This window comes from Schistocerca piceifrons, chromosome 5 (genome assembly GCF_021461385.2).
Source record: "Schistocerca piceifrons isolate TAMUIC-IGC-003096 chromosome 5, iqSchPice1.1, whole genome shotgun sequence".
Classification (NCBI taxonomy): domain Eukaryota; kingdom Metazoa; phylum Arthropoda; class Insecta; order Orthoptera; family Acrididae; genus Schistocerca; species Schistocerca piceifrons.
In genome coordinates this window covers 258434131-258578309 of record NC_060142.1, presented here as the reverse complement: position 1 = coordinate 258578309, position 144179 = coordinate 258434131, and the positions used below count along the sequence as shown (strand labels likewise).

Below are 144179 nucleotides of genomic sequence, written 5' to 3'. Positions count from 1 at the left end.
TTTCCGCACGCTATACGAGATTGGAATAATAGAGAATTGTGAAGATGGTTCGATGAACTCTCTGCCAGGCACTTAAATGTGATTTGCAGAGTATCCATGTAGATGTAGATGTAGATTCTGTTATATTAAATTCAGCTTCGATAATCCAAATCCATTAGATAACTCGCGGTCAATTTACTTAAATCCACCCAGTGGGTAACATTTACTGCTACATAATACCATATTTGGTAATACACGTTGTGCCAGCATAACAAACGGCGCAGTACACTGTTGTATTTGGTTTTTCCCGCTACAGTAAGCGTTATACACCCAGTAGCCTTTATTAGACAGTTTGAGGGAATCATTCCTGAAAACATGACTGAACAACAAAAAATCGAATTCGTGGCCAGTAGGTTAGAAGGGGAAGAAAATCATGGAGAACAAGTGTCAGTAACACATGTAAAACATATAAAGTATTAAAATCAAGCATTCTTGAATCGACACAAAATTTAGGGAGAGGTGAAGTATTTGTCGACAGAAGGCTTGATGGTGAAAACGTCATTATACCACAAATGGATAGGTGCAAGGTACTAGAAGGCGTCAAGATATCTACAAACATAGACTTGACAGCCAGCTTCTGTCAGAGCAAAAAAAATGGTCAAATGTGCACTGCATTCTTCTGTGGGAGACAAAACTATCAGTTAAGTTCTAGGAAGGATCATATGTGGGTAGATTATATGGCTGAATTTGAGAAAGTTGTGAATGAAGTGCCTCATTCTACCACAGGAAATACCGCCACTACAATTATTAGACGAAATGTCAATCAGTGACACGAAAAAATATTATGAATACTAAGCTCAGCGGGCAATAACGTTCTTTGTATTGCTAGGTAATTGACGATTTTCAAGTGCCCGAGTTAACTGAGAGCATACTTAATTTTTTTCCTGCTGTTAGTTCTTCCCCTTCTATCACTTAGAACTATATCTGTCTTCTCTAACATTCTCCACCATCAAGGTTAAGACGAATAAATTTTCTAACACTGAATGTGACTACAAAGAAACAAACTGTGACACAAACAAAGTAACCCAGCAGAACAAACATCTGCATAGCACGGGTGAAAAAACAGACTTTTAAAGGAATGTATATGGACAGGCCAGAGTATACAAAGAATAGGATTACAGATGCACCAGCAAGAGAGCAAAATACATAGTTACAACGAGACACCAATAGGATATTAGTGCACATAAAAATATATTACGAAGTAGCCTACATAGTGGAAGAAGTTTTAAATATTTACAACAATGACACATAAACATTTATGTCTGAAAATATTTTAAGAATAGGAAAGCAGACAAGGATAAAATAAAGAAAAAAAGCTGAAGGCCACAGAGGAAGAGGACGGCGTTAAACCAGGTAAGTGAATATGACAATGTACAATAGCAAAAGTTCTGGTCGCAACAAGTAATGGAAATAACTAATGTTGTCTTGAGATGATGTATAGACTGTGTCAGAGTAGACATAAATGGGGATTAATGGTTATTGGGTGAAAGGAAGTCTGCCAATTATTTACGAAGAGAGAAAAGAGGTGAATGGAAAGTTATAAATCAAGTGACAGAAAAGTTGTCAGTCGTGAATGAAGAGTGAGGGACGTGTAAGTCGGGCGAAGTGGTTTCCGCCAACTACTTTATGAAGCACAAGGGAAGAGACACATTGTCGACGTAAGACATAACACTGACGGGGAATCTCATAAAAGACATAAATGTAATAAATAAGGTTAAAATAGAAGCTCACGTGATATGAAGTATAAAGAGTAATGACACACATTGGTTTTAGCAATGAACGGAATGTGGAGTAAAGGTTTAGTTCAGAAATACAATTAGCCCCTACGCAGTAAAACGTCGAAGAATGCTCGTATATGAAAATCTGATGAAACGATTTGATAAATGTGTGTTTGTGCATTATGTTCGAAGCAAGATTCTAAAAGATACTCTCGATGTATCTGTGAATCGCAATTGTAAGCTTCCGCAGGCAAGAGTTAAAGAGCATACATAGGAGGTGACGTCGGTTTGCGATGTGAGTCACTACCGAAGCTGTTCAATAGTGACAGATGGTATCCTGCTCTTAGAGTGTGAAAGGCAATGCCCCAGCTATGTGCAGCTACAGCAGTGACCAAAACAAGAACGTTAATGAACCACTGCCGTAGTACGATGTAAACAGTGGCATTGTTTGTAAACACCCAAAATCAAAACAAAACATTAGGTACCAAGTATTTACGCTGTAATAGTGTACGAAAACATGTTTATTTAAAATACGAGGGTTTAATGAAAAGTAATGTCTCCACCTTCGTTAACTGGGTTTGGATGGGAATATTTTAATAACTCAAACGCAGAAATAATCCTTAGACTGTGATCTTTAATTACCAATATTCACTTTTCCACATAATCACCAGCCAATTGGATACATTTCTGCCAACGATGAACAAGTTTTCTGAAGTCGACACTCTGTTTCCGCAACCGCAGTCTCACAGCTCTCTCAAAGTCTTCATCAGAAGCATAATGATGTCCCCACAGATCGTCTTTCATTATTGGGAGCAGATGGAAGTCAGACGGTGCTAAATCTGGACTGTGTGGAGGATGCGGTACGGTGGTGAGATTCAGTCTCTGAAGTTCTGCTGTGGTGGCACGTGATGTGTGTGGTTTGGCATTGTCATGCTGCAGGAAAACATTTCCCTTTTCCTTTCTGACCCTTGTTAGCCATCGTTTCAGAGTTCGCAGCGTTGTGATGTAACGCTCTGAATTTATTGTTGTTTCGCGACCAAGGAAATCAACATGCATAACACCATCTGCTTCCCAACTGTGGCCATGATTTTTCCAGCTGAAGGCTGCGTCTTGAATTTCTTTTTCTAGGGCGAGTCTTTGTGTCGATATTCCATAGACTGACGTTTCGTCACCGGATCGTAATGATGTGCCCACGTTTCGTCTCCAGTCACAATTGAATGTAGAGAGGCGTCACATTCATTCTCGTAACTCGAGAGTAGTTCCTGGCAAATTTCAAGTCTGTGCGCTTTCATTTCAGGAGTCATCCGGGTTATCCATCGTACACATAACTTCCGGTAACCAAGCAAAGCAGTAATGTGACCCACACGTTCTTGTGAAATGCCGATTGTGCTTGCAATTTCTTTCTGAGTGATACGACGATCGTCCTGAATCAATCTGTCAACATTTTGCTTGTGAAACTCGGTGGTTGCTGTCACAGGACGTCCAATTCTTTGTTTTTCACGCAGGTCAGATGTTCCCGCCTCAACAGCTTTAAACTTACTCGCCCAACGACGCACAGTACTTACATCAACTCAATCACCATAAACTGCTTTCGTTCTCTGATGAATCGCCTTTGGATTGACACCTTCTGCTGTGAAGAATTCAGTAACAGCACGTTGCTTAAATCGCATTGACCGACCGTCTGCGCAAGGTTCCATACGTTACACCGTTACAACACAACCGATCAATGTTAAGGCTTCCCGTCAACTGGTACTGTAGAGAAGAGGCTACGGAACAAGCCAGTACCTGCCACATACCAATGGTGCCAACTGTTGAAGAGTTACAGAGGTGGAGGCATTACTTTTCAGTCAACCCTCGTATGTTTAAAATTATTGGAAAACTAATGTAAGGCATTTCGTATTGTTTCATAGAATTGTAGTGGAGCTACATGGTAGGTTGGAGATGGGAGAATGGACTGACAGTTGTTGAACTCAAAACCAGTTGGGAAAGTTTGGAGTTTCATAATGCAATACCACATAGTGAACTACAGCATCATCGATATGAATTGCTGTTATGGGCTGTTGCTTGTAAAGTTCTTCTGTCTCCATGTATTTGTGAAATGTATAGGTGTTGTGTCTGTTTTATTTGCGACCATGTGAAGCGCATGTCTTTATGACGCATTCAAATATAAGTAAGTGCACAACAGCATGGTGCCGACATAATAGTGAGGAAAAGTGTAAAGAAGGTTTCATCGAACTGAAAGGATGGCAATGCGCCGATAATAGTGGTACAGCAGTCTAAATTCTTTATGAGAAATATTTTGTTGAATTTAATGGACGGCAATGTGCCGATAGTAGTTTAACAGCAGAATAAAACTTTATGATTGAAATTGGTTAGGATATAGCAGACTTCTCTAGCGTATTCTCCCAGAAATGGCAGACTGTAAATTAACGAAAGACTACCAACAACATAAAGGTGCTGAATAAAACTAAATTGAAAATCTTTCCTATTAAAAGAAAAATGTAATTAGTACAAAAAGTGTTATTAAAGATTAATGATTTTGGGATATAAGGTTATACACGAACTGGCTGAAGATAACAATCAGTTTTTTTCAAATCACAAAATAATTTAAGTCTATGATTGTATAAGTAAATTAATAATCTGAGAATTAAAACACATAAAGTAGATTCAACTTCTGATATCCTTTCACTTTCAATTTTAATTCCACTCCTGAACCTTTCTTTTATTTCCATAATTGCTTGTTCGATGAACAGATTGAACAGTAGGGGCGAAAGGCTACATCCCTGCCTCACACCTTTTTTAATCAGAGCTAGTGTTTCTTAAACATCGATAGTTGACTCATACGATATTGTTCAAAAAGATTTCGGGTTGCAGCCGGTAGTCATAAACTTCATTGCTCGATATTTCGGCTGGACAACTGCCAGCCATCTTCAGGTGATTCGAACGTGGACTCACGAAGACGTTCTCCGCTCCATCATGGTACTGCCGCGCATGTGTTGCAGTCAAAGAGACAGAAGGACCACACTGCCCTGCCCAGCGACAGCGCTCTCGCTGGTGGAACTGCAAGACTCAACTGCCGTCGGTATTGTCGCCGACTGCAGCTATCGAAGTCTTCTGGCGTCTTCGTCTCGAGCAAATTTCAGAGATCACAGGATTCCACGCTTTATTCAATTGGTAACCACTGTCACGGTTCATCAGATTTGGCGCGATGCGTATTTCAACGGATTCTTTGATAATGGAATCCCAAAAAGTTGTTGCTGTGGCCAAAATCGAAGTTTTGTTGGTACTCCATTGAATGCCCATTGGAAATACAATGTTCCGCAACTGCAGACTTACTGGCTTGCTGTCGATGAGTGCAACATTGATGTTTCGTACAACGCTCTTCCACTGTACACGTTTTCTGTCCTATACATGCCATACCACATTGACATGGTATTTTGTACATTCCCGCCTTCCGCAGTACCAAATCATTCTTCACCGATCCCAGCAAATCCGAAATCTTAGAAAGTGGACGAAAACTACTTTCACATGAAAATTATTAAGAATCCTCGCTATTTTGAAGGAGATATTTCCAACGAGGGAAAGGAAAGCTAGGGACTTGGCTGGAGCTTTCTCCTCTTTATCCATTTCCCGGTTCCTGGCTCTAGTTGAGAAGGCCCTGTTAATTTGCCAGGTCGAGTATCCATTGTCTCTGAACAACGTCCTTAAATGTGCAAGTTCCTGAGGCAAATTCTCTGCATCCAACACCGTATGTGCCCTGTGCACAATGGTTTTAAGTACACTCATGGTTTGAGATGGGTGATGGAAACTTGAAGAATGCAAGTACAAATCAGTGTGAGTGGGCTTATGATAAACAGAATGTCCCACCGAGCGGTCTGTCTTCCGTTTAACCAAAACATCCAGGAATGGAAGGCAACCACCTTTCTCTAGTTCCATAGTAAATCGAATATTCTTATGGATGCAGTTAAGATGTTGAAAAAACTCCATTAACTTTTCTTCTCTGTGGGGCCACACTATGGAAGTATTTTGGAGATACGTCGATGACAATTTCATAGCGATGAACTGTGACAGTGGCTACCAATTGAATAACGCTTGGAATCCCGTCATCTCCGAAATTTGCTCGAGACGAAGACGCCAGAAGACTTCGACAGCTGCGGTCAGCGACAATACCAATGGCAGCTAAGCCTTGCAGTTCCACCAGCGAGGGCGCTGTCGCTGGGCAGTGTGGTCCTTCTGTCTCCACGACTGCAATGCACTGTATAAGATGGAGCGGAGAAGGTCTTCGTTAGTCCTCATTCGGCTCACCTGAAGATGGCTGCCAGTTGTCCAGCCGAAATATCGTGCAATGAAGTTCACAACGACCGGCTGCAAGCCCGAAATCTTTTTGAGCAGCTGATTTGCCAGGAAAATTTCAAATTTTACATCATACGATATTATCATTTGTACTTTTAAAAACTATCGATGATTCGATTAACAATCGATTGTTTTGGTTTGGTATTTCAAAAGAAAAATAGCTTTCTAAGAATTTTTATGGGTTAAAATACAACAGTACAATGCATCCAAATTCTGTTTTATAAAAAGTAAGGTATTTAAATTCTTGTTCTTTAGTCTTTTATTTAAAATATAATGTTAAGAGATACAGGCAAGGTGTTTAAATTCTTCTCCTGTAGTCTGTTGCGTTTTTTAGTAATTATTTATTCTGCCTTGGAGAAAACCTTCTAGGCAGTAGCTGAAGTCGCTGGACACTACAAAAAATTTAATGGCCGTTACACGCAACGTACTACTAGATTTTGCACAATATTCTAATACACAAGCATGCTTGCCTAGTACAGGTTTTTCAAAATACTGATGTACGTCAGTTGTAGAATCACTGACTGCTGCAACGAAATAGACGTTACGCTGTTGCTAATTGGGAAAAAAAGTAGATCATCCGATTTCAAACTGTTAGAAGTATCAGTAGACGTATTAGCACTGTTCATGGAAGCTTCTGTTTCAGGTATTATTCTTGTAGTTGATGTGATGATAGCAGCATAATCTTTCTAAACTACTTGTACAGCGTTCTCTACCTCTTGCACTGTCCTGAAACAAGTTTTTTAAACCTAATAATGTCACAAGCACATTAACAGTGAATGTGTTAAATGGTTTCACTCTTTCACTGACTGATTTAATCAAGGAATCCTGAACACTTCTTTCTTCATTAGTTGTTAAGGTGCTTTACAAACCTGAAAACTTTGCAGCAATACCTCATATAAGAGGTAAAATTAAGGAAGCAGTGATGTATGATTCCCCTGAGATTGCTGCTGTTGCTACTTCAAAAGGTTCGGAAAGATTTATTATCTCTTATATAGCTGAATAGTTTCCTACTGTAAGTGTAGGCAGTGCTTTTGAACTTATATTGGTCGCAATCTCAAGCTCACTTCGCACCTCCAAAATTCTTTTTGTGGTATGAGCTGTTACATCGAGTCGGCACCTCTTGTATCAATCTCAGATCTTTTTTGTTTGCTTTTTTTTATCATTGAGCAGGTTGTCACAGGCCGGTGTAGACTCATGAAAGAAAGTCACAATAGTCTGTTTTAAATAAAATTTTGGAAATTGTTTCTGCTTTGAAACAAGCTTGTATTGTTAAGTTGATACGGCAGGCAGAACAGGGTGGATGTCAAATCCTTAAGATTTAAGCAGCTTTTTCGTAACTACAGCGTTGTCTGTAAGCACTACTACTGTCTTCTCCCGGATATTGTATTCTAGTAAGATTTGATTTATGACCTGAAAAAAATGTAATGTTAAATAACCTGCCAGTATGTCCGAAATTTAGTATTTAATATTGTCACAAAATTTCCTTTTCTCAATGTCTTGTTATCTGAAAAATTACTTCAATACATAAAAAAATAATTCTCATAAAAATTGGGCCAATATATTATTTGTCAATGTTACATTGAGCTTCAGAGTCTTAGAAGCACGGGGAAAGCAGGAAGAGGAAGAGGAAGAGGAAGAGGAAGAGGAAGAGGAAGAGGAAGAGGAAGAGGAAGAAGAAGAAGAAGAAGCGGAAGGAGGTCACCATAAGGAACAGGAACAGGGATGCAAGAGGGGAAGTGTTGCAAGAGGGGAAGTGTTTACTGGTCTGCCACGCAATACTACTACCTTAGATGTGCATGCTTGCTGATGAACTGCAGCAAATATGGTATAAACTGCAAATGGGAATAACAAGATTGAAACCGCATTGAAGAGATCAAGGGTGGCTTCTTCATTCATTATGTTGTTTCTCAGTTGAGTTGACACTCAGTACAAAACAAAAGGGCCATCACTCTCCTGCTACATCGTTGAGATCGGCAGCACAAATCTTCTTAGATCTTAGTGCAATCGACATAAAGTGTGTACCTTGTAGAAATTTTGTTGGGTGTTTCGTTAGGGAAAGCGCACGGAGCGGTATGGTTCAAAATGGTTCAAATGGCTCTGAGCACTATGGGACTCAACATCTTGGGTCATAAGTCCCCTAGAACTTAGAACTACTTAAACCTAACTAACCTAAGGACATCACACACACCCATGCCCGAGGCAGGATTCGAACCTGCGACCGTAGCAGCCCCGCGGTTCCGGACTGCAGGAGCGGTATGAAAATGAAGTATAAGGAAAGGTGCGGTGAGAGACAGCAGTGCTGACACCTTTGCGCATCATACCGATGTATTGCTATTAATATACCTGCGCCGCTCAAAGTTTGCTGTCGACAGAACCTGATAGATAGCGTTTCGTTGGCTTCACTGTTTTGGCGACACGACAGCTTCCATAACACAATAGCTGACAGTTTTCCATTACCACTGCAAATTCCGATTCGGTTAATAAGGCCTATATTTACAACTTGCTATGGTTAGTCTTTTTGGCAAATATCTGCATTAATATTGATGCTTTTTTATAAGCACCGAAAGTTTTAATTCTGTTCCGATTCGCTGACACAATGGAAGTACTTCGCATAAATCGCCACAAAAGCAAGTTGTTTACATACTCGGAAGACAGCAACACAGTAATTGTAACGCCACCTCCAGTTGATTTTGCTATGCTGTATTAATTTTGGTTCAGATGGTGTTGGGGTTATATTAAGTCTGTTGTAACGCAATTATTCAATGATTTGTTACATCTGGTAGGGTTCGTAAACAGAACACAAATGACACGACGGCTTTAGGTTTCTAGGGATAAGAGGGAGTGGGGGCGGCGAGGGAAGGGGTGAAACTGCCAAGATATACCTTATAAGTTCCGCAGACTTGACTAACACCAACATACAGCGATCACAAGGATGAGACGAAACTCAGCATGGCACTTACTGGTTAAAGAAAGAAACATTTTAAAGAAATGTTTGGTACATGTGCAAAGATTCTGCATTGCGATGACCTGCAGTTTTTGAAACTTTTAATATGGGTGAAGCTAATTTTTCGTCCATAATAATGTGGAAAGCCAATTGCAGTACGCCTTCATATGCGTTGCTTTTCGACATGTCCGTTGTAACACTAAAAGAATTACATGTTTTAAGGGTTTACTCTAATTTATTTTTTATTTCTTCCTGTAGTTCTGAGATCAGTAAATATTTAAGTGTGGTTTTATCTGGCAGCTCATATCTGCTGTCTAAAGCATAAACAAATTTTTTCAAACCTTCCTTGCTGATCATAAGTTCCGTACGGCAGCATATCGATAGCAATCATTTGTGCATAAAGGGAATGAAGTTCTTTTTTTACTTTTGAACTGGCATCGTACAACTGACTTCTGTTAAAATAATTTTTTGTAGAGCCTCTCGATTCTTTTGGTTGCATCACTTGCGCTTGATATAGCTCACAAGTTGATCCCTCACCTTTCAATTCTATTACTAATTCGTGGTTTGTGGTTTTTACCATGCTTTCTTTTTAGTGGTCTCTTAAATTATTCCTATACCCTGATCATTTTTTTACAAACTGACTATTGTCCACTACTTTCTTAAAAAAATTCCACACAATGTTTGATTTTTACGGTTCATTTTCAAAACAATAACAAGAAGCTCTATTTACGCACCTCTTACGTAAACAAAATATTCTTGGAACGCGGAATCTCCTCAGCCAACAGAGACTACCGGTGGCGTGCGAAAGGTACTGTCCGTTTCATGTCGGCACTTCGACCATAGATACTAATAGACTGGGCAAGCAGTGCAGCGGCTATACAGCTGGCGTGGCTGCAACATAGAATCACGTGACTGTTGGCAGAACGTCGGCGGGAGTTCAAGGCAGCATTCTGATTCCTGATTTCACTTCCAGTATTTCTCAGTGGATTTCCTGCTAACTTCACCACATTAAATGTAGCTTATGTAAACACAGCTAGAAGTGATAAATTATTGCGTAACCACTGTACAAATTTAGTTTTACAGCCATTACTTCACAATGAACTTTGTAAACTGCTGAAACACTTTCGATGTTCGGCAATATAGTCGCCGCGAATATTTCAGTGTTACCAATTATGAGATGCGTTATCTACTAACAATACGCGTTATGCACTGCATAAAATGTAAATATTGCGTGTGTGTGTTTTAGTGCCTTGGTTGTAGAAAGTGTTATAGACTTCATAAATAGGCATAAACAACGAAACTTGTAACGTAAACACACGTGTTCAAATCGAATGTAACGAACTCAATTGTGTCGTTCACCCACAAAACGTAAAGCAGTTTCATTTGAAAGCTCTTTTTTGGTTTAAACAGTTTGTTTCGTAGATGTACCAAATAAGATATCTACAAAATCAGTACCTACTTACATGAATACTTGTTCCACAGATCACGAATACGATATTTCACAATTATGTGTCAGTTTAATGAAAGGTAGACCTATCATTACATGACAATTCTTCCAATCACTTATGTATACCTAAAAAATCGTCTACTGAGTAGGAGCTGTCATTCATAGATTCTTTCAGTTTGATTTTAAATGCTGGTTGGCTATCTGTCAGGCTTTTAATGCTTTTTGGTAAATGACCAAAGATTTTTGTAGCAGCAAATTATTTATCCCATACATTACAGCTTATTATCTGGAAACTAACATAGGCCATACAACTACCTTTTTGCAAATGGTATTCAGTATTTGTTTCTGATATTCGTATGTTTTGTAACTGGGAAGTACAAAATAAAACTAAACCCTGATGAGAAATCAAACCACTAACTTGTTTTTGCAAATTATTCTTTAAAATAATACCAGCATAATTCACCCCTTTTTGTACCAAAGTCAGATTTAATCCAGGATAGTAAAAATCATCCTTTCTTCTTATGTAGTAGCAATGCACATTGCCATTGCTTTTGGAGTGGAAAGGGTTATTGGTAATAAATATCTCTCTCTCTCTCTCTCTCTCTCTCTCTCTCTCTCTCTCTCTCTCTCACACACACACACACACACACACACACACACACACACACACACACACACACTATGATGTGACTCACCAAACGAAAGCGCTGGCATGTCGAGCATGTCGATAGACACACAAACATACACACAAAATTCAAGCTTTCGCAACCAACGGTTGTTTTGTATATATATATATATATATATATATATATATATATATATATATATATATATAGGTGTGTATGTGCGGATGGATATATGTGTGTGTGTGTGTGTGTGTGTGTGTGTGTGTGTGTGTGTGTACCTGTCCTTTTTTCCTCCTAAGGTAAGTCTTTCCGCTCCCGGGATTGGAATGACTCCTTACCCTCTCCCTTAAAACCCACATCCTTTCGTCTTTTCCTCTCTTTCCCTCTTTCGTGACGAAACAACCGTTGGTTGCGAAAGCTTGAATTTTGTGTGTATGTTTGTGTGTCTATCGACATGCCAGCGCTTTCGTTTGGTAAGTCACATCATATATATATATATATATATATATATATATATATATATATATATATATATATTCTTCTAAGTGCTTCGAACAGATGCGTGTGTGCGCAGTAGGCTTGAAATCTTTTCGTTTCACTGCCTGTATCCACATCTGCCTGCGCCCTTCATCCTTTGGAAACCTATACGAAAGAGAAAAAGCAGCTTTGTAGCTTACCATTTCAAGAAATATATACGATTGCAATGTGCGCCTGGAAACACACACACCACTTCAAACCGCCAATTTACGTAACTGTGGCGTTCTGGGTAAGGATATGATACACACAATAGTTTATCAGTATTCAGGAAATGCCGCTAAATTATACTAATAATACTTACACGTGAAATTTAATGTTACTTCCATTCACAAAACGCTCGGTACAACCATAAGCACAACAGGATACCACCACTGTTTTGCCAATAGTCACTTGGTATAGCAGTAGAGATGTTGGTGCCACGAAATATACGTCATGACCAGTCTACCAATATCTATGGTCGAAGTGTCGGCACCATTCGGAACATTTCTTCACTACTGTGTTCTTTGTCTCACTGCTGCCAAAGACTGCGATTCAAAAGTTGTGGCAATATAGTTGCGTGATGAAGAATAATCCTGTTGTTGCGTGGGGTTTAAATAACGAAATGGGTGACAAAGAAGCCATTTTTGGAACATTGAGGTCACCTCTTACCCTACAGAGCTAGAAGTTTTAGAGGCAGAATTCTTCCTCACGACGCTCGCAAAATTATTAATCAGATTGCAGAATGATGTAAATTCAAAAAATGAAAAAATAAAATAAAAACAATGGTGAGCTCATTCACCTGCTGCGCAAGTTTCAAACAAGAGCTTTCAGCATTAATGGGCAAGAGGTTAAGAAATATCAACGGGCTTTGCAATTTTGCAAAAACATTCCTGGACATTCACAGTCAACTCTTGGCAGGAAGAGATTAGTTTTGTCTCACAGCCACTAAAACATTCACATTTCGCCCGAACTGCTTATGAATTTGCACTGCAATGCTGTGAAAGCAGATAGCATGTAAATACAACTGTATATTTTAATGATTATGTCCAGCCAACATACAAATAAAAAACTTGACACTCGACAAGTTGTGCTTTTACTATATTCAGTTTTGCGGAAGGTGGCGCGCCCTTGAAGGAACAAGCTCCGTTAAATGACCACAACCTGAGCAACCAACATATGAATGATATTTGTGCTTCTGCAAAAGCTAAAGTGACGCGGGGACATTAGGATTGCGCTCTCTAATCACTTTACACATTAACATGTACAACTGAAAACACCTGTAAGTACAGTGAGAACTCAAAAGATAACAGTAGCAGATGTGTTTAATTAATAACGGCAATACTTATAGTTATTTAAAAATGCATTATAAAGTACAATCAGAAACACTTAACAAATCTTTCAAATGTCATTTTTTTCCTCTACTAACTGCATTGTATTACAAAACCCTTATTTACATATGTATTCCTTGGTACGAGTAAGCAAGCTCACACATTTGAAGATGAAAATCACTATAATGCACGTTCATGAATCCATGTAGTTTTCAGCGTACGTATCAGACAAGTACGAGATACCCACGACCGTGAGTTGTCGTCACTGGAACACAAACAACAAAATGACCTCTTCCACGACCTCTCCTACACAGCGACCAATGTATTAGCAACATAGTTTATAAATAGCTTCGACTGGCTAAGGCGCCATCATATTTGTTGTTGATTAAATATCTCCATACAATCCACTTCCCCTCTATACTCCAAACGCCATGGAGGTAATAGGAAACGACAATCTGTCAGGCGCCATTTCAAAAAGAAGTAGATCATAAACGATACGACTATGGATAGTTAAAACAGACTACCGATAGTGCAGATGCTATCGATTAATCGACAGCTTTTCGATGTTTACGTAACACTAATCCGAGCACTTCGTTCTCGGTAGTCCACTCTTATTATTCCCACAGTCTAACATAACAGTCGCGACACTCACTGCTGTAAAAGGTGTTACCGTTTGACAGATGGAGCGACGCTAGCGCTCCAAGCGGCTGGTAAGGTGCACGTCAGACGCGTCGTAAGCATAATGTTTGTTTGCATTCATTTCCTACGTAATTTCCGAATTATTCGAGTTATGTTCTTGCCTCCAAGAGTTTGTGTAGTATCAGAAGGCATCTACGTTTCTAAAAAATGATTCTAAAATATGCGCAAGTATGGACAAAAACCATGACTAGAGTGGCAAGCTACACAAAACATTCGTGAAGAAACACGTGAAATTGGACAGAATTGCAGCTTACCACGTTGACATCAAAAGAATATAAACACACATATTCACATGTAAGAAGCACAGACATGTACCTCTACATGCAAAAGCGATCGACAGCTCGTTTATCGTTCTGTAGGCCTACTGTGTTTGTCATTGTCGCCTGTTGCCACAAGTGCGACCTTCATCTTTATATTATTGTAAGTGGGACAAGCAACTGCCAAATAGTGGGAGACATATGCTGAAAACATTATAATGAGCTGATTACATTTCACGAAAAACCAAATATTTGAATAATGTTCAAACAATCTGTCCTTGTCCCGTAATAGTTGGCTTCTGCACATTCTGACACTGCACATGCTTTTGTAAGACATGAACAGCTGCACTTAATTTAACCACTTCATCGTCAAAGCAGGTCTGTGTTGATGATACACACGAATCTGGCACTAATACATGGAGAGTCGAACTGGCTGCTTCTGTGTCATAGGACTGTTTTACAGCTTTAGATTGACTGTCGAATCTTTGTGGCAGTTTCTTCTTCATCGTCAGTTGAGGGGGCTTATTTGGAATGTCAAACACTGTGGGTACTGCATTCCAAACGAGTTTGTTATTGTCTGCGTTCATGAACTGGTTTTGTTCGAAATGTAGCGAACAAAACCTAATATTATTATACAGGTAAACTGGGTCTTTCTTCATAAGGTCTTCTAGTCTGCTATTGACTAGCCATTTTCTGCTCCTAAAACGAAACATTCATCATTTATACACATATAGTTTGCAAGTGAATCCTGACGATACAGTTTAGTAACATGTTAGTATTTATCTCCCAGGATCCTTAGGGGAAAAAAAAAAAAAAAAAAAAAAAAAAAAAAAAAAAAAAAAAGACAGCTGTGGTGTCGTCTTCCTGTTGTTGCTGCAATTTATTGCGCTACAAACGCTTCCGATGGTAAAAACCATAGTATAAATCAAAATAAACAATCACTATTCGCTTTCACGATCGCGCCGAACTCACAGTTCAACCTACCGGCTGCTTGGGGCGCTGTAGGCAACAAAATAGAGGCGAAGTGTCGCGACTGTTATGTTAGACTGTGTTATTCCCTCTTGGCTCTTGTACATATTGTATATTACCCACTTCTTCCTATAGCTTACCCCTATTTTTCTCAGAATTTCGACTATCTTGCAATATTTCACATTGTCGAACGCTTTTTCCAGGCTGACAAATCTTACAAAAGTGTTTTCATTTTTCTTTAGTTTTGCTTCCATTGTCATCTGGAGTGTCAGAATTGCCTCTCTGGTACCTTTACCTTCCCGGATCATCATCCAATACACCCACAATCTTCTTTTCCATTCTTCTGTATATTATTGTTGTAAACAACTTGGATGCATGAGCTGTTAAGATGATTGTGCGATAATTCTCGCATTTGTCAGGTCTTGTTGTCTTTGGAATTGTGTGGATGATGCTTTTCTGAAAGTCGGATGGTATGTCGCCATACTCATACATTCTACACACCAACGTGAATAGTCGTTTTGTTGCCACTCCCACAATAATTTCAGAATTCCCGAAGGAATGTTATTCATCAATTCTGCCTCATTTGATATTAGGTCTTTCTAAACTCTTAAATTCTGATTCTAATACTGGATCCCTATCCTTGCACTATCGACTCCTGTTTCTTCTTCTATCAACTCAGACTAATCTTCCCCCTCACAGTGGCCTTGAATGTGCTCTTTCCACCTATCTGCTCTCTACTCTGCATTTAACAGTAGAATTCCCATTGTACCTTAATGTTACCACCCTTGTTTTTAATTTCACCAAATGCTGTTTTGACTTTCCTTTATGCTGAGTAAATCCTTCTGACAATCATTTCATTTCCATTTTGCCTTAGCTTCCTACTTATTTCATTCCTCAATAACTTTCTGTATTCCTGAATTTCTCTGAACATTTTTGTACTTCCTTCATTCATCAATAAGTTGAAGTATTTCTACTGGCCGCACAGGGTATCCACACGGTCTCAGGCGTCTTGTCATGGTTCACATGGTGCCCGCCATTGGAGTTGCGAGTCCTCCCTCAGGCATGAGTGTGTGTTGTCCGTAGCATCCATTAGTTTAAGTTTAATTAAGTAGTGCGTAAGCCTAGGGACCGATGACCTCAACAGTTTGGTCCCATAGTCCTTACTACAAATTTCCAATTTTTATTTTTCTGTTACCCATAGTTTCTTCACAGTTAACTTCTTTGTGCCAATGTTTTTCTTTCCAACTTCTGTGATTGTCTTTTTAGAGATGTCCATTCCTCTTCAAATGTACTGCCTACTGAGCTATTCCTTATTGCTACATCTACAGCCATAGATCATCATTCCTTAGTACTTACGTGTTCCACTTCCCTGTGTATTGATTCTTCCTGATTGGTCTCTTGAACTTCAGCCTACTCTTCATTACTACTAAATTGCGATCTGAGTCTATATCTGCACCTGGATAAGCCTTACAATCCAGTATCTGATTTTGGAATCTCTGCCGCAGCAGCAGCAGTAATATCTTTATTCATCTGTATCTCTTTTTACATGGATATAGGACATGTCAAAGTTTTTGCAAGTTTAGACTAATTTAAAATAAGTTAATTCGTATACACATACATTTGCAGACTTCTAGCTGGAGGCAATCATTAGATTTACTCCCGATATACAATACTTCTTTTACAAATAACTTATTAAATAATGTAATGCCACACTGTTCACTCATATCTCACTATTAGTCACGCCACACACTATACACACATTGCTTCATAACACATCACACACACACACACACACACACACACACACACACACACACACACACACGCTGGCAATCTCTGGACCGTTTTCTGTACCGCAACTTTCCATTTGCTTTCCTAAAAAATTGGGACAGCATCTCTCTATAATGAGTGGGCTCAGAAAGAGGAAGAAGTGTTAGTATTGTGCTATGCATAGCTTGGGGGTAAGCTTTTCTAGAAAAGGAAAGAAGAAGGAGAAAACATTTATTTGTATAAGATTTTTTTCAACAGACCCCTACTCTGTTTTTTCTAAGTAATCCTTCAATGTATAATGTAATCTAACTGAAATATTCCCGTATAACCCGGCGTATTCCAAGTACACCTCCTCCTCTTATAATTCTTGATCAGAACATTTGCTATTACTAGCACAAATTTACTACAGAACTCAATTAGTCTTTCTCCTCTCTCATCCCTTGTCTCAAGCCTATATTCTCCTGTAACCTTTAGTTCTACTCCTTCCCCTACAACTGAATTCCAGTGCCCCATGACTATTAGATTTTCATCTACTTTTACTCTTTCAATATACTCATATACTTTCTCTATCTCTCTATCTTCAGCTTGCCATGTCGGCATATATACCTGAACTATCATTGTTGGTATTGGTTTTCTGTAAATTCTGATAAGAACAACCCTATCACTGAACTGTTCACAGTAACACACTCTCTGCCCTACCTTCCTATTCATAATGAATCCTACTCCCATTATGCCATTTTCCGCTACTGTTGATCTTACCCTACACCCATCTGACCTTTGTCTTCTTTCCATTTCACTGCACTGATCCCTACTATATCTGGATTCAGCCTTTGCATTTTCCTTTTAGGATTTTCGAGCTTCCCTACCATGATCCACACCCCCACTCATAGAACATTATCCTTTCATTGGTTTGTAAGTCTTTCTCTCATAGTCACCTCCTCCTTGGCAGTCACGACACTTTTTCAGTAACAGGGCACATATACCTTGGATACACATAATGTGTCTTTAATGTAGTGGTTTCCATTGCCTTTTGCATACCCATGCCGTTGATCATTTCTGATTCTTCTGCCTTTAGGGGCAGTTTCTCACGCCAAGGACAAGAGAGTGCCCTGAAATTCTGTCCGCTCCTCTGCCCTCTTTGACAAGGCTGTTGACAGAACAAGGGTCACTTATACTAGAAGTCTTCGGCCGCCAATGCTGATTATTAATCAAAATTTAAGCAGTGCCAAATTTCGACTGTGGGACCGGGGACGTTGTGACTAGCAACCAGAGACGCTATCCCTAGACCACAGGTGCCCAGCAGCATCCCTTATAAACAAACTAATTGGAAATTTAATTATTTCTAAAATATCACTTCCTTGCAAAGAGTTTCTTACAGCCTCAGGATAATGGATTCACGACCAACATGCTGTTTCCTGTGGAGGGGAATACAACTTACATGACTGCAGGTTGGTGAACATTTTTAGAACTTATGCATTCCATTCAGGGTGATGGAAGCCAATACGCACCTTGTATGTACTGCAATCTTAGTACAAATGAGATCAGTGACATGTAATCTGTGATAACAAAATGGCGGTATGAAGGAGAGAAATCTTCGAGGAAAGGGGTTTATCACATGCACATACATATCCCCTCTCTTTTTCAACTTGCCTGTAGCACGCTTACAGGAACATTCTACCACTTCTATATTTTTCAGCAGGTGCAGTTCTCACGATCATAGCTGCTAAAAATCATGTTCAGTTCCAGCACTCGCTAGCAGACTAAGACACAGTATTGCTACGGCACTGTTGGCTCCCTTACATACATACAACAACCCCCTTCCCAACTCTCATTTTGGACGATCTCACTGAATACTACCCCACATCACACAATACCAACTTTTTCGACTGCTACCCGACCACACTCCCTCCATCTACTCAACACAGTGAAAAATGTCCAGCCATGCCCCTCTGTAAGCAGCCAGTCAAGGCATGGCTTATAACATGTACATACAACCTCCATGAAAATGAGGTCTGCAGCAGCACCACTCCCAGGAAGGAGGGGGGGGGGGGGGAGGAGGAAGTGGGATGCTCTGTGGTGACCTACTTAGCAGTGATCGTGTGATGCAGCATGATGAAACTCTGGTCAGCACTACAGCTCCACCACAGCATAATCTTTAAGCTAGTCTATTCTGAGCTGTGGTATACATATGTTCTCTGAGGTATCGCTACATGTAGTCCATTTTAAATTACTTGATAGTTGACACTTTATAGGCTGGAGCTGGTTTCCTCTAATGGGAGTGCTTAACATTGCACCAAACTGTTCATTATTGCCAAACTGCTACGACAAATGCTCAGCTGACTTCCATTGTTTGACTAGAGCTGTGTATCAAATGTGCATATTCTACTACCATCGTCGTGCATGTATTTTTCGTGTGGTTTTTCGTACTCGACTCAGGATGAAGCACTATGGGGTTTTGCACTGTCAAGCAGTATGAGCCAGTCCCGAGAATGCCACAAATCAAGGCAGCGACATCAATTTCCTTGTTGCAGATGTTTCAAGACTTCAATTTAAGAGTCTGGTTCACTGTTTGACCTGAAGGAACGAACACTTTGTGAACTAATCCTTGATTATCAAAAAATGCAATCAACACTGTCTTTGTTCTCAAAGGCTGTCATTTTTTCCCCCTCCAGACTTGTGATCCAGGACTTCGCCATTATGCACTTTGACGTTTTGTGTGAGGGTCATACTGGTAGGACCAACTTACATTCTCAGCAATAATATTTGAGAGAAATGTGGGACTATGTCTGGCTCTACCCAGCAGGTCAGCAGAAATTTTTCGTCTTTCCTCTTTCTGTTCATCTGTTAGTGTGTGTGGGACGAGTTTTGCATTAAGTTTCCATTTTCCTAAATCGCATAAAATCTTATGACACACATCAAGTTCTTCCGATATCGCATGCACATTTACAGGATGGTCTTCTTGCAATAACTGCCTTACACACTTCACGTTTGCATTGGTGTGAGTTGTGGATAGGCAACCAGCTCTAGGATCATCTTGCACTGAATCTTTGCCTTCACAAAACCTTTTGTGTCACTCGAAAAGCACGACTTCTTGAAAGTGCCTCGCCCGCATATGTTTGCATAATCATTGCCCACATTTCACTACAGGTTTTCCCGAGCTTTTGAAGAACTTACTATTCATTTTTTGCCCACATCAGTATCCATTGTCACCGTAACTGATAAAAACAAAACAGTGTTTTGCTAAGCACAGCCCTGCCACCTAAAGAGTTTGCATGGCAACATGGCCAAGTTCATTTCAAGGACGCACAGGTAACATAAGACATTTGTTCCCTTTTAGTACTGCAAACTCAGAAATAAAATGCCTGCCCGGGAACTTTTCTGACAAAGGAAGTATATACATGTTTTACTAAAAGATAATTAATATCTTTTTCACACAGACTGTAGTGAATATGCTTATGGGCACCAAAATTTTTTTAGGATGTGTACTCAGGAACACTTATTTACATCATCTTTTTTCCCCCACAGAGTCCAAGATAGCAAGTTGTTACAGTCACCCGTCTTCGAAAACAGTCTTTCAGAAGCAGCCACTATTCCCAGGTATTTGAGCACCTCTGTGCAGGACAGGTACACTGCTTTGTTGTCTTTCCAGCATTGCAGAGGAGATTATTTTCGGTTGATCACAGACTGGTGCAAATAGTCGAATTTTGGTGATGAAATAATGGTTACTAGCTGGTTCTGTGGTACAGCTCTGCCCCTGCTGTGTTGAAAGTAATGTCTCACAAATGCAGTAGTAGGTAACTGTACTTGTGATTCTCCGAGTGGCTACTTTCTACAACTGCTGCTTCTGAACAATGACATTTTACATGCTAATGGCAGTAGCTACTGACAAAGATCTTGGAAATGATGCTGCTTGAAATAAGGTCCTCAAAACTTCTTAGTCTGCTTGGAAACTAAATTAGCTGACAACTGATGTACACTGAGTTAATTAAACCCACATATTTTTCATTTCATTATGCAAATTCTTTACATAAATTGTGTTCATGTGTTGTGATTCATGGTGGAACCTGTCAACTAGTGGAATTACCACACTCTTCTGCTCACTATACCATAGTTAAAAAGCATTCTGCAAATAATCAAGTACTTTATCCATAGAATTCTGGATACAGATTGAAATCTGGTCTGTAATTACAAGTGACCAATTGGTTATCCACTATAGTCATTCAGTAAATCTTGCAGTGCTGACTGGCTGGGATTTAATTATTTGCAAATACTTGCTAAGGATGTGACCTGGGAAATAAGAGAAAGTGTGTGGTCGATACATCCACCACTCATATTATTATCTTTGGTGCCATCAGAAATGTGCAGGTGCCATCAGAAATGTGCAAATACAGTGTAAGTATTTAAATACAAAATACAAATACTTGGTTAATTTTTCTATTTCAAATGTAAATACAAAATGGTTTTAAATAAAAGTATTTAAATACAAAACTCAAAAAATATATTTTCAAAATACCTCTAGTTAGTGAACATTTTACATGCCATTTATTTAACTGATTTTAACATCATTGATTGTTCAGGTATTTCACCTTTTATGTTCCACTTATGCAGCCTCATTATTATCGCACCAAATGAAAAATAAGTCATTCAACAGCAGTAGAAATTGGTAAATCAGTATCATATTTAAGGGAATTTTTCTTACAATTGGATACCTGTTCAAGGAATCTTAACTATTGTCATCATCTTTTAAATATTGTATTGAGTCCAGATCTATTTTAGTGTTGCCATTATCACTGGCAACAGAAGAATCAGTCTTCAAAAAACTATAATATAATTCAACCTTTTTTTCCAGAATGTTGCATCTTGTTTTTCATCTTTTGCACTTCGAAAATGAACAGTTCTTCCTCTAATTTAGGGAATCTCTCAAAACACTTATTAAGACTCAGTCAGGAGGAGGAGATTAGTGTTTAACGTCCCGTCGACAACGAGGTCATTAGAGACGGAGCACAAGCTCGAATTAGGGAAGGATGGGGAAGGAAATCGGCCGTGCCCTTTCTAAGGAACCATCCCGGCATTTGCCTGAAGCGATTTAGGGAAATCACGGAAAACCTAAATCAGGATGGCCGGACCCGGGATTGAACCGTCGTCCTCCTGAATGCGAGTCCAGTGTGCTAACCACTGCGCCACCTCGCTCGGTAAGACTCAGTCAACACACCCCAGTACGCAGGTGCAGTCTCATTAGTTCTGGTAGAAGAAATCCATAGAAGGTACTTTCATCCCCCATCCAAACGTTTGATGCCATCGGCAGTAGGTTTTGAACAGCTTTTGTATTCATTAAGACATTGCATTTCAATTTCTTTAAAAGCTGCTAATCTGAGTTTCCTTAAAGTTTCATTTAGAGTAACACTTTTGCATGATTTACACTAAGATCTGGCCTTGTAAATATCTCTTGAAGCTATTAAGTGTATCTTATATTACCATACTTCCTCCTTCATTCAATTCCTTTAGCATTATGAGACGATTTTGATACATTCTACATTACACAAGCAACAATAGCAAACATGTAACCTGTACTCAAGTTTTACTGCCTTTTCCAATAATTAGGGTCATCATTATTGTAGCGGCACCACCGTTTAGGATAGGGAAAGTTAGTTTTGTGCAATATTCTGAGCACAAGTTACAGCCAGGTGCCGCCCAAATTGAAGTGAGTTACGCATACCAACAGTGTTTAAGGGAAGTCTTTATGAGGTTAAGAGCAGCCTGGAGAAGTGTCACTTTACATCAGAAGAAGTAAAATATTTGGGTCATATTATCAATAAGGACAGAGTGCAAACAGATCCGAGGTTGGTATAGGCTGTAAGGGATTTTCGGGAACCGAAAACAGTTAAGGAAGTGCAGTCATTCATCAGAATTTGCAATTTCTATCAAAAGTTTGTGAAGGGTTTTGCAGATTTGGCACAGTCATTGACGCAACTGTTACGGAAGGGTATGAAATTTGAGTGGACAGAAGAGTGTCAGAAAGTGTTTGACAAACTGAAAGAAGTGTTAACATCAAGTCTGGTTCTTGTGTCTCCAGATTTTGGAAAGGAGTTTATACTAGCATGCGACACATCGAATCAAGCATTATGGTGTGTTCTTAGTTAGGAAATTGATAGGAAAGAACATCCTGTAGCCTATGTGTCTAGGCAGTTGAATGTATCAGAGAGGAATTACTCAATAACTGAGATGGAGCTATTTCGTGTAATCTACGGAATCACATATTTTAAATGTTATTTATATGGGAGAAGATTTCGAGTAGTGACAGATCATGTTGTATTGAAGTGGTTGCTGGGGTTGAAGGATCCATCCACTAGACGGGCTGTGAGGCTAAGTGAATTCAACTAAGAGGTGGCCCAAGCCTGAGAAGAAGCATAGTAATGTGGATGCACTAAGTAGGAAGGTGGCAAAAGTAGAAGTCATAGGTTATGACCTAGCAGTATGGCAAGAATTACAGGACGCTGACAATGACTAAATTGTATCGGACACAGTCACAATTTAATACATAGAACAGTCTTAAAGGAAGTACATGATCACATGTTATCTGGTCATGGAGGGTGTAGAGTGACTAATAGGAGAGTGGCTGAGAGGTATTGGTGGAGAGGTAGGAAAGTAGATGTTGATCAGTATGTCAAGAATTGTATACCATATGCACAGCGAGCAGGTTTGGGCCGGAAACAGATACAGCTGACATGATTGCCGGAAGCGGCATGTCCATTCTCTATGCTGGGGGTCGATGTCTTAGGACCTTTCAGGTGAACACCATCGGGGAACAGATTCGTTCTGACAATAATAGACCATTTTTCGAGGTATGTGGAGATAGTGGCTGTGCCAAATCAACAGGCAGCAATGGTCGCGCAAGTTTTAGTAAACAACTGGATTTTTAAGTTTGGTGTACCGGAGACAATAATTACTGACCAAGGGACCAACTTCATGTCGGATTTAATGAAGGAACTGTGTAAATTGTTGAACGTAAAGAAGTTGACGACGAGCGCGTTGCATCCACAGGCCAACAGGAGGAGAGAATGGGTACACAAAACAATCGGGAAGATGCGCAGTTTTTATGTGGATTCCCATCACCATCAGTGGGATGAGTATTTGAAGCATATTGTATGCACATACAATGCAAAAGTCTTTACAAATACCAGTTTATCTCCATATGAGGTAGTGTACGGGCAAAAAATGCTGTCACCGTTTGATTTGGTGAGGCTACAAAACGGAAGGATCAGTGAATCTGTACGTAAATTCGCAAGGACAAGTTGGGATGCTTGGAAAGGGTAGAAAAGGTGAATACAAAAGCTTTGAAAAGGCAGGAAGACACAGTAAAGCGGAAAGGAAGTTTACCACAGTATAGAGTGGGGCAATGGGTAATGCCTCCAGCCCCTATACACGATAAGGGAAAAATGAAGAAGTTCCTCAAGGGCCATACCAAGTTGTTGAAACCACATCCCCCGTTAATGTTAAGCTTTAGCTGCCAACTAGAACAACAATCACACACATTGGGCGGTTACAGCCATTTAAGAGTTGCCCAGATGTGATTCCAGGCGTGTCACAGGAAGGAAAGAGGAAGAAAAAGAGAGTGAAGAGAGGTGCTAAGAAAAGAGGAAACCAGGAAGATGGAGTGCAGCATGAAGTACTGTATGCTTTGTGATCCAGAAAGTCCTAGAGTATTTGTAGTTTTTTTGTTTTCGTGTCATGTATCACTGGGTTTGCGTAGAGTAATTAGGCATTGTATTTTCACATGTTGTATGTATTTTCGAGTATAGCCTGCTGCAGACAGCAGTCCTTTTGAAGAGGGAGAAAGAGTGATGGTGATCCCTGTCCTCAGGTCACTGAAAGGGGGAGCATTGGTGGTGATCCATCTCTTCATCATTGGGGTGGACGCCTTACGGGTGCAACACCTGGATGGGGGTGTGCTATACTCAAGGCAGGAAGATGTGATTTCGAGTCACCAGTGAGCATTAAGGTTGGTATGGAAAATGTGGAAAGAAGTAAGGAGGCTCGAGGAAGTGTTCAAAGAGCTTAGGCAATGTGCAGAGGGCAAGGGAATGCTTACGGAAGTTGCAGGGGAGTATAAGAAATTGCATGAGGCTTATAAGATGCTACGAAAGCAGGCAGGACGGATGGAGGAAGCGAAGCGGTGTCACGGGTAAGACGGAAGCGAGGATGGCTGAAGACGGGCAACAATTTTAAAGACAGTTTTTGGAACTGCAGACGAAAGCGATATAAAAGAACTGAACAAAAGGGTGGAAGCGATGAGGCAACTCGCAGAGGAGAGTATGGCAACAGAAGCTTGGTATGCAACTCAGATAGGGACACTGGAAGGGGAAGTCCTGAATAACATACAGTTGCTCCGCACATTAGCAGGGCAGGAAGTGGAATGTGCTAAGGCGTTGGAAGACGTAATAAATCGTAAACTGGGAACCCTACAGGGGCATCTAGAAGTACTAGATAGCAGGGTGCTGTTAACCAGACTTTTGCAAGGAGTAGCTGACAGTGTGTAGGATGTACATGGAGTAATAATGAATCTGCAAGAAGCACTGCATCATGCATTGCAAGGCCATATAACTACCGATTTGTTACCACTGGACCAATATTTACGCGGGTTGTGCAAGGCGCAGAAGGAACTACCATCAGGGTTATGTTTAATAATGGCGCCCATTTTTCTACCACGTTGCAACAGTAAGGGTAACAACCAACTGCGCACGAGTGTATAATTTGGTCCAATTCCCAGAAGAATGTGAGGTTTCAGTGTTACGCGCTCCACCCATATCCAGTGAAGTGGGGAGCGTTGAGCAAGTTAGTGGAAGTAAAAACTAAAGAGGTATTGCTGATCTCGGCAACTAGAAACCGCTACACTGAGATGGCAAGGGAGGAATAAATCTGCAATAGAGGGAAGGTAACATTATGTCCAGTCAGAGTGTTAAGTACCAATCCAGACACATGCACGGTGCAGTAATTTTTAGCCTGGGGGAAAGGAATAGACTGTCCAAAGGACATCGTGGAGCCAAAATTGAGCTTGTAACAGGTTGGGATGCATTGGATCTTCTCCACCTACGAGAATTTGGTAGTAGTAGCAAGTTGTCTTGTGCAGGGAGTATTTGCAGAAGCGAAACTTACAAGAGTTCGAGGGGAGCAGAATTTTAATCAATGGAACTAAGTGTAACATAATAGGACCAACCTTCCACCTGCCAGTGTCAATTTCAGAAGTCACGCAATTAAATGTTACACAGCCACAGCTGTACTGGCCAGAAGCCACTTTAGACCTTGTTAAATGAAACTCTGGAGCCAGGTCTGTTGAGATCCGTAAACCAGTTCATTTTAGAGCAGGAGGGGTGCATATCAGCCAAACAGCCTTTGCAACATGTCGCTCAGTATAGGGAAAGGTAACGGCAAGTAACCATCGTTTTGAGCACGTCAGTGCCACGTGTCATCGCAGCCTTAACTTTGTGTGTTCTTTTCTTTCTGATCAGGCGGAGAGCTAATTCCAAGAGGGAACCAAAGGTAGTCTAAGTCCCAGTGGATTGGATACCGAGGGCGTGAAATGAATAGGTAAGGGGTTGATCGAGCAGTGGTCATCCAGTAAGGGATTTTTACGTTGTGTTTCATGTCATGGTTTTACGGGGCACTAGACCACATTTAAGTTTTCTAATAGTAAGGAAATATGCCATAGGTGCCGACCCAAACAAGTTAAGAGCTAGTCGATGGTCGATCCGGGTACCGGATTTTTCTGAATAGGGGAATAATGTAGTGGCACCACCGTTTAGGATAGGGGAAGTTAATTTTTTTGCAATATTTTGAGCACAAGTTACAGCCAGGTGCAAGTCAGACTGCAGTGAGTTACGCATACCAACAGTTCCAAAGTAGAATAGAGGCCACAGGGCCGTCAAATAGCTGAAAGAGTATACATAGCAGATTTGCATGTCACAAATCACAGGCAGAAGGGGCCCACTGGCCAGCCTAGCATGTTATGAGGTAAGTGATGCGGAGCGGCGCATATGGCAAAACAGAGGCGCACAGCCGCTTATAAATAGGTGCGGGTTTTTAACGAGATTCATTCAAGTGTGGCAGCTCTCCTGGACGGCGGGGCGCATCACACCACCAGCTACACGCAGCAGCAGATGTTTGGGGCGCCAGCATTCCAGTCAATAGCAGGTCGCTGGTTCAACCCTCTGGGGACGATGCGTGGTCCGTAGCCAGCCAGCAGCGGGCCACTCCACAGCTCGCTACCGCAGGCAGCCCTCGTGGCTCCCAACACACGCCTGAGGCACCCAAAGTGAATATTCGGACTCTGGATCGCGAGCGCTTGTTGTCGCCGCGACCTTAGCCACACTGGCAAGAAACACGCACCTGGCTGCCTGCGGCTCACACCGAGCAGCGCTGAGTCGATGGGGACGCAGACTACTCAGTCAACTGCCGACATTCTGATGATGACAACTCCACTGGCGTACACGGCCGACACACAGCAGCGCGTGCAGCGGTCGCCGAGACAGCCATTTCGCCAAGCCGGTTCGCAAACAGCAAAGTGGTGTCCTCGGCATTGCGAGACCCAGTGACGCAGATTGAGAGGAACGGGGGCATTGTAGTTGGAAACAATAAATCACTTGGAAAGCTCTGACGAGTCTCAATATGGTGCCTTCTACCTTTTCCTGCTACGTTTGGTGTTGCTGTTACATTTGGTGGCAGAAGCTGCCACTACATTATATTCACCTGAAAGGTACACCTCTGGCACTTACTGCGCTATTTGTATTCATTGTAGAGCTACTTTTCTTCCATCAGACGGCTCATTCTCATTAAATAAACAAAAACTCTTGACATATGAAATAAAAAAAAGTTCATGAGAGGCATTTTGTATTTATAAAATATACAAAATTTATATCATTATTTCAAATAAAATTGAAAATACTTATTGGAAAAAAAAACTATTTTTAATGTAAAATAGAAATAGGTATTTTGCATTTTGTATTTGCATTTCAAAAACATGTATTTCACATACTTCACATCTCAGGATGCCATGCAGAACAATTCACTTATAGAGCAGGTTTTATTCGTACGCACACTTCATCAACATTACATCTATAGTTTCGCTGCCTTGTCATGCACAGACTTGTATGTATTATTTGTACATTAAAAATTAAAATGCATAAATGGTGAAAAATAGAAATGAATTTCCAGACTTGCTTGATAATAACCTAATGAACTAAGAATATCTCTGGTCTACTTTAGAATGTATAAAGGTCAAGACATGTTGATGTTTGCTCTACAACAAAGCACAGTAAAGGTATTTCACTTCTAGTTATGCCATCTGTCACCCAAAATGAAATATTTTATGCCTGGATTAAAGCATTGTGTTCTCCAGAGGAACTCCTTCATGGAAACCACTTATTACAGCAGTTTGCAAGTCAGGCAAACTCTTATTTATTGTGAGACATCTACATCTTTGCCCCCACATTGTGAGTCTGAAGGCTTATCTCGTATTTAGATTAACAAGCTTACAAATGCCAGGATGTGGTGTACAAATCCACAAAATTTATATCACAGTAAACAATTCCCATAAAGCCCTACATCTCGACATCAATAATACGCTATAGTTTGTGGGACAGAAATTTTGGCAGTACGTAGGTAACAAATCAGACAGGTTGGGCCGAGCTGATATGCAGATGGCTTTTGGTTTCTCCACAACACGAATCTCATCCCTCAAAAAGGCTATGTGCAAGGTCTCATTTTTTTTCTAATTACTTTAATTTTAGATTATAATTTTATAACAGCAACATCATTATTATATTACAGCAGCTTCAACAGAAAGGACAACCTGGTTACTCTGTGGTCTGAATAATCCTCTAATTTTGATCTGATACGAGTTCACAGTCTGTGACGTACATGCTATCTTCAGGGCACTTGAGCTCGTTAGGCACATTCTAACAACAAAATTCCTTATGTGTGTGTGTATTTCACACATGCTTGAATGAGATAGAGAGAGAGAGAGAGAGAGAGAGAGAGAGAGAGAGAGAGAGAGAGAGAGAGAGAGAGAGAGAGAGACCATAAATAGAAATAGTGTTTTTTCTCAGATAAATAATCAGACAAGAAAAAGTTCACATTGTGAAATGCGACATCTGTGGCTGACAACAGTGATCTAGGCATCACTGAAAGCGCATTTTATTCATAGCAAAGCACAATAAATGATCACAGATTTAAGTTGGTGCTGATCAGATCATTGGGGGAGGGGGGGGGAGGGGGGGGGGGCAAAACACCACCCTCAATCACTGACAAGTTTAACGATTAATGCATATTACTAGCATAATTAATAAAGGAAATAATATGCAAGGTCTTGGGTTTCCAGCCTGGTAACTTTTTTGAAATGGCACAACTTTTCATTGTCACTTTCATTATCTTCTGGCAAAGTTACATATCTAAATATCGCACTATTTCGGCAAATTCAATGGTCTAAACACATGAGAACAATAACAATATTACATTTACAAAATGTTTGTAGGTTGATTAAATTTTGGTTTTAGAAAGGCAATCTTTATGAGCTGTATACTAATAAGAGTAACCACATGCTAAATATCTTATATCTGTGCTGATCTTTTACCACAGAACAAGCAGCGCTATCAACACTACACATGCAGTAAATGTGTATTTGGTGTGAGGGGCACAGGACAATTATCCATTCCATGTCCGTGAAGAAAATCAAATTACCTCCCCCAGCCGACCACAATACATTAGCCACCTTAGATGCTGAAGAATCAAATGCAATTCAAATCTTTACACTTTTGCTTTATGTCATAATAAACTAAGTCAACACTCATCACTAGTGAAGATGTAATTATGGCTGGCTTTACCATTCTATAGTACAATTTGCCCAAGTTCAAAAATAAACTTTTTTCATTCTGTTTCTGCTTTAATCGTGACAATGCAATCAATTATATCCATTTGCTTGGCAGAAACTTTAAGCCTGTACATAAAACACAGGTCACTCATATTCTAAACTATGACTCAAATCCAAATTTAGTTGTCCATGTGTCCAGATGGAGCTGCAAAAAATGACAAGTTAAAATTTTCCAGAAATTTGTGAGTGAACTTTTATGCTTTTTGTAATTCTGGAGTATTGCTGAAATTAATCTGCTATATGCAATACAACAGTCTACAAATGGATCCAAATAACAAAGCACTTGACATCTACACATGGAAAGTGATGATGCTGCCAGTTTGCACACCAATGTGTGCACAGCAACAGCTGTGCTATTCAGTACTAAATTTGTTCCTTTATCTTCCATTAATCTGCAATACTGTGTTCACCATGCAGGGTCATAATACAGTAGTCTTACCACTTTGCTGCTCAAATCTGCCAATAGCTCCAGACATTCCTTAGCATATTATAAAACAGTCAGCAGAAAGAAGCAAAACATATGAAGAGAATGAACCACAACAGTTATGTTAACAGCTGTAATTGTCATGTGCAGAATGATACGACGACAGCATACAAAATGGAATGCATGACCAAGATCGCTCTCTGGCTGATCATTGCTATAATAGCTCTTATGTAAATAACTAGCTGTCAAGCACTTTATTGTTCTCATCCTGATATACAGCAAGTACTGTGTACAGCTGCCATCTAACTACCTGCCCACCAATGAAAATGATTACAACACCTGCAGGAAGAAATGACTAATGAAATACGATATACAGTAAAGACCCAAAGTAATGCACTTGCTTTTAAGGAAATCCTGGTTTTCACAAAATTTCCAATGCACTTGCTTTTAAGGAAATTCTGGTTTTCACAAATATTTCCATCAGTCCTGACAAAACTTCCATAAGAACAATATGTTCCTCAGTATGCACCTGAGACACTCAGCATGGCTGTCTCAACACAGGATTGCATGCTTATGGTAAAGCTCTTTCACAATAATGGTTACTGTGTGCCAGTAGTTCTCCAAAAGTTCTGTACACTCAAGGGTATGGAGAAAAAAAAAAGCGTTGGTCTGAGGCTTTCAAGGCTATGGAGAAAATTACTACAAAATTCAAAAAGAGAGGTTCCTTTTAAGTGCAATGTGGCAAAGGGAGGAAAAGAATTGATCTGACATTTGTAGCAGGAATGATCAAGTGGTGGTTTGCAAACATGTAGTGCATGAGTAACTGCCTGAACTTTGGACATGCCTGCTGAGGTGTTTTACTTGCTGTGGGTTGATTTTAAACGATTGATACATTGCGAGGTGCCAAGTCTTTACTTGTTCCCTGTAATAACAGTCACCTACTTTTCTGAATTTCCCGGTAGCCATCTTGTTTTCTCTTGATGTTGTGGTCCTGCTATGCAGTGCCACATATCTAACTGCTAACTTCCTTTCCAATTGCAGAGGGGCGAGGGCTGGAAGGGAGCTTCTACATTTAAGCAACTCACAACAAAATCACAAAACACAGTTTCCATAATAATTCTACACTCAAACAAGTTCTCAACTCACCACAAATGATAATTACTAAAGCTTTTTACGCATTTTCATACATGCTGCTTCAGTGCTGGACCAAAACCATAAGTTCATATTTAACTCTAGATAGCATAGCATAGAGTCTATATAACAACACATTTTTCCTTAGTGCTCTAACACTCTTCTCAGAGTCCACAGTACCTCCAAAGCACGGCTACAAAATCCAAGTGTCCCTTACTAGCCAGTCCAAATTAAACATCTATCATCACTTTCTGACTGAGCCCATATTTTTCCTCCTCATATCTGCACATAAATTCCTACAAACCTGGGCACAGTAGACACACTTTATGCTACTACTAACTGAAGTGATGATTTTCACACACAACTCTCATCAGTCTACTACAAGGAAAGCGAGACTATTGCTACGCTTTATGGCAACATGTACCACTATACTGTAAGCATGGTGTGTAAAATTCTACACAACATCCTGCATATCCATACATAATCACTCATGTTCAGGATTTGCTTCATGCTGACCTGGCAAAGAAAGAGACTGTTCTAGTACTTCTTGCTTGCATGGAAGTGGACATTTCCAAGGACATATCAATAAAGAGAATTGCAGAACACACAACAGAACAGATAGCACAACTGGTTCCGCTTCATTCTGAAAAGGTAACCGAGTGGCACAGTTGATGACGACATTTACCCCTCCTTCTCGGAGAGCTGGGTCTTGCGGGTCCTTATTACCTGTACCATCACTGGTAAACACCATGAGAGTCAAAATATGCTATTTTTATATGAACTGAGTCCTAATTATCTGCAAAATAATTTATTTAGCTTGTGCTGGTTGTATTGCTTCACTACTATCTTGTTTTGTTTAATACACCATTATCAAGTTAGTGCTCTTGTTGATGTTACAATTAACATCACTTACTCCACCTATGTACATTTCATATAAATTTGTTTTACAATTTTCCTTACGTCTAGATGGAATGACATTCACAATGCATCTTTGTGCATATATTTGTCTGATGAGAAGTTGTATGAATCATGTAATTTCATCTCTACAGAATACTATTTCTGACAGATAAAATGACAGTTCTTGCTCCAACAATGCTTTATGTTTACAGAGTAATCTTATCTCTGATGGTCAGAGATGGTGGTTGTATATCAAAGATATTAGAACTTCGTTGTTAACTGCAGTTGGAAGTTTTGTTTCTGTGCACCTTGATTTTTAATCTTCTTCTTTTTCTAAATTTCAATTTAGTTTTTTTACATAATTTTCATGTTCCAAATCTGTTTGTTCGTTAAGGACGTCATTGGGATCATTTACTGGTATGTATGTAAATTTTCTGTTCTTCCAAAATGTTCGTTCTAAGACCTTTAGCTATTGTGTACAATTTTTAAACCACTTTCAGTGTGTTCTGATGTGTCGTTTTGGTTCTTTAGGTGTAAGTGCAAGCTTCTCTGGTTGCACTCACAGTTTATTATATGTTCTTTAAATCTAATTGTAAAGCTTTTTCCTGTCTGCCCAATACAAAACTTACTGCAGTCATATGAAATTTTGTGGATGCCTGGGGTAAAATAAATCTGGGCTTTTGTCTTTGCTGACCTTAGGAATGTTTCTAAATTATTGTTTATGCAAAATACTAGTTTCATGTTCATTTTCTTTAACAATTTATTCATTTTGTTCAATATGTTGCCTAAGTATGTTCTTGGGACATATAAAACAGAAAATCCAGGCTGGAATAATGAAAATACTATGAAAAGGAAATATTTCTACGCACCATACAGTGGAGATGTCGAATTGCAGACAAGTACAACAGAAAGACTGCTAAACAATTAAGCTTCCAGCCAAAAGGCCTCCTTCTAAATTAGTTAAAACACACACACCATGCAAATGCAACTCGCACACACAGGATCACTGCCTCTGACCTGGCCTCTGCAGCCAGAGACAGTGGTTAGGCGTGTGTGTGTTTTGTCTAACTCGGAAGGTATTTTGGCAAAAAGCTTACTTGTTTAGCAGTCTTTTTGTTATGCTTGTCTGCAATTCAACATCTTCACTATATGTTTAGTAGCAATCTATCCTTTTAATAATATTGTTGGTACATATGCTGGTCTGGCTTTACTTCTGCCTTCTCTTTTCAATGTTATGTCTTTAAGTACAAACATTATTTTACAAGGCTTATTTGGAAGTACATGCAACTGCCATCGCATTCAATCCATGTGGTGAGCCATGGCCAAGCTTCTTTATGCCTTACTCAAAGAACTCTACCGCCAGGTTTTCCCTCCACTTTGGGACCTCTTTCTGCACCTGCTCATCGGTTGAAAATTCAATGTCACTCATGTGCCTCCAAGGAGTTGGGAAAGAAGACAATCTGAATGTGTCAAGTCAGAGCAATACAGGAAGTGGTTAAAAGCATCCCTGCCTTAGTGGTGAGGCTGGGAAATAATGGACGTTGTCATACACCAAGCACACTCCTCTCCTCAACTTCCCTTACCTTTGTCTTGAATCCTGCTTTTGAGTTTTTAGGGTCTCTCATATCGCTGTGCATTGATGGTCTCCCCAAGGCAGAAATTATACCAAAATGATGCCTTTTCACTCCCAAAACACTGAGGCCATGATTGTTTTTGCCTGAACTTGTGGTTTTGAATTTTTTGGCAGATGGGGAATTGGTATGAAGCCCCTGTGACAACTGTCTGTCTCATGCATGCAATGAGCCACCCACATGCAATATCCAGTCACAATACAGTTCAGAAATTCCTCACGTTCCAATTAAATCACTCAAGAAACTCATGAGTACTACTGAACCAATTTTTCTCGTGCTGCTTTGCGAGAGATCTTGCACAGTTTCCGGTATCTTGCCACTTCTGTGAGTGTCTCGTATAAGAGCTCTGGAGAGTTGTGGAAACATTGCAGAAATTTCATCCACTATCGGTCTTCAAGAACAGTTTCCTAAATTTTTTGCACAAACTCCATCAAAATGGAAGGTTTCATTACTCTGTTCTGCTTCCACTAAACTCCCTACATGACTTTAAACACACTCACTGTGACCTGTTTTGATTTACAAAAAAATTCAGTACATCTTATTTCTTCCACAAGTAGATAGCAGATCACATCCCTTGTCTTGCACCTTGCAGGATACTTATCACGTCATTCAAGTCAACTAGACACTACAACATGATGTATTTTCTGGACTTAAAATAAATAATAGCACGAACAGTCACACACTTGAAATTTATGGGAAGCCAACCACTACAGATAACATCAGCAATAAAAATTCACATCATGCAAATTCACACAAATACGCTTTTTTCAAATCAATGGTCAACAGAATCTTAAATCTATCCCCAAATGAAAATGCAATACTAAACAAACTCTCAACACTACAGTCGTCATCATCATGTTTTCTGCTATATTAGCAGCTCCTTTGCCGCTCCATTTTCAGTGATCCTTTACTTCCGTCTTAAGGCTGCCGTATGTTGTACCAACTATCACGTCATCCAATATATGAAATCTCTTCCTTCCTCACTTCCTTTTCCTGTCTACATAACCTTCAAAAACTTTCTACCAGTATGTCATTCTTTCTTAACTTACGCCCAATCCAATTTCTCTTTCTTCTTTTTATTACATCTAGTAACAGTCTTTTCTCTCCCACTCTTCTTAGTACCTCTTCATTTTTTACTCTGTCCATCCAACTTATTCTTTCCATCCTCCACCATGTCCACATCTCAAAAGCCTCCAGCCTTTCTCCTTTTCCTCAGTTCTCTGTTCAGACTGCTGCAGAAAATTCTCCTTTTCTTATAAAATGCCTCTTTTGCCATTGCTATCCTTGTTTTAATTTCTGTGCTCCACTTCCAGTCGATGGTTATCCTGCTTCCAACATATTTAAAATTTTGCACCTGTTCTAATGTTTCTCCATACAGCATAATTTTTATTTCTATATTTCCTCCTAGTGCCAATACTTTTGTTTCCTTTGTGTTCATTTTCATTCCATATTTTTTTCTGTTAGCTTCAATGGTGTCCACTAAATCCTGTAATTCTTTTTCCCCCGTGGCTAGAAGGATCATGTCATCAGCAAACCCCAGAAACCCTACTCTTCTTCCTCCAATTTCCACTCCTTTGTCACCTAATAAGCATTGGTCAATCATATTTTCCAAGAAGAGGTTGAAAAGGGTAGGTGATAGACAGCATTATTGTCTTACTCCTTTTCCTAGTCTGATCCAGTTTGTACTTTCTCCTCTCACTTTAACTGAGGCTTTTTGATTCAGATACAATGAGTTCAGAAGTCTTCTGGTTTTCCAGTCCACTCTCTTTTCCCCTCATTAAAGCTGTATGCTTGTCCCAAGCCACATTGTCAAATGCATTTTCTAGATCAATGAGGCACATGTAGAAGGCTCTTCCTTTTTCAATAAACCATTCTCCCAAGATTCGTAGGAGCCCTATTGCATCTCTGGTGCCCGAATTCCGTCTAAAGCCAAATTCCTCCTTGCCAAGATTCTCCTCCATTATTTTTTCAAGTCTCTTATTAATTATTCTTAACATCACTTTGGCTGCATGTGAAATGAGGCTAACTGTCCTGTACTCAATGCATTTCTTGGTTCCTTGTTTTTTCGGTAATGGAATCATTACTGTTGTCAGGAAGTCCTCAGGCCATTCACCACTGTCATATTTTGTTACATAATCCCAATATTTCTCTTATTCCATCAAGTATTTTAATATTTCTCCTGGTATTACATCTGTACCTACTGCTTTGCCATTTTTCATTGCAGTTATGGAAGACTTTACTTCTTCCATTATGATAGTTGGTCCTTTCTCATCATCGCTTACACTGTCGAGTGATTCAAGTACCAGAGTTTCTGGTTTGCAATCTGTGTTATATAGCTCTTTTAGATATTCTTTCCATCTCTGGAGGACATCGTCGCGATCTCTGTATACTACCTCTTCATCTTTACTCAAAATTTCCATAGTAGCAGTTCCTGCTCTGTTTTGATCCCGTGTCAGTCTTTACTCAGTTGAGTGTAAGTCATATCTTCCCTTCCTGTCCAGTTCTTCAATTGCATCACATTCCTCTTTTAGCCATTTTTTCCTAGGCTGCTGTGTTTCTCAGTTCATTATTTAACCTTCAGTACGTGTTTCTTGCATCTTCAAGTGTTCTTGTTTTTAAATTTTCTTTTCTCCTCCATCTTGGAAATCATTTCTTGTGTGACCCATGGGCTTCTTGCCCTTCCCCTTTTAGATACCCTAATTTTGCTGTCCTGCTTTAATGATTCCTTCTTTCAGCACATTCCAGTACTCGTTGACATTATCAGCTGGTTCTTTGTCTCGTAATGTGTTTTAGAAACTCAAGTGACATCATTTCTGTAATTTGTTCTTTGCTGGATCTTCTCTAGATCCCACTTCTTCACCATGGTCACCTCATTCAGTTTTTTCATATCCCCTGGTGATTTTCAAGTGTAGAGCCTCCTCTTGTGGTTCTTGACCATGTATTTGCCATTATCAGCTGTCTTTCCCTGCAGAAGTTAATTAGCCATTCACCTCTATCACTTCTCTTTCCAAGACCATGACTTCCTCCTATGTTTCCATCTTTTCCTTTTCCCTACAATGGCGTTCCAGTTTTCCAATACTATTTTTGCAGCATTTTTTATTTTCATCCATTATTCTCTCTATTACATTGTACATTTCCTCTACAATTTGGTCATGTTCTGAAGCTGGCATATGTACACCTGGACAATCAGTAAATCTTTTTGTGCTCATTTCAGACTTAGACCAATTTCTGCGTAGTCCACATATTCCACACATTTAGCCAATTCTTTTGTCATAATCATTCCTACTCCAGTCATTCCTTTTACTTCTCCTCCTGAGTAGTACAATACACATTCATCTGACTAACTCTCCACATCCATTCCATCATACCTCAGCAACTCCTACGAGGTCCCTATGATTCTTTAACCCAGACATAGTGCTCCAACTATATGAGCCACACACATAACCTAAAACAATGATCATACATGAGCACATTACACTGAAAAGGGAAGACAGACATAAAATCAGACCAACATACATACTAACATACTTAGCCAACATATTGACCGAACTGAAGGAACTGTTACCAAACACTAACATAAAAGTAACATTTAACACACACAAAAATTAGGATCATAACTAAGATCGGAAGAGAGAAGTCCACATTTATTCCAGCCCAGGCATCTACAAAATTTCATGTAACAACTACACTAAGTTTTATATTGGGCAAATGGGAAGAAGCTTTATAATTTAATTTAATGAATGTGCAATAAACTGTGAAAGCAACAAATCATGCTTCTATTTACACCTAAAGAACCAAAACCACATAGCAGAACGCAACATTTAAAGTGGTTTTAAAATTCTACATACAATAGCAAAATGCCCTAGTAAACAGGGTCCACAGACAACTGTCCAGTAGGAAGAAAACTTGGTGTCACAAACATGAGCGTTATTCGGTGATGTGAGATAAAGAATATATTAAGGAAAACTAGTTCCATACACCAAACTTTCTGGAGACTGAAGCAAGGAAAATTTCACGATTTGGGAGTAGTAGATTATTCAATACACGAGAGAGAAATGCAATGATGACTTCCAGATTACTTGAGAAGTTATCTGAATGGAGGTGCTGAAGCTAAATTATCTGAATGGAGGTGCTGAAGCTAAATTATCTGAATGGAGGTGCTGAAGCTAAATTATCTGAATGGAGGTGCTGAAGCTAAATTATCTGAATGGAGGTGCTGAAGCTAAATTATCTGAATGGAGGTGCTGAAGCTAAATTATCTGAATGGAGGTGCTGAAGCTAAATTATCTGAATGGAGGTGCTGAAGCTAAATTATCTGAATGGAGGTGCTGAAGCTAAATTATCTGAATGGAGGTGCTGAAGCTAAATTATCTGAATGGAGGTGCTGAAGCTAAATTATCTGAATGGAGGTGCTGAAGCTAAATTATCTGAATGGAGGTGCTGAAGCTAAATTATCTGAATGGAGGTGCTGAAGCTAAATCTTCCACCTGCGTCCAGTGCAGAATTTAAACCAAGAATTGGCTGGTGCACGAGGATGACGATGAGCTGGGGTTTATGGCTTCCCATAGCATCTGATGAAAAACTACTTGTGTATCATCACACAATCAAAAACAATTTGTCAAGACACGTGGGCAATATTCAGACACATGTTCATTTTGATGTGTCGTCAAATGTTATTTTCTGTGTGATGTGCAGCAACTGTTAGTATAGGAAGTTCTGGCAATAAAAGATGAGAAAAGAGTAATGCTGAGTGTTTTAATAGATGGAAGGAAACACCCAACCCCCCTTCCCCATGGTTCTTCAAGGGAAAACTACACCAAAAGTAAAACTGATTGCAGGACTTATCTTCAGATACCAAGAAAAGAGATGGATGACAAATGGCCTGATGCTAGACTGAATGAAGACTACATGGAAGAGAGTATCAGGCTCTTTACTTAAAGCCAGGCAAATGTTGGTACTGAACCTTATAGCAAAGAACGAAACAGATGCAGTAATACACCCTGGCAGCATGACCTCACAGCTTCAAATAATGGCTGTTGTTATGAGGAACTTTTAAGCCTCACCTGTGACAGCTTTACAGTGAGCAGCATCTTTAAGACCATACCCTTGCTCCATATGTGTAAATCAGAGAAATCCATAATATCCATGTTTGGCCAGTGGATCCTTCCTGCCTGGTGCAGAATCTGAAGTGAATCTATTTAAAGGATTCAGAAAGTGCTGCATATCCAAATGAAGAAGACAATATGAGTATTATTATTATTATTATTATTATTATTATTATTATTATTATTATTATTATTATTATTATTATTATTATTATTACCACCACATGTAACTGGCATAAATAAAAAGCAAAAGGGAAGGGAAGATAAAAATTAATGTGTCAATTTATATCACTAAAACAGTTCATAATTGGTTCATCAGCTTGTTACTGTTCTTGCTGGGGTGTCACACCTCAAAAATGCAATACAATGAGATAATTTGACTCAAAGATTTAAGTCTATAAAACTTATATTGGAATAGCATAAGCCTTATTTAAATTTCAAATAAGTGTTGGTGGCAGTACATTCCATTACATCTTTCATGCACACTGTAGCAATTCACATGTGTTTTTCAACAATATAAAATAACATGCTTTTTTCAACTTGGCTCACTTTTCTTCCTGGGGTGTTATATGTTAAAAATTTCTCAATGTGACACTTAAAAGAAGGGTCCATCTTATGGTCAGGTAAATACAACATGTGCAGCTCTAAAATTTTAAGCTTAAAAGACAATAATAAGTTTAGAGGTTTTAATTTATCTATAAAATTGACAAATGGTTATAGCTCCACGTCTGATTGAGACTTACCTTGCTTGCTATCTTTTCCTCACTTCCCACCTTACATAGTGAAATTCTATAGAACTGTCCCTCCTTGCTGTGCATCCATTTACAATGCATTTGCATTACTGATGATCAAAACTCAGTGCAGACAAATTCCAATCTCAAGTGATTCTTAGAGATATTATCATATTGCCAGTTTGCCTGTATATTACTCCATATTTAACTCTTTAAGAGAGACTACACTGGGTACGGTAAGATGGTAGTTGGTACAGAAGGAAACCACAATTTTACATTTTTTTGTATTTAACAGACACTGATCATAAAATCTTTTTCACTGGACAGTGAATAACAGTAAATGCCTCTCAAAAATATCAACAAATAAAACAATTCAGAAAACTGTTTTGACACGTCCCATGGTATAAAATAAATTATTTAATCACATACCAAAATTTTATTTACAATCATCTTCACAAGTATGTAAATATTTGCTTATGTTGCTTCCTGCTGAGAGATATCCATGTCCAATAATATCCCCAACTATTAGCACCTCACTTTCAACTAGACATTTCTGTTACTTCCATTTCTTCTTCTTGTACTTCACTGTCTCCAACAGCATTCAAGTCTTCTGATAATTCCTCCCAATGATCAGAGTCACTATTAAGTCCATCATCCTCTGCACTCATTTCCTCTGATGAATCTGCAACAAAATGAATTTTACAGAACAACTCTTCGTATCACTTCAAAAATTCTCACAGAATAATAATAATGATAATGACAATAATAATAGTGATACTTAAAAGAAAACTTAATAATACTGGCTAAACAATAAAATGCTGTCAATGTTGTCTTCACACTTTTTTGTGTTTACTGGCAGAAAAATATGCTCATGTAACACACCAGGTTTTATTGTGACTCTGCTGGTTCCCTCCATTTTATAATGGATGCTCTTCACTTTTACACCTACTATCAAATCAACGTCCTGATGATTAATATGATAATCAAATAATTAATTCCAAAAGTTTGAAGAATGGAAACTAAGAATTGGACTCAGTTTCAGTGCAGTGCCTGTACCTCTCCGAATCTTGTCAGTAATTATCAAGATATTTTAAGAACAATGCCCACAGATGACACATTTCCCACATTGTGGAATTTATTTTTTGAAGTTTCCTTACAATTTCATTGTCTATTCAGCCAACATAATGTAGAGCTCTCTCTCTCTCTCTCTCTCTCTCTCTCTCTCTCTCTCTCTGTGTGTGTGTGTGTGTGTGTGTGTGTGTGTGTGTGTGTGTGTGTGTGTTTTCCACCACTGATGACGTATATTATATGGTTTTCGATGCATATACAAATAACAAAATTTTATATTAAAAAAATTAACAAAGTGCATTCAACTCATGCTCGGAGGGTTCCGATACACGTAATTACATTTATAAATAGTTAAACCCTCCCAGGAAATCAGAAACACTATAATTTTTGACAGATATCTATAATGGCAAGATGTTGGTCCCAAGAATTTCAAGGATGTTTTAATTTTAAGTTCAACAATAGAAAATCCAGAACTGAATGTAACAATATCATCAAAAGGATAGTTGCTTCTCACCATATAGTGGAGATGTCAAGTCGCAGATACGCACAGCTAAAAGATCTCTACTCAACTGAGAACACTGGGACCATTATGAGCATGTCTCTCCAACCGTATCTGGATTCTGACAATCTGATGTGCTAATTAGACAGAACTTGATATGATATCCCTCAGAAAGACATCCAACAATTCTATCAATCAATGCGAAGCCAAATAACTGCTTACATAAATGCCATAGGTGGATCAATACACAGACTTGCTCAATTTTTGTAGCTCTTTCTTCAGTTCAAAGTTTACATTTTTTTGTGTGATTTCACATTTGCTTCTGAAACACCAGGGGGGGGGGGGGGGGGGGGGGGGGGGGGGGGGGGGGGGGGGCGTATACTGGCAGAGAGACTTGCAACGGTGGAGCAACTGACTGCCCAGATGAATCAAGTGGCTACCAACACTGTCTACTTAATGACCGTGCAGCAGAAGCTGCTGCGTATGGGCCTCCACAGTAGTCACCAAAATAGTTCATGCACCTGTACTGACTGCTGTTCGCTGGTGACGGAGGATTGAAGTTTCAGGCCAATACAGCAACTTGGCATCCAATTGGTGGCAACATGTGGCTTTTTCAGATGAATCTATTTTATGTTTAATGGATAGATGGCTGTTGGTGTATAAGGTGTGAAACGTCTGAAAGCAAGGAGCATGTGTTAATTACGGTCGGGGGGGGGGGGGGGGGGGGGGGGGGGGGGGGGTATGATTTTTTGGCTTTCCCTAGATGATCTCAGTCATTCTGGATGGCACAATGGATCAACGCAAGTATGCATTTACTCTTGGGGATCATATTCAGGCTTTTGACAGGGGTCCATTAATCTGACTGGACAGTGCAGAATGAGCATAGGTCAGAAAAGAAGTAAAACATTATTAATATACTTTTAAATTAGAAACAACTGGCTGTTGGGAGCACGCAGATATAAAAACGAAGAGCATTACTTACTTCAGTAAAAAACAACAGTTTTTACATAGAGATTTAAGAATAAAATCTAAATACCATTTGATGGACTAGTCCAATAAAGACCCATATGCGGACATTAAGAGAAATCACAAGCAGGTAGTTTTTAGTGATAGACCTACGTTTTCAATCTGAGAAACCTGTTTTTCATCACTTTCCACGAGCTCCAGTTTTATAGTTTGTAGTGTTGTTAGCTTTTCTCTACTCACCTTCTCCTTCCTCTCATTCCCTTATGAGGACTTCTCAGCTGTCCTTTTCCCTGCTACTGTTTCACTGTACTCACCATGTGCATTTCAGAAACGATGTATTAACTGCTTTGTGATAGTTACAATCAACACCCACAGCAACCTTGACCACATCAGCAACAACACAAACAGCTACGTGAAAGGCTGCAGTCACATTTTTGACCAGAATGGAGTTGTCAGAAAAAGTTCTTTCAAGGCTGGCATCCCCACGGAACAGACTGGAAGCAACCTTGATAAATCTCATTTTGATGTCCAGTCTTGACCCCAATGATCATCACCCAAAGAGATTGATGTGAACATGATCTCCAGCAAAGTATTCGAGGATTTCCTTTACTGACACAATGTCTAAACAACTTTGGAAATCTCTAATAGACTTTGCAACTCATGACCAATGGTGCCAGCCTCATGACCACCAAAGCAATTTAAGGTAATGAGATGTGTCGCGTAACTGCCATCCTTGGTCAGCATTAACTGCCACTTCTGTGACTGAATATGGAATACCCTTTATAAAGAAATAAACTAGGGGCAATTTGCAGAGAATTTTGAATACCATACTCTGCATAAATGTAAGGCACTCATTCCAGAACACGAGATATCTTTCTCTGATATACCACCTTTACCCAGAGCTGTTTTGATTCTTACTTTTGTTCACTTTCTGAGATCGCAACTGATATTATTGCCATTCTGATCTGTTTCTACAAACTTGTGGATGGAAAAATTCTCTCATTAATTCTCTGACTACAGACTGGAAAGAATTATGGAGGAAAGGAATACGGGAGCATCTGACTGAAATTTAGTCAGGAACTACTCAACCTGGGCAGCCACAGTCTCAAGAAAGGCAAGATGAACTCTCAGCATCTTGCTCCTCAAAGGCTAATACACAACCTGGTAGCTATAACTCTTAGGTATTCAAGTAGCGACCTTATGTTCTGGTTTTACGTACTCCTTTCCCTTCTTTAATCTGTCTACTTCCTTTACACATTTTTAGGTAGCTGTTAATATTTGGGACCATTTTATTTTCCATTAACCAAACACCGCAAAACTTCTATGGGTAAACAGAGGTGCTAGTAATATTGCTGAAATCAGTTTGGCGGGATAGAACATTTTTAAGTAGATTACAGTAAGTCTCAAAAACTGAGCAAGATTCCAACCAACACTAGTACATACAAACATACAACCTGTGTTGATGTCACCATGCACTGTAAGCCACATGTCCCTAAGTCCAAAAGCATGGGACCCTCTGAATTACCCCTGACTTACAACTAGCTTTTCAGCTCTCTTAGGAATACCGACCACTATTAAGGCCATCCATGGACACATTAACAACTTGCCACTTCAAATTTGGATGCACCTGCCTCAAATTGTTCAACTAAATCTTTTGCAGCATTTTTTTCTCAAAAACACTGAAATGATGAAACTGCTTGAAACCTGGCCCAACACACTATTCCAAAAATGTACAATACGCTCAACCTCAATCTGTCACATTAGAGAAAGTAACAACTTCCTGTAAGTTTTTTGTGAAAAATGGCTCCAGTCCTAACACAATGCCATAATTTAATTTTGAAGCTGCATTTTGGGGCACTGTTAGTGTCTGTTAATTCATCTGGTAAGCTGCCAATGTCCAGAGAAAATTGGTGTCTCACAGCAGCCAACAGATAAAAATGGGTCTCCATCATGGCATCCCTCTGCATCATCATGGCGTCCCTCTGCACATAACCCAGCATCATCGGCCATTGTCCAGACGTTCTTACAGTAAGTGCTTGATGCGTTTACCTCGGGTAACACTTGGTTACATGGATGCACCCCAACTGCACGGTGCACTCCCTGCCTGTGCTGCTGCAGACTAAAAATACACAGAGGGTAATTAGAAATCCCATTTTATTCACGAGAACTGATAATTTTGTTTTCTAGTGCACCTACCAAATTGAGAGTATCATAAAGATTGACCTTTTCACTGTCGCAGTTGACGATCAGCTGAGTGTATCCATAAGCGGCAGACCACCCACAGGGGCTATGTCTGATGCAGTAGCATTGGAGCTATTGCTATTTGTGACGATTAGCATGGATATAATAGACACTGTAACCTTCCTAGTAGCCTTGAGCCCAGCATGCTTCTTTCCATTGCACAACTGAACAACGCCTGCTTGCCTATATCACTGAGTAACTAGTCGGTTTCAGAGAGCGTAAACCAAACACTAATTTTTTCAGATGTGCACTCGGCAATCCACCAAAATTCTGGATCTTCATTCCATGGGTCAAGTTGTGCCACAAACTACTCTTCTCCCCAATTCTATTCAATACCTCCTCATTAGTTATGTGATCTACCCATCTAATCTTCAGCATTCTTCTGTAGCACCACATTTCAAAAGCTTCTATTCTCTTCTTGTCCAAACAATTTATCGTCCATGTTTCACTTCCATACATGGCTACACTCCATACAAATACTTTCAGAAACGACTTCCTGACACTTAAATCTATACTCGATGTTAACAAATTTCTCTTCTTCAGAAACGCTTTCCTTGCCATTGCCAGTCTACATTTTATATCCTCTCTACTTCAACCATCATCAGTTATTTTGCTCCCCAAATAGCTAAACTCCTTTACTACTTCAAGTGTCTCAATCTAATTCCCTCAGCATCACCCGACTTAATTCGACTACATTCCATTATCCTCGTTTTGCTTTTGTTGATGTTCATCTTACATCCTCCTTTCGAGACACTGTCCATTCCATTCAACTGCTCTTCCAAGTCCTTTGCTGTCTCTGACAGAATTACAAGGTCATCGGCGAACCTCAACATTTTTATTTCTTCTCCATGGATTTTAATACCTACTCCGAATTTTTCTTTTGTTTCCTTTACTGCTTGCTCAATATACAGATTGAATAACATCGGGGAGCGGCTACAACCCTGTCTCACTCCCTTCCCAACCACTGCTTCCCTTTCATTCCCCTAGACTCTCATAACTGCCATCTGCTTTCTGTACAAATTGTAAATAGCCTTTCGCTCCCTGTATTTTACCCCTGCCACCTTTAGAATTTGAAAGAGAGTATTCCAGTCAACACTGTCGAAAGCTTTCTCCAAGTCTACAAATGCTAGAAACGTAGGTTTGCCTTTCCTTAACCTTTCTTCTAAGGTAAGTCGTAAGGTCAGTATTGCCTCACGTGTTCCAATATTTTTACGGAATCCAAACTGATCTTCTCCAAGGTCGGCTTCTACTAGTTTTTCCATTCGTCTGTAAAGAATTCTGGTTAGTATTTTGCAGCTGTGGCTTATTAAACTGATAGTTTGGTAATTTTCACATCTGTCAATGCCTGCTTTCTTTGGGATTGGAATTATTATATTCTTCTTGAAGTCTGAAAGAATTTCACCTGTCTCACACATCTTGCTCACCAGATGGTAGAGTTTTGTCAGGACTGGCCCTCCCAAGGCTGTCAGTAGTTCCAATGGAATGTTGTCTACTCCCGGGGCCTTGTTTCGACTCCGGTCTTCCAGTGATCTGTCAAACTCTTCACGTAATATCATATCTCCCATTTCATCTTCATCTACATTCTCTTCCATTTCCAGAATATTGTCCTCAAGTACATCGCGCTTGTTTAGTCCCTCTATATACTCCTTCCACCTTTCTGCTTTCCCTTCTTTGCTTAGAACTGGGTTTCCATCTGAGCTCTTCATATTCATACAAGTGGTTCTCTTTTCACCAAAGTTCTCTTTAATTTTCCTGTAGGCAGTATCTATCTTATCCCTAGTGAGATAAGCCTCTACATACTTACATTTATCCTCTAGCCATCCCTGCTTAGCCATTTTGCACTTCCTGTCGATCTCATTTTTGAGACGTTTGTATTCCTTTTTGCCTGCTTCATTTACTTCATTTTTATATTTTCTCCTTTCATCAATTAAATTCAATATTTCTTCTGTTACTCAAGGATTTCTACTAGCCCTTGTCTTTTTACCTACTTGACCCTCTGCTGCCTTTATTACTTCATCCCTCAGAGCTACCCATTCTTCTTCTACTGTATTTCTTTCCCCCATTTGTGACAATTGTTCCCTTATGCTCTCCCTGAAACTCTGTACAACCTCTGGTTTAATCAGTTTGTCCAGGTCCCATTTTATATAATCTATCTGATACCTCCTAGTATTTACAGGATTATTCCATTTGTACAACCTCCTTCTATGATTCTTGAACCAAGTATTAGCTATGATTAAGTTATGCTCTGTGCAATATTCTACCAGACGGCTTCCTCTTTCATTTCTTTCCCCCAATCCATTATCACCTAGTATGTTTCCTTCTCTCCCTTTTCCTACTCTCGAATTCCAGTCACCCACGACGATTAAATTTTCGTCTCCCTTCACTAGCTGAATAATTTCTTTTATCTCATCATACATTTCATCAATTTCTTCATCATCTGCAGAGCTAGTTGGCATATAAACTTGTACTACTGTAGTAGGTGTGGGCTTCGTGTCTATCTTGGCCACAATAATGCATCCACTATGCTGTTTGCAGTAGCTTACCCGCACTCCTATTTTTTTTATTCATTATTAAACCTACTCCTGCATTACCCCTATTTGATTTTGTATTTATAACCCTGTATTCACCTGCCCAAACGTCTTGTTCCTCCTGCCACCGAAATTCACTAATTCCCACTATATCTAACTTTAACCTATTCATTTTTAAGTTTTCTAACCTACCTACCCGATTAAGGGATCTGACATTCCATGCTCCGATCCGTAGGATGCCAGTTTTCTTTCTCCTGATAACGACGTCCTCATGAGTAGTCCCCGCCCGGAGATCCAAATGGGGAACTATTTTACCTCCGGAATATTTTACCCAAGAGGACGCCATCATCATTAACCATACAGTAAAGCTGCATGCCCTCGGGAAAAATTACAGCTGTAGTTTCCACTTGCTTTCAGCCGTTCACAGTACCAGCACAGCAAGGCCGTTTTGGTTAACGTTACAAAGCCAGATCAGTCAATCATCCAGACTGTTGCCCCTGCAACTACTGAAAAGGCTGCTGCCCCTCTTCAGGAAGCACACGTTTGTCTGGCCTCTCAACAGATACCCCTCCGTTGTGGTTGCACCTACGGTACGGCCATCTGTATCGCTTAATTCCATTGGCTGACACACTGTTGAGCGAATGAACAACTTTCGTTGGTCCTCTTAGGAAGAATAAAAAAGAAATCCCTTCATTGGTCCTATATACTAAAATAAGACCAAAACCCAGTAGTATCTTTGGTTTTCATTTCATCAAGCGTGTGGTTTCCTATATACCAAAGAATAAAAAGGGAAAGAGCCATGCCTGTAATTAGTACACACTGTGACAATGATCAAAATGATCCTACCACCAGGAGCACACAAAGCCCCAAAATCATTACATATTACAATCAGACAAAAGGAGTTGTCGATTTGGTGGATTGTACGAAAGAATATTCTGTGGCTCGAGTAGCATGTAGGTGACATTTGAGTTTTTTTCCAGATTTTAAATGTTACTGAAGAAAATTCAAATATGATTATTACTAGGAGACCATACCTGAAAACACTGGCCCTGGAACTAACATGATCACAAATTGTGCATTGGAGGACAACACAAAATCTGTTTTATCCTCTACAGCAAGTTATAAAATGATTTATGTAGTATGTGCAAAGCTCAGCTACATGACTAAGATTAAGTCACAAAAGTTACATAATAAGAAACACTTTTTTGTTTTGTTTTTATGTAAGTGTCTTAGAAGGCTGGCAATTTTAACTGTCCTAAGATCATTACCGACAATATAGGTAAATTGTTTGTTTCATACTGCAAAAGAACATATTAAATGGTAAAATATGAGGGTTTTACTATAAAATAACAAAAATGTACTAATTTACACATATTAGGTACATTTCAGATTTCTTGTTGAGTGTGTGCAAAACGTTTGGCACATGTCTGATCACGTAACATTTAAAGATGGGAGTTTTTGTGGGCTAAGGGATCACCAATTCAGTATCGTACGCAAGCATGGAGCAGTAAAAATGGCACAAGGGAGACCAAGAGATGAATACAGAAAGCAGGTGCACATGTACACAGGTTGCAGAAGTTATTTGCAGATGGAGAGGGGTTGCACAGGATAGAGCAGCATGGAGAGCTGCAGCAAACTGGTCTTCAGATTGAAGTCGATGACGATGAGCCAACAACATCATCGGTATGTGGGAATAAAGGGCAACAAACCTGCAGATGCACCACACAAGGAAGTCAGCATAATGCCTGCAGTATCACAATGTGGTGTCTCTTCATATATTGAGCATGCTGTTGAGACATGGGGTTATGCACCAAAGGCAGTAAGGATGGGTGTAGCAAAGGGAATTCACATCACAGCAAGTGAAACCAACCACCTGGCCAAGGAATTGCCCCTTCCAGTCACTGAGAAGGGAAAATAAGTCTCTGTTATTTGCCTCCAGATTAGGAACTGACCTATGACATTTCCTCCTTTGTCAAACAGACCCCAACAGGGTGTGGTTCATGTGATATATGAATATCATGCTTTGCTTCTGAAGTTTGCTAATGAGGGGGATCCACAATTTGGTCTGCAACTTGCCCTCTATTCTGTTCATAACGTAATGTGGCTTATAGGTTCTTTTAATATTTTCCAAGGTCCCATGTGGTGATAACATGACAATTCTAATGAATAATATGTCCCACTTCTAACCACTTAGGCCAACAAAAGATGTTCATGAAAACAGAAAATGCAGTTTAGTTAGTTGATATGGGTTGAACATGCTGCTGTGAGCACCCTGGTTTGATGTATGTGCAGATGGGTGCAAAAGTCACCTCTGCAAACTGGCATGGCATGATGGCGAATGCGTATCTCTACCTGCTGCAGAGGCCTGCTTGTGCTTTGGCATTGCAGCTTGAAAGTACCTGTGAAATCATGGAACAAAGGGCATGGGCAAGAAAGTAAATGCCTGAACAAATGAAAAATACAAAAGAACTGTCATTTGAGTATCTAATGTCAGTACACATCACTATCTACTTTAAGCTGCATATTACGAGCTATCAGTATCACCAGCAATTGTATAGACAAGACACTGCACTTACAATACAGAGGAGTTGTCATGGAACGGTTTACACCATTTAATAGCTTGAATAGATGAGAGCTCTCTTTCAGCAAACACCCCCCCCCCCCCCAAAACTGAAACTGCAAAAGCTGAAGAAGGAAGAAGTCACACAGCAAGTCTACTACAGCAATGAAATTCAGAACTGATGACCACAAAAATGTTTTAACTGTGAAAGTTGGCACACACGTATATCAACCAGGTGACACATCGTCCATGGAGTGAAATACATCATAACCAAACTTAACCCGCACACACCAAGTAACACTCCACTATAGTGGGTGCTGGGGAGCAATGTTCTTCAGGCCGGATGCAACAGCAGAGATTTAAAATTCAATTTTGAGTTGTAAGATTTATGTACTAGGAAATTTTAATTGTTAATGAGGGAGCATTGATGACCACAGCTCAGCATCCTGTGGTAGGCAACTTCTTTCATTCGCCTCCACTTGTAGCAGCAGACGACATGCTGCGTTGACCGAAAACTATCGATCAGCGAAGCTCCTGCCGGTCCAGGTACCACCATGTCACTTCCACCAGAGGTAGACTTTAAACGGCCATGCTTTTCAGTGGACAAGCATGTCGAGCCGTCGCTCGACCATCTCCGCTCCCACTTCCAAGGCAATATCTCCTGGCCGTGCACTCAGCAGCTTCTCCGGCACATTGCCACGTGGCTCACTTTGTTAGCTGCCGCACCTCGCCGGACTTTGCCTTAGCGGCAGGATTTTGCAGCCATGCCTAATTCCCGTGTTTTCTTCACGGTCTGATTAGCAAGAGGAGAGCAACTGTGTCTTCCGCACCGCCTTCCCAAGCCGAATTTCCTCAAGGCACTTTTGTTAACTTCGGTTACATAAAGTCTGACACTGGACACTACTTCAATGCGGTGAAGGTCAATGAGCACCAGAAGTACCAGGCAGGTTTACAACTATTTCAATCCTGACCGTTTTGGCAACGCTTCACTACCAATCATGCCACTGAAGCAAGCCACTGAAATGAATTTTCTCCCTGATCCTGCTGGCCCCCTTGACCGCCAGCTGAGTCCGTCTCACTCAAACTCACCCCCCCTTTTTCCATGAATACACACGACTTACACACGGGCATCATTCCAGTGAAACCCTGTGTTAATGTCCCCCTTCTCAACGCTTGTTTTCTTGCACCGTCAGACGACTTTGAACAGAAATAGTACAAACTGTGTAACAGTTAGCCCCTTACCAGGGGCTCCCCCATGAGTGACAACACAGCTTTATTACATTTTGTTGCAGAATAAATATCTCACAAATCAGCTCATGTACCTCTTTCAGTATACCTCATTTATTGTTGCACTAACTGGTGTGTGTGTGTGTGTGTGTGTGTGTGTGTGTGTGAACACATTTGCCCTCTGAGCACAGAAGGGAACCTTTCAATCTGTTCCTTCACTGATGACCACCTCTAAACCAAAGCACCAAGTCTCATTATCAAAACAGGGTTGTTTTCCTTTTTATTACTCCAATTCACAGTTAAGAAGACATTTTCTGTTAGGTCAACTGGATACACCTCTCATAGGCACTAACCGCTTGCCTTCCCCACATCACACAACTCCCCCCACCCTCTGTGTGCACCACCACTCCCCTCCCACACCCCTCCACACGTGTCCTCCCTCTGTGCACACCACCACGGCCCCCTGCACCCTGGCCTGCAGCTGACAGCACCACTCGCCACCCATCCTCAATGCGTACTAATCAGGTGGTACACACTATAACATGTTACAGTTCCGTGCGCTCGATTAAGTCACAGTTTAACCAAGCAGCGTACTGGACTTTCTTTCCGCAGCAGAGATGCTTGGACGACACCATACGCATCCCACTTACCCCATTCTTCACAATATTGTCTGCCAGCACCACCGTGTGTACGACAACATGCTGCCCGCTGTGTTAAGTAACAAAGTCGCTGCCAGACATTCCCACTCCAGCAGCGGTCACACATGATGGACTCTCCAACCAACAGCTTCCCGTTACATGCCCCCCTCCCATACGCTAGCACTACGGAGGTGTCAGATCTTCAGAAAACTGTTCACACAACAGAACCACTTGTCTCAGCTGAACAAAGGGACAATATGCCCAGCGCAAGCCAACTCTGCAGACCCTCTCCCCAGATAGACCGCTGCCCACTTGCCCCCCTTCAACCTGCAAGACCCACACCTGTGGTTTGTTTCTACTGAGGCAGTTTTCATAGGATGCTCTATCTAGAGCAGTGCAACAAAAATTGAGACGGTTGTCAGCACATCACATCTAGCTTCCCACCTTCGGAGCTGCAACTGGCATGTAATTTGTTATCATCTGAGCAGTGTGGTGACATGCGCACATCCCTGTTGCTGGATCACATCCGAGCCCTTGCTGAACCTCACATCCTCCCTGAAGGCTGCTCTCAAATTGCTGATTTATCCACCTTCCCGCCTCCATACAAGTTGCCCTGGTATCGCACGCCCATGTACCATTAGCCAAACCCTATGGTCTTGGCCGATAAGCTGTTCAAAACCCTGAACTCCTTGTGACCATGACCGTGGCTGCAACATGGAATGCTGGCTATCACCCCGAGGCTCTGGCTGGCAGTTACCAGCATGACAGCTGTTCACCCACCCCTCCCGCCCAACCCCTAGCCCGCAGGCCTGCTACTTTCCTCTGAAGACCTTCCACCCAACGTGCAAGCCCTGACCTCTAGGATACTGAAGTGCCTAAGTCGTCCAAATGAGAGCACTTACCACCAGCGCCGCACGACTGTAACTCACGCACCCACCGCTAGCTGCTGAGCACCCCGAACAGCACAGCTCTAACTGCCCCTCTGATAACCACCGCAAACTAGGCGTAGCTTGCTGGTATCACCAGAGGTTTGGTGAGAATGCCGCCAACTGCAGAACCCTGTGCTCCTGGTCCCCATCAGCCATCTGCAGTAGGCACACGCAGTTGCTGTACCATTTCACAGTGCCTATTCACAAGGGATTTGAATGACACTACTTCCTCTGTCTACTACTTCATCAACATCGAGTAGCACAAACTACTAAATCCTGCCCCCCCCCCCTCCACATCACCATCGCCAACAACTCAGCCGCTCACTCAATTTAGGCCTTCAGTGCAAACTCGTGGACCTTCACAGTCACCAGAGATTACTGACCCCATTCCGGGCACCGACTTCCAAAATCATTACCATCTACTGGCCAACATAGCGAAGCATCATTTAGTCAATAGCACCTGTGACAGGTCCATCCACTGCAGCTTCCATTCCACCACGTGTTTCAACATGAAACAGCTTGTGATTTCTAGCCCATATGCTCAGTTCCTTGCAGAATTCCCCATCCTCATCCAGCCACCCACTGGCCCTGTAATATTCAGCACGACACTGCATTACATCGCCAGTACCCCTGGCCCATCAGTTTACCTTGATTAAGAGGTTGTAACCTACTAATTTTTGTTGTTGTAGTAGTTGGCTTTTAGAAATAATCTCACACAAACTAGCTCATGCACCTCTTTCACAGTATTTGTTGTCCTTACTAACTGGCATGTCTCTAAACATGTTTGCCCTTTCCGGCATAAAAAGGAACACTTTAAATGTGTTCCTTCAATCCTCAGTCCAAACAGTGACCACAAAACCTTTCATAGCCTTATCTTTCTCCTTAAAGATAACACACTATTTTCCTATGTTAAAAATATGGTTTAGTGTATTGTTATTCTGAAATATTATAAAAAGTTCTTCAAAAACAATTAAGAGTTTTTATGAAATAAAAAACAAGAAAACTGCATTGGATGGCTACTGGGATCTGAGTACTGTGACACAGCAATGAGCTGCAGAACTGTCTTAACACTGAGGGAATCTGTAACTGGATTATATGCTCGACCCACACTGAAAGTTTTCAACAGCAAATTCTGAAATTCTGCACAATAAAAAACAGCGGAAACTTTTCATTCAGAATATAATTCTGATTGTTAATCTCTGTGGTTGTTGCTAGATCTACTACTGCTTTCCAGGTACCTCTTTCCTCAATTTTAAAATTTTCGGATCGTGTGACTTTCGTGGAGAACTGCAGAGCATCATCTTGTTTCCCTGCAACATCTTTACACATTTGCAGTTTTCCTTTTCCTCCAGTATCATTATTTTACACCACCAAAAAATTACGTCTGTAAAGCATCCAGCTGCAACAGCAGAACCTTAAAGTATCTGTTGTTCTACTGTATACTTAACTGCTGCTGAAACACTGATTTAGAAGTGCTTAAGTGCTTAAGAAGGATCAATTTTCATTTTATGGCCATCTTATATTTCCTTGTGTGTTCCAAGCTAATGTTTAATTTTTCTCTCCATCAAAATCTTACAGCTTTAAAACACTCTCAATGGAGAAACTTGGAAGTGGCAAATTATTGTGTTCAATAACTTGTTTCAGAGGATCGTCGTCGTTTCTTCTTCTTCTTCTTCTTCTTCTTCAGTCCTGAGACTGGTTTGATGAAGCTCTCCATGCTACTCTATCTTGTGCAAGCTTCTTCATCTCTGAGTGACTACTGCAACAGACATCATCCTGAATCTGCTTAGTGTATTCATCTCTTGGTCTCCGTCTACGATTTTTACCCTCCACACTGCCCTCCAATACTAAGTGCTCATTTCCTAATCTAATTCCCTCAGCATCGCCCGAGATAACTCTACTACATTGCACTATCCTCATTTTGCTTTTGTTGATGTTCATCTTACATCCTCCTTTCAAGACACTGTCCATTCCGTTCAACTGCTCTTCCAAGTCCTTTGCTGTCTCTGACAGAATTACAATGTCATCGGCGAACCTGAAAGTTTTTATTTCTTCTCCATGGATTTTAATACCTACTCCACATTTTTCTTTTGTTTCCTTTACTGCTTGCTCAATATATAGATTGAATAACATCGGGGAGACGCTACAACCCTGTCTCACTCCCTTCCGGACCACTGCTTCCCTTTCATTCCCCTAGACTCTTATAACTGCCATCTGGTTTCTGTACAAATTGTATTTTACCCCTGCCAACTTTAGAATTTGAAAGAGAATATTCCAGTCAACTTTGTCAAAAGCCTTCTCCAAGTCTACGAATGCTAGGAAGATAGGTTTGCCTTTCCTTAATCTATCTTCTAAGATAAGTCGTAGGGTCAGTACTGCCTCACATGTTCCAATACTTCTATGGAATCCAAACTTATCTTCCCCAAGGTCGGCTTCTACCAGTTTTTCCATTCATCTGTAAAGAGTTTGCATTAATATTTTGCAGCTGTGACTTATTAAACTAGTAGTTCAGTAATTTTCACATCTGTCAACACCTGCTTTCTTTGGGATTGGAATTATTAGAAAATTAATAAATAGTTCTTCAGATTCTTCAGACTTAAAGCTACCCCAGGCAGGAAATACTGTTTCTTAACATCATCCTTTTGATTCATTAGGTGTAAGACAAAGCTAATAAAAATAGATATTAAAATGTCATATGATATAGAATTTCATGCTCTTACATAACTATAGTACAAATAAAGCAAACTTAAGAAGACAGTAGGATTAAGGAAAGAGAATGTTGGGCGGGGGGTAGGGGGGGGAGGCAGGGGGGAGGTGGGGGGGGGACTTGCTCCAAATTAGGGTCGATCTTGTGAACACTGCATTAGAAATCTATTGTGCTGCAAGTAACGTGTGCTCATGAAGTGTTTACTTACATCAAAATTATCCTAATGGAAATAAACACACAGTGATCGCTACCTCATTTGGATCTCTACAAGTGAGTTTGCAACCACACTTTATGCTTATTCTCACATTCTTTGCAAAACTCAAATTTTTCAAGATTTTTTTTATAGATGTATTAGAACAACATGGCACTACACACCACTTGCAACCCAATTTGTGAAACAAATTCCAAAACAAGATATCACTGTGAATGAGCTTTAAGGGGCTCTGGAAAGGCTCAAAATCATGAAAAGTTCAAATTTTACTTTTTTGCGTTTTCTGAATCTGCAGACTATTACCTTTTAATAGATATATAATTTATTCAATTCCGAAGACTACACCTATTTTTAATTTTTTTTTTAAATGTGTTCTACATGGGCGTGACCCACTGTGGCGCTGTTAAACTGCTGTCAAATGGTGTTATTATTAATGTCCGTGTTCATCAGGTACATTTTAGTGATGTGAGATAAAGTATGTGTTGTGGCTAACCTGTGATGGTTCAATATATCGCTGGTGTGATTGTCGATTGTTTCATGTTTATTTACTCTGTCGTTATCTCGAAAATATTCGTAATTAATTCTGTTTCTTGAGTCTCTGTTTTGCTGAAGTATAATAATGAGTAAAAGTAAAGTTATTAGAAATCCTCTGAAGGCTTTTAAGAAAAGGAGAAATGTTGGAAAGCCAAACGTATGTGTTATTACTGTAAACAATAAAGACGATAACCAAGTGAGTGAACCTAACCTCTCAACTACAAATACAACTGAAATGTGATAAGTGTTCATACATTACCACCTTTTGGAACAGTGTTGCAGTAACTGCAACTGAAGAAAATGGTAGCAAAATCGAACACAGCAACGAGCGATGCTTGCTTTAGACAAGGAACGCCTTCGGGCTGCAGACAGGGCTGTAAAGAGTCTAGAAATACAAGCAAGAGTAAACAGGAGGAGGAACAAGAGGAAGCTGGAGGAGGAGTTTGCAGAGGATGAAGATAATGCATCCTATGGACCTGTAATGTACTAAAAAGTTAATCCAATCTTTGTCGCTCGATTCCCAAAACTTTTATTTTCTCATACTAATTACATGTTTTCTAAGGATCTTCCACACATATTTGTTTCAAACTTTCAGTAAATGTTACACAGTACCTTCCGCATAATTTAACACAGCCTTTTTCCAAAAAAACTGTATATTTTTGAATATATAAATAAAAAATTGCAAAAAAATGTTGTGAATTTTCATTACAATTGAAAAAATCATCTTTAATAACTGAACTAAAATTTTGTAAAATCCCTGTGTTAAGTTGTAGCCCATATTCCAATAAATAATCTGTAAAAAGTTCAACTTCCTACTTCAAATACTTTGTGAGGAAAGATGTAATTTATAAGCGTTATTTTAACATTGCAAGTATAGGGCGTTCCGGAGCCCCTTAAAGCAGTAGGAGCAGCATGCCAGCCAGTGACAGTGTAGGTCTCAAATGGAGAATTTCAGCAGATTTTTAAATTATTTGAATTTCATTTCCTTTTTTTAAAAATGTTAACTTGCATGAAGGAAAAAACATGTTATGAGCATAAAATGACATAAATAGCTATTAAAGACAATTTCCAGAAAACAGTCAAACAACCAACTACTTTGAGCAAGTTGCTGCTCTATTAACTCCATCTCAAAATTCTTTCTTGACACTGAAAGCAGTCTATAAAACAACTTATCCACAAAGTCAAGCTATTAATACAGGTTCCAACTCACCAGTATCCTGATACACCAGCAAGCTCTCTTCTTGTGCTACACTTCGTTCTCCTTCAGCTGCATTTTCCCCTACAATCTGGTCCATTAGCAGGTCAAGCCTCCCACGAAGCCTGCTAAGAGGCGCAAGAACATTTAGGCGTGCTTCCACAAGACCCAATACAGGTGAGAGTGTATCACTTAGGTCTGGATTTGCCAAAAGCTGACTGGCATGAGCAGACACCACTGCTTTTAACCATTTTGCTGCCAACTGGCTCCTGTTTATGCAAAAATGAATCACAATATGGTAATTAATCATTGCTGACAGTATTCCATACTGGTATGTGCTACTTATGTTATGCTCCACAAAATATTGAATAAATCTGTATCATGAATACAAATTTACATTAAAAAAAAGGAATTTATACAGAAATTTTAACAACCTTTTGAAACTAAACACAGTAATGCCTGTTAACTAGTTGGTGGTTCCCTAAACAGTAAAATCTACGATTCAGATATTTTTTCCTCGGTTTCCAGATGAAAAATTAACAAATGGAACTTTAGAAAGCTTCATTGCTTCTTATTCGCCTAGGCGACCCATACAAAAACCGAACAGATCACCCGAACAATGTTGTAACCAACATTTTTTGACAAAAATGAGTTATAGTTTAAATAACGTAGCAGCTTACGGCCTGCACCTGCTGGTTAAATTGTTTCCATCTCATTATTTTTGCTACCACTGTGAAGTCCCAAATTCTTTGTTGTTGCAAACAGCATTAAGTGAAGGCATCACAAGTGACACATTGAATGTTGTAACAAATGGTGTGGAAAGAAACTTCTATACAGGAAGAAACGTCTATACAGGAAGTAAACAAATTAACACTTGTGAGTGGGAGGACAATGAACTCTAGGCACTGTCTGATGGCAGATGACCTTGTTTACTGAGGAGGAATGGTCCTGTTCTTGAAAAACTCCCAACTAACAGGATAAGTGGAATAACATTGGAACTGAAGCTCTTAATGAGAAGAAAGAAAAGTTTCTCATAACTCGTGTATAAAAAGTTGTATATGTTAAATACTTGCAAGGTTCTAGAACATAAGTGTAAAATTTAGTTGAAACTGCAATGTTTTGAACATAATTTGTATTTTCCATATGACTTATTCACATGTAAACCTAAATACTGAACTTTTGTGGTAGATGTTAAAAATATTAGGAATGGAGTTTGTTTTTTTCCAGGAAATTATTCGCCACTGTGAGTTTTCATGTGGAGATTTCTCATCAAATAACAACAAGCAACTATCAGAGATTTCAAACACCAGATAATAAGCAGACAATGTTTGGCTTCTCAACGAGCAGAGATGGTTAATGTGACAAGATGAAAAACAGGAGACCTTGGTTCATTTATACACATATTAATTGTCTTTAGACACTGGTAATGAACGCATTTGTCAAGTGACACTATGTAGTGTTTTGCATAATACACCTTGCACAGTGCATATTTTGATCAACAAATTAAAGAGAAAATCATCCCTCAAAGACAAAAGAGGAAAGCATTCCAACAAACCTCACAGAATCCCAGATCATGACGTACTTATGAGGAAACACACTGAATTGTTCCCACAGCAACACAGCCGCCACTTAGGCATGAAAGTATTTTAAGTTCAGATATGAATGCATGCAAAATGTATGTCCTTTGCAAGAAACACCTTGAACTAAATATCAACAAAGATACATACAGATATATTTTCAGAGGTGGTTTTAAATTAAAATTTTGTGTTCCAAGGTCGAATGCATGTTCATATTGTGAGTAACTTTTTACACAGATGGTTAATGTATAATTAAGAAAGCTGAAATGGAAGGCACAATGCAAGTGCTGAAGCAGCATACAAAATTACTTCGTGTGTCAATCTTCAGCGAGTACTATTTTATTCACAATTTACTAATTATTCTCATTCCGCAGTATTTCATTCACGACAATACTCTTGTTACAACCTGGCAACACACAATAACACATCTTTTGTCAAATCAGCCGATGATATGCGAACTACTACAAACAGTAGTGATATCTATTATAATTTTCTATCAAATTATCTTACTGCAAATAAGCTACTCGTAAACAAAGAGGACAATGACAATGCAGCTTATGCTTAGCTATAGTCAGAACATAAATAGAACTCTATCTACACCTCCACTGGCTCTTAGCTACACGAACACAATTTTTTGGGCATAATTACTGACAAACACCTGCCAAGAAAAGAGAATCAGTACAAATTTGTATCTACTGAAAAGGGTCTCAGCCTTCCTGGAGCATGATAGCTTGAAACTAATATACTTGGGAATGATACATCCACATCTTAGGTATGGTATTGAGATATGGGGCGGGGGCACCAGCTGTACAAGACAGGCTCTTCAGACTACAAAAAAAAAAGGCAGTAAGAGTTGTAGCCAAGATAAATAGGAAAGAGTCTTGTACAGAAATCTTCTCTGTGTACATATGCAGGCAATAAAGTTTGTGAAACAAAATCCAGAATATAATGTTACAAACCGTAATGTACACAGGTACAGTACTGGGGGAAGGAACGTTTTCACAGAATTGCAAGGGGGAGGGGGATGGGGAGGGGTGGGGGTGGGGGGAGATGCTGCAGATTGTTGTCCACATACAATAGGAACCATCTTTTATTACAGACTTCCCTCTGACCTCAAGACAGCTAATGTAAACATTTTAAAGAATAAACTTGAGCATTTATTAATAGAGAAAAGCTGTTATTCAGTAGAAGATTTCAAGTTGTCTCCCTTTGTAAAACACTATATACAGCCCAAGTTTGTTTTAGTAACACAAAAATAATTTCTGATGCACACACACTATATCAATGTACGCATTTATATTTCAAGTTTTAAATCTCTCTATAAAACAGTATATATAGCATAACTTTGTTTTTTGCAACAAAAAAATGATAATTTCTGACCTTCACTATTTATATCAATGTGTGCACTAACTTATGTTAAATGAAACATTGTTACATCATCTATAAACTATGACAATGCCCAAAAACTGGTTGTTATATGGACAGCAGACAGACAAATAAATGCACCAACAAGTAAGTTCTTCTCCTGCCCTGAAATAAGAAATATCCTTCTGACCCATCCCACAGTGGTATTCCAACTCTCATCCAATCTACGCAACATCCTTTCCTGTCCCCTGCTCCCAATACCTTGCCTAGTGGTTCGTATCTCTGCAACAGACCCAAATTCAAGACCTGACCCATACATCCTCCCACCACCACCTACTCCAGTCATATCACTGACATCATCTAACTCATTTGCGAAGGCAACCATATATCTACAAATTACACACAGGCATAATTATGAACAAGCTGTCTGCGTGAATAGCCACCACCAAACTGAGGCCAACAGAGAGGTGGACCATCTAGTTGCTGAACGTGCCACCCAACACGGCCTGTGTCATCCGAGTTCTTCCCACTAAACACCAGTTTTTCTGAACTGCACAGGAGGTAACTCTTCCTACAGCATGTCATTCATTCCCATAACCTCCCTGGCTTCAACCTTCACTAGTCTGTCCTCCACATGCCTATCCTCTCCCTGCTCCCAATACAGTAAACATACGCTTTCTATCCTGCTAATACATCTGTCAGCTATTTCTTCTTCTCTATTTCTCCTCTCCTGCCTCTCCCCCCCTCCAGCACAGCCAGCCGATCCTGTCCCCATCATTTCCCTGTAAACTGGCACAAGCAGCACCAACACCTTCCCCTACCTCTGCCCTGCTATCCCTCCCCTTCACTGCTGCTTGCCACTTCCCTACACCAAACACCCCCCCCCCCCCCTCCCAAGCATATTGCTGCTCACATAATACACAGTCAGGCTCTAATGCCCGGAAACAGTAACAATAGGCGAGTGAGTTTTTCTTGTTGTTGTTGTTGTTGTTGTTGTTGTTGTTGTGAGGAAGGATCTCACTGGAAAGCTTGAATATTTCTAGCATTGGTTTTGTTGTGCCTGTCTACATTGTCAGAACTACAGACAAATGCACAAAGCTATTGACACCGAGCACTTACACATGTGGTCTTCCATGAAGAAGTGTTGCCAGCTCTTTCACTAAGGGTGCAACTGCTTGCAGTGGAAGCCTCTGCACAGTGTTGTTAATAATTTTGTCTTCATTCCTGAACAGAGCACTATGCAACATTTTCTTGTCTTTGCTGTGCAGGGCCTGTTCACAATAAGACCTGAATCAATCACCGTAATTATGTTGTTGCTAAAGGCATGAAAGTTTTTGCCTTTATCTTCAAATATTACACTCATTAATGCATTTTATTCAAACAGTTATGTAACACTCATTACTAATTTCTAAAATCAAATCCCTGCAAAAGATAGGACGAATATCTGTAGTTATGCCACAATGAGTTCATTCTTTGTAAACAAGCCCACAAACATAATATTAGGCAACAATGCTACATAATGTATATATTTAAATTAAAAAACATCCTTACTGCTGCAACGTGAATACGAAGCTGTGTGATACATCATGTCTTTGAATCTTTAAAAGTATTACTCAAGTGCAGATCATGTCCACAATCAATGGACAATTTAGTTATACTTCTAAAACTTTATACCGAATATAACATGAACTCATGGAGCAGAGCATTTAACTTCTTAACTTTGGAATTTTGTTCTGCATTCTTATAGATAATACATAATAATGAAACAGTGCTGGGCAATACCTGGACAAGCAGGTGAGCTAAGCTATCACCACGAGGAGCTGTCCTGTTTTGTTCTGGTTCTTTCAGTTGTAAGTTCTCTAGTCTCTCCTCCATTGGCACTTCAGACTGAACTCTACGGCTCCTTTTTGCTGGTGTCGTTGCAGGTGCCTGCATGTACTGAACATTTCCTTCTGTTTCTGGAATTTTCACCTAAACAAAAGACATCCTTCATCAAAGATCATAGCAAATATATCCTTTAAATTCAGGCTCTTACAGAGGAATGCTAGGCAAAGAATGATGACCATGTACAAGTTTTGAAACAAAGTATTTCAAGGCAGAACTGAGCACAATTAAATCATTCTTTGAAGCCTCTTCATAATGTCATTAATTAATTTTGTCTTCATTCCTGAAAGGAGCACTATGCAACATTTTCTTGTCTTTGTTGTGTAGGACCTGTTTACAGTAAGATCTGAATCAACATGCTACAGAGCTACAGCATGAACCAAAAACAGCCACAAAACTGCGAGGAGGCAAATGCTCATCTATACAACTTTTTCTAAAGCTCCAGCCTAATAAGACTGCTTTCCATTAGGCAAAACTCAAGTGTACGGGTGGTTTGCTCGATTTAAAAATGGCAATATGTCGATTGATGACAAACCTCGTTCCGAATGTACATCAAAATCGACGAAAATATTGAAAAATTTGATTGTGTTCATAGACAGTCAACTGACAATTGATTAACTGTCAGAGATTAGTGGGTTATCTTTGAGCACAGTTCAGGAAATTTTAACAGATGATTTGGGAATAAAAAAGGTTACTGCCAAGTTAGTTCTCGGGTTAACTGACAATCAAAAGTAACATCGAGTTGAAACAGATTGTGCTTTTAAACAACGGCTTGAAACTGACTCAGATTTTCTGTCAAATGATGATGATTGGTTTGTGGCCCACTCAACTGTGCGGTTATCAGTGTCCATACAAATTCCCAACCTGAGCTGAGCCCAATCTCGCCACTATCATGAACGATGATGGAATGACGAGGACAACACAAACACCCAGTCATCTCGAGGCCGGGAATCGAACCCGGGACCCCGGGCTCGGGAAGCCACAATGCGACCGTGAGACCTCGAGCTGTGGACTTTTGTCAAATGTCATCACCAGTGATGAGTCGTAGTGCTATGGTTATGACCCACAAACAAAGCAACAGTCAAGCCAATGGAAGACGTCATTGTCGACAATGCTGATTTGCCGTTTTGATGCCAAGAGCATATATCATTCCGAGTTTGCCATCGATCAAACCTTTTATTCGGAAGGTTTAAGAAGATTGCGCAACAGTGTTCATCAAAAAAGACCCGATCTGACAGTTTTTGTCTAAAAGTCGCGTGCTTCCACTGCCCCACACACCTTACTTGCCTCATCTGGCTCTGTGTGACTTTCTTATTTCCAAGCATGAAAGGGGCTTGAAAGGACATCGATATGACAATATTCAATAAGTCAAGGAAAAAAACTAGGGAGAAGCTGTTAGTCATTTTTAAAGATGACTACAAAAAATGTTTTGGACAGTGGAAGCACCGGTGAGACAAAGGTATTAGTTGTAATGGAGAGTATTTCGAAACAGAAAAGATCAGTTTGTAAACAATTTGAAAAAATACAGCTTTTAACTTTTCTCTCTTTTTTTTCCGCCCCTGGCAACATACATGCATGTGGTTAGTAAACCAACAGGATTATCATTTATTAAGTATGTGTTGGGGGGGAGGAGAAGATTGTCTTCAGAAAATATTTTCACTGAGGCGTATATGAAAAGTTGGAGCTTTTGTTTTGAACTTTATTAACAATATCATTTATGTCACAACAATGAACAGTCGCTGTGTCCATACAAAAAAAAAAATCATTTGTGATGCCCAACAGAGGCAAGTGAAATATTTCTGATGACTAAATGTACCAATTGCTAAAATTCTTCAAGATTTCAAAATATATGGGTGTGTCACTGCTAACATGAGAATTGTTCCAAACTAATACTGAGTGTGGGCACCTTTTTATGTCAACTACGAATTCATACTTTGCAGGAGTTCTGCAAGCAGAAATTGATTAGCAAAGAACACTAAGAACACACAATGAACATCCAGCAAGGCATCAGCGTCACATCTATTTTGACCGTTAATGATGATACAGGACAGCAGATAAAGAAGTTCAGTATCCCGTTACCATGATGGAGTGTGAGACAAAAAAAGTTTGCACGCAAATAAAGGCGAGCTACAGTGGCAATAAAGTAAATGATTGTGTTTAAGACCACTCTCAATTTCTATTACACCAACAGCAAGTTTAAATTATGCTACATAGCCAAAAAATTCTTAAGTACAGTGTAGCATAGGAGATTTTTCTTCAGGCTGCAACCTTCATTTGCAAGTCCTATAAGAAGAAGTGCAAAGATGAACAGGAAAACTGCAACTATCACACTTTGCTCAACAATCAGTGCTGCACCTTGTCGTGAAAGAAGGTTGAATTAGTGCAATAGTTATTGCAATTACATAAAGCAATCCCACTCTAGTCAAGTACTGGTGCATCATAAATAACTTATGTACGACAAGAAAAGTTGAGGGGGTATTGTTCAACTTTTATCATTTTTCTTTAATTGTGTGATACTTTGTGTGTGAAACATATGTACCTGATCTGTGCAACATTTTCATGAAATGGGTACATCCGGTTTACAAGCACAGTTAAATGTTGAAAAATCCTTATTCGGTTCAACAGGTTCCAGTTAACATCAAATCATCTTAACGCATCATTTTGTATGCTGTCAGGCAACAGGACAATTGACAGAAGGAACAATTTTTTCTTCCATAGTGAAATTTATGTGCAATATTTTGAAAACATTAATATTACACACACAAGCAAATTACAACATAGAATACATGGAAAAGTTTTGTACAGGGCACATTTTCACGATACCTTGTTGAACTGAATGTTTCCAGTTAGAAATTGTCCACAGAAACTGCAGTGACACAATGAAATTGGTTTATATTGTATACTCTAAATTCACTGATGTCATATAGGATAATACAGGGTGGGGCAAATAAAAGTGGCCTAGATGAGTGGATACAGCTGGACATGAATGTAAGCATACAGCCACAACCCGCGACTTGCACACAACGTGTACACCCGCCAAGTAATACACACCGGTTCAGAGCATAGTGCAGGTTGTGTCAGTATGAGTGCAGCAGTTCGAAGAGGACGATGGTACTCAAACTGGAGCAGCAGGTGTTCGTTGTGGAAAGTTACATGACAACAAAGTCGTGGTCAGTTGTTTGCTGAGAAATTTAATGGTGGTCAAAGTGCCAGCAAAGAGTGTCATGCAATGCTTAGTCCGAAAACGGCGGAAGGGAGGATCTGTTTTAAACAAGTCAAAAAACATTCCAAAACATGCCTACATACCATAAAATACTTCAGAGTCATATCAAATCAACTTGATCCCTATCACAAGAGACCAACATATCAAGTCAATCATGCGGACGAATAATCCATTGGACCTCACATGCAGCCTTACTAAGTGTGTGTTGTTGATCAACACCTCCTGTTTTATGAGTGGTTGTTGACTAAGGTAATAATGAATGGGTTGGACATGGATCCTTTCTTTATGTCTGATTACGGCTGGTTTCACCTGAGTGGTTATGACAACTCCCAGAATCACAGGTTCCTGGCAGCAGAAGGTTGGGGTTTGGTATGCAGTGTTTGCACGCTGCATTATTGGTCTCATCATCTTTCATCAGACACTGACTTCGGCACCTACACTGCCAACATTTTGAAACCATTTGCAGCAACATTAACGGGAAAGACCTAGTTATTTTCAACTGGATGGAGCAACTGCCCACACAGCTAGGCAAACATAGCAGCACATTTACACAATCTTCAAGTCTGCCAGAGTTGTTAGCAGAGTTCAGTCTGGTCGCGGACCTAGCTGGCCACCCGGGTCACCTGATCTGTCAGTGTAAGATTACTTTGTGCAGGGAGTGCTCAGGTCTAAGGTGTTTCACAACAGCCTCCATGGTCTTCCAGGACTGCAGCACATTTCAGCTTCATTCCACCTTGAGCAACTTGCTGACCAGGACGAAAAAGTGGCAAGAGAAGAATAACCGTCACTTTCAACATCTGCTATAGTCAGGTTAGTACTGTACTTCCTTTCCTCTGCTATGCTTCTTTGTACACTGGAATTCTGTTCTCTGTGCCACTTTTATATGTCCTACCCTGTGTTTTAGGAGAACTCTGTTCAAGCAGAAGTAATATATTTATCCTAAAAGCAAGCCATCTGTGGCACATATGATATCTTATTTGAAAGGGTGTAACATCAATGAACTTTTAGTACAACAAGACAGAGGAATAATCTTTGTGCTGTGATGACACACTATCGCTGTACACGAAAGTTTGTAGTGTTTTATGCATAAACAATTTCATCATGCTTCCACCAGAATTTAAGGCTGTTAATGATAAGCTGAACTGTTTCAAACAGATATCTAATGCTTTTCTCCTTCTATTCCAGGAATACTGCATGTCCACCTAATTGAGTCATGGGGATGCAGTACACTGCAATTTAAAAAAGGTAGGCAATTTGTATATGAGTGATCACTGGACAATAGTCATGTAAATAAAATGTAGATTTCTTTACCTGATCCAACAATTATAATTTGTTGTAGCTTTTGTTATTTCAAATGAATCATCTCACACCAATTCCAGAATAATTCCTTCTCATAGGCCACTGCTGCCCTTTCCCTCTCCTTGAATATTATTGTGTTTTGCAATATTTTATTGTTTTGGTTTATTTCTTAAGATGTTCTGAGTAACTTACGAAATGTTTCATGATCTTGTGTCCGTGTCCCTGAGCTTCAACAGAATAATAAAAAAAAAAAAAAAAAAAAAAAAATGGAAGACGACAGTGATCTTCTGACCTAAAGCCTTACTTGACAATCATCCACAAATTATGTGCTCAGTAATGAGAGTAGCTTGTCTAGTAAAAATCCTCTTCCACCAACATGAACTCAAAATTAAAATCCATGTATTTCTTACTAAGTACCACAATAAATTTCTATTTAATACTACACAGACTTATTTTTCATCAATGCAATGTCACGAAAGTGCAATGTGCTCTGAACCTCTATATGTAGTTTTAAGTCGCTCCCATTCTTCGTCCTAAATTTGACAAGCAGATGAACCTATCACAGCATGTACTGCAAGGGAACACATTACAGAATATGCACCTTTCATAGGTACCAAAATTGAATGACTGTTTCTTTTAGTTACTGGAGCTTGACTATAATTAAATCAGGGAAAAAGGTAAAATTTCTACAAATGTTGTAAGAATGCACCAGCAAAGTATGATTTATGCCAGTCAGTGAGATTACTACATACATGTAATTTCTGACACCCTTCCCTCTCCCCCATTTTGTTTGACAGTTGATATTACATAAAACATTTCACACAATCAAAGGTTTAAGGTGTAACGAAACTGTAGATGTCTCAACACCCAGGTCTTAGATTCATATACAAATCATTATTAACTCATGAAAGCTTAAACTGTTTAAATTAACCAGTTAATGAAATACATTTTCAAACTTCTTTCCTTAATGCTTGCCATCAACTGATACTAAATTGCTCACAAAAAATAGCTAGCTGGGGCCTGTAATGGAATATTCATGCTAATGATTCATAATGTGATTCATGCCATTTATTTAGAAAGCACCACCCTTCCAAGTCAGACACAGATACCCTGCATACACCATTAATCCTACTGAATACTAACTCCTCCTAGACAAGCTGTAATTTAAAATGTTACATTGTACAGTCAGTTACCCAAATTCTAAACAAACATAAATAAATGTGAACAGGAAACAATATTACAAGACACACCAAACATTCAATAGTAAAAATAAAGAAAAGTTTAAGAAAACTCCCTCAGTTTGTAACAAGAAATGAAATTCACGAAACAGTATAATGCAAACAACAATTTGTTTTAGGTATCTTTGTATATCCAAGAGAAATGTGAAAGTTCTCAAATTGGCAGACTAAGATTTTCTATAGGTAAAAGAAACAATAATTTTCAGACATTCCCATTATGTCAATATTTTTAAGTCCAAGCGAGTAGAACCTATCACTAAAACTGCAATTCTGGGACTTCCATAAGCTCTTCACAACACTCAAAAATTCATGGCCACAAATTCCTTTAGATATGACAATAAATGGCAATCAGTGGGTGTCAAATTTGGCAAATAATGCAGATGTACCAACAATTCATACTTCAAATCCTTCAATTTCTTATTACCAAAGCACTTTTTGCAGGTGGGTACACTGTCCTAATTAATGAAGATTTATTTTCCTATCCACTCCAGATCTCTTAATTATATATACACTTGGTCCATCACCAAACTCCCAGATGAGCTTCGCAGGCCAGATACAGCTCCTGCTTTATCTGGGGACATTGCACGTCAACAAAAGCTCTACTCGGCTGTTTGCCACTAAGGCTCCTGCAGCTGCCACACACCTGGGGTCGCAAGCTAGGCCAATACATGGCATGCAGGTCATGTTAAACAGCTGCAATCACAAGCAACTATTTGCGTTGGCATGATGAAATGTCCACAACACCACACCTGTATTCCTCCGCTGACTGCCACTTAGGTCACTGCTGAGTACCTCGAAGGTGAGTTACGCCCCAAGCAACCTGTGATATCAATCTGTAGTAGTCACACCACTTGACCAAGGATAGAACTGCCTACTTTCCTTCTGGATGTGCAAGGCCACTGTCGTCCATCCATTGCTTTGATTGCCAATTTGTTTCTGGCAAGAATTTGCAGATCCATGTCCCATCCACAGTAACAAATTTGTGTGCAAAATTAACTGAATTTTCTTTTAAAGTTCCAAACACTGTTGAAATTTGTTTCCACAGGTACTTTTGGTCAGCATGCAATGACAGCAGTATCTGTATTACACTAGCTTTCCTCTTGGTTAATTCTTACATTAAAATGTATACCCCATATTTCTTTTTATATGCCTATATCATCACCTACTATTACATACATTACTGATCATTCTTCATTCAACACCAAATTATATATTTCCTAAATGTCACTGTGGTTGCAGTTTTGAGATGGTGTTACACGTGGGCCACCTTCATGTTCAGTTAACATTTGAATACAGATGCCAGTTTCTAAACTGCTGAAATAGAAGGGGGCTGACTCATTATAAACCTTCAAGTTTCTATCAGCAATAATACTGACGGTGGTGACGTATTCTAGTTTATCTATTTGAACAGAACATACAACCCATCTATTAAAAAAAAATAAAGTAAAAAAGCACATCACGAAAACTATATCAAGTTTGCATTTGACTTACATGTTGCAAAAAATGTAACAACATAACAAACAGAAACATTCATTTCTATCCATGTTATCTCTGAACCACATCAAGACATTAACATCTTGAGCTCCTACACACAAGACAGTAAAAATGGGATTTGTTAATGTTCAACAAATAATAGACCCCCAATTTTGTGACTCAAAATGACCACAACTAGAAAACTACAGAAATTTGGAGTTCACACAGAGGTTCTACAGCAATCATTCTTCTTATCCATGATTCAAAAATGGAACAGTGAAGAAGGGAAACATGGTGGTACCTAAAGTAGCTTCACACATGTCAGACAGTGGCTTAAATAGAATATACGTTTATGTAGATATGATTTGTTTACACATGTACCTTCAATGATGATTCCTCCTTTGTAACAGCTGGTTGTCGAGGGTCTTTCCTAACTAGGCATAGGACCTTCTCATAACAATTTGGAACCTAGAAGAGTGCAAGTATCATTAAAACTTCCATCAAAGTGTCATAGCACATTATACCAGTTTATATCATGTTCCTTTGACTAACACTGCTATTAACTTTTTCTTCTATTTTCATTTTATTGATATTTATCATTTATTTCAAAAATACTTACTATTTTTTCAAATGTAAGGAATACCATATTTCCATGTGCAATAAGTATTGTACTTTCATCACACAAATGAGCACCAATTATTGGTATTGGTGTTACGGTTTCCTTATTTTGTCCAGTATCCGAGGCTATTTGTACAGTAACTTTTGGTTTCAGAGGTTTCTGACATTTTCTGTAAACAAAATTTACAATGTCATTCAGGATACCACAAAATGAATCACAAAATCTAAAAAATTAAGAAATTATTACCAAAAAAAGTGAAAAATCTTATACAATAATAAACAGCAATTACAATCTTTTGCGTACAAAATGACACAAATTCAATGAAAAGCCTGCTGCCTTGCAGGTGGGGGTTGGGGGGGGGGGGGGGGGAGGGGGGGGGGTGTTAAAAGGCTAAACTAGACCAATCCTGACAGGAAATCCACTCTCGCATTTGGCCTAGGATGCCAGCCAGGAAGTTTGAACACATCACTTTCAAAAGCAAAATGAGCCACCTCAGATCATTTAATTCCAGGCCAGATAATGGTAACCACCGATGACAGCAGGTATGAAGGTGTAAAGCTTAATGGTAAGAGAGGTCTCGTGATGGTGCAAAAAAACCACAAAGAAGATGCCAACCACATATAGGGAGAATAAATATAAAAACAATGACTGAAAAATGTGAAGAGTCAGTAGATCTAATGGAGAGAGGGAAGACATCAATCCTTAGGCTGGATGAAACAAAGTGGAGATGGGCTAGCAGACAGTGAGTACATCAATGGGAATATCAAACACAATGGTTCACTTAGGGAAGTAGTAGTTAATTCTGGTGCAGGTATATGCACCACATTCTGGCTCAACAAAGGATGGTATAAACAGTTACCTGGGAAATCTTTAAGATATATCACTAAGGAGAAAGTTGGGAACTTTTTGTATTGCCTTTGGTTCTGGCAGATTGCTTGTGCTTACACAGTGAACGGCTACTTCCCTGGGTGAATTATTATGTTTATGAATGATTAATGGAAAATCTCATATAAAGATGTGAAACAAATACTAACAAAGAGATAGAGGGGCTGGCCAGTACTTACCTCAGCTCAGTACAGCCCATAGATACATAAAAACAGAACAGAAAATTTTTATCCTAGCTTTCGGAACTTTGTTCCTTCGTCAGGGAGGAGAGAGGGGAAAAAAGGGGAAGAAGGGAAAGTGGATTCAGTTACTCACAACCCAGGTTATGAAGCAACAGGGGAAAGATAAACAGGGAGGGTAGCAAAGATGGAGGCATGGGTGTCAGAGGGAAGCCAAAGATATTCTACTGTTAAGTACTGCGCCAGCTTCAAACCAAAGAGGATGCATACAGAAGTAAAGATGTATATAGTATAAAGATAAACACAACTTTGTAGGATGAAAAGATGCGTGAATGGCTAAAGAGGAAAGGGAAAGAGGAGAAGACTGAAGAGTAAATGGGAGTGAGGTTGGTTAACGTAGGTTCAGTCCAGGGGGATGGAGGGATGAAAGGATGTGTTGGAGCGCAAGTTCCCATCTCTGCAGTTCTGAGGGACTGGCGTTGGGTGGGAGAAGCCAAATGGCACATACGGCGTAGCAGGTTCCTAGGTCCCTAGAATTATGCTGGGGGGCATTCTCTGCTACTGGATATTGGACATCTCCTAGGCGGACAGTTCGTCTGTGCCCGTTCATGCGCTCAGCCAATTTAGCTGTCATCATACTAATGTAAAAGGCTGTGTGGAGTGCAGGCATGTCAGCTGATAAATGACGTGTTGTTTCACATGTGGCCCTGCCTTGAATTGTGTATGTTTTAACAGTAGCGAGGCTGGAGTAGGTGGTTGTGGGGGGATGCATGGGGCAGGTTTTGCAGCAGGATTGGTTACAAGGGTAGGTACCGCTGGGTAGAGAAGGTGGTCTGGGAATATTGTAGGGTTTGACAAGGATGTTACGAAGGTTAGGGGGGCAACGAAAGGCAACTCTGGGTGGTGTGGGGAGATTTAAGAACACAATGGTAAATCTGTCAACTGAGATCTTTTGAAAAACATCAAAACTCAGGGAGAAGGAGACTTCATGGCAATGCAAACAAGTGATACATCAATAACAGAAACGAAGAATTCCCAGAAAAAAAAGACAGAGGGAATGTCACGATAGAAATGAAACGAGATGAAGTGGGACCTCGAACCTGCTTACTGGGACACTGAGTTGATCAAAAGGGTAGAAGAAGAGAAAGAAGTGTTGGGAGAAATTCCCCAAAAGTGAAGAAAGACAGCAAAAAATATGAGAAATTGTTGTTAAGAGTAGTAGATGACAAAAGATAAAACATGTCAATGGAATTCTCAGCAGGTAATCCTGAAGAAGTATTTTGATCACCTAAATAGATACCAACCAACAACAGAAATGACTACCGAATGCTACAGAAAGGAAGTTCCTATCACCTAGGCAGAGACTGGAGCAGCACTTAAGAAGCTGCTGAATAGGAAATCAACAGGAATCAATGAAGTCAATGTGAAAATGACTGAAGCAGCAGGCATCCTAGGTATACAGACTGCATAGAGTGCTCAATGCAAGAAGATACAAGAAGACTGGAAAAAGGATATTGTTATATCTTTGATCAAGAAAGGCAACTGTTAAAGGTGTTACAGTTATGGAGCAATAACACTTCTTTCACACAGCCCACAAATTCTCAAGAAGATCCCAGTGTAGAGTTTACAAACAATATTGAAGTCCAGTTAGAAGAGGAACAATACAGATTCTGGACAAAAGGATTAGCAACAGACCTATCTTCAGTGTCTGTAAGTTGATGGAGGAAAGCTGGGAGAAAAGTAAAGAACTGGTCCTAGTGTCCTTTGATATCAAGACGGTATGATGGCTTGAAAAGTAGGAAGATCTGGTAGTGCCAGAGAAACAGAAGAGTACCTGAAGGTTTGATGAGGAAGACTCAAATGCAGTATGAGCATTATATTAATTGTGAGCTATTTCTGAAAAAGTCGTTTATCCTGGTTTCAGATCAAAAGTGGAATTAATATGGTGGTGCCCTGTCACAACTGCTACTTACAAGTCATGAATGATATAACGAAAATCAAAAACTTCATGTGCAGTTTAATACCTTAGCTTTTGCTGAGGAAAATTACGTGACCTGGGAGGAAATGGAGTGGAAGTGCAACTGATGCTTGACAAATGGAAGGTCGAATGAATGGATGGGGGGGGGGGGGGGAAGAAAAAAAAAAAAGTAGGACGACGGAGAGAAGTTTTAAAAAGACTTAATGAAGAAGAAGAAGAAAGAAAAAAGAAAAAAAAGAAGAAAGAAAAAAAAGGGAGAGAAGTTTTCGAAAGACCTTTGATTTGCAGCAATGTATATGCTGCATATATTCGTATTACGAAAGTATAAATTCGAATTGCACCAAACACAGCGCGTTAGTTTCCGGAGCTTTGAAATCGAGATTGCGATGTCCTTTTGTAAGCCCATCATATCCATCGTATCTCATGACACGTGATCTCGCCAGCCAATGACAGCAGATATTCAGAGCATAGGACATATGTTATAGCCAGCCAATAGCAAGATCACTGTGACATAGTGCGAACACGCAAGGAGGAAAAGTTAACAGTGTACATTAAAATACATAATATAGCTACAAGAAAATCTAAGCTTTCACATATAATATTGGTCTCTTAAGATTAACAAGCTACAAGAGAAACCAAGCTATCACATGTAATACTGATCTCTCTCTCTCTCTCTCTCTTCTTTTTTTTTTTGTTATACTTCAACATACATCACACAAATGTGCCATTAAATTTAAAATTATGACAAATGTCTGGTCTTCTGGACTGGAATTTCTTGTAAGTGGCTGGTCCTCAAAGTGTTCAGTTTTAAAGGCTCTGTGATTTAGAAATTCATCCCACTTCCTCACAAGTAACACAATTCATCTTTCGTAAAAAGGAATTTACTTTGAAAGTAACGCTTTTAGAACTACTGTACGCAATACTATCCGGAGACTGTTAGAAAAAGGTTCGATTTAGGAGCTGCCAGAGAGCACCAGAAAACAGGCATTATTGTGCGTGCTGTAATGGTACTTTGACTTCCGCAAAGTTATAATTTACGATCGCGCACGCAGAAGAGCGCTGCGCCAGTGACCGATTTTATAAATAATTTTGTTCTTTTTTTTACTTTTGCGTAGGTTTTTGTTTTTAAGAACTAATGGAGGACTCTCTCTCTCTCTCTCTCTCTCTCTCTCTCTCTCTCTCTCTCTCTCTCTCTCTCTCTCTCTCGTCTTGATACGAAAGACGTGTATTTTTCCGCGACGTGTTGAATGTGCTTCTGGTGAAAATTAAAATTACATTACAAAGCGATGTTGTTTCAATAGCTAATGAGGAGAAGATAATAAAAAGGTAACACTACAATTGGCGTCCTGGTGACAGGACTTGCAATCTTCGGATTTGATACAAGTGCAGTTTGGATTTGATACAAGTGCAGTTATTATAAATTTTGGACATTTTATCTAATTTTAACCACTTAATAGCATCAGAAAATGAATTTGGACTAAGTCTCATTCATTTCAATTGTAATGTTACGTGCATGAAATTTACAACTATACTGTTTTCCCTGTTATTAATTTGTGTTAATTTTCATTTTCATGCTGAGGAAATTAATTTGGTAAAAAAAAAAAGGTAAGAGGATAACGTTCCATAAAATAATTTGCACGGACGCGAAAGAAAAATTTTGGATTGAAAACTGTATATTTGACGCTACATTTGCAACATAAGACTGAAAAAAATTGGTGAGTACAGAAATTTACATTTTTTCCAGTTTCAGGCAGCCATCTGTACTTCCTTTATTCCGATCCATTTATTTCGAAATTATTTTTTCAAATTGTAGTTAAAATTGATTTACTACTATTATTGCAAATGATAAGTGAAGAGCATATTCACAGTCATTTATTTGTGAGAGGGAAATTTCAGTGCCAATTTAATAATTCAATTTCTAATTAGAAATCATATAGAAATATCCATTTCCATAAGAGAAATTTCAGATTTCAACATATCATATTAAAATTTTTTTTTTACCATTGGAAAATTTTATTTGCAATTAATTATGAAAATCGCAAGATGGACGCTAGACGCGTAGAAATTGTTTCCGCGGACGAGCTTAGTGAAAGTGACACATTGCAAAACATGTCCGACAGTCAAATGAATATTGAACTTAATAGGGAGGATGTTCAAGACATAATTTTACCGGATCGATTAAGACAACAACCTCTATATTTAAACAGATATACAGGCGAATGGAGAGTGAGTGCTACGCAACAAAACGTGACATTGACAACGTCAACTTCAGAACCAGACATCAATCAGACACGAAAAAATGACGAAACTAAGACACAGGACTCTGACATGCTCAACCAGATTCTGAAGTTACTTGGTGACCAAAACAGAAAATTTGACACTTTAGACAAAAGATTTGACGCTTTAGACGAGAAAAATGACAATTTAAAACGTGACGTTGGGAAATTTGACACTAAATTCGATGAACTGACACGGGACATAAAACAAAATTTTGAAAAACGATCGAGACAAATTGCCGACTTGACAGAAACCACCAGTAGTCTTGGAAGGAAATTTACTGACTTATCAGACAAGGTTACGAGACAAGAAGAGGTATTTGTGGAATTCAGTGACGAGACAAAAACTGACTTACAACAATGTAATGAGAAATTGTTAACAGTAGTTTTTGAACAACAGAAAACCAGTATCCAAGCTGACGAATTACGACAGTCACACAATTCCGTAAAAACAAACCAAGAACACTTAGACCTGACGATTACAGACCTTTCAGACAGATTAAATGATGTAACATTGGAGCAGAAATCCTTACAGGAAAAGTTAGAAAAGCTTGAAGACAGAGCAGATGTAGCATCTTTAAAGAATGACAACTCTAACAGAAAAACTTGTACATGAATGCAAATTATGTGATGATTATTTAGATGAGTATTTTGAGACAATGACACAGATCATTTTAGATAAGACAAAGGAACAAGTAAAGGGAGAAACAGATAATATTCAGAAAGAGGTACGTAAACTTAAAGAGAATGTAATACCAAGTTCGTCAGTGATACCAAAACCCATAACAGACAACCAAAACATAAATGAGAATCATAATAATGCTAGACCCAGCACACAGCCGAAAATAGAATTACCAATGAGTGATACAAATCCCAATGAACTATTTTCAATGCTATCACAAGATCAAAATTACTATCAGACATCACCACATACTATGCACAGTTTGACACAAAATACAGGACCCATAATACCATCGGGAGTAGCTGATGAAACATTAGTATGACATGGATACTTTCAGACATTTTCATGTGATGAGAAAGACAAAGTGCATCCGATTGTTTTCATCCGCTCTTTTGATGGTATTTTCCCGAGACATTGGTTAGAAGCCGACAAAATTCGATATGTTACAAATTTGTTACGTGGAAGAGCAGCTAAGCGGGGAGCAGCAATTAAAAGATGATGTTTAACATTTGAACAGTTTGAACAAGCATTTCTTGAGGAATTCTGGTCGATCACAGAACAGCAAAGTTTAAAACGAGAAGTATACAATCCAGAAATTTACAACCCGAAGAAAGAGACTTTACGACAATACTTTGAACGCTACCTAGACAAAACATTATATTGGACAAAACCAGCAGATTTACCAGATGTAATTAGGACACTTAGAAGCCATTTACCATTTCCTTACCGTGATAAATGAATAGGAGTGTCCGAGGACAACATAAAGAATTTTTTCAGTTATGTTGATGAGATAGATGTTGTTTACAGAGATGAGATCAGGAATTTCAATCAATTGTATCCGATCCATCCAAGCAATTCGCGTACGCACAACAGAAATGACAGAGGCTATTGGAATCCGCCTCCGACACCACAACAAAACACTCAAAGAAACAATTCACACTACACTGGGACAAATCCATTCAATATTAGGAGAAACAACTCGCAGCATTGGCAAGGAAACAGTAATTATTACTATAATGGTTATCCGAACAGTAATTACAATCAGAACAATAACAGTTATATTCAAAATAACAACAACAGAAGGAGGAACCGAAATTATAGAGATCAAAGAAGAGAGGATAACAGGTACCATCCAGGATATTTTCAGAGAAACAACATCCAACAACATCCAAACATGTATTGCAGGAATAACAGTAATGACAATACCAGTTGCAGTCATGGGCGAAATAATGTATGAGGAAATCACAATGGACAACCGCCACGACACATGCAATACAGCAACCCTCAATTTGTACTTAACAGAACTCCCAATGCGACGCGGGGTAATGTCAACAACCAAACAGCTGATACTTGGATGACGCGCGACAGAAATGTAAATATTATTGAATTGGGCAATGAACCCAACCCGCAGCAACAACCGAATTTGCCGGAAAACGAACGACGACGACCGAGCTAAGCGCTCGAGTTACTGTCAATAGGGAGCAGAGAGCAACGGAACCGACGATTTGTTTTCTCCGATATGATGACAGTAAGAAAATAGAAAAATAATTATATCAGGATGTAGATTTTAATAGTACCAGTAAAACAAAGAAGATTATTCAGGCTATAACACGAGTTATGATTGGTAGTTATGAAGTGGAAGTAATGTTTGATACAGGAGCAGCAGCAAGTGTCATTTCAATGTCCTTATATAATGAACTCAAACAAATAATGAACATACAAACATTGCCAGTACAGAATTGTCACCTTATAAGTGCCACCGGTAACAAATCAAAGAATGTGAAATTTCAAGTGCTAATTAACTTCACATTTTCAAATATACCACTCAATTACAGTTTTCTGGTAGTAGACAAATTAGTTATGCATTGCATATTAGGAATTGACTTTTTGAATGAATATCAAGCAATCATAGATTTAGGAAAAGGGAAATGTCATTTAACCGTAAACCAACAACAACTGACAATAGAGTTAACACAGGGTAAAAACTTAAACAGTAAACAAGGTAAATTTGAACAGTTACATTTTGTGTATCCACCAGCAATAAACATATGTGATTTAACTTTTCATGAAGCTGTATCTCAGGGAATTAAATCTAATGATTTATATGAGAAATGCACAAAATCTGAATATCTGACGAAGGAACAACAACTTGAATTACTTGAAGTTTTGCAGCAATTTGCTGAGGTATTTGTGGAGAAACCTGGAATTATTAGAGGCTATACTTATGAGATGGATGTTAAACCACACAAAACATACTGTAGAACACATTATAATATTCCTTGGTCAAAGAAACTCGCAGTTTTGAAAGAGATTGAAAAAAATGCAAGTTTGGGGTATCATTGAAAGGTCACATTCACCATATTGCAGTCCGATTCTAGCAGTTAATAAAGAGGATGGTAGTGTAAGGTTAGTGCTGGATGCACGAGAAATTAACAAAGTTATAATCCCAATCACCACACGACCTATTAATTTGGAAGAACAACTTTTAAAATTTCATAATGTGCAAGTATTTAACCAATATTGACCTCCGCTCATCATTTGGGCAGGTGAACCTCCATAAAAACAGTCGTAAATACACTGCATTTCTATGTGAGGGACGTAGTTATCAATTTTGTGTTCTACCCTTTGGTCTACGAGTGAGTGCTGGAGTATTTATTGAAGCCTTAGATGTTGTTCTTGGACCACAATTGTTATCGCAAATCACAGTTTATGTTGACGACATCGTCATTGCCACCACTACTTGGGAAGAACATGTAAATCTTTTGAAGCAACTTCTGACTAAATTTTCTGACGCAGGTGTCACTATCAATTTATCAAAGACGAAATTAGGGAGGAGAGAAATCAAATTCCTTGGTCACATCATATCAACTGAAGGCATTTATCCAGGCTCAAGAAAAATTGATGCAATAAAAAATTTTCCATCCCCACAGAATCGTAAACAACTCAAAGCCGTACAGACCCTCTTTATACAACGTCCACTTTTCAGCTTTGTCTGATTTGCTTAGCACTGGTTTTCCATCTGATCTACATAATTACAGTGAGGAAAATATGAAAAACCATTCCGACCTGGGAAATGTAATTTCTCAAAACGCTTCAGCCACAAAAACATGATATACACAGGATCCAGAAGAGTTCATACTCTCACCAACATGTTGGTCTGCTTCTGCACAATACCGATGATTTTGATCTGTTATATAATAATAATAATGATGACGACGACAGCGGTGATGATTACAAAACATTATGACTACTTCATGATTTTTCTATCTACCTTATAAATTTATTGATATCAGGAATGACTGTCATTTCCCTTAGTACCACACAAATTGAGAGGAATACTGAGAATTTCATGTGGGTCTTTGAATAGATTGTAAATAGCCCTCAAGTAGAGATTAGACAACAAAATACCGAAAATCAAATAATGGTTTGTTTCCTGTTCGATCAACCATTCAGTACTAGAATTTACACGGTGTTTCCTCTAGGTAGGGTAGCCCACTGGCACTTTGGCAACTGCACAAGCATGAAAACACCACTAAACAACAATATCAGCACAGGTTACTGTAAGGGTCGGTGGATGCTCGAAATAAGTCAGGGAACATAACCCTGCAAGAGGAAGAGGAAACAAAAACTTACTGTGCAAGTCTATCTATGGGAAAGCAGAAAATCCGAAACTGCACAGATGTGCACTGGAAAAAACATAACATATTAGCAGGTGTGGCTGGCTGATGCCAGAACACACAAAAATGGCGTGAGACGCAGGCAATGTCCATGGTGGTTGAACTGTGTTAGAAATGCCCCGCCCAGCTTACTGTTGCTGGTAGACAACACTTCTGTAAGTAGGTTTGCCCATATCACGCATTTTGTGTGTTCCCCATGGCAGTTGTCTGCACTATTGCCCCATCATAACCACACCAGCTCATCTGCCTCCATTGCGGTGTCTGCAGATGGGAAATGCTGAAGTTACATCATCCAGCACTGCTCACACCATTACACAAGTCCTCGAAAGAACATGTTTCAAACTGATGTTATTGTAAATAATACGAATTGACACTGACAACACTATACGAAGTTTCAAAAGAAGAGACTGCCTTGCAATGACTGTTGGTTACTTCAAGCATGGCACTGTGATAAAGCCAGAAAGTACTACTTTTCACCAGGAAAAAACAGGGCCGGAATGTTTCGTGCTTAACAACAAAGCATGTAAATTCAAATACATCTATCTTAAAGAAATAATTGCAAATCTGCCTTTGACTATGTATATGAGAACACCACATCTATCTGGCTTATTTTGACACACCCTGCTGTGAGTATCAAGTAATAGAAATTGAACATACAACCCAAGAACACAAGACTGATAGTAAAGACTCCACACAGGTGCGAAAGTGCCATTAGTTTGCAACAAACACTGTAAAGACTCTTATAAACAGTTACATCTTCGCTTGCAAGATGCTTCCTCATTGATGTGGAAGGTGAGAACTGTTGATGTTAGTGAACATTTGAATATCTCCACTGCAATAGCTGGTGAGGGGGTAACACGGGGCCTGACGGCCCTAGTCTTGCCAGGATTAATAAATAAATATCATCTCGTCTCAAAAAGCTACTACTAATTTGGAACAATCAATGCCTAACTTGAACATGTAAACTGCCATTTGAATTAACAAAAGTTACTTCAAGAGCATTCAATAAACTCACATTAACTCTGCCAATCTCTTTCTCCCCTTGCTTTCCTTTCAGCAGTTGCTACCAGGAAGTGAAAAATAAACAAGAAATGCTACACAAAGGAAAGAATTCAGAAGCAAGATTTTAGTAAATATTATGTGTGACAAGATATTTGTAATCATACAGGGTGTAAGACAATGGTATGGTCAACTTTCTGGAAACATTCCTCACAGAAGAGAAGTAAAATGTGTTGTATGGATGCGGGCCTGGAATCACTTTATTTCTATGTTGGAGCTCATTTTCTCCTCCTCTTCATGATTGCATTAACCAGGGGAAACCCACAGAAAGAGAATGTACCAGAAGTACACAAAACTTTTTCTTACATATAATGTTCAAAATACCCTCTTGGTTACATGGTACAATAAGTTTTGATTCTTAGGTTATGAATTGGCACATGGTAATAACTGTCGCACTCAATGTTTGTATCTAGAGACATTTCCAGACTGACAGCAACCCAACAAGTCAATGTTTGAAGTAATTGAGCATCGTATTAGGGAGCATGGAAGACTGTGTTAGACCTAGAAAGGCGAGGCCAAGTTGAGAACAATCCTAGTGTCAGCATAAAACAATTATGCCGACCACATGACTGACTGGAAAGCACTATACAAAAACCTGCTGTATCCATACCACGCACATGGGCAGGCATATTAGCAGCTGACTTTCCTGCATAGGTACACTTTTGCAAATGATTCATTCAACAATGTGCCAGTGCAGGTGTGCTGTTCACAGATGAGGCTTCGTTTCAAAGTAAACTGTTAATGTGTTGACAAGTTTTAGAAACTGAGCTCTAACATGGAAATAAAGCATTTCCAGACCCCATGTCCACAGAAGACATTTCCTTCCTCTACATGTGAGGAATGTTTCTTCAAAGTTTGGCCATATGTTTGTTACACCCTATATGCAATTAATTTATGTAAATTTCATAAATAAATTTCATAGATTCTATTCTGTATGATACAAGTACGTAAAATTTCACTTTCAAGCAAGTGTGAATTTGATCTCACAAAATTTTATATTTTTTAATTAAGCAGATACTCTTCAATGAACAATCTCTCATTAGCATGGTAGTTCAGTTTTGTTTAAGATTTTTTTTCCCTTTCTTTGTATGATGCTGTCTACTTGAGACAGATGTTTCTGTGGCAAAAACACAAGAAAATGGTTTGGAGACGATGACTGTGATGGTGGTGGCGATCTATTTATTTATATGTCAAGTTCCGTAGGACCAATTTGAGGAGCAAAACCCCAAGGTCATGGAGCGTGTCAGTACATGAAATTACAACATAAAAGTAATAACAGATAAAAAAAGTTAATCCATAAGTTTAAGTAAACACAATCAACAATACAACAAGAATCAGCTTAATTTTTCCGAGGAACTCCTTGACAGGACAAAGAGTGACCCCAATTTCGATTTGAAGGTGTGTGAAATATTGCAAAGATTTTTGAATTCGTGTGGCAGCTTATTGAAAATGGATGCTGCCCGTTTCTGAGCCAAAAATATCCTTTCAGCATGGGAAGAGTTACCCCAAAATATAATACCATACGACATAAGCGAATGAAAATAAGCAAAGTAGACAAATTTTCGTGTCGAACGACCACTCACGTCAGATACCTTTCTAATAGTAAAAATTGCAGCATTAAGACTTTGAACAAGATCCTGAACATGGGCTTTCCACGACAGTTTACTATCTATCTGAACACCTAGAAATTTGAACTGTTCAGTTTCATTAATCACACGCCCACTCTGTGAAATTAAAATGTTAGGTTTTTGTTGAATTGTGTGTTAGAAACTGTAAAAACTTAGTCTTACTGTGATTTAGTGTTATTTTATTTTCTACCAGCCATGAACGTAGGTTATGAGCTGCATTATTTGAAATCAAGCCAATGTTGCACACAACATCCTTTACTACCAAGCTAGTGTCATCAGCAAACTGAAATATTTTACAGTTACCCGTAATACTAGAGGGCATACCATTTATATAAATAAGGAACAGGAGTTACCCCAACATTGATCCCCCCCCCTGACCATACCCCACTCAGACCCCACATTACAGCCATTCTCAACATTGTGAATAATGACCTTTAGCTGTCTGTTGGTAATGTCAGAGGTGAACCAATTGTGAGCTACTCCCCATATTCCACAACAGTCCAACTTCTGGTGCAATAATTTGTGACCAACACAATCAAATGCCTTAGTTAAATCAAAAACTATGCCTAGCATTTGGAAACTTTTGTTTAACCCATCCAGTACCTCACAAAGAAAAAAGAATATAGCATTTTCAGTTGTTAAACGACTTCTGGAGCTGAACTGTACATTTGGTAACAAATCATGTGATATAAAATGATCAATTATCCTCGCACACAGAGCCTTTTCAATAACTTTAGCAAACACTGATGGCATAGAAATAGGTCTAAAATTGTCAACATGATCCCTTTCTCCCTTTTTATACAGTGGCTTTACTACCGAGTACTTTAATTGTTCAGGAAATTGGCCATTCCTAAAGCAAAAATTAGAAATATGGCTAAATACAGGGTTAACATGAGCAGCACAGTACTTTCATATTCTGCTAGACATTCCATCATATCCATGAGAGTCCTTGCTCTTTAGTGATTTAATTATTGACTCAATCCCTGCCTTGTCTGTACCACAGTGAAGTATTTCAGACATCAATCTCGAAAAGGCATTTGCCAAGAAAGTTATATGATTCCCAAGAGAAACTAAATTTTTATTTAATTTACCAGCAATGCTCAGAAAACGATTGTTAAATACTGTACATATATCTGATTTGTCAGTAACAGAAATATTTTTACTACGAACTGACTTTATATCATTGACCTTGTCCTGCCAACGAGACACTTCCTTCACGATTGACCATATGGTTTTAATTTTATCCTGTGAATTAGCTATTCTATTTGCATACCACATACTCTTTGCCTTCCTAATAACATTTGTAAGTACCTTACAATACTGTTTGTAATGGGCTACTGCAGCTTGATTGTGACTACTTCTAACATTTTTATACAATTTCTGCTTTGTTCTACATGATATAATTATCCCTCTAGTCAGCTACCTGGGCTGCCTATTACTAATAAAGTTCGTGTCGTGTAAGAAGGTGGCCCAATTTTCAGCCATTCTGCACACTAGCCACTGGTGGCCAATAATATTCATTCCCTGAATGAGCGGGTAGCAGAGAGTTACAGCTAGAGAGTGAGAATCTCACTCCTACATGCTGCAATGTTGCCGTACTTCATGGCAATTGAATTATTCATTGAACTATCAATTTTTTCGTTTCCTTTTTTTTTTGCAACAGTATAGCTTTGAATGTGTTTCTTGTAAATGTTTAAGAGCAATTAAAAGAAAAGTCAGGTGACAGCAATAAATGTGAAGAGCTTCACAAGCAGGCGAAGTGGATTATTTACCACATTTATAACTTTTTAAAACGTGAATTTAAAAGCAGGTCTCCTACTGTTGACATTGGAAAACAGAAGAACAGACTCCAGAACCATATGGTGTTGGCAACAGAACTATAATGAGAATTGTAAACGAAAGTGTCAGAGCTGTAGGAACCGTAGAAACAGTTGGTTTCTTGTCACCTGGAAAGCATCGAAATCCCGAGGAACCTGTAACACAAATGGATGGTTTTAACAACGATGTTTTAAAGTGCTCCACTGAATGATATATGCCCGACATAAAAACGTGTTACAGTTATTTAGGTTTCAATGTAAGTGCTTCATCAAGGTAAAGCATTTTAAAAGATGTTGGTTCCAGATATGTTAAGAAGCGAGTTTTTACTTCACAGAAGTGACATAGGTGCAGTACGAACTATATCCCATATAAAGTCACAATACAAGAGAAGGAGGTAGTCAACAGCGTGTGTGTGTGTGTGTGTGTGTGTGTGTGTGTGTTGGGGTTTATGGGCGCTCAACATCGAGGTCATCAGCGCCCTGTCAACAGCGTATTACCTTGATGAAACATCGGTCAATTAGAATCATTCCAAGATCTGCTGGAAAATGAGTGATGGTACGGGCGGTTTGAAAGTTCTCATAGGAATAGATTCTCGGATAATTATTCTGCATGCCGACTCTTCTTCTGGTTTTATGTCCGAGAACAAACTTGTATTTACGTGTAAGAAAAACAGCAGTGAATACCATTCGGCACTGAATGCTGTCAGTTTCATGAAGTGATTCACAATTCTTGTCATACCTTGCTCCGAAGTCAGTCATTGCCAGTTATAATTCAACTGTTATAGAAAGAACATCAAGTACGAACACCAGAAAAGCGGATAATTTTCCCTGGCTTAAAAATAAAAATATTAAGCAGCGTATAAACCTGACTCGTGCCGATCTCCTGCAGCTCACTAATTTATACAAGTCACGTTACAGAATGTAGAAACTTGACTTCCTTGCACGTGAATGGGATCACACAGTTTTACATTTACCCATGTGTCACTGTCATTGTAGCCCCATGGAATTAATTTGGGCAAAGTGTTTTAAGGCTATGGGGAAGAAAAAAATAAAACATTCAAAATAACATACAGTGAATCGCTTGTGCATAAGGCAATATACAATGACGTAACAGGTAACATCCCAATTGTAGTGTGGGCACAGTCTATGTGGCATGCTGAAAAGCTTCAGAAAGAAGAATTTGAGAGGAAAGTGATGGATTTAAGCCAAGAACCTATCATCGTAAATTTAGAATTAGATTCTTCGGAAACAGCCTCAAACAGAAGTGACAATGGTATTACGAAGTTTACTTTGGAACAAAGTAATAATATTTCTGAGTTTTAAATACTCGTGGTTTAAAAATGTCTTTGTCAACATATCAGTTACATACATAACAATGAGAATTTCCTACCATTTTTGATTAGGACATTGTATCCTTTTAATTATGCAGACTGCAATGTTCAACATATTGCCCAAGTAGAAGTTAAGCTTCTGCCACCATATTATAAGCCTTTGTCATTTTCAAGGCACGAACTGGGTAAGGCCCTAAAACGACAGTAACTGCTACTTGTCAAGATATCGGTAGTTTTCAATGTTATCAGTCAGATTCCCTGGAGTTATTAGCAGATGATGGTTTATTGTTTGCTTGTTCAATGGATTATAAATCCAGTCCCTCGCTGTAACATCGAACATGTTAGTTTGCACTCATAATGCAAGTTACAGCGGAAAATATGACAACTTCCTGACCATTTTTACAATGGTCCTTTACATTAATCTTTTCTACCACTAATTCTTTTTTACATGCAGTGATTACACACACACACACACACACACACACACACACACTTTTAAAAATTCTATTGTGCAGAAGCAGTTGTCAAGCAAATGTAATGATTTTGGTTTGTGCTTGAAGTTAATTTAGTTGTGTATTAAATTTTTACTTATAATGCAATTCAAATCGCAATAAACGGTAATTATTGCAAGCAGTTTCAATTACCTTCTCATTAGACAATTATTGTTTTGAGAAAAATTTTACTACACGTCTTCACAAAGCTCTGTCAGCTGTTCTCACCTCCCAATGTCGCGCAGAGTAAATCTGTGAAGCAGTGTACACAACGTCATCAAGACGTAAATAAATATTTCTCTCATGACGACTGATCAAAATCTGTTTTAATACTTATTACTCCCCTCATAGATCTGGACATATAATACAATGTACCATAGGCAAACGAGCTTGACTGTTGTCCGCAGCAACGCAGTTCGGCAATGTGGACTTCATTTGCCCGCACTTTGCTGCCACACATGCGCAGTACCCCCCCCCCCCCCCCCCCCTCGCTTCCTTTCCACTCTCTGCCTCTATGCGTAGAAGTGCCGTACTAGGTGACGCAGGCTATAGTACCCTGTTCAGAACATTCTAATGGGAAGCAACTCTCAAAGAGCGTGAGAAATGTTTTAAGAGAAGCGTTATATTTATCACCTACGTTATCAGCACTATAAACATCCTGCCCCTCTTGTTCCTCAACAAGGTTTAAAAAACTCTTGTGCTGCTGGATTAACTTTCCTACATAGTTTGTAATTATATGTGAGATTTCTCTGAGTACAAAAGCCTTTTAATGTTAAAATTTGTGCATCATTGTCTGGAAAGGCATTCACCCTTTTACTAACAAAAGGCCAATCTAGTAACGAAGAATGAATAAAAATACTGTCTATGGCTGTGCTACTGTTCCCCTGCACCCTAGATGGGAAAAACACCGTCTGCATCAGATCATATGAATTTAGGAAATCCACCAACATCTTTCTTCTCGCACCATCATATACAAAATTAATATTGAAGTCGCAACATATAACTAATTTTTGTACTTCCTGTAAAGTGAACCAAGAACCCTCTCTGGGTACCTATAAACAACAACAATTAGAAGTTTGGTTTCACTAAATTCAACTGCCCCTGCACAACATTCCAAAATCTATTCAGTGCAGTGCCGTGATACATCTAAGGACTCAAATGGAATACTGTTTCTTTTACGCACATGACCACTAACCCACCAAGCAAGGAGCTCCTTGAAAAACAGCCAGCTGAAGGAAGCCTCTGAACTGTGAAATTACAAACCATGATGATGAGAAAAAGAATACTGTACGTGGGGGAAGAGGGGGGGGGGGGATGATTTAGGGCTCTATTGCAATGTGACAGAAGTGCTACTGTGCAAAATTATATAAAACAAACAACACATTTGAAATTATTTATGAGCTTCTAAAGTTCAAGTCACAATGCAGATTTTACAAGAGCTCTTAAAAAATCTTTTACTCAAATATCTAAAAACCAGTCAATAAAACTCACCCGTTCAGCTGATGCCTGTACAAATGAAGCACACCGCTTCTCGTAACAGTACCCAAAGTAATCTGTTGTGTTTCTGAGCTGCTGAAAACTGTCACACTGACAGCAATGTCCTCCATTACAAAAGAAGCCACTGGCGTTTTGTTTCTATTGGAGGGATTCAATGACCTGCAAGAAACAAACTTTTATTAACACCTGTTTTTGCATCATTCCCATCCTTCAACCAGAGTTCTATACAAACACAATTAAAAAATTTATACCAGTAAACCTGAAAGAAAGATAAAAGCTTTTTAGTCTGCAATCCTCCTACATGAGAAAGATTTGAGAAGTGGTACATACGCCAAATACAACTACAACCCCTTTTCTCATTGTACTATTCCAGGACTAAAGATCAAACAATGGAAAATCCAGCATGGAATGTAACAATATTGGTGGGGGTGGCAGACAGTGAAGTGCTGCAGTTTAGACAGATGGCAGGAGAGAGGTAGGGAGGTTGGTTGATGGGTTGGTTTGTTTGGTTGGTTTAAAAGCGGGACAAAGGACCAAACTACGAGGTCATCGGTCCCTTGACCTAATAAAACAATGCCACAAGGGTGAGAATAAAACGGACGAAACATATAACACAAAACGGAAAGAAATGAAAAGCCACAAGAACGAAGGGAAGGCAACAAATACTAAAAGGAACAAAAGAGGACAAGAAAACAACAGAGAGATGCTAGAAACAGAAGGGAGTAAAACATGAAAGCAAATTACAGTGGCTGGCCAACCACAAGAATAAAAAGGGAAAGCCAGCCACTCTGCAACACATTAAAACCTCCACCCTAAAAGCACTAGGGTGGAGGACACAGAGGGACAAAGGACATGCACTAAAACCTACATAGAAGTATGAAACCCACTCTCACGGATAAAACATAAAACTAAAGCTGCTCTGGAGGCACTGTCGCCCAACACCGAGGGAAGGGTGCTGGGAAAGTTAGAAGTCTGCTGCAGAGCGGCTAAAAGTGGGCAGTAGACAGGAGGTGGACAACTGTCATTTGGGAGCCACAGCAACACTGAGGTGTGTCCGCACAACGGAGCAGGTAACCATGCGTTAGCCATATAAGGCCAATGCGGATCCAGCAGAGGTCAACTGATTTCCTGTGAGAGGCCTGCATGGAACACTTCCACACATTCATACTTTCCTTAATGACATGCAGTTTGTTGTGTGTGCTGTTATGCCATTACGTCTCCCAAAGCCAGAAAACCCTGCGGTGTAAGACAGAACGCACGCCAGCTTCGGAGATGCCTATCTCCAGATGTGGTTTTCGTGTCCCCTGTTTGGCCAGCCTGTCGGCAAGTTCGTCATCGGGGATTCTGACATGTCCTGGGGTCCACACAAACACCACAGAACGGCCGGACTGTTCCAGGGCATAGATGGACTCCTGAATGGACACTACCAGAGGGTGGCGAAGGTAGCACTGGTCAATACACAGGAGAAATGACTTGCCAGGGCATGATCGGATGTAACCAAGAGCACGAGATACGACCGCCAGCTCTGCAGTGAAAACACAGTAGCCAACTGGCAAGGAGTGTTGCTCCATGCGTCCTCCATGAACACATGTGTAGCCTACGTGACTATCAGCCAACGATGCATCGGTGTAAACCACTTCAGAGCCCCGCAACACGTCAAGGATCGAGAGGAAGAGACAGCGGATAGCGGCAGGGTTAATGGAGTCCTTAAGGCCATGCAAAAGGTCCAGACGAAGCTGCAGCTGAGGCGTACAACATGGAGGTGTATGTGAACGGACTGCATATAGAGGTGGTAAAGGCAAGGACTCCAATTCGGAGAGAAGGGACCACACACGAACCGCAATCGTTAGCCCTGATCTGGGCCGCCGATGCAGCAGATGGACTGCTGCGGGTGGGAAAAGGAGACAGTAATTCGGATGCTCAGGGGAACTATGAATGTGCGTTGCGTAACTGGCGAGCAGTTGCGCATGTCTGATCTGCAGTGGAGGGACACCACTGGTCACCAGATTCGTCCTAAAAGCTCCTGTCGCTAATTGAACCCCACAGTGGTGCACAGGGTCGAGTATATGCAATGCTGAAGGCACTGCCAAACCATAATCCACACTTCCATAGTCCATTTGGGATTGGGCAAGGGCTCTGTAGAGCTGCAGCAGCGTACAGAGATCTGCAACCCAATTGGTGTTGCTCAAGCAACGGAGGGCACTGAGGTGCTGCCAGCACTTCTGATTAAGCTGACGAAGATGAGGGAGCCAAGTCAATAGAGCATCGAAAATCAGTCCTAGGAATTGGTATGTCTCCACTACAGAGAATGGATCGTCATTAAGATAAAGTGTGGGTTCCGGATGAACGTTACAACACCGACAGAAATGCATGACACACGACTTTGCGGCTGAAAACTGGAAGCTGTGGGCTAGAGTGCATGACTGCGCCTTGTGGATGGCTCCCTGGAGGCATCGCTCAGGAACAACAGTACTGGAGCAGCAGTACGAAATGCAGAAGTCGTCTGCATACGGAGAAGGTGAGACGGAGGGCCTGACAGCTGCTACTAGGCCGCTAATGGTCACTAAAAATAGAGAGACACTAAATGCAGAGCCTTGCGGGACTCCTTTCTCCTGGATATGGTTGGAACTATGGGAGTCACCAACTTGGACACTGAAAGCACAGAACGACAAAGTTTTGGATAAAAATCTGGAGTGGTCCCCGGAGACCCCACTCATACAATGTGGCAAGGATATGACTTGCCAAGTCGTGTTGTATGCTTTAGGTAAGTCAAGAAAGAGCAATCAGGTGTTGCCGTCTGGAAAAGGCTGTTCGGATGGCAGACTCGATGGACACAAGATTATCAGTTGTAGAGCAACCCTGGCGGAAGCCGCACTGATATGGAGCCAGCAAGCTACATGACTCCAGGACCCGACCCAACCCAACTGCCGACATACCATATGTTCCAGCAGCTTACAAAGAATGTTGGCGAGGCTGATGGGCTGATAGCTATCCACATCAAGTGGGTTTTTACCGGTTTTGAGCGCCGGAATGATGGTGCTCTCCTGCCACTGCGATAGAAAGACACCATCGCACCAGATCTGGTTGAAAATGAGAAGATGTCGCTTGTAGTCAGATGAGAGATGTCTAATCATTTGGCTGTGGATGCGATCAGGCCCAGGAGCTGTGTCGGGGCAATGTGCAAGAGCACTGAGGAGCTCCCACTCTGTAAATGGGGCATTATAGGATTCACTGCAGCGTGTAGTGAATGAGAGGACGTTCCCTTCCAGCCTCCGTTTGAGTGTGTGAAAGGCTAGGGGGGTTATTCTCCGACACAGAGGCTCGAGCAAAGTGCTCGCAAATCGCGTTTGTGTCGGTACATAACTCGCCATTGATGGTAACACCAGGGACACCTGTTGGGGTCTGGTACCCAAAAAGACATCTGATCTTCGTCCAGACTTGGGAAGGTGACGTATGGCACCCAATGGTCGACACACATCTCTTCCACACTCCTGTTTCCGTTGTTTTATAAGGTGGCGTACACAGGCACGAAGCCGCTTAAAGGCTATGAGGTGCTCCAGGAAAGGGTGCCGTTTATGCCGCTGTGGAGCTCGCCGATGCTCCTTAAATGCTTCAGCGACTTCCGACGACCACCAAGGACTGCCTTATGCCTCGGGCACCCTAAAGAGCGAGCGATCGTGTTTTCTGCTGCAGAAACAATTGTGCTAGTCACCTGCTCAACCGTCACATCGATGTTACCGTGTGGGGGAGATTCAGCGGTGACAGCAGAGGTGAAAGTTCCCCAGTCTGCCTTGTTCAAAGCCCATCTGGGCAGGCATCCATGTGGCAGACGCTGGGGCAGTGATAGGAAGATGGAGAAGTGGCATTACCACACACACTACCACACAGGTCGCCATGTGCTCTCCAGTGGATAGATGGGAGAAGTCCTGGGCTGCAAATTGATAAAGCAATGGCCGAGTAACTACCATCAGCCACACTGAACTGTGTGGCGGCCCCAGTATCTAAGAGGTAGAGGTCGAACTGCGACAGTAAAGTTTCGACATCTCTGTTTCGGCCAGTAAGCGTGGTACCACAGCACAAGGGGTTATGGGCATTAAAATCTCCCAGAAGTAGGAAAGGTTTAGGGAGTTGATCAATCAGTGCACCTAATACATTCAGGGGTACTGCACCATCTGGAGGAAGATATACACTGCAGACAGTTCTTTCCTGCATCATCCTTATTCTGACAGCCACAGCTTCAAGAGGGGTTTGAAGGGGGCACATGTTCACTACAGACCGAGTTTAGGACATAAACGCAAACTCCACCTGACACTCGATTATAGTCACTACGGTTCCTGTAATATCCCCTATAGCCGCAGAGGGTAGGGGTCTGCATTGCTGGGAACCAGGTTTCCTGGAGGGCAATGCAGATACCATGTGTAAAGCTTAACAGTTGTCGTAGCTCAGCCAGGCAGTGGAAAAAACCACCGCAATTCCATTGGAGGATCACATCGTCAGACTGGGAAGGCATGGAACATTCAATGAGGCATTTTACGCCTCAGAGTCACCTGCTGCCATCAATTTATTGCCTGAGCAGTCTATATCCATCGAGTCTGAGGGTCTGGCGAGATCTAGGTCCTCAGCGGATGCCAAAATCTCCACCCCATCCTCAGCCGCAGAGCTTGTAGGTGGCAGTGGTGTGGGTGCCACCACAATTTCCTTGGTTTTATGGGTTTTCTTTTTGGATTTCTCTCGCTGCTCCTTGGGTTTCCCTGGCAGGGAGGACTTCACTGGCTCAGTCTGCGGGACTGAGGATTAGCGTGAAGCCCTACGACCAGCTGCTTTTGGGCTCTTCAGCCACTGGTGGGTGTCATTTTTCCCACTAGAAGAAACCTGGGAAGGGAGTGACCCAAGGAACCCATTCCTGGTGAGAGAAGCTAAAGAAGACTTATGTTTCTCCGGCTTAGAAGTGGGGACGGATGTCCCCGATTGTTTTGGGGGGGGGGGGGGGGGGGGGGGGGATGTTGCTCCCGAAGCAGTTGGTGCAGGAGCAACAGGGAGGGGAAATGCCCTCCAGCATCATGGGGGCAGGTGTAGTCTTCCGGCTCTGAGAGATGACCTGGTTTGGCGGAGCTGATGGTGCCAGAACTGTTGTGGCGGCAGTGTAAGACGATGTCATACGCACAGGATGCAGGCGTTCAAATTTTCTCTTAGCCTCAGTGTAGGTCAGTCTGCCCAGGGTCTTTTACTCCACGATTTTCTTTTCTTTCTGGAGAATCCTGCAGTCAGGCAAGCAAGGTGATCTCCACAGTTGACACAGATGGGAGGCGGGGCACATGGAGTATTGTCGGGATGTGATGGGCGTCCGTAATCTCGGCATGTGATGCTGAAAGTACAGCGGGAAGGCGTACGGCCGAACTTCCAGCACTTAAAGCACCGCATCGGAGGAGGGATATAGGGCTTTATATTACACCAGTAGACCATCACCTTGACCTTCTCGGTCAATGTATCCCCCCTCAAAGGCCAAGATGGAAGGCACCGGTGGCAACCTGATTATCCTTCAAACCCAGGTGGACACACTGGATGAAATGTACACCTCACCGCTCTAAATTGGCGCGCAGCTCATTGTCAGACTGCAAAAGAAGGTCTCTGTGAAATATGATACCCTGGACCCTACTTAATCTCTCATGGGGCTTGTCACAAGCGAGTAACTCCCGTGACTGGGCAGAAGATGCTGTTTTGATCAAGCCTGACCAAGATCTCATTTTCAGTAAGCCCTCCACCTCCCAGAACTTGTCCTCTAATTGCTCAACAAAAGACTGAGGTTTCATCACCATGAAAGATACCCAATCAGCTCTCGAACATACAAGGTACGGGGGCGAATAAGATCCGCTGTCATCCTTAGCCTGATGTTCCTCCCATGGTGTGGCCAGGGAGGGGAACGATTTGGGATCGTACTTCTTTGCGTTGAATTGAGTTCATTACCACTTACAGGCTGCTGGTGTTTCACCACCAGCAAGAGATGATAGACTACGCTTCATCGCCTGTCATCCGCCCTGATGCCACCCACTCCGACCAGGGCCCTCCCCACCAGCACTACCCAACCGCAGCAAAGGCCACCTGGCAGGATGGCCATTGCCGGTAGTCCCGATGCCCCAGGGGGATGGGCATCTACCCCTTGGCTTACATGGGGAGTTAACTGCGCAAGCATCACCAGAGCGATCCCTGTGAGGTCAGGGGGCTACAACCAACAGGGTACATGGCAGTACCATCACAACGGACTGGCTACCGTGCTGGATATCAGGTGTAAAGCAGTCCATGGTCATCGTCTACGCAGAAATCAACACTGCATAATGCATGGTGAAAAACGCAACCAGGGAGGTGTCCTTGCACAAGGGACGGAGAATGGTCAGGACTGCAACAACAATGAGAAAGTAGGCTAAAGATCTCCATGCACAATGGACACGATGCACCTTGTAAGGCGCCCTTCCACAATTGGCTCGCTCTCTTCGGGAAAATTTTGAAGAATGGAGGTCAAACCGTACAGGGGACCATCACATAAGGGCTGAAACATGTGAAACTCCTTTTAGTCATCCCTTACGACAGGCAGGAATACCTCGGGCCTATTCTAACCCCCAGACCAGCAGCGGGAGAGGTGGGGAGGGGAATGGGGGAAGTAGTGGAAAATACAGAAATAAAAAAGACTGGTTGTCGTGGTGAAATGACGGCTGTGTCATGCTGGAATGGGAACACGGAGGAGGCCGAATGGGTGAGGAAAGTGACAAACGAAGGATGAGGCCAGGAGGGTTACAGGAACGTAGGATGTATTGCAGGGAAAGTACCCATCTAAGCAATTCAGAATAGATGGTGTTGGTGATAATGATCCATACGGCACAGGCTGTGAAGCAGTCACTGAAATGAGGGATATCATGTTTGGCAATGTGTTCAGCATCAAGGTGGTCCACTTGTATCTTGGCCACAGTTTGTTATGGGCCATTCATGTGGACAGGCAGCTTGTTGGTTGTCATGCCCACATAGAATGTAGCACAGTGGTTGCAGATTAGCTTGTAGATCACATGACTGGTTTCACAGGCAGCCTTGCCTTTGATGGGATAGGTGATGTCCGTGATACACACGCTGAACTGGGCTGATCCAAAAGGCTCCAGTCGATATCCGAATCCCCTCATGGTGGATAGCATCAAACACCCTGAGACAGGAAGGACAGGCTGATTCGTAGACCACACTGCCATAATCTAAACACGATCGAACGAATGCCCTTTAAAACTGCAGGAGGTGGCACCTGTCAGCTCCCCATGTTTTTCAGCTAAGGCATTTCAAAATATTCAGTGACTGGAAGCCCTTTGTCTGTAGGTCTTTCAGGAGTGGCGGCCAAGTTAATTTCAAGTCAAATAATAAACCCAAAAAGCATACAGTTTCTTGAAAATGGAAAATATTGTCCCCCATTTTGAGCACACGTTGGTTAAAACTTCAATGAGCATGGTTAAAATTGACACGTGTAGTCTTCTCAGGTGAGGACCAGAAACTAGTTGTCCTGGCCCAGGTTTCCACTACCCTAAGAGTCAGTTGTAGCCACCTCGTCGTTGTAAGATCATAGGAAGAGTAGAAGATTGCAAAGTCACCCACAAACAAAGCATTTGACAGGACTCCTGACTGTGGAGGAAACACCACTAATAATGATGGCAAACAATGTGAAACTGAGGACACTGCCTTGATGGACCCCACTCCCTTGAACATAGCAGTCTGACAAGGCATCGACTACGCAATATCAAAAATGCCGGCCCTTGAGAAAAAACTGGATAAGAAGTGGCAGGCATCCACGTAGCCACCATTCATGAAGTTGGCCAAGGATGTTGTACCTCCAAGTAGTGTCATAGGCTTCTTCGAGGACAAAAAACAGACAAACCAAATGGTTCCAGTATAAGGACACATGTATTGCCATCTAAAATAAAATTAAGTCGTCATGGGTAGGACAGTAGTGCCTGAAACTGCACTGGGAGTGGCTCAGGTGATCTTGGGATTCGAGCAGTCAGACAAGGCAGTGGTTCACCATGTGTTCAAGAGTCTTACCCATACAACAGGTACGGGACACACTCCAGTAACTATTAGCTAACCAGATGTGAAACAGGAGAGGAGCTGTCCTTTTGGTTCAGGGTACAGATGACAAAGCATAGCATAATGGATCTCATCGGGTCCTGGAGCAGAGTCTGCTTGCAGACAAAGCTGATTGCCACATGGAGAATGGAATGTGGTAGACTTCCTCATTATGTGAGAAGAAATTGAGTTTTCTCATCTCTGCAGTTCAAACACCTGAAAAGCAGGAGCTTGTCTGGATGACGAAATAACAGTAAAGAAGTGTTCAGCTAAAACCTGACCGTTTTCTTCTGGCATGTACACCAACACCCCATCACTTAACAAGGCTGTAAGGGGACATGTACTGCCCTTGCCTGAAATCAGTCTTATTGATTCCCAAACTTGCATAGTGGAAGTGGACCAATTAATGGAAGTTGTGAATTCCCTCCAGGAAGCCCTCTTCCATTCTTTTATCACTCATCCCGCACATGCTCTTGCAGATCTGAAAGCATGAAGGTTTTCTGTAGTTGAACAGTGAAAGTTCCACAGAGCTCTTTGTCTGGCCCGACTGCTAGTGGATAGTCATCATTCCACCAATGTACAGGCAATCGTCTGAGATGGTTATTAGACCAGGCGATGGATTCTGCGGCAGCCCATTGGATATGGGCCACCGTCTCCTGTGCACAATCCTTTTGTTCAAAAATAGCCTGTCAACTCAACTGCAACCGATTTGCCTTTTGTATCATCCATCCGCGTTATCTGTCAGCCACCGTCCTAGTCATGGGACAGATTCACATGGGAAATTTATTTATTTATTTATTTAACCTGGCAAGATTAGGGCCATCAGGCCCTCTCTTAAACCTAACCAGGCATTCTACTTATTTCACATTCATATGTTTTAGTAGGCATGTTAAACTACATCTAGTACAAAAAGTGAAATAAACAATTTGAAAGGTACACCTGGAAAAATACATACATATAGAGATTATATTCTTAGGTCACAAGTACTGTTATAATTAGACATTATTGAAGAGACAGATTTTAGATAGGAGTGCTGGCAGCAGGGAGTATGAGGGAGACTCATGGTGAAGGGAGGAGAAGAATAGAGACATGATGAAATATAATTAAGGAAATATAAAGGAAAAGAAGATTGTGTGGCTAATAGAGATAGATGAAGAGGAAGGCATCTCAGGAGCAAGATAGGAGACGCTAGCTTTGCTATTTAACAGATGAGGGGATTGTCCTTGTACATTAATTTTGTGGAGAACTTTGTGAGGATGATAGTAGGAAATGCTTCAACTTCTTCTTAAAAGCAGCAGGAGATCGAATTTTGCGCAAGGTAAGGGGCAGTTTGTTCCAGAGGCGGACAGCGGCAACTGAGAAGAAGTTTGCAAAAGTTTTTGTTTTGTGAGTGGGCACAGTTAGGATACCAAATAAGAGTGACCTCGTGTTTCGATTATGATGACATGACAGGTTTTTAATCTCTGAAGCAAGTTACTGGGGTGCTTGCGCGACGAGGAGTCGGTGGAGTAGACATAGAGTGTGGTAGTCACGCAATTTGTCCGGCCGCAGCCACCCTAGCTCGGAGTATGAAGCACTAACATGATCATATCGGCGAATGTTGCAGGTGTAACGCACACAGGCATTCATGGTTAGCTCTAGCCGTCTTTTGTTTTCACTACTCATGCCTTGTTGAATCACATCACAATAGTGGAGGTTCGGTAGAACGAGTGCTTGCACGAGCTGGCGTTTCAAGTCCTGTGGAAATATGTTCCGAAACTTTTTGAGAGCATAGAGACAAGCAGACGTCTTTCGGCACACTGCGACTGTATTCTCCGCCCAGTTGAGATGCTCATCCAAAGTTACACCCAAGTTCTTCACTGTTTTCTGATATGGTATTGGAGTACCGTCGAGCAGAATAGAAGGTAGCCGTTCGCGGAAAACTGAACTTATTAATTTCTGATGGGCTATTAAGATTACTTGCGTCTTTTTTGCATTTAGTTTAAGCCCCAGGTTTTTCGCCCATGTCACTACTGAAGACAGATTATCATTCATCTGAGCGATTGCACTGTTTACATCTTCAGGTCTGACGCTTAGGTAGAGCTGGAGGTCGTCGGCATAGAAATGATATTTACAGGAGGACAGAACCGACGAAATATCGTTGACATATAAAGAAAACAAAAGTGGTCCTAAGACTGATCCTTGTGGCACTCCCGAGGAAACATGTTTCCGGGAAGATTTTTCATTTAGGCAGACAACACATTGCTGTCTGTCTTTTAAGTAGCTTTCAAACCATCTCATTGCACTATCAGAGAAATTAAGCTGTTGCATTTTTCTGAGCAATATGTCAAAGTTAACAGTGTCAAAAGCTTTGCTGAAGTCCAGTAGCGTCAATATTGTTGCCTTTTGATTGTCGATGGCATATTTCAGGTCATCAGTTACTTTAATTAGAGCAGTGTTTGTGCTGTGATGTTTACAGAAACCGGATTGAAATTTGTCATATAGGCTGAATTCATGCAAGTGTTCAGTGATTTGGTCATGAACAATATATTCAAGTACTTTGGAAACAGCAGGCAGTATGCTAATTGGTCGATAATCACTAGGCAGTTGCGGGTTTTCGATCTTAGGGATGGGTCGAATTATGCTTCTTTTCCATGCAGTGGGGTATATTCCGTTCACGAGGGAAAAATTAAATATGTCAGTTAAGACAGGAACTAAGATATCGGCAACATTCTTAATCATGGTTATACCGATACTGTCGTTGCCTATTGCATCAGAAGAGATTCTCATTATTGCTTTTCTTGCCGTATTTGTTGTTACATGTTTTAGATGGAAGGTATCGTTGTTAGTTATCCTGTTTGGGGATTCTTGTGGACAGTAATTATCAGCCGTGCTGGTATTCAGAGGTGCAGAGAAGAATTCATTTAATTCGTTAGCTGACACATGAAAAGTTGTTTCCGATTTTGCCTTTCCGACCCCCAAGCTACGGAGATTCTTCCATAGAGTCGTGGGCGTCAGATCGCTGCATACAAGGGAGCGAGCGTGCCTGCTTTTAGCATTGCGAATGCATTGTTTCACTCTGTTCCGTAGCTTTCTATATTCTTCAAAACGCTCGGGTTTCGGATCTGCCTTGAAACGCCTGTGGGCAGCATCCCTATTAGTCATCATTTGACGTAATACAGCTGTCAGCCATGGAGCAGGAGATTTTCTTACACGGATTGTGTGCACAGGTGCATGCTTGTCACAGAGGGCAGCGAGTTTATCACCAAGTTCATTAATTTTGCCGTCGATTGTGAGTTTTCTGATTATTTGATGCCATGAGATTTCTGAGCAATCGGCTGTTAGAGCGTCAAGGTCAATACGTTTCATGTTCCTACACGTTATGTAACACGATTTGATCCTTGGGGGCTGCACAGAGTAGGCCAGGAATATTACATCATGTGCTGAGAGGCCAGGGGCCGATGTTTGACCAACATCTCTTACTTTGTCAGTCTGTTTCGTTGCGATTACGTCTATAAGAGTATGACTGTGCGCCGTACGGTGTGTAGGTTGTAATGGAAGAATGTTCATGCTATTGCAACTAAACAGTCTTCTTAGGTTTATTGCGGAGGGAGTGTCTCTTAGCAGGTCTATGTTCAAGTCACCCATTACGATGACATGTTCGTATTGACACTGAAGTGAATGTAATTCCGACTGGAAGGAACTCATTGAGCTTATTTTTGGCGGCTTGTACACAACGCCAGTCAAGAATTTCCGACTTTGTATATTTATTTCAATGAACCTGAATTCAGCCTCTTTTTCTTCAGCGGGATTTGACGTACATAAGACTTTCGCTTTGAGATCTGTTCGTATATACGCGCCGACCCCGCCACCTCGCTTTTTTGATCTGTCTGCCCTAAGAAATGTGTACCCTGGGAGATGAAAAGATGCAGAGGATATGTGTGGTTTCAACCACGTTTCGGATAAGAGGATTACGTGGTAGTTTAGTTGGTTGAAGAGGAGGCTAAGTTCTTCGTAATGCGCAGGTAAAGACTGGATGTTGCAGTGAGCTGCTAAAAGCCCTGACGCGTTCCGCTGAGCAGCCTGGAGTAGGGTGGCAGACTGGTTTGTCCCTTTGTTAGGCACTACCTGCCGCGAGGGGCACTGGCCGCTGCTTCCGCCATTTGACACAACACAGGAGTGTCCGAGATTTTGCACACCCTGTTTGTGACACCACGAGTGCCGAAAGAAAGGCGACTGCTAAAGATTTCCTGAGGTTGCGGGAGTATAGAAAATGGATTAGTGGTATTCAGTGCAAGGAGAATATGACCAAAATAGTGACAGCTGTGTGTCACTGTGTATCCTCTGTCGTAAGAGGAGAAATGTAATTAGCGTATTTGAAACAGCTTAAGGTGGAAATAAGGGAGAAGGGAGTGATTTAAGAGGCCGATGCTGCCAGCAGAGAGAAGTAAGCTTAATAATTAATAGATTATCGTAGGAAGCTAGAATTAAATTGAAATTTACTAAAGTGATACTGGTAGTGATTATCGTAGGAAGCTACAATTAGACTGAAATTTGCTATAGTGATACTGATAGTGATTTTTGTTATGAACAATTTAAACCGAAGAGATGGGTGATTAATGAACTAAACGAGAGACTAATAACTGCAATAGAACTATTTCAGAACGGAAGAGAATAAACTGAGAAAATGAAAAAAGTATTAGCAGTAACTAAAATTAAGTAATGGTTAGAGCTACAGACACAAAAAAATAGTGAAAAGTTAATACAGTTACAAAAACAATTAGTTGAAGGTACAAATATGGGTATAATTAAAAAATTAATAAAATTACAAGACTATATCTGAGTATTGGGGCAGTTACAATTGCAAATGGTGTTAAGTTTGCACTTTTGGCTCGAGTAGCTTCACTTAATATTATTCAGTTCTGTCATGTTTGTGACTGTCTTCTTTCCAGCTGCTGTCTTAATGATTACTCTGCCATCCTGAGTCCACACATTCTGAAGACCGAAATGGGATACGGCACTGTTTAAAATCTTTAGCCGTTCGTGTGTCAGATCTTCCCTTATTGTAAGCCCTGTCCTTGCTAACTTCTTCTTCTGGGTAAAGATCTCTGCCCCTTTTTCGGTACGAGACAAATTTAATTATTATTGGACAAGGTTTGGTGGCACCTGGTAGTTTTCGTCCCACCTGATGGCTCCTGTCAATGTCTGCCTTGGTCACTTCAACGCCTAATTTTTCACGCGCAACCTGTATAAGCAGGTTGTCCGTGTCTTCTTCCTTATTTTCTACTACTCCAAACAGTCGTAGACTATTTCGCCTTTGGTACTGTTCTAGTTCGTCAGTTGCGGCAGATAGTTTCACTTCCAACTCTCGTGCCTTTTTCTCGTATTCAGACACCGACTTTTTTAGTGCTGTAATTTCGGCAGTATTGGCCTCAACAGTTTCACGCATTTTGGCCAATACTGCTGCCGTTACAGTATCTGATATAGTGCCTGCTATCAGATCGAGATTGTTTTTATCGCGAAGCACAGCGTTTACCTCAGAGCGGACCAGCTCCGCTATACCGGGAGCCGCGGCCACACCTTCCGCCAAGAGCGAGCCCGCCGCACCTGCTGCTTCCCCGCTGCTGAACGCGCTGCTGTTCACTCTTCTGTTTACCATTTTCTCGAAGATATTGGCGGAGCACAGAAAAAAAAATAGCACTACTGCACAGAACACTGTTGTTTTCACGATTTCCACTTGTACTAGACAACACCACCTGCGGGAACACCTTCGAATTCAAATAAATTTCGCGATCCGAACTTAACACGTGTTACATCTCCATGGTTATGACATAAATGGTCACTAGAATGTAAATCTGGAGCCGCTTGCCACTGAACTGAGTCTGCAATAACTGGGGAGCAAAAACAAAAGTCAATGGCTGAAAAAGACCCTGTAGATGCTCGAAAATTACATAAAGGCATCTAACAAGTCTAATCGGTACTTACAGCACACTATACAATGGCTAGCAATATGACTACACAGGCAAAAAGCATTATTAAATCATACAATGTACCCCAAAGCCACAGCCCCCCCCCCCCCACACACACACACACACACGCACACACACACACACACACACACACACACACACACACACACACACACACACACACACACACACACCTTAGCAAGTACAAATTATTATTTGGTCCTTTAACGGATAATTTCAACATGTCAATAAGTTGAGGTTAAAGAAATAGGCTACTACTGTATTGTACACTGACTCTCTCAATATTTTTTTTTTAAAACATGGACTATAATCTTTCTTCCTTCTCCCTACATGGACAATTGGTATTTCAGTCTGTCCAAGGAATTTTTCAGGGGTGTAGCTGTATACACGTAACTGAGAACGTTGTCAATGGGCAGGGCATGAATCTTCACTATACTACTTACTGTTATTGTACTCATCAGTCCAAATATTGGTTTGCTACAGCTCTTGCCAACAGTATCTTGATCAAGTCTCTTTCACATCTGTGTAACTACTGGATCCTATGTCCAACTGAACTTGGTTACTGTGTTCAAGTCTTGTATCCATCCATAAATTTTGCCGCCTCTCCCCTCCTCCTCCTCGAAGATCGCCAAATTAATCATCATAACCCTATTTTATGAGCAATACATACTAATTTAACAAAAACAATATTTCCCTGTATCAACCGTATATCCAGCTTGCAATGTCCTCATCGCAAACATCTTCATACTCGGAACCCACAAAATTTGCACTATTATGAAACAAATTGCAGTGGAGAGTGGGGAGGGGGTGGTAGCATTGCCAGTGTGCAGCCAGCCACGGTTCACAAGGTGTTGCATGTAAACAACAAAACAGCAACACAGCAAGCATGGTGCATTTGAGGAAGAACTAAGATTGAATTGTAGCTGGCCCATAACACTCGAGTCGTGATATGTCAATCAGAAAGTAATTTTTATTAGAGCACAGGTTTGCACAGTATTGCATGGTGTTCATCAGTAAGGCTGATTTAAAATATCAACAAATCTGACTCACTTTCAATTTCAGAAGTGTCACAGATTGTATTACATACAGTTCACTAGATTTATCTCGCAAAAAAGTGTGTGGTCACATTAGCTAGCACAATCACCCAACCCACTCCTCCTGCAAACTGCATATTGGGATCAGGTGTGTGTGGTCACATTAGCTAGCACAATCACCCAACCCACTCCTCCTGCAAACTGCATATTGGGATCAGGTGTGGTATCAATTTTGTCAGATGCATCACTGCAGCTAAATTAATACAGTTTATTTCACAATGAATCACAATCAAGAGAGACACTGTTGATTCAATGGTACTGGGTGCACACAAGAACTGGCATATTTTATGCTTACAGTAGCAACACTGATTTTAGGTCCTTTTTGATCAATTTAGGTATGTGAAAGATTCAGTTGAGTTGGGCTGCCACAAGTATATCTGAAAATATACACAAGTGAGGATGCGATAATGGAAATTGTTTAAGAATCATGAAGCATCTATTACGAAAATACAGAATCTGCTAACTGCAGCACTGTGTTTCAAATTAATATTTTGGATGAGATTAAAAACCATGGTTGGTAAAAACATCATCATCACTTGTGCATCAATTACTTTTCTTTTCGGTACTGGAGCACTAGTGCCTAACACAAATTAATCAAAGTTCTTCAGCACTGGAGTGCCACAATTAAAACCTTCAAAAACTCAAGATTGACTGCATGGCCATTATGAAATTTCACATCTTTTGCAACTAATCGCACCCTTAACATAAGCTGAAAACATGAGTTCACACTTTTAGCAGTGGCATACTTTACAGTCAAAAGAATCTGTCCATTTCATCCAGCTATATACACCCTTGTTGTACAGAGACTGCCTCTCTGAAACAGGCCTAGAAAAGCAACACACTTCGTGGCTCATATTACAGTTAAAACTTCTGTGATACCTCACATTTTCAATCTCTCAATTCCTCTGGGCCTCCATGCCGATATCTGAGAAGAAATAGCCTGCTCAGAGCATCAAAATGTTTTGATGTTTATAGTGGACAACCATTGTGCAACACCATGCCTACCTGTCCATAAGTCAAGAGGCAGGTTGTTTAAATCAACGGTGAACCCACAGGCATAAGTAGACTCATATTCTCTACCTAAGCCTTACGAACTGTTTGCACGGCTTTCTAGAGAACAATAATCTTCCAATGTTGATTTGTTTAATGCCCATTTTCAGTTCCTATCATACCAAGAATATAGAAAAATACTGGTTACCAACATACTCTCTGCATTATATCAATGTAACACATTTGGGGTCGCTAACTGTGTCTGAATATTCTAAAGGTATGTAGAACAACTTACAAATTCCCTATACAGTATCATAACAGGTAAAATGCACTGAACATCTGCATAATTTGCAACCTCTGGCCAAGACACTTTTACAGGATGGCATTAAGTCTGTATTATCCATGTACAGGAAACACCTGAAATAAGCAATTTCTCAAATCTACACAAAGGCAATTGAGTAATTACTTGTTCACTTTAACCTCTAACATTAACCCTCTCCTATCAAAGACAATATTGAAATAAATTCTTGTGTATTTTTTGGTGCTGTAACACCATCTTATAGGGAATTCATTATAAAACAATAGATTGCTACTCATCGTAAAAATGATATGTTGAGTTGCAGACAGGCATAACAGAAAGACTGCTACATATTCGAGTTATCAGCCAAAGCCTTTTTCAGAAAGGCAAACAAAAGAAAGAAACACACACACACACACACACACACACACACACACACACACACACACACAACCTGTACTTTCACTTTGCATAATTAGAATCCATTATAATTTACAAAAAATGTTTCTCTAGAACAAAATAGGGAGGTGTATTCATACGAGGACAGTGGGAAAGAAAATGACTATCTTACATGATAATTTTTATAAGCAACATCAAAGAACACATCAAATGAATGTACACACTACTTTGAATATTATTCTGTGGAATTCTGAGGCCTGCAGAATCCATCCAGCAATGCCTCTCAAAGTTTTTGCTCATGGCCAAAACACACACAACTGTGTGAATATCTCGTGAATATCTCCGTGTTGATTTAATAGGATCTTTTTTAGCAACACAACTCATTGTAACAGATCCAATTCCCATATGTGGCCAGACTGTAACACACTACCACAGCTTTATCGAAGATGATAATCATGGAGGGTATACCAGTTACCATTGTGACTGACATTACACCAAAATTTATGTCAGTTTCCAATTTCAAAAGTTTAAGTACTAGTGTGAGACTAATTCTAAAAATGGTTTCAATGGTTTTCTAGCAACTTACAGAGGAACACAAGTCAGTGACCACAAATCTAGCCAAGAAGATTCATGGCCACCTTCAATGAATGTTCCTCAATCTGCCCAATAGATAAGATAACAAAACTACACAACTCCAGGTCAGCACTCTAATACGGGCATGCCTACTTTCAGCCACACTAGGACACATTCCAGGAGCCACCACGTGCCTTGAAGACTGTCAGTTGGTGACAAGTGCAACATCCTGGTGTTAAACAAGGATGGCAACACTGGAATCAGCTACACTTGCCAGGGCAAGTGCTATCAGCTCTAGCCAACCTGTTCCAACTGGTGGCACAACTGAACACCAAAAAACACAACAACTGCTCTATAATAACTTCGAACTGACTCTTGTGACATCACACTCAAATGCAATATAGTACCAAACAGTATCCTAACCTGAAACTTCCTGGCAGATTAAAACTGTGTGCCCGACCGAGACTCGATCTCGGGATCTTTGCCTTTCGCGGGCAAGTTCTCTACCATCTGAGCTACCGAAGCACGACTCACGCCCGGTACTCACAGCTTTACTTCTGCCAGTATCTCGTCTCCTACCTTCCAAACTTTACAGAAGCTCTCCTGCGAACCTTGCAGAACTAGCACTCCTGAAAGAAAGGATACTGCGGAGACATGGCTTAGCCACAGCCTGGGGGAGTTCATATCAGCGCACACTCCGCTGCAGAGTGAAAATCTCATTCCAGTATCCTAACTTATCGAATTAGTTCGGCCAGCATCTTCGTTACTTGCTCAAAGTGTAAGACATCACTCAACCACTATTGAGACACTAACACACTACATAGTGGCACCACACATCGAGACTGGCCACACTGGCCATGTCTTTTGTCCCTATTGCATAGTTGGGGGGAGGGGGACTCAGTAGCTCCTCTGATCAACACTGATACTGCATATACCTCATTAAGCTGTGTTAACTGCTACAATGGTCAGTGGGGATGCTGCCCAGCCACAGCCCGCAATATGCCACTTCAGTGCGTACATAGGTCACATCTTACAGCAAAATGAGTGTGTCCTTCATAACAGACTCAATCGATTTTGTTCACTGGATTCTGCTCATACCTGCAGCTGCTAGACTGGTTCTTTGACTAACTATGATACGCAAGTCATGGGAAGAAAACCTATCTTAGCCTATGATGAACTTTTCTGTTTGCATGCTTATAATGTGTGTCTACCTATTTTTTTTTTTTGTTAATGATGAGTACTGTCTACAAAAAGCTATGCATATAATACTATGCCAAAGCAAGATGTAAAATGATCAGCTGCAATATGAAACACTTTTTGCCTGCATTATGACCAAAATAACTAAAGTAAAGGCTACAGTTTCTGTGATGAAGAAGACTGAAAAAATAATGTACTTACCATGCATTGACATAACGATCACCTTTGGCTGAGCTCAGGAAATAGTTTTCCGAATGTTCAGTCACTGGAGCAACATATATTAAATTTAAAACATCTGTTGAATGGCCTGCAAATGTTTTTATAACTTGTTTGTCATCCAAATTCCACCAACTAATAGTTCGACTTGCTGCCAGGAGTGACTTTCCATCTGGTAAAACTAAGATACTAGTCAACTGTTCCGTTCCTGCTTTCCACTTGCTGCAAAAGATTAAAAAGTAAAGTTCATCTGAGATGGTTTTATAATCAGCCAAACAAAAAATCGCAGTAACATTTTGCATAGTAAGCAGGGAATATTGCTTTCTTTCAGATGTATTTAGATGAAACACTAAGTAATGTTACATTCATCTTCACATTTCCTTCAGTACAGCAGCAGAAGTTATGTCCAATGTTTAGTGTTATTCAGAAACAAAGAATAGATGTCAACTGTTTATTACAGACCAACAGTGAAAGATAGAAACACATTGTGTATGTCACTGGATAGTGAAAGATTCAAAGTTTTATGTTCGCACAGACACTATACTACACACTCAACATGAGCATCATGCCTTTCTCAAGAAACATCGACATGGTAGGCCATTTCATTCCACACCTGAATCAACAGGTCCCTGTTTATTGAACAGAAAGCTTTAACAACTGAATTTCTCGGATTTTTACGAGTAGCTGCCATAGGTGGGACAAAGACTGCCTTATGCACTTTCACAAGGGACGAAAAAAAAATTGAAAGGTTTGAGGTCTGATTACCGGCGAGACCAAAAACAATGAATAAGTTCTTGTTGTCCATCCTATCCAATGAAACACTGGGAGGATGGTGTTAAGATAATGCCACACAACATGGAGAAAGAGAAGAACTAAAACAAAATCATTGGAATCCTCAATAAAGTAAGTTCAGAAAACTACCACTTTTGCAGCATGTCCAGGCATATTCCAATCTCAGTTTGCACAAACTTTGTGAACAGAAATGGCGCCAAAAACATTCACCGTTGATGAGTCTCAATGACAATGCCAGGATTTTGTGACCCCCCCCCCCCCCCCAAATTCTTACATTATAGCAGTTTACTTTACATGATAGCAGAAACATCAATTTGTTTGAAAAGACGAGTTGTCCTAAAAAAAAAAGAAAAAAGGCTTCTACCATATCCTGGAGAACTGTAATGAAAAATTCAGTACCTTCTGTTATGGTCACCATGATGCAATTGCTGCAGTAACTGCAACTTTTAAGGCTTCATATGCAGGTGTCATTCCAGAATATGCCACACCATTGTTTGAGGAGGAAGTTCTTGGCCTGCCCATCTTGTGGACTTCCAAGGGCTGTGTGGACACATCTTTGATATGCTTGACATCATCAGATGCACGTGATCAACCAATGCTGTTCCCTTTGCATATGTAATCAACTTCCAAGAACATTTTATGCCAGTCATAAATCTGATTTCGCAGAGGCGGCTTCTTTCTGAATCAATAGCGGAATGCATGTCGCACTTGAACAATGGCTTGACTTCATGCAAATTTCATCACAAAATGGTGTAACCACCATGTTGGTACAAACAAAAAACAGTGCAACTGTGTCAAAACTCTGAACATTCCTGGTTCCAGTGACACGCACAGTGTGTGTGTGTGTGTGTGTGTGTGTGTGTGTGTGTGTGTGTGTGTGTGTGTGCGCGCGCGCGCGCGAGCGAGCGAGCGAGCGCAGATACATCCAGTCTTGCAATATCAAGGCAGGTTACACATGGAATGAAGGGGGTAGATCCTGTTGAGTTAAGTCAAACGCATTCAAATGACCATCTATGAACTCTTGTGAGCTTTGCTCAGTATCAGTATGTGCCCACTTATCTGTTTACAACTGTGCAACTGTTATTGTGTCATGTTAGATTTCTCGTGCAATACATCATGTGGCTCTCAAGGCAGTAAAACGTGCAAGTTTGTTTTAACCTGAAGGAGACTAAACAAATGTTCACTAATATGTCAACAGTATTATCAACAGAACTAAGTAACTCGTAGTACCAACACACATTAGAACTCTCAACAGTTTATGGGCCAAGTCCAGGATACTGTTGTTGAACAGAAAAATTATTTCATTCAACAAAGGTGGCAACAAATTATTTGATTCATGTGCCGGACCTGAATGGACATGAAAACTACAGAAATTGGGCTTTTCCAATCAAGAAAGGAACATGCTCATTCTCCAAGGACTGGCAAAACGTATCTCAGAAGTAGTTGGGTTTAACATCCCGTCAACATTGAAGTCATTAGAGATGAGCACAAGCTCAGATTGTGTTCAGGAGGAGGAAGGAAATTGGCCATGCCTTTTCAAAGGAACTGGAGCAATTTAGGGAAATCACAAAAAAACCTTAATATGGATGGCCAGATGATGGTTTGAACAGTCATCCTTCCAACTGCGAGTCCAGTGTGCCAACCGCTGCGCCACCTCGCTCAATAATAATTCTTACTATTAATCCATGTGTATGGGCATGTAAAAGAAGCAAAATGTCAGTGGACTTGTGGCAGAAAATGAAATTATTGCTTGATGACTCTGGCAAGAAAGAAGTTACTTGCTGCAAGGGCAAAAAGCCAGGACATTTTAAAAGAAAATACCCTAGTAGTGAGGTTAATGATATCGGACAAAACATAACCTCAAATGCCTTCAGTGCAGTATTATTAAACGATTCTTTTAAAGAAGTGACTGGTTTGTCGATTTGGGTGCTAGTGCCCATCATACAGCAAATGGCAAATAAAAACTGGGTGAAGAATACAGTGACCAATATTACCATGCATAAAACTGTGGTAGTGAATCAGACTGAAATTCCTGTGTTCTATGTTATGATCTGGAGGAGTTGATTTAACAACGGTAGTTGAAAAGACTTCTATGATGCCATAGTGAAAAATGTTGTGGGTGTTCTAGAATTTATTGTCTGTGAACAGGTTAATTGAGCCAGGAAACTCAGTTGAATTTTGTAATATTAACAAGAATCCAGAATTAGTGGCAACTGCAGATCTTGTTGATGCTATTTATAAACTGAACACTGACAGAAGCAATTTTTTAGGAATGGTTATTGTATCTAGTTGGCATAGACTCTTATCAATGATATTTGTAAGCTGAGCATTGACAGAAGTAATTTTTCAGGAATTGTTACTGCATCTTGTTGTCATAGGTTAAGACACGTAAATGTGAATAAAATTATAAAAATGAGATGCTGCTATTGAATGAATTGTGTGTGACAATGTTAACATGAATATTACTAAGCAGAGTTGTGTGGCATGTAATGATAGCATGCAAACGAGACAGCCTTTTCCTCATGAAGGCAGTAGAGCTACTAAGATACTTGAGATTATACAGGCAGATCTCTGTGGACCAAAGGAAGTTTGTCACTAGGTGATGCAAAGTTTTTCTCATTTTGGAAGATGATTATAGCCTAATGGCATTTGTGTATTTTCTAAAGACAACGGTTGAAACTTTTGACAGACTTCGCGAATTTCAAAAAATTGTCATAAAATCAGCAAGATAGAAAAAGCAAAATAATTAGAACAGATAATGGTAAAGAATTCTGCTGTGAGAGTTTTGGCAGAGTATTGAATAAGCATGGGTTTTGACATTAATTGACTAATAGCTATACACCAGAACAAAATGGTGCATTGAACAGAACTGTGACAGAAAAGGTAAGATGTATACTATTTGATGGAGAACCTGATAAAAGTTTTTGGGCTGAATCTGTTAATAGTGCAGTAAGTTAAAATTTAGGGAATAAAACACCCTAATGAAATGTGGACTGGTGAGACACCAACAATTGGTCATCTCTGAATAACTGGAACACACACAAAACTTGGATTATCAGTGAAGCATGAAAACGTAGAATCCAACATTTGATTATGAGATTTTAACACAATAAGTCCACTTTGATGAAGAAAACAGAACAAGAAGTCTGAAGACAGCTGCCTCATTACTCTGGTCACTGCAGTGAACAGAATAAATACAAGCAGATTGCTCTCATTTCACATAAATGACTTCACTAATGGTAACTACGACAGTAAAGATGTTAGTTTTACACAGTAAACTGCTTGCATAGGGTATGCGTCTGCCAATAACCAAAAATACGCTAGTGTAAATTTTAAATCTATAGGGAGTTTCAGTGACTTCACATATTGCTGGCAATGAAACTTGACATTAAAATCCAAGAAAGTAACATGCAGGCACCATCTGGAAATTATGCTATTTAGCATCAAGAAAAATATCCAGGAAATTTAACTGATTTTTTTCTCCAACTTCCTCATCACAAATTTTAAACATTATGGGCACTATACACAAGTCACTGGCATTTCGTGATACAAACAGTGTAATTAATTATTTGCCACCATTACCAAGCACACGTGTCACACCTAGGAGGAGCAAATTAGTGTTTGATGTCCCATCCACAACGAGAGCATTGGAGACTGAGTACAAGCTCACATTAGGAAAGGATGGAGAAGGAAAGCAGCCGTGCCCTTTTGAAGAAACCATCTTGGCATTTGCCTTATAAGTGATTTAGGGAAATCAAGGAAAGCCTAAATCAAGATGGCCAGAAGCAGGTTTGAACCGTCATCCTCCCGAATGTGAGTCCAATGGACTACCCCGGTCAATGTGTCACATCTACATACAACCAGAGTTGTTCTCTGTTTTAAGGGGAGACGGTGGCAGTCTTGCCCTGATATTTTTGTAAATACATACCTTTGCCATTTTTTGTTCAATCTCATTGAAATTTTTCACACTTATGTATAGAGATCTAATATGATTTTTTTAAATTCAGAATTTTTAATAATCTAATGCAGAGAGATAATTTTGAATTTTTTATTGCATTATTATTTTAAGATACACTTTTTCATAATTTCGAGGCAATTTTGGCAAATTTTTTTAATGGTAAAATAATCTACACTAATAGGTGTACAATTAAGTGCAGTAACTTTTTGGTAAATTAATGCTATTATTTTCTGTGATATTTTGGATTCGAACATTTTTTACAAGCAAACTTTTCAATATATTATCAACCACAAAACTGTGTATAATATCTCTATTAAAATTTCGTTCCACTTTAATATTGCTTCAAAGTAAAAGAATAGGTGTGCCAAATTTCATTGCAATCCTTCCAGTAGTTTCTGATTTGTGTGTTCCTGAATGCAGAAAACCTTAATTTGCAGAAAAATCATTTTAAAGTTCGGATGAAAAAAATCTCTAGCATACCTTAGCTAAAACTGCCCATATCCATATTCCATTTCTTCCGCATCAACCTCTACAGCCCTTTTAGCTTCTCTGCTCCTTTGCCTAGCAATTTCTTGTATGTTCTGAGCTGAACTCTCCGCCTTCACGATTCTTTGCTTATCGATGATCTGTAGTACCTGCTCAGTGAAGACTCCAGGTGTAAAGCCCAACTTGCTGAGGATGTGAAGACTTGCCACATTCCCATCATTAAACACTGCTGCAGCTTCGAAAGCAGAAATCTTCACCATCAAATTGGAAACAAACACAGTCTTTGGACATGTTTTCCAAATAAGAGCATTGAAACTTTCATTTGGGTTCTGCGTTTTCCCATGCAGACATTTTTCTAGCAGTTCTGGTGAAGTCAGTGCTCTAAAAGTTGGTTTAATGGCCATTGAAACCTCATAAGGAAGGTTATTTTTATGGGTATAAGCTCCCCACTTTCCTTACTTTTCAAAAATTTGCACCATTTATTAGAACAGAGGCCATGTTGAGGTGTACTGTCTGTCGACAAGTAATGAAACCAAATGGCCCATACTGCTTTCCTCATACTGTTCGAGCTTGTGAGGTTACTTCTAATTGCAGCACCATAAGAGACTTGTAGACTGACAATTCTCTTCTTTGTTAAGTCTGTTTTTACCTCCCAGTGGCTTCCCATCCTCTAGTAGCTTGCCTTTATTGCCTGCAACAAGTCTTCGGAGTCGTCTACCCTCCCTCTTCTGAATATGACCTAAGCACTCCAGTTTCTCAATAGTGCAATCTTTTCCATAGGGCTGACTTTCAACTACATTATGAAAGCACTAGAGTCTCCATCTCCTAAATACTGTACATATTTTATTCCATACTTTTTGCAAAGATCTATGGAAAATGAATTTCATACCTGCAGCTTCCATCCCATCACTGGAGCCTGCATAATTTCTGCTACAAACAACTTTATGGGCTTCCTGCCAATCTGCTTCTTTACCTGCATCAATATATTTCTGGTGCACGGAACATGCAGAACAATATTTAGACATCACCTCTAAGTCCAATACTTTTCCAGTGTCGACACTAATGGTTGTTTAAACTCCATGCAGTGAAGTATGCCCCCTCTTCATCCAGGAACTGTCGCAGAAAACTGCTATATCGTTGCTATTAGTTGCTTCACAATTTTCTTGAATTGCCCCCAGGACTGCCATTTTCATGCTCTCTTCACTTCTGCAACTGCATTGAGGAGAGCAGTATTCATTTCAGAAAATTTTAGGGGAGGACCAGGCATGTTCATAATACCACATAAAAGGTTTCCACCATCTCTCCCAAGCCCTATACATCTTGGCTCATCTCATATTGGCTTCAGAGATTCTATTACTGACCTTGGTCTGTCAGCATCACAGTTTTGACACAAAATGTGCAATGTGCAAACCAAACCAACTCTCTTTCCATAATCAACCAAATCCACATTTCCTCCACAAACAGAACACTTGCAGGCTTTTCTAAGTGCTTCTGTCATCATTTCCAGATCCACAATTCTGAAACCTGTATTTCTGTCATGATTTCTTTCTTCTGACACAATACTTTGAGACAAGCTAATGTTTTCATCTGCAGGCCCGACCCTAACCTCAATGTCAATTTTTCGCTTTATATTGGAAATATGGGACTTACTATATTTTTTAAATACTTTACCAGGAATAGGCACTGTAAAAAGGGATCAACAGAATCAACCTTGCAAAAAGAATGGCACAATAAATCAAGCGTCACTAATTCCACTGAACAGCACAAAACTTGTTTACAACACTCCACAGCCTTCTATACCAAACTGATTGAACCAGAAAATGGCTCCACAGCCTTAATTACAACACTTCTGTTATGTATACAAAAAAAAAAAAAATCAGTCTTCTAAAGCTATATTTTCCAGGTTCACAGGCCAAATTCTGCAATAAAATTTTTCCTCCATTTGGTACATTGAAAAGTGGGCTTCGTGCATTACATTGCTTAGGGTTTTAATTTTTTCATGCCATTTGTAGTTCGAATTTCAAGGAAAAAATTTGGGATAATAATCTCAATTATATTTACTATCAAATAAGGAAATAAAAATAATTTGTAAATTTTTCATTATTTCTGCCACTGTCTCTCCTTAAAGATTCACAAAAACTGTATCATATAATCTATGGAACTATTAAAATGTGTTCACATAGAAGTGAACCCTTAGTCAGATGTGTCATTGAAGACTAAAAATCATTTTCCCTTCACTGATTAACATGGTACAAGAATGATACAGAAATAAAAACATTACAATTTTGTAAATTTTTCAGAAAAGGGAGAGATAACAAAAGGCAGTTTTATATCACTTACAATGGAACATTCAGATTCAGTAGTTGAATTCACAGTATTCTCACCTTTTCACAGAACCATCATTGATTGCCCACTCTGTGACATGAGCATCCGCACCGCCACTATACAAATGCGAGCCCGAAGACCAAGATAAGCATGTAACAGAGCCGCTGTGGCCACCCTGTAACTGTGCTTCCACATCTCCCACTGCAATGCTATAGAGTAGCACATTACCTGCAGTTGTTCCCATTGCGATTATGTCTACATTTTTTTCTGCAGATTCTAATGAAGACTTCGAACGGCGCTTCTTCTTTGAAGATACCTGCACAGGAGATGCATTTTTGAGATCACTCTCCAATAAGAATGTACGAGTAGAAGAAAAAGCAAAAAAGAAAGTTAAGAACTGTAATTAATTCCCAAAACATCTATCACTGCTCTACACTAATACCTTCAACAAGACTTCCTTCATATCCAGAAATACAAACAACTTGAGTCAGCAGCATTCAAAACTTCAAATAAAAGAACTGGTGAATACATTTCATACACTGGCAATACACCACCACTTGAATTTATATGAAAACCTGACACCTATATGTCAATGGGCAAAATGTACTACATATGAACCAGCTTTCTGCAATGTCAGAGTCGCTGACAAAATAATTGGTACAAAATCCAATAAGTACATACTAACAAGGTGGTTAATTGGCTGGTGAGGTGTCTGAAAGAAATCACCTTAGAAGATTTACGAATGTGGTAAAGTACAAAGCAGTTCTATGGAATTAACTAATCTGTCTGTAGCTTCACACATACTAGCATCAAATCATAATCGTTAAGTCATTGGTTATATCTTCCTAGTAGTATATTTTTTACTTTCATATTTGTTAACAAATGAAAATGTTAAAACAAATACGGAATATTCTTAGTAAAATTAACATTTTATTTTTGTTAACTATTCACATCAAAATTTGAGTCTGCTTTTAACAGTAAATTAAAATCTGGAACAAAAATGCACATCATCAAATAGAAAGTTATATACATATATATCATAGAAAGACATTGCTTGGAAATCTAATCGTTAAAGGAAATTTTTCTTCTTGCTGCTTTTGAGAACTGTGCTTTATTCCTTTACATAATTTATGTCTGGGAACTGAACTTCAAATCCTTTAAGTATGAGGGAAGATCACAAAGTAACACACAATTTTACTACCAAAAAGTTTAATAGGTAACAAAACAACAACAACAAAAATCACAAATGAACTCTACCTATATTTCTACACAGTCACCAACATTCTCAACACATTTCTCCCATCGTGGTACCAGTTTCAATATGCCCTTTTCATAGAAGTCCATTTGATTTGAGTATACCACCTGTGGACTGCTGGTTTCACTTGCGCCTAAGCCGCAAAGCTCTGGCCAGCCAGGAATTTCTTCATGGGACCAAACAGATTAAAGTCCGAAGGTGCAAGGCTAGGACTGTTTGGTGGTTGCTGGAGCACCTCCCACCCAAATTTTCGAACAAACAAAAGCAGCAAAATGGGGGTAAAGCATTGTCAAGAAATCTGCCATCACCAGAATTAATGTTGTGGCATTTGCCACAAAGAGCACAACGCAATTTAACCAAAGTTTTAATGTAAGCTGCAGTTTTTACAGTGGTCCCTTGCTCAGCAAAATCCACCAACAACACACTATACATATCCCAGAACACTGTCACAAGCACTTTCCTAGCAGACCGAGTCGCCCTGGGTTTTTTGGACTGGACAAACAGCACGTTCCCTCTTCATAGATGTGTGTCTGGTTTTGGACATGTAGCGGCAGAACCACAACTCATCATCAGTGATAGTTCCTTACACAAAGACATGCCCTTCTGTGGTGTAACATGTTCACTGATCCAAACACGTTATGTTCTTCGGCACACAGTGAGCACCAACTTTACAAAATTTCAAAGTGTCACAAACAATACCGTACACGACACCACGGGGGATGTTTAACTGCACCTGTAAGGTTAGCAATTGCACATGCCGGTCATTCAGAATTGCTGCCTCAATGGCTCCGACAGTTACCTGTCACCCAGTGCGTGGTGAATCACTAAGATTTATACAGCTCTCTTGGAAGAACACAAATCACCTGGAGACAATGCTACCATTCATACAGTCATTCCCATATACGCCACCTATGTCCATGTGAATTTCACTCAGTTCACACACTTGAGCTGACAAATATCAAACCACCCTTCGCTGCTCTACATAAGCTGACGACAGTAACATGCATGCCATGTTTGTTTTGTAATTCAGGTTTCTCTTGCTAGGGCTGCACATGAAAACAAAACTCTCTCTATAGTGCAAACTTCAAACTATAGCATCATGAAGTTTCAAAATTCCAGTTGCAACAAAAGGTGGGGAAAAAATTATTGTGTGTTACTTTCCAATTCTCCTTCATATAAAGAAAATCAAGAAGGACCAGTCTGTAAAGTACTCCTGTACATATCACAGGGATATTCCTTCACATACCTCATTATTAACACAATATCCAACTCCACCCTAACTGAAGGTCGCTTGAAATTAATTTACACAACAGAATTGAATATAAGTACTTTTCTTGACCAATTCCAGTAATACTGCTTTCTGCGTCCATATACACAAACATTAATGGGTCAATCATCGTGAATGAAGATCAGGATGCAGAAAAATGGAAGCTAAGACAATTAAAATGAGTAATAAAAATTGCTCACTACATTAGAAATTCCTTCAGAAAATTTTTTGGTAAAAGCAAAGTTAAGACACCATCCAATATAGCACACAATGACACAGGTAAATAAGTCATAAGTAAAGGTAAAAATCGTAAAGTCACAAACATGTTTTAAATATCTTATGAACATTTACTTGATGTGCTCAATAGCAAAAAAATAAGTTATAGGGGTAATATGTAACTTGGGGCTTGTTATGACTACATTAACTTTCAAACAAGCCATAAGAAATAAGGAATTTCTCTATGGAAAAATGCCATGGAGCAAGCCAAAAATTGTTCCATCAACTAGAAAATTCATGACATAAATAAGATGACAAGTCAACAAGTTCATTAGAGTGTGAGTACAAAGCTTAGATAAAACAAGAATGGAGGATTAAATTAGCAGTGTCTTTCTGCGAGGAACTATTCTGACTTTCACCTTACTTGGTTTAGAGTGATAAGAAGCAAATCTGGAATTTAAACTTCTATATCACCTAGCTCGACAAGTTAGTTTCATGTTCCTGAGATGGTCAACCTGGGCCAATCTTGACAACCATGCTGTCATCATCAGATCTCATGCTTTAAAATTTTTAACATATTGTCCACCACAGTCTAAAGTTGCTTAGCACTGAATAAGCCCTTCCCACTACCTAGGAGATCAGAACAGGTTGGAATGTCGAGAGAGAGAGAGAGAGAGAGAGAGAGAGAGAGAGAGAGAGAGAGTGTGTCACTCAACTACATGGTTATGAGCCAACTGATTGCAAATGTTCACCTACTTGCCCTCAAGGTCTAGCACATCAGGATAGCAGGTCTTAGGTGTAATTCCTAGCCAGGAAAGAGACTTACTTTATTCATGGACTTTGTGTTTTGTGTTGTCCTCGTCATTTCATCTCATCTTTTCATAGACGGTCAAGTTACCGAAGTGGTGTCAAATATTTAAGATTTGCACTCTCCCACCCAGTATTGCCAAATGATCATTCATCCAGAATAATTATACTTGTGAAATCCTACAATTACATGCTCAAAATGTTCCTTCAGCATGACGGTCCTACTACACAACTGATATCGTTCCAATGGAAAATTTCTCTCTTCTGTTATTTCCCCATGCAATGCAGCCAACTCCAATTTGGTCACTTAACATTGATAGTGGTTCTACATCTAAAACTGTACAACACTATTTCTTCCTTCATCCTTTCCCTATAACCTGCAGACGAAAATTTTTAAGTAGAGTGAAATAAAACATAAAAAATTCAGTATGAAAAAGGAAGTTGCTACTCACCGTATAGCGGAGGAGCTGAATCGCAGGTAGGCACAGCAAAAAAGACTGTTACAAATAAAGCTTTCGACCAGCAAGGCCTTCGTCAAAATTAGACAACAGACACACAAGTGCGTGCACGCGCACACACAGTCATGCAAATGCAACTCATACACACAACTGCAATCCCTGACAACTGAAACCACACTGTGAGCTGCAGCACCTGTGCATGATGTGAGTGGCAACTGGGTGGGGTTAAGAGGCTGGGGTGGGGAGGGGGACAATGAAGTGGAGAGAGGGTGGGGCAGCTGTATGTAGTTGGGAGGTTAGACTGAGGGCAGGGGAGAGGTGAGGGGTGACGAGGGAGGGGGCGGGGGAGAATTAAAAAGACTGGGTGTATTGGTGGAATAACAGCTGTGTCGTGCTGTAATGGGAACAGCCTTTGATGGGATAGGTGATGTTTGTGACTGGGCTGGAATAGGTGGTGGTGGTGGTCGTGGTGGTGGTGGGAGGATGTATGGGACACGTTTTGCATCTAGGTCTATTACAGTCATACGAGCCATGAGCTAAGGGATTGGGAGCAGGGGTTGTGCAGGGATGGACGAGTATGTTGTATAGGTTTGTTGGATGGCAGAATAGGGGTGGCAGAATAGGGGTGGGAAGGATAGTGAGCACAACGTTTCTCATTCCAGGGCAGGATGATAGTCAAAATCCAAGTGGGGAACATAATTCAGTTGCTTCAGTCCTGAGTGTTACTGAGTTACGAGGGGAATGATGCTCTGTGGGTGGATGGTGAGACTTTGGGAGGTGGGGGGAGACTAAAGATAAGGCAAGGGAGATTTGTTTTTGTACAAGGATGGGACGATAATTACGGTCCATGATGCTCTGTCTATTTTGAGAGGGACCACTTGTCACTGCAGATGCGACAGCCACAGGTGGCTAAGCTGTACAGAAGGGACTCCTTGGTATGGAATGGTTGGCAGCTACCGAAGTGGAGGTTTGATAGGGACGGGGATATTGATTTAGCCATCTTCGAGATGGAGGTCAACATCTAGGAAGGTGGCTTGTTGGGCTGAGTAGGACCACGTGAAGCAAGTGGGAGAGAAGCAGTTGATGATCTGAAGGAAAATAGATAGGGTGTCCTCACCCTTGATCCAGATCGCAAAGATGTCATCAATGAATCTAAACCAGGTGAGGGGTTTTGGATTGATTGTTTGATTCCTCTAGACGGCCCAGGAATACGTTGGCCTAGGATGGTGCCATGCGGGTGCCCATAGCTGTACCCCATATTTGTTTGTAGGCAATGCCTTCAGAAGAGTAATTAAGGGCGAGGATATAGTTGGGCATGCCAGCTAGGAAAGAGGCTGTTGTCCTGGAATCCATCGCGCATCGGGAAAGGTACTGTTCAATAGTGGTAAGGCCATAGGCATTGGGGATGTTAGTGTAAAGGGAGGTCGCATCAATAGTGATGAGCACCTTGTGGTAAAGAGACAGGAACTGTGGAGAGTCACTGGAGGAAATGGGTAGTATATATAATTCTGGATAGTTAATGGGGGGGGGCGATTTTGGGGCAGTGGGGGTGGATCACAGTTAGATCGCGATCCACCGTCACTGCCCCCAAATCACCCTGTTAAATTTCCAGAATTTCTTAACCTCAAACCTTGCCTCACCATCATTCCCAAACCCCTCAACATGCAGGCCAATCTTACATTCACAGAAAGAAAAGCAGTCCACCACCTAAAAACTGGTCCCGACCTGATAATCCTACCTGCGGACAACAGCTCGACCACTGTTGTATTGAACTGCAAGGATTACCTAGAAGAAGAACTCTGCCAGCTGTCACATTCATCCACCTACAAACTTTGCCATAATAACCCCATTCCACAAATTCAGCAGGATCTCAAGTAACTCCTCAAATCCTTAGGCCCATCCCACATCCTCTCCCTGGAGTCCCTCTCTCTTCTCATCCGCACTTCTCCCCACACCCCTACTTTCTACATGCTTCCTAAGGTCCATAAACCCAACCAACCAAGATGCCCCATTGTGGCCGGTTACTGTGCCTCCACTGGGAGAACCTCTGTTCTTGTAGACCAACACCTTGAACCTATTACCCAGAATCTACCCTCCTATGAAAAAAATATACCACCAATTTCCTACAACGACTCTCCACAGTTCCTGCCCCTTTACCACAAGGTGCCCTGCTTGTCATTATTAATGCCATTTATACTAACATCCCTAATGCCAATGGCCTTACTGCTTTGAACACTACCTTTCCCAATGCCCAACGGAATCCAAATCAACAACCTCCCTCCTCGTCACCATGAGCAAAGGTATCCTCACCCATAATTGCTTCTCCTTTGGAGACATTATCTACAAACAAATCCAGCGTATGGCTATGGGCACCCCCAAGACACCATCCTATGCAAACCTATTCCTGGGCCATCTAGAGGAATCCTTCCTAAACAACCAGAATCCCAAACCCCTCACCTGGTTCAAATTCACAGATGACATCTTTGTGATGTGGATCAAGGGTGAGGTCACCCTATCCACATTACTCCAAAACCTCTAAAGCTTCCCCTCATTTGCTTCATCTGGTCCTACTCAGCCCAACAAGCCACCTTCCTAGATGCAGGCCTCCACCTCAATGATGGCTATGTTAGTACCTCCGTCCATATCAAACCTGCTAACAACCAACAATACCTTCACTTCGACAGCTGACCCCCTCCTGTTCCATACCAAGATGTCTCTTCCATACAGCCTAGCCACGAAATATACCGAGCATCTCACTGAAGCCTTCAGAGACCATAATTATCCTGCCATCCTTGTACAAAAACAAATCTCCTGAGCCTTATCTTTCCAGTCTGTCACCCCCCCCCCCCCCCAAGTCTCACCGTTCAGCCACTGAGGAGCATTCCCCTCTTAACTCAGTACCACTCAGGACTGGAGCAACTGAATTACAATCACCGCCTGAATTTTGACTACTTCTTGTCATGCCCTGAGATTCAAAATGACATGCCCACTATCCTTCTCACCCCTCCCACAGTGGTATTCTGCTGTCCCAGCAACCTACAAAATATACTCAGCCATCCATACACAATCCCTGCTCCCAACCCCTTATCTCATGACTCATATCCCTCTAATAGACCTAGATGCAAGACATGTCCCATGCATCCTCCCACACCACCTACTTCAGTCTGGTCACAAGCATCACCTATCCCATCGAAGACAGGGATACCTGTGAAACCAGTCATGTGGTCCACAAGCTCAGCTGCAACCACTGTGGTGCATTCAATGTGGGCGTGACAACCATCAAGCTGTCTGCACGAATGGCCACCGACAAACTGTGGCCAAGAAACAAGTGGCCCACCCTGATGTTGAGCACACTGCCCAACATGACATCCTTCATTTCAATGACTGCTTCCCAGCCTGTGCCATATAGATCCTTCCCACTGACACCACCTTTTCTGACTTGTGCAGGTGGGAACTTTCCCGGGAATATACTGTATGTTCCCAAACCCTCCTGGCTTCAACCTTCGTTACTCATTGTCCTCACCCATCCAGCCCCTTCCCCGTTCCCATTCCAGTGTGTCACAGCCATCATTCCACCATCACACCCAGTCTTTTTACTACTCCTTTTCCACCCCCCCTCCCCCAACCTGTCCCCTGCCCTCCGTCTATCCCGCATATCATCCCGACTGCACACAGCTGCTCCTAACTCTCTCCACCTTGTTCCTGTGCACTCCCCGGCAGCACTTCACTGTCTCCCCCCCCCCCCCCTCCTCAGCCGCCTCCTTACCACAACCCAGTCGCCGCTCCCATCATGCACTGGTGTTGCAGCTCACAGTGTGGCTTCAGTTTCCAGATACTGCAATCGAGGGTGAGAGTTGCATTAGCATGACAGTGTGTGTGTGTGTGTGTGTGTGTGTGTGTGTGTGTGTGACGGAGGGGTGGGAGGGGGCGGGGGGGGGGGGGGGGGTGCGTTGTTGTCAAAAGCCATGCTGGCTGAAAGCTTAATTTGTGGCAGTCTTTTTGTCGTACCAATCTGCAACTTAGCACCTCTGCTATATGGTGAGTAGCAACTTTCCTTTTCATAATACTGTTACATTCCACCGAGGATTTATCATTGTTTGGTAAAAATTGCATTGCTATATAAAAATAATTTTCAAATTACCAGGTATCCTCTGTTCTCAATATACTCTTGTATTAACAAAACATGTTCAGAATTTAAATTTTAGATCATTTGATGTGACGTGTATAAAAAATCTATAGCTATACAAACACTAATGGATCCTGCAGCTGCTAAATACCCAAGGGCAACGTCATCTTCGCTGCAGTACTTTGAAACTTTCTGACTAAAACTGAAAGTTCCAAATAAACAATTTCTATTTTTGGTGTATTTGGAATGATCATGTTCTAAACATTACTATGTTTCAGATAATTAGGCAAAAAAGGGGGAGAGGGAGGCAGGGGAGGGGGGGGGGGAGAGAGTGAGAGAGAGAGAGAGAGAGAGAGAGAGAGAGAGAGAGAGAGAGAGAGAGAGAGAGACCTCTCTGAGGACGTTTGTACAAAAATATATTTTCCTTTAGAAAGCACTAGTTTACAATCAAGATTTGTTACCTGTTATACACTATAAATACTGCCAACAAAGAATATAGAGGATAGGTGGTTAGTTATTGAAACTAGGCATCCCTTACTGCACGACACTGTAGAAGAATATAATACTTAATACTACATATACCGTATTGTTTGACCTGTGGCGTCACATCATGGTTTTTAAGGTGGTTGTGATGACAGACTGCTCTACAGTGCAGTCAGAGGTCTAGCATAGATTAGAAGGCGGTTGTTTGTGAGCTGGCAATTCAATGCAGCAGAATATTACTTTAAACCTCCGAGTACCCACCAGGCCTACTAAATTAGCTAGGTAGACGACAACTCATCCACTTTCAAAAGTCTCAATTTCCTGAAAATACATAATATAATTTGTTCCTAATATGTTTGCTGTCTGGATTTGGGAGAACAGCAAAAACTTGCTCAAACTCTGCATAGGGTACATCTTTCTCATCAACTCTCAAAACCCCTACAGACTGCATACGGGTATTCACAATGTGTGTTTCTCCATCATCTTCAACAGCCCTCTGTGCAACTGTAGCATACCTGTATCTGGCCAATTTTCTTTTTGTAGTGTGACTTTTGGCATTATATTTTCCACAGCTGGTCCTGAACCTAAATTCTTCAAAATTGTGTGTCTGCCAGTCTTCAAGATAAGTCTGTTCATCACTAATCTCAGAATCTGAATACATGAGAGAATGTAAACTAGGTGCAAGTTGAAAAACTTTATTTCAATATTTGGATATTCTTGCATCTTCCTTTACTATCATATTCATGGAATGTTCCACAAGCTAACTCTTTTCTCAGTTGCTGGATCTACAATGAACTTTATTACTCCATGTCAAATAACTGCCAGCTCATTCTATCACTTATAAAATAGTTTTGTACTTTGAGCAGATTACCACCTTGCAAGTTCAAAAGATAAAGTTTTCTTGTTTATTTGGAAGATTGTTTTGCTACCTTTTTAGGCAACAATTCCCAGGCGAGCTTTCTTCATAACTGCTGATTTTTTAATAGTTTGGAAGGACGCACCTCCTTTACAGCTTTGCCAAAAGAATGAAGACATTTATATGTTGTCAGGGAAGTACTGGTCTCAAACTTATCCTCAGTCAGTACAGATTTTAGTTTAATCCTGTACTTTCTTTTACTTTCACGTTCCTTCTTGTGAGGTTTAACTGAATATTTTTCATGCGAGGGTACCATTATCTTCATGTTCACCAACCTTTTTTCTTTATGGGTGTTGTATTGGCTGGCAACTTTTCTCATATGCACTGCCAACATTTTCCCTCCATTTTCTGAATGAACGATAAGTCACTATTAATGTAAACCAGTGAGGCACTAATAACACCAACTAACGTAACTCAAAAATTACAGGAAGTGTTGAATGGTTTACATTTTAGTACCATCCAAACAGCTGGGATACCACATGTCATCTTTGACATTTAATGTAACAGGGTGTATACACGGAGGGGGGGGGGGGAGGATCGAAATTTTTCCCAGGTGAAAATATCCCTTGGAACTGTAAACATCAATTCCTTGGGTGGCAAAGGTTTTATTAAGCACTTCCCAGCTATTTGGGAAACAAAACCAAGCAAAAAAATGTGTTAGGGCAGATCTTCGATATGCAGCTACAAGTATACTGCATACTATCGTATTAAGATTACAGAAGTGTAAATATAAAGTCCACCAAACATAGCACGTTAGTACCCAAAGCACTAAAATCCAGATTGTGATGTGCTTTTGTCCACCAACCACAGCTCACATCAACATTATCTCACCAGCAAATAGAAGAAGATATTCCAACATAGGACACCTGATGTAGCCAGCCAACAGCTACATCGCTGTTAAGTAGAACAGATACACAATAGGAAAAGTTTATGGTATAAATTAACTACAAGAAAAACTAAGCTTTCACATATAATACTATTTTTTTCTTTTTTGTGGGCATTATCCTTTAAGATATAGAGGGTGAGTAAAAAAAAAAAAAACTTCATATGGACATATGCCCTATTCCAAATGGTTTCCAAGATAGAACACATTTAATATCACTTTTGTACGTCTTTCTTTAATAACTCTAAAACCGCACCCTCCAGCAAAACGTGTTGCCATACAAAATTAAACTATATTAAATTTCCTACGAAAAAGGTCCCATTCATTTTTTTTCTCTAGAACTAATGGTTTGTGTGAAGAGAGCACGGAAATGTTGAAAAACTCGCTCGATGCACATGCGCTGTAGCTTACATAGTTTTTGTAGGCCAATTTGAGGTAGAGGTAGCTTCCCCACTTGATAGACCACGAGTTTCCCACATCAAACTGTTCGTTTCAACTTCCTACCTCAATATGGACTACAAAAATATGTAAGCTTCAACACATGCACGTCTAGCGATTTTTCAACATTCTCGCGCTCTCTTCGTACAAGCCATTAGTTCTAGAGAAAAAAATGAACAGGACCTTTTTGTAGGAAATTTGATATAGTTTAATTTTGTACTGTGACATGTTTTCACTGGAGGGTGCAATTTTCGAGTTATTCAAGAAAAACGTACAGAAGTGATATTAAACGAGTTATATCTCGGAAACCATTTGGAATAGGGCATACGCCCATATGAAGTTTTTTGTTCAGGATCACTAATACTATCACCCTTTAAAGCATGTACCTTTCCTCCTGACTCACCTTGTATCAAACACAAATGTGCCAGTAAAATTTTAAATGACGACATAAATTTCTAGTTTTCTGGGGCCGAAATTCTTCTAATTGACTGGCCCTCAAAGTGTTACGCTTTGAATGAGAGTCAATCGCTCTGTGATGTAAGAAATTCATCACACATTTTCACACTTAACATAATTCATCTTGCATAAAAGGAAATTTACTTTGAAAGTAACACTCCTCAGACCACCATTTGGAATATTTTCCCACGACCTGTTATAAATATAAACTTCTGATACATGGTGCTCATTGAAAGCAGTTGTTCTGAAGTATTGAATAGTCTTCGTCCTGAAGCCTTTGACATTTGCTGTCGGGGGACACTTATGTGCGCACTGTGTTTTGTTGCAAGTTTTACACTGGTGTTTCTCTCTTGTTTATATTTTATTGCCACAGTAGTGGGCTAACAAAAAATTGTTTGTTAGAGTATCATTTCTTACCTGCCAAAATTACACAAATTTAACTTGAAACTAAGACAAAGAAAAATTCCTGGGATTCTAAAACATTCCCCGATTATTCACAGTTTTCTCCCAGATGAAAAGTACCCATGTTTTTCCCAGATCTCCCGGAAAGTATACACCCTGTGTAACTGTATTGTGTGATATCATCAAGGTGAGGCATGCCAGAAATGGACTGTGTTTGCAGAAGGCTTGTTGGATAGAAAGTGTCACTTACTAGTATGGTATTTTTGTTTCTCAATTGTTTGTCACTGATTTTAGTGAACCACTAGATTTTGTGTTATGTGTTTCTCAGTGCTTTCAGAGTTTGTTTTTGTTGCCTAGCAAGTGAGTTTCTTAATGTCATTAGTTGCTGGCTACTGAGCTGTGTAAGTAAAGTAAAATGCCAACGGCGTGTTTTTGCTTCTTTTTTGTTAGGTTGATTTTTGACGATTTCATGTACATCATTTTTGGATGAATATTTGTTTGGAATGGCGTCATGACTGTTATTGTCCCGTATTTAGTTTGACCTTCCTCAAAACCCCCACTTCCCGTGGTTGTCCTCTTGGCTTCATTTTATTGCTGGAGTTAAACATTTCATGTGTTACTGATGTTTATTCACTGGTGTAATGATTAACACTGAGGTCACCATACTGAATACGCTTGAAGTAGCGGTGCCCCTCATCTTGATGATGTCATGGTTCAAAGCCGACTGGTAGTATCCCAACTTTCGATAATCTGCAAAGATCTGTCACATGTGGGCCAAAACTACTTTCAACATTTATACTTCGCCATGTACATATTAAACACTGCTTTATAGAACAGTAGATATTTTTATTTGGTTGTCTCATGTGTAACCTAAAATAAAAGAACTGCAGTCACTGGAACTGTTATGAATGCTCAGTTACATTATAAAGTTTTTCGCCCCCCCTCCCCCCCACAGGCTGTACACTAAATGCATAGCTGTTTCTGTAAATTAGTTGCATATTGCTTAATATCTCACCTTTCTTTAACTGAAGTTTATCCACAAGATAAGGTCCTGGTCTTTAATCTTAACAAGTGAAACCAATGGCTGGAACCTAAATTTAAATGGTTCCCAATATAAAAAGCAAATTTGTTGTCTTCCATCCTCACCTACAGAAGAGCCAACATCATTTAACTAGCCTATTACCTCAATTTTGTAATTTTTTATATTTTTCCAGGAATAAAATTTTACTTTTGTAGATTCAGAAAACTACGACAAATTCAATTAAAAATATCATGCTCAGTTGCTCTTGAAATCACCCAATGGCCTTGCTGTTGGAACCATACAGAAATTTTCCTGAAATGATTTAGGAAAAAGACAAACTCTAAATCAGAATGGCAAGAAAGAACAAGCTCTCCTCATAAATGAGGTCAGTATCTTAATAACTACACAGCTTTATTCGGTTGGTCTTATTCTATAATGTTCTTTAATTTACACACAGTTTGTATCGGATAACCTCAGTGACCTTGACAGTTCTAAGTTTTTAATAATTTTGAAGACTTTAATAAGAAGAAAATCCCATTCTAAAACCTTCTTGGTCTCACAAGTGTCCTTATACTGTAACTGTTATGGTACACGTATTTGCATGACGACATAGCTGTCTTAATTACTACACCTAAAAATTTTTGTTTGATTATATCAGAGTAATTATAAACACAAGCAGCAAGAAATTTAAGAATGCTGGTACGAAAGACTAATATTGTGGGAAAATTAGTGTGTGTATGTTGGCTAACTCCTGTTAATGGACTTTGGTGCTACATCTAAGCAATTGTTGTCAACAGATACTTTGTGAAAGTGTACAAGACAGATAGAAAATCAATTTCTTGCACCTTTCTGTTTCAGTAAGTTGAACACTTACTATGCCTTTCCATCAAAATCAGTTTCTATGAGTTATTAACACCCTATTGTCGTTTTCACATGTTCGACGAGTTATTTATTTTTCATATTTGTCTGAGTTTTCAAGGTTTGTCATAACATCATTTTTAGGCTATGGTTCATTTACATTTACCCCATATTTGTAGATGATTGAGATAATTGTACACATGAAACCAGGGTAAAGGTAAATTTTGTCATCTGATTTAAAAACGGTATAGTCCTACCAGGCAATAACTGGTACCCTGGTTTCACAATTCGGGATCCATAGGTTTCTTTAAAAAGGCCTGAACATCTTCAGAAGGCTCAAATGATGGCAAGGGAACTCGATGTATGTTCTCGGAGATATCAACAAGGCTGCATTTATATTGAATGCAGATGAACCCACTTTGGGAAGTGATCCACCGAAACTGAGGGCCACTGGTGAGGAAGGAAAGTTACCATCTTGCTGTCACTCCCTAACAGACCACATCATTAGTTGATCATTCTATACAAAGAAAATTGTGCTATACCAAGAACTTCAAAAGGGCCATCACAACTACAAAATAGAGTCATCAAAGCGTTTAATAACCGACTAACTTTATTCTTCATTTCTCTTTCACTTCTCATTCAACAAAAAGTTAATATTGGGGTTATTTAAAACAATTATGTACCTAAAGTAATGAAAAAAGAAATTAACAACTTTAGGCCCTTACTGTTTGGTAACTTATGTTTTATTTTTACGGTTACCCATACTAATGTTCTGAGGCATCAAGGGATCACCAATTTAGTAGTGGAGGGTAAAAATCGTAGAGGGAGACCAAGAGATGAATGCACTAAGCAGATTCAGAAGGATGTAGGTTGCAGTAGGTACTGGGAGATGAAGAAGCTTGCACAAGGTAGAGTAGCATGGAGAGCTGCATCAAACCAGTCTCAGGACTGAAGACCACGACCACAACAACAACAACAACAACAACAACATACTAATTATTTTGGTGTTTGCAATTATCCCCTCTCAATGGGGGTAAATGTAAACAACCAGTTACAGGATGAAAAAAGTTAAATGTGTACCCCAAACCCCACTTTTAGATAAAAAGAAAGATGTAGCCTAATTTTAATATTTGATGATTTAAAAGATATGAGAGGCTGTGTAGAGTAAAATACACTGAAGGTAAGTAAAAAGTGTTTACAAATACCACCACCTACCCTACATGATTAATGTTGCCCCCACCCCATGCAAGTTTACTCCAGTCCTTGTAAACGCAGATTCCCATGCCACAGTGCGATGCTCTTTGATAAAGTGACAAAGAGAAGAATCATACAGCTATTCATTTTTTGTATTTGGAACAACGCTACAAAAATCCATGCCGAGTTAGTGGAAGTGTACAGCATCACTGCACCATCATACGACACAGTGCTTATGTGGCCCAACATTTCCAGTGTGGTCAAACAAGTCTGAACAGCAAAGTGCCAGACCATCTCTCTGTCTATAGATGTGTAAATCACAAGAGTAGTGGTGGCCCTGACACCCGAAGACAAGTAATCAAATCAAGGTGACAATGGAAAGGTGAAAAATCAGTCAGGGGTCAGTTTTCAACACTGTGCAGAGCATTTTGAAGTTACCAAAAATCACCACCCACTGTGTTCCACAACTGCTCGTACCCATTCAAAAAGCCTGCCAAACTGAGACAGCAGTGGAAATGTTGCAGCTATGTCAGGCCAATCTATAGTACTTCATCATGTTTGATTCCATGGCAACGATTGTGCCCTACAATCGTGATGTAATCCAGGACACAAAGAAGGTCAGCATCGGTCGTAATGTCATCAGTCTTTTTATTGCACTGCAGATGCAGATTTCAACTGACAGTGCAGGTATCATCAGCGTGTTATAATTACATTTAGTCTTCACGACTACTCAGCAATGCCCTGATGAGCTACACTGTCAGTTGGAATCTAGATGTGCAATGCAATAAAAAGACTGATGCAGTTACGACCAATGCTGACCTCCTTTCTGTTCTTAATTACTTTCTTAGGTGCTGAATCAGTATGGATGAATGACGGATTATCATTACAACTCTGAGTCAAAGGAGTAAGGCAACAAACATTTGGATTCACCACCACCCAATCATCATCGGAAATACCATTATGATCAGAATTTTTCACAACTGACATGGTATGCTGCTAACACATTATGCTCATAAGGGACAAACTATTGCAAGAACGCACTACTGAAATCTACTGATAAGGTTATAGGAGGCTGTTGAGATGAAGTGTCATGGGAATCTGTCCAAGTGGGATTTTTGCTTCTTGAGAACACCCTATTCATTGTATGCTGGACAGAATCACAGCTGCTTCTTTGCTCTATCAAATTTTGCCCCCCCCCCCCCTTCCATCATTCTCCTGAAATGGCATTTACTGACTAATTCTTTCCTTGGATGAAGAAATCTTTGCACAGCATTTATTTCCGTAACATTTTCAAGGTGTAATGTTTCTTGAACAGCCAAAATGAAGACTTACAACCAGTCGATCTACCAAGTCATTTATCACTGGAAAACAGTGTCATATTGAAGATGAATATACATAGAGAAGTGCCAACACAACTGCAAAGTTGCAGGATCACAGCTTGAATCTTTGGAGGTGATAATTAAAATTTTGTGACCACCCCTCTTGTTAGTTAAGATTGTATGATATCCTTCATTTTGTTCATGAAAGATAGAAGTTCAGATCTCAGGTCAAAATGAATGGTGAAGTGAATTTACTTGCATTTGTTGCCAGGCAGCTGTCAAGTGTCTCAGCAGTAAGTTGTAAAACTTAATATCAAGATGAATATAAGTTAACATAACCCCCCCCCCCCATGCTCCAGAGGGGATTAAAAAAAAACCAACAGTTGTGCTTCTCTTTATAATCAAATTAAACTATATGAAATGAATTAAATACTGTGAAATGAGTAGCTCAATAGGTCTGAAACAATGAAGACACAATGACAAGAAATTGTATCAGTGCCATAGCATTCAGATATGTTGTAACCTGCAATGTAGACCTACTAATCATAATTTATTTACTTCAATGTGTTTAAGTGAGGCACACAGTAAGCTAAGAGATCATTAAGGTGTATCACATCTCAAAGGAAACGAAGCTGGCTTGGGGTTTAAAGTTCCACCATTCATCAGGCCATTAGAGATGGTCATAAACTATGACTGGGGAAGTTTATCAGCAAAGGGATATGGAGTGATATTTGATACGGTCATTGGCTTCGGTCAGTAACATAGGAAACATACAATAAGAGGTGTAAACAATATGGCTAGTATTGAATTTGCCGACCAACAAAACAAGATATATGCACCAAAAGGTGACGTGACAGCACCCATTAACAAAACGTCATGGCCATGGCTGACGACTCACCGAATATTCCTCTTCGCCCCAGCCTTGTCCCCTTTCACAGGAAGAATCCTGTCATTAGGGTTAAGATATTCAGAAATAATGGAGACCTAAATCATTATGAACTGACTATTTTCCAAATGAAAGTACACTGTTTTATCAATGTCCCACCTCGCTCAATATACAAGGTCTTAACTGGTGCTCGAATACCATGTAAAATGGGAACACTAAAGTAATTAATGTATCAGTCAAGACAAACAATGAAAATCTGAGGAACTCAAATTGTTTAAAATGCAAGTATAATGTACAGAGATGGTATCAGAATAGAATTAAGTATTACCAGGGCTTGGAGGATAAATGTATCTGTAATACATAGCCCTAATGATTTGCTAAATCTCTCTTTCACACAGCACAGTTTAGATAATAATAAACAATACACTAATAAGTAAGTAAAATTGAAGAAATAATGTATCAATAACAACAATATCTCTTAGGCGACATTAAACTATATGTGGTTTTAGGATACTTGTTGCTGAATGAAGTCCACCAGAAAACTGTGTCAATAGTAGTAGCCTACAGATCATTTTACATCGGATGTGTCAGACAGCTTTGATACCGTGATGCTCAAACATAAGAGCTGAAAGAACTTCAGGGAAATTTGCACGTTGTAACAGGGTACAAAAGTGTACCATGACTGCATGTATATCTAATTTCTCAGAGGCAGATTATAGTAGGATTAAATTTCTCTTAATCAGTGGACAATACATATGGGCTTTATACGTCTATGTTGAAAACCTTCCGCAACCAACAGAATTTCTCTGGCGCTATATCAGATATAAACAGCTGCTGAGATACCTAACCAACAAAAACGGTCATTACAGCTCCAAAACCTTTCAGGTCATTAGTTAAACAACTAATACACCTTTTCAAAATCGAAAGTGTGATTTTTAAAACAGAAACTGAGTTTCAATGTCGAAACAGTTGCTGGATGTGTAAATTTAAGTTATGAAGAGAATTTGCGCCAAATCTAACACGGGGTAATTTTGGATTTCGTCATATTAAAGTAATCGTTAGAAAACCTCGCGCGTCACAGACATTATGAAAAATTAAATACACTAAAGTTATATTCATACCCGAAACAAGTGGAATACACACATTACCAACGCAAAATTCACATGGCTTACCGAAGGCCGCTGTAAACTTATCCATGTCAGACACGTGCAAGGTGAGACGAGATGGAGATTGGGTGTATATTCTTGTTTCAGGAGGCCTGTCTCTGTCTCCCATATCTTTAGTTTTCCGTCTTGTCCGCAAGCACTTAAGTATCTCCCGTCGTTCGAAAACTCTACACTCCCCGAACACGCCATGTTGATTGTACACAACCTCACCACATGGTACAGACCAAGACCACCCGGCGTTTCAAGTTATGTTGTAAAAAAAACTTAAAACCTGCTTATATACGTCAACTGTAAGAATGCAGTTCTCGGTTTTCTTACTAAAACACATTTAAAATCACAGGTAACTGGCACTTTATCACATTGCACCATATTAAACCACACCACGTTTTTCAAATGCGGCTCCAGAGATTACAGTCAGTCAGTCCACCATAGCAATTGAAAGACGGCGCACTATGCAGTACAGCGCGCCTTTGCTTTGTATATTTTGTTTGATCAAAATTTTATTCGTTTATTGTTATGGTTCCTACACATTTTACAGAATTAAGGTGCTTTAGTATACACAGATACAATAATACATTTCTTCTGAATGTTAATGATACAAACACTAGCATGCTTGGAACTATTTTTAAAAACCCGAGATCTATCATACCATCAGTATTTGTTATAGTAAATCTACAATTTCCCATTATCTCTCTTCATATCCACATTCCCTCTGTTCAGATTGCAGTTTGACAGCTGTTAATAACCAGTCAACACACATTCATTGTAGTACAGACACCTGTTGCAGCTCACTTTATTAAGATTAATGTACTTACGATGCTTCACATTACAGTTTCGCATTGGTCTTTAGAACCCACCGTTCGAACCATTAAAACTGATTCGAGAAGAACAAATAGATGTTTCATAAAGTAGAGGGTAGTTTTTGCTGTATCACACGAAATATTACTATATGACAACTAAATGGGTAATATCTATCAACATCTACGTCTATACTTCACAAATCACTGTGAAGTGCACGGCAGAGGGTAAGTCCCACTGTACCAGTTATTAGGGCTTTTTAATTGGTTAAATGCCTCTGTGCATGTTTTGATTAATCTATTCTTATCCTCATGAGCCCTATGGGTGCGACATGCAGTGGGTTGTAGTATATTTCTAGAGTCGTTATTTAAAGTTAGTTCTTGAAACTTTGTCAGTACACTTTGTCGGGATGGGTTCAGTCTACCTTCAACAGTCTGCCAATTCAGTTCTTTCAACATCTAAGTGACTCTGTCCCGACGATCAAACAAGCTTGTGACCTTCCTGCTGTCCTTCTCTGCGTATGTTCAATGTCCCCTGCTAGTCTATTTGGTATGGGTCCCACACACTTGAGTAATATTCCAAGATGGGCCGCACGAGTGATTTGTAACCAGTCTCCTTTGTGGGCTGCTTCCGCTTCCCTAGTCTTCTACCATTAAACCGAAGGCTGCTACCTGCTTTACCTATGGCCAAGCCTATATGATAGTTTCACTTTATGTCTGTACTAAGTCTTACACCTAGTGTCTGCATGAGTTTTACAGATTCCAACTGTGACTCACCAATTCACTGACTGGGAAAAAAACGCAACGCGAAACTGGAGTTGTGCGAGCGTGCCACATAAATGAAAGTTGGTAGGCGTGTTTCTACGTCTGGAATATAATATCTAATCATATATCACGCCAGTCACATAAGAGTGGCGCTACTAGCGCCACTATGAGTCTGTTTATCAGGTTTGCTTTAAATACACACAGTATCTTTCGCGAGCGTTAGTTACCTTTGCGAATGGAGACGGTGGGCTGATATTGGTAAAGAATGCCTTTAAGGCGATAAAGAAGCCGTTATCAACACCTCACTGAGTTTGAACGAGATCGTGTAATAAGGCTACAAGAAGCTGAATGTTCGTACTGCAATACTACAGAAAGACTTCCCAGGAATGTAGCCTCTGTACATGATTATTCGTAGCAGTGGTCACGAGAATGTGCGGTCGCGAGAAGACCAGGCTCCATATGGCCATATGGCATTACCGAGAGGGAAGACTCGTGTTCTACATACGGGTCTGGCGCATTGTATTGGATCTGGAGCAGCAATTTCAGCAACAGTCGGCCCACAGTGGCACAGCAAACTGTTACAAATCGGTTGCTTCGAGGACAGCTCTGAGCCACTCTCCTATAGCTTCCATTCAACTGACTCCAGACCGCCGCCATTTGCGACTTCAGTGGTGTCAAGCGAGAGCTCATTGGAGTGCAGGATGGAAGTCTGTTGTGTTTTCTGATGAAAGCTGCTTCTGCTATGATGCCAGTGTAGCCGTGTGTTGTTTAGAATGAGGCCAGTTGAGGGCTTGAAATCAACCTGTTGGCATGCTAGACACACTGGACCTGAACCTGGAATTATGGTCTGGGGTGTGATTTCGTATGACAATAAAAGCACTGTCGTGGTTATCTTATCAACACTGATTACAAATTTGCAACTCAATGTGGTGATTCGACCTGTTGTGCCACCATTCATGAACAGCATTCCAGTGGGTGTCTTCCGACAGGATAAAGCTCATCCATACCGCTTTTGTAACCCAGCATGCTCTACGGAGTGTCGGCATGTTGCCTTGGCCTGCTCGATCACCAGATTTGTCTCAAATCGAGCACATATGCGACATCATCAGACAACAACCCCAGTGTCATCAGCAAACAGCATTAACCACCCCTGTACTGACTGACCAGGTGCAACAGGCATGGAACTCCATCCCACAAACTGACATCCAGCACCTATTGAGCACAATGCATGCATGTTTACATGTTTGCATTCAATATTCTGGCAGCTAGAGCGTTTATTAATGTACCAGTAATTTACATTTGTAATGGATTACTTACTTTAATCTGTGATCTTGCAATGTTAATCACTTACAAATACAGACCAGAAATTTCATTACCCTACGTTAATTACTGTTTTGGTGTTGCGATTTTTTATCATCAGTGTATTACACTGAAGCACCGAAGAAACTGGTATAGGCATGCGAATTCAAGTACAGAGATATATAAACAGGCAGAATACGACGCTGCAGTCGGCAACGCCTATATGGGGTGTACATCACGTGGTAGAGGCGAAACATACACCAGATCTTTAATGTGTCCACACAGAAAAAGTCACACGGAGTGAGATCTGGTGATCGTGGAGGCCATTTCATGAACTCCAACACATCTGAACTCGCCACGTTTGCGATTAGCGCTGACTATCGGCAAATTACCAAACTAAGCTGTGGCGGTATACATGAAAAAAAAAAAAAAACTTTCAGGGTTTCTCTTCAAAATACACAGTGTTTGGTTCTTGTGCAATAGATAATTGAAAGTGTTCCTGGACTTTATGTACTCCCTGTATAAGACAAAAAGTGTCTGGCGCAGTTGTTAGATCGTTATTGCTGCTAAAATGGCAGGTTATCAAGATTTAAGTGCGTTTGAACGTGGTGCTATAGTTGGTGCACGAGCGATGGGACACAGCATCTCCGACCTAGCGATGAAGTGAGCATTTTCACGTATGACCATTTCACGAGTGTACCACGAATATCAGGATCCGGTAAAATATCAAATCTCCGACATCGCTGCGGCCGGAAATAGTTCCTGCAAGATGGGACCAACGACGACTGAAGAGAACTGCTCAGTGGGACCGAAGTGCAACCCTTCCGCAATTTGCTTGCAGATTTCAGTGCTGGGACATCAACAAGTGTCAGCATGCAAACCATTCAACGAAACATCATCGAAATGGGTATTGGGAGGCGAAGGCCCACTCGTGTACCCTTCATGATTGCATGACACAAAGCTTCTCGCATCGCCCAGGCCTGTCAACACTGACATTGGACCATTGATGACTGGAAACATCTTGCCGAGTTGGACGAGTCTCGTTTCAAATTGTATCAAGCAGGTGGACGTGTATAGGTATGGAGACAACCACACGAATCCATAGACCCTGCATGTCTGCAGAGGACTGTTCAAGCTGGTGGGCACTCTGTAATGGTGTAGGACGTGTGCAATTAGAGTGGTATGGAGCCCCTGGTTCGTCTAAATGCGACTCTGACAGATGGCATGTACGTAAGCATCCGGTCTGATTACCTGCATACATTCATGTCCACTGACATTCCGACGAACTTGTGTAACTCCAGCAGCACATTTCGGCAACCCATACATCCATAATTGCTACAGAGTGGCTCCAGGAAGATTCTTCTGAGTTTAAACACTTCCGCTGGCCACCAAACTCCCCAGACATGAACATTATTGAGCATGTCTGGGATTCCTTGCAATTCCTTCCCTCGTACTCTTACGGATTTATGGACAGCCCTGCAAGATTCATGGTGTCAATTCCCTCCAGCACTATTTCAGACGTTAGTCGAATCCATGCCATGTCGTGTTGTAAAGGGCACAGTTTTACATCTTTCAACATTTAAAGAAAACTGCCAACCACTTTGAAATCATATCAAGGTCTGACTGAATATTCATACAGCTTCATTCAGAATTTACTTACTTGTAAATGACTACCGTCAACTGTGGAGAGTCTGAGCTTACTATTGATATTGTCATCAAGATCATTAATATGTAACATGAACAGTTAGGGACCTAACACACTTCCCTGGGGTACCCTCAAAGTTACTCATATATCTGTTAATTACTGTCCTTCCAAGATAGCATTTTGTGTCCCCCTACCAAGAGATCTTCAATTCACTCTTACATTTCGTCTGATACCCCATATAATTGTATTTCTGACAATAAGTGCACGTGTGGTTCTGAGTCGAATGCTTTTTGGAAATCGAGAAATACTGCATCCACCCGGCTTTCAAGATACCACATGAGAAAGGTGCGAGGTGGATTTCACATGATCTATGTTTTCAAAATCCATGCTGGTTGGCATGGAGGAGGTCGTTTAGCGCGAGATATATCAGTATGCTTGAGCTCAGAGTATGTTCTAAGACTCTACAACAAATGGATGTCAAGGACACAGGTAGGTGGTTTTGGGGCTCACTTCTGCTACTTTTCTTGTTGATAGTTGTGACCTGCGCTTTCTTCCAGCTACAGGGCATAGTTTTTTGTTTGAGGGATCTACGATAGATTATAGTTAACAGAGGGACTAACTCAGATGTGAATTTGGTATTGAATTGATAGGGATTCCATTGGGCTCTGGGGCATTATTCAGTGTTAACGATTTCAGATGTTTCTCAACACCACTCGTCTTTTCAATGTCATTAACATTAAATTGGGGTGGTAGTACTGGGTTTTACTCTGAAAAGGAATATTTGAAAACAGAGTTAAGCATTTTAGCTTTCGCTTTGCTACTCCTAATTTCGGTTCCTGTCTCATCCATGAGTGACTGGACACTAATTTTGGTGCCACTTATAGCCTTTCCGTATGTCCAGTTTTGTGAGAGATCATTTGATAATATTCTGCTGTGGTAGTCATTGAAGGCTTCACAGCTTGCTCTCTTGACTGCCAAACACCTTTCATTCACTATATCTCTATCTGTAGCCCTATGCCTTGTTTTATACCTATTATGCAGTAGTCTCTGTTTCTTTAGAAGTTTCTTTACAGTGACTGTATACCATGGAGGATCCCTCCCATTGTGAACTGTCCTGCTGTGTACATATCTATACAGTGTATGGTCAACTATTCTTTTAAATTTGAGCCACAGTTCTTCTACATGCCACTGTCCTGAAGCTTCGAGTTCTTCATTGAGGTATGCCACTGTTGTTTCTCTGTCTAGTCTGCTGAACATATAAATCTTTCTGCTTGTTTTGGTCTTCTTTGTTGCTATATTTGCCTCATGGTCACTAATACCAATTTCTATGTGGACTTCCACAAATAGAGCCTGTCTGTTTGATGCCATTAAATTTAATATATTTCAAGAATGGGTAGAGTAGACCTTTCTGTTCTACATAATTTTCAGAGAAGGCATTTAGTAATGTATTCAAGGATGCCTTGTCACGGTCACCATTAACAAAACTATAATTATCCAAATTGATTGATGATTAAGGGTATACAGAATGAGTTTTTCGATGAAAAAATCGATTTTTGGGTAAATGCATTTTCGAAAAATTTTGAATCTCCCGTTTAATACCATGTATAAAATATTTGTATGACTTGAATAGAACTATTTTAAATAATTTTTTAAAATAATTTCGACACACGATGTTCTGCACCTTGTATATGAGACGCGAAATATACCTGATATAGACAGCCCTGCCAGAGATATAATTGAGCGCAAGAGAGTTAGCTTTTCTTTTGGCTACACTGCTAGACAGTTGACAATAGATTCTGCACCATTTGTATTGTTTCCTTTGTGAGTACATCCATGTCATTGTTGTGAAAGTCATATGTGGAGAAGTCATTGAGTTTTCTTCCTTCAACATGCCAAGACCTAGTCTGGAGGTATTTAGAAAGCGTATACATTGGCACAGGAAAGTAAAGTGTACTAAAAATTCGTCTGATTCATCTTCATCAGTATCTGATGTCCCAGTAGCGACTAACCTAAACACTGGTAGTGATACATTGAGTGATGCTGCTGCCACTACACCAGAAAGTGCTTCAAGAAGAAAACTAGCTGGAATTGAAGAAGAATACAAGAAACTAAATGCTGGGACTACAAAATATGAGGTAATTAACGTCTCTTTATTATCAGACGTTTTGGAGAACAATGTGTGCTGCCAACAATGTGGAAAATGTGGTGTTTCATTGAAAACAAACTTACATGTCGGACTTACTTGTGAATTAGAGTTGATGTGCAGTTATTGCAAACACAGTGTTACTTTCTTCAATTCCTCACATGTTACTGCAGATACACGTAAACTATATGATATAAACATTAGACTGGTTTATGAATTACGGTGTATAGAAAAGGGCAGGGATGCAGGTGCCATGCTGTGTGGTGTGATGAACCTCCCTCCTCCACCTTCAAAATTTAACAAATACATAATTGCAATAGGCTCTGCTGTAGAAGATGTGGCACAGGAAAACATGAAAGATGCTGTTGAGGAAGCAGTTGTTGAAAATAATAATAGCAGAGACTTATCCATAGCTTTTGATGGAAGCTGGCAGAAGAGAGCCCACACATCTCTGAATGGTGTAGTAACAGCTACAAGTGTGGACACTGGTAAGATAGTTGATGTGGCAATACTTTCCAAGCATTGCAGATGCAAGGAGAAAATGAAAAGTAAACATGAAGAGGAGTGCTTGGCAAATTACTATGGGTCAAGTGGTGATATGGAAGTTGCTGGTGTAAGAAGTATTTATCAATGATCAGTAAAATGGTACAACGTTAGATACATAAATTATCTTGGAGATGGTGACTCAAAGGCTTTCAAAGAAATTGAGGAACTGAGATCCTATGGTAACGATGTGAAAATTTCCAAACAGGAGTGTGTTCGCCATGTTCAGAAAAGGAAGGGATCAAGACTTCGACAGCTCAAGACTAGCATGAAAGGCAAGAAACTGAGCAATGGAAACACTTTAGATGGGAAAAATAGACTGACAGATGCTACAATAGATCATATTCAGAAGTGCTATGGTCTAGCAATAAGACAGAATACAGCAGATGCAGTATTAATGAGAAGAGCAGTCTGGGCTCTGTTTTTTCATACGGCTTCAAACAATGAGAATCCCCAACATGGGCTATGTCCAAAAGCAGATGATAGTTGGTGCAAGTACAACAGAGGCAAAGTAACTAAGAAACAATACAATCACCCTCATCACCTGCCACCTGCCATAATGGATGAAATAAAACCAATATTCCGAGACCTTGCAGATATTAGTCTACTAAAGAAATGTCTTCATGGCCGGACTCAAAATCCAAATGAGTGTGTGAACCATGTGATATGGAACAGACTACCTAAAACTGTGTTTGTGGGTATAAACACACTTCACTTTGGCGTTTATGATGCTGTTTCATCATTCAATCAGGGCAATATAACAAAGTGCAAAGTTCTGCAGAAGTTGGGGCTCTGTGTAGGACTACGAACTGCCCCAGCTATGCTTTGTTTGGACAAGGAACGGCTCAGGTCTTCAGATAATGCCACAAAAGTATATTCAAAGATGGCTAGACAGCATAGCAGAGCCATCAAGAGGAAGCTGTTGGACGATTCTGATGATACAAGCTATGGAGCAGGCTTGTAATGAAGTAAAAACTTTGAAGCTAATTTCCCGTAACTTTAGTTTTTTTGTGTATAAGGTACATTTTCTCAGGGCCTATTTATAGTAGAAAGATGAAATTTTCTGTAGTTGTTCCTTAAGACCTTCTAATATATCTGAATTAAAAGATATGTGGAATTATTTTGTATTAATGGGTGTAAATTTTAAAATACTTGTTAAAATGTATAACTTTTTTTAACATTTACAAAAAATAAAATATCTGAAAAACTATACATTATTTTTTCAAAATTAATAATTCAGCATAAAAGCAGAACATATCTCTGCGTTCTGTGAAAAAATCAAGAGTATCGTCCAAATAACAAATGAGAAAATGTTCCTAACTTTTAGCTCAATTTAACATTGTAAGCATAGGGCGTTCTGTATACCCTTAAAGACTCCAACGATTATGGTATTATTAGGGAATTTATGTTCAACTGAAATGAGGTTTTCTCTAAAGTTTTCAGTTACATCTGGAGGAGAAGGATCGTGTTATAGTTTTATGCTCAGGCTTGATAATGACTCTTACCCAAGCAATCTCACTATTAACTTCAATTTATATCTTGGCGGATCTGAGTTCCTTGTCCACTGTGACGATACACCACCTTCATTTCTCGCTCCCTATGCTTTTGGTATACGTTTAAATTTTCCCCCAAGATTTCACTATTTTCAATTTCAGGTTTTAACCAGCTTTCTGTATCTATTAATATGATTTCTTCAGCGCAATTAATGAATGCATCAAATTCTGTAACTTTGTTGCGAACGTTTCGGCAGTTCACCACAAGGGTTTTTATACTATAATCTGTGGGAGGCACTTCTTACGATCTTAAACTGATACTTCTTGTTTTCCCACAGTTATTGTTATCAAGATTTAATGGAGAGTTGCCTAATCTAAAAATCCCTTGTCTGCACCCCACACGCAGTCATCTGACCTATTTAGCAGGACCCTAAAACTCTCGACACTATGTCTAGGAAGTCACAGCCTAGCTTGTCACAGAATCCTCTGAGTCTCTGGTTCAAGCCTTCCACTCGGCTAAGAATCAGGAGGCAAAATTTTTTTATGGGAATAATGCTGCAGTTGTGGGCTTTATTGAACTAACTGTTAACTGTTAACAATCTATTTCTGTGAGCAAGGCTATTCTCAACCCTTTCTGCTAGTCGCTTGTACGATCCAAGCATGACCTTGGGGCCCAGACGACAGATATCATTTGTTCTAACGTATGCCACAACCTGTAGTTCGCTGTATCCTGTTCCCTCAATGGCTGCCGGAACAGCCTATTCAACATACTGAATGGGGCATCCAGGCATACACATAGAGTGTACCCGGTGTTCTTTCCCATCCCTTGCTGCCATTTCTTAAGGGGTACCATTATTCAGTGTATTTCTGAACTGCCAACGATTAATACACAAAGCAGGTTTCCCCAAAACATGTGAAGTGAATCCCACTGGCTCAGTTTCTGTGAAAGACAGCACATCAAACTTGTTTGCTAGAGGGATTGGTATAACACCCTGAGTCCTCCCTGGTCCCTGTCTATCCATTACAGGATGCCCAGACCCACCATTGACATGCCACTCACAGTGAAGTGGATGGGTACTGATGCAACTTGTATTTCCTGAAGGAGAGATAGTGTCCACAGCGAGGATAGTACCTGAGGAGTGAGAACTGATCAACAAAGACTGAGACAGATTTTTCACAGAAGTTTATTATTCCATTTCAGTGTTTACATGTCCTTTTCCAAATTATTCTCCTCCAACTTGATTGTAAATTTTATAGTGTCTCTTCCAGTCCTCAAACACAAGGTCCATATCATTCTTCGTTAGGTCCTTGAGAATCACCTCACCTTTGTTGAGCACTGCTTCAGAGTTCTCAAATGAAATGCTCTGAACCTTTGAATTCAGTCATGCAAATAAAAAAATCACAGGGTGCATGATTTGGACTACATGCCAGATGTGGTACATAGGTAACGTTGGATTGAGCCAGAAACTGCATGCCTTGATTTGCAATGTGAGGCCACACATTCTGATGATGAAGTCGCCACCCATTTCAATAAAGTTCTATTATTTTCCATGCATTGTGCTTCCTGAATTTAGCCATTACTGCCCTGTAATACGCTGCTGTAACAGTAGTGTGAGAGGGAACTGCATAATGGTAAATTATTCCATGACAGTCAAAGAATGTGATCTTCATCACTTCCCCTGCAGATGGAACAACTTTCACCTTTTTTGGTGTTGGAGAACCTGAGGATTCCCACACTGTGCTGGCTCGTTTTCCTTCAGGTTCATAATGATGCAGCCATGATCAGTGGTCTGTAACCAATTCCAGAAATGCATTCCATCCATTAGGAAAGAGACATAGCATCACACCTCACAACTAGTCTTCATTCACATTCAGGAGTCAACAGATGTGGCACCCAAAGGGCACAAACATGGGCCATATGGAGATGATCATGAATAATCGTAAAGAAAAGACTCATGTAATTCTCAGTACTTCACCGAGGTAATGTAATGTTATCCACCAATCCTAACGCACAACCTCAACAGCTGTGTTGATGTTGACTTCAGTCACAACAGAAACCGAAACACCAGATCTACCTTGTTTAACACCTACAAGTTGGCATTCGTTAAGTCCTTGAGCAACCCAAGTAATGTTGCAGGAGCTAATGCATACTGCTTACTGCAGCTTTTCGTAAGCTTCAGTGACTGTATGGGATAAACGAACACAGAATTTTATTGCACGATACTGCTCCTCCCGCACCACCTCCATTCTTTGTTATGCGAAATGCAAAGAGTGTCTGAAAAATACAGAATTACCAGCAGTCTACCGATGCGAGAGTGTTGCCGCCTACGAACATTACACATAAAAACCTGTTCTTTTCAGATACACATAGTACAGATGTGAAACTATCACTGAAGCTACAGGAAAAAAATCAGTGTCAGTCTTCGTATCTTTGGTACCTCTGGTACACAACTCTTGGTGTCTCAAAAAGTATTATACCTCATAAAATTTTACAATATGTAAAATTAGTGTGACATAACATGTTAGCGGATATTAAACCGTTCAGTAATATCTACATAAAACGTACTTACTTGAACAAAAAATAGGTTTCTGAAAGAATCGAACTCAAATGTATAAAACGTCGTTTCTCCCAAAATAAGTGTCATACAATGATACAATTTTGCTGGTACCTTAACTGCTATATGTGGATACTACCTGCAAAACGTTTTGTGATTTGAGTTGGTAGTAAAGAGATAATAAATTAAGACGTCACGCATGGTGCTGCTGTCTTACTGCATAAAGGGCGAAAATGTTATAAGCGATAAACTATTTTCACCATTATGTCGGGGTCTCAGCGATAAAAAATTTCGAAATGGTTTGAAATTATGTGTGAAGTTAGTTGGAAGTAGGTAAATGCTCTCATTCTCAAATACTGAATAAATATAATCTGGGTAATTTGAGTGCCATGAGTTATACAGCATCGAGACAAGCACACGGTTCTTATTTGTAATACTTGACTTACTGTGTTAAACCTTTAACATATGTTTATGTCTATTAATGAGCAACTAGGACAGTGTTTAAATTATCAGATTATGTCAGTATTTGTACGGAACATTGATAACTGAATTTTTGTTACCACTGGAAGCTGTTATATAGGCAACCTGCAATTGGAATCATGTTTGGTGTAAGCCATTTAGCAATACAGATTCAGTTTATCGCAAATAAATAGTGAATGATTACTTCATGTTAAAAAATTAGCCATCAGAACTGAAGGAAAAATTTATTCTGTTGGTGTATGTATGTAGCATTACTGAATCTACCATATCCACATCTACACCCAGCAAACCACAGTGAAGTGATGTCAGAGGGTACTTTTCATTGCGCCAGTTATTAGGGTTTCTTGCTATTCCAATCACAGTTAGCTAGTTTAACGCTCCAAAGATCATTTGTATGATGTGGAATGTGTCGTTTTACATTCGCATTACACATTCATATGTCAATGTGGCTGGATGCGGACCATTTACGTTTTTTAGATGCAGTTGTGAATTAGTAATTCCCATCCACGATCTTTCACAAAAATTTAAATTTTTCTGCAAAATACAATTAATTACTAAGCAGAAAATTTTTCGGTTTGTTTTCAAATTTAACTCTGCTGTCTTTCAGATATTTTATATCATTGGGTATAGTGATCAAAAATTTTGGTATCAGCATTGTGCACCCCATTTTGTCCTAAAGGAGCTTTAATTATGTATAGCACTGTCCTGTTTGAACCGCAGTGAATTATTTACAACAAAATACATGAGAAAACACATACTGCGAGGCAGCAGTCGAACTGCCTAACTCCTTGAACCAATCTCTAAAGGGTGATCATGGGTGATCACCCCTTATTATTCCTACAGCACATTTTGCAACAATGAACACTTTCTTTCTTAAATACAAACATTAGTCCATGTGACATTACTGAATGAAAGTACATAAACCATATCAA

At 40.1% G+C, this 144179-nt stretch overlaps 1 protein-coding gene across 1 annotated transcript; it reads right to left on the bottom strand.

Annotated features, from left to right (window-relative positions):
- Positions 1-39777: 39777 nt before the first annotated feature.
- On the bottom strand, positions 39778-131944 carry LOC124798637 (WD repeat-containing protein 43). The gene is made up of 10 exons (XM_047262121.1): positions 131534-131944; positions 113436-113692; positions 105801-106037; positions 86983-87147; positions 69489-69657; positions 69251-69337; positions 61535-61723; positions 60872-61023; positions 56826-57079; positions 39778-40189 (listed from the first exon to the last, which is right to left on the bottom strand). Exons 1-10 carry the CDS (start codon positions 131714-131716, stop codon positions 40047-40049), a joined length of 1836 nt encoding a protein of 611 aa, XP_047118077.1. The 5' UTR covers positions 131717-131944; the 3' UTR covers positions 39778-40046.
- Positions 131945-144179: the final 12235 nt, after the last annotated feature.

Excerpts from the sequence above, each read along its gene's own strand:
- LOC124798637 (XM_047262121.1), bottom strand. The coding sequence starts at position 131,716 with ATGGCGTGTTCGGGGAGTGTAGAGTTTTCGAACGACGGGAGATACTTA. Across the intron at positions 69,658-86,982 it reads TACAGGCATCAGCTGAACGG|AAAATGTCAGAAACCTCTGA; the intron begins GTGAGTTTTATT and ends TTTTGTTTACAG. Across the intron at positions 57,080-60,871 it reads CTTCATGGAAGACCACATGT|GAGCCAGTTGGCAGCAAAAT; the intron begins GTAAGTGCTCGG and ends TTGCATAAACAG.